Consider the following 144,179-nt stretch of genomic DNA (forward strand, 5'->3'; position numbering starts at 1 on the left):
CGTAACCCTTGTTTCACTATCATAATTTGATCTATTTAGTCCGATAACATTTGGAAAGTGTTGAAGAGCCGCACAATTAAATCATTTAAATCCCATTCAAGTTAGCCAGAGTGCTAAACCGAAAGTAGCTGGCTCGGCTGGCAGAGGCATCTAGTGCGCCTGCTCTTTGGGCCCCATAGTGAGGCCCAACGCAGTTGAACTTTCTTGGCTTCATGCGCTACTGAGCAACTCTTATAGGAATGAAGGGACGGCACAGAGAGGCGACTGTTCGTTCAAAACAACAAACGCTATATAAGGTTAGCATAGATGCTGCAATAGCATCAGTTATATCAGAACTGGAAAGTATTTCTTTATTGAAAGAAGAGCAGACAGGAAGAACGACTGGTTTCGGCAAGATTTTGATAGACAGATTGTTCATCCAGTCACCTGCCAGGTATTTTTTTGAAAGTGCCTTTTCCAAACAGTTTCCAATGACGGCTTCTCAGATGGTTCTGTGTTAACAAACCATCTAACATGTCAATCACACAGCACATAAAATGGTAGAAAACAGATTTGAATCATAAAAGTGCGCTTTGGGTTGGCGTTACACACGTTAAGCACAAGTGCAACACGAGCTATTATGCGGCCTGTGAAGACAGCTGTGCTGATAAAATAGAAGCACATCTGTTTTGTAGTACATGTACATGTGTGAGACAGACAACTTAAAAACAGGGCTGAAACACCACCTGAGTAGACAAGCCATTAGACCTCAAGGATACACAATGGGTTTTGGTGTGTAACACTGATAACTGTTGTTGTTGGTTAGTTATACACTTCACTTTAAAGCCAGGTTTTCAGGGGCTTTAGTAAATCATGAAAGTCTAGTTAAAAAAACACTTTCTTTTAATATGAGCACTTTAAAATCATGTGAACTGTACATCAGACTTCTTGTCATTTAAATGTCCCTGATCTGTGTTAGAAATGGTTGCCATATGTCTGTATATATGTCCATTTTCCCATTTATTTTGTAATTTTGTCGCTCGTAAGTAGGATTGAATAAGTTTAGACCCTGCGTCTCTTTCCCACATAGCTTTCTTTCAGCCCCATGGTGGTGCCATTAAATCCGTCAATGAGATACTTGTAAATTTGACCTGCCAGGTGTGGAAGTTCCAAAAGAAAACTTTCTTGAGATAATAGGAAATGATCCAGATTTGTTTTTTTACCCTTCTATAACTGTATATGTATGAATTGGGAAAAGGACGGCACCGAGGTGACTGCACATATCTGCCTTTCTGGTCTCTCCGGTGAGCAACTGTGGCGTCTCTGTCGGAGTGAGGAGCTTGTACTTCTCACTTCTTCCTCATTTATCACTCCTTACGGCAATGGAATCTTCCCCTCCGTGTTCAGACACATCCACCAGCTCCATAACTCACTCTTCTGACGCTTTGACAGCCCCATGAGTGTGTGTGTGTGCGAATGTGTCTCGCTGTGTTTCTGCGTGAATTTGTGTGGGCCATCTCTCAGCTATGTGTAAGTCTTGGCATGTGGGCATTTCTGAATTGGTGTGAATGTCTGTGCATTAAGCTCCCCTCTCACCACAAACACACACACACAAAGGCCTTTTTGTTCCCAAAATGTATCGCAGTCTCCCTTCCGAGGACGTGACGGGACAGGTGTGAAAGGCTGGTGGCAGTGTCTGGCATAGGGGGATAATGTAAACAGCCAGGAATGTGATCCACATCACAGCAACTGATTTAGGAGAGGGGTGAGAGGTCACACCCTGCACTGCAACAAAAGAAATGAAACATTATCCCCGTGACAATCAAACCCTACTTAAGATGCCTTTTCAACCAATTGCCATTGTCTGTCAACTTCCCAGCCTGGATGATGTAATGGGTGCTTTTAGCTTCACCGGTGATTTATGTAGCCTGAGTATATTACTTAGAGCTTACAAGCACAGAACATAAAGAGTCGTGTCAAAGAAATTGACAGTATAATAAAATATTAGCTTTCCCAAATTAAGATGAACACATATCATGACTTATCTATTCGTGCAGATGATTTTAGTTCAATTTGTCTATTGATGAGCTATCCATGTCTGACATTTCAGCCTCTACTCCAATACAATGCTCACAACTTTGAAAAAATAGATTCAGAATACTTCAACGGCAACTTGTCTTTCCAGAACCATTGCCCTGGCTGCTCTGGATAATCTCCAGACCTCATTATAAACATTTTTGATTGGTATTACAATATTTTCTGTGACATTATTTTAACTATTTCTTCGGTAGAAAGTATTTCCACACTGACAAGTCTGTGGATTATCCAGAGTAACCAATCGGCAACTTCTGTACCTGAAAAGTGAGGCCAATGCAGAAGTGCAAACCTGCTTCTATCTCATTTCCAGCAGGCAAGGCAGCTTTATTTGTATAGCACATTTCAGCAATAGGGCAATTCAAAGTGCTTTACATAAAACATTAAAGAGCAGTTAAAAATGATTAAAAAATAAATAAAAATAAATAAATAAAATAAAAAAACAGGTAGGACCATATTTCTCTATCATCTCATCCACCACGGGCCCCACAGGAACATGTGACTTTGTACTCTTGTTACCCATAACAAGAGCAGGGCCCAACACCACTGGCTCCCAAAAGAAGTCTTGTTCTATGGAAGTCTATGGGGAAATGACTCTGATTTATTATATGATTATATGTCTCTAGTTTCAAGTCGTCTTGCATAGAAGTCTATAAAAAAATGCTCTAGTTTCAAGTCTTTTTCAATACAGCAAGATGTTCATTTAGTAAATTATGGTCCCATTTATTTTAAAATTGATTATAAAGCAGGGCATTCTTTATTATCTATCATGAAAGAGGCTTAGCAATGCTAACCATGGCCCTGTGTACATTAACATAGCCGTGAACTTGTTTTTGGGTGTTGTCCATGTTGTCATCTAAAAAAGTTGCCCCTCTCACTGTGTGTTTTGACTTCATCAAAGTTAATTGGAACATTTTGATTTCAACCAGATCTGTGTACCGCCGTACAATTATTACCACTGGCTTAGACACGTCATCATCCACAGCTCCGCCATTTTGTCCAAATGTAGTCACTTCTGTCTCCAAGAACATGATGGTGACGACCAAAATGCAAAGTCCCGTCTTCAAAACGGCAGTCCACAAACCAGTGGGTAACGTCACGGATGCTACATTCATTTTTACAGTCTATGGCTTTCTGTTTCGTGCTTGCTGGACAGCATGATCTATTGTTAATATAAAAATAGTGATACACACACACACACACACACACACACACATACATCTTTGGTCGAGGAGTTCAGTTGAACCAGTACAATAGCAATGACCAGAGATCCTGCCTTGATGAATCTCCCTGACCTGCTAGCTCATCTGTTTAGACTGACAGCCCAAAAGGGCAGGAGGATTAGTCGCTTAATAAGCAGGGGAGCTTGCTCTTTAATCACTGGTGTTTTTTAGGAGACAGGAAAGTGTTTCCATGCGCTACCTGATTGCGCTAACTGCAATAAAAACAGATCTCCTAGAAATAGTATTAAATAGGGCTGTCAAAATAACGCGTTCATTTCGATTTATTAATCTGAGAAAAAATAACGCGTTAAAAAAAATAAAGCAGATTAATTTATTCCAGCCGTTCTAGCCACCATTGGACTATAAAATGAAGGAGGGAGACGAGAATGTGCTGCCTGGATCATTAATCGGAACATTTACTTGTAAAAATCTTCTTCCTGCCAACCGTGGCTACTGAAATCTGGTGCCACTGATATGTCTGCTCTTCTCTCTGATGCTCTGAAACAGACGATAGGCAACACAAACACCGCTGAACATGATGCTAGTTAACACTATACTCAACAGCAGCTAACGTTAGCCTACCGCAAGCTAGTTAACACTATACTCGACAGCAGCTAACGTTAGCCTACCGCTAGCTAGTTAACACTATACTCGACAGCAGCTAACGTTAGCCTACCTGTTGTCGTTCAACAGCAATTTACTAGTGAAATAAGTTATTGTTATTGTTATACATTATTATTAAATCATTTAATTTTGACCATATGGCCTTAGCAATAAACAAGCCGTTCTTTAATGTCACCAACTGTTGTTTAGTACCCTTTTTTTTTCTTTTCTTTTTTTACTTTCTTAAAAAGTATCGGTTCAGGCACCGTTAATTATGTATGCGATTAATTTCGATTAATTAATTACAGAGTATGTAATTAATTAGATAAATTTTTTTAATCGATTGGCAGCCCTAGTATTAAACTAAACAAACGTCAGTAAGAGTGACAGAAGAAGTTAGCACATTTTGATGTTTTGAGATGCTTATGTGTTGGTCTCAGTTCTCACCTACCTCCTTTAGATGGTGCTTCCTTATTATCTGCACCGTATTTTCTTTATAATTTTATTTATTGGAGTTGGTGTGAAAATATAAGTCTTAGAAAGGCCAGGAATAATAATAATAATAATAATAATAATAATAATAATAATAATAATAATAATAATAATAGAGCAGAAAACAATACGACAATCCTATAGCTTGTGACTTTATACATCCTATATTTTTGCCTCTTAGCGTAGTAGATAAAACAGCTAGACAATGTGTTACATTCATAATCTCTCTTGTTAAAAAGCAGGAAATAAGGGTATTCAATATAGGCTCTAAATAGCTACACAAATATATCTTGAACTGTGCTTATCTTGGACATGTAAAAACCCATTATTGTAATCTGATTTACCATATGTTTTATAAATATAAAAGAAATAGTAGATCTTACTTTGAGAAGATGATTTAAGGCATACATATGAAACTGTAATAAAAAAACGTTAACATCAAAGCCAGACTTTTTGTTTTTATTACTTTTATTTAATATTTTTTTGTGCCTTTTTGTGTTGGTCATGGATGTATTACATTAACTGGATACCGGATCCCAAAATGGCTCCCATTTAGTTCAATGGAGTTGCTCGCCTGGCACAAAAAGAGATTCTAAGCTTCCGGGTTTACTTCACTGATATGCAGCCCACTGAATATACGCAGTTTCTTCCACTGTCCCCGCCCGCGAGATCCCACTCGGCCCATAGCATTTACATTGTGGTGACGTCACAGGTTTTTAAACGTACAGCTTTTCTCGGCTAGGAGACAGTTTCTCCTGTTCCTGGGGGCCTGGCGTTGGTATGAGGATGTATGGATGAGTGTATGTATGTGTGATATATAGGCTATATATTTTATGTATGAGTGGATATATATATATATGCATACTATGATTGTCACATCTATGCTGGTACCTACTTTATTGTTTATGTGTGCACTGTGTTTTCTGTCTTGGTAAAAAGAAAACCAAATGTTAAGGGTTAAAAACTGTGTCAAGATGTTTAAAATATAAACTGGGCTAACAATATGTGTTGACACTATAAAGTATATTAAAAAACTTTAATCACTGGTGTTGTTTACAGGAAAGTGTTGCCACGCGCTACTGCCACCACTTCTTGGTGCTTCTGATTGCGTTAACTGCGATAAAAACAGCTCCTTGAAATAGCACTAAACTAAATAAACGTCAGAAAGAATGACAGAAGTAGTTAGCACATTTTGATCTTTAGCTGCTTTATGTCTCGGTCTCAGTTCTCACCTACCTCCTTTTAGATGGTGGTTTCTATTTATCTGCAGCTCATTTTAATTATAATTTCATATCTTGGAGTTGGTTTGAAAATATGTCTTAGGAAAGGCCAGGAATAACCGAGCAATCCTACAGCTTGTTAATAATAAGCCTCATGTTTCTGCCTCTTAGCATAGTAGATAACACAGCTAGACAATGTGTTGTTGGGGTCGGACCTCGTGTTGCGACAAAGCGAATCAGTTTCTTCCACCCTGGTTGCATCTGGAAAAGGATTTGAGTACACTAAATAGCTAATTACCACTAAGAAGGTAATAAAGTCTGTGGCAGTTGAGGGCATTAGCAAAACACTGCATTAGACTATATGTGGTGGAGTACACGCAATAGTTTCTTAATTAGGTGTCAAGAGGATTGCTTGGTTGGTAGTGACTGAAGTTGGAGTTACCCTATGGCCCCTCATCTTCACAGGGTTGTGTCTGTTTAAGTAAATATAAGGGGCGATCATGCAAGTGACACGCTATCTCTAGAAATAGTACAATTAGAATAAATTACCATAAACACAACAACATTCAACTATTTTGCTACACTCTATTGCCACTATGCCAATTTACAACTGAAACGTCGTCAAAAGCAGGAAGAAGGACAACGCTGTGGGTTGTTGTTTTGAATATTAATGGTAAAAGAGCATGTTAACAGTGTGCTGGTGCTTCACTAAAAGCATGACTAGGGTTAGGTATCGTTTTTTTTTTCTTTTTCTCGATATCGGTGCTTAAATGATATTTTTAAATTGGCGGCAGTGCCTAAACACTGCCGGTATCAATAATTTTAAAAAAGCGCGGCCGAAGACATTAAAGAAAGGCTTTTTTATTGAGGCAAATTTAAAGTAGAAATACAATATACAGTATTAACGGTTAACATTTTAAAGCCTACTAAAATATATAAATAAATAATATATGAATGAATACAAAACACTTAACAAATGTCCACCATTACCCAATTACAATCATTTACACTTAATAACAGTTACAGTAATCACAGCTAAATAACTTTTAGCGTTGGGTTGAACTTGGGAGTTGAGTTCTTAGTAATCTACAGCAACAACTCCAGCTTCAAACTGTAGTAATTCTTTTGCAGAAATATCAGCATGTTTGCTTTTTCCGGCAAAATATGACCCCCCTCCGCTGACTTATTGCATGTCCTGCCAGGAGAAAACCCTTGCAGATGGTATCCATGACAACTTGGGGCATTAACCTCTCTGAGCTTGACCACAATGGCTCATGGTCTATTTATGCTTGCAGTCATTACTAATTTGACTTTTCCAATGATGATACGTATATTTTTCTACAACATTTAACATCCTCCATGTGAGTAATTAGTGACAGCCATCTGGTTGCAACTTCATTTCTACTAATCACACTGGAGTGTGTAGCAGGATGTTCAGTCCAAAGTGAAGAAGAGATAAAGCATCTGCAGTAGTTTGCTGAAGATAGGGAAAGTTGCAGTTACAGTACGGTATAATTAGCCTGACGTCGTCATACTCAGATTCTAGTCAGAATCTGAGTCTGATACTGCTCCATTGGGCTGTGATTATGGGGCATGTTTCAACCGAACCAGGAAAGAAAATGCCTCTGCACTCAATTGGATAGACCTACAACCAATCAGAGCAACGGAGACGGACGTCACAGAAGCTTCAAGTCAAAGGCAGGCTTCGACAGAGCAAAGGCAGAGGCGGCAGTTTCCGTGTCGTGCGGACGGGTGTGGCAATATGTATACAGACGTGATCTCGGTTCTCTGTTCCTCTTTTAAAATGAATGCGCTGTCGATATCTTCTATAACAGACGCGATGGCAGTCATCTTTGTTGTAAACAAACGCTCTTTCGTCACGTGGTTGATTACGTTACTGTTGATCATCTGTCCATCATCGTATAAAGCCCACCCTGACAATTTGATTGGTCCGAACAGCTCTGGTTCGAGCATAGTTGCTCCACAACGGATCAAGTCCAGACCGAACTTCCCGACCTCAAATGTTGTGGCCGGGGCTAAGGTCGGCTGGCATCTAGGCTACGTTATAATAGTACATTGAATTTACCTTTCTTTGCCAAGATTCTTTTAGTCAGTTGCTTTGAAGACATTATTGTTATACAACCTGAGATTTTTAGAGTTCAGACACAAACATCATTGGCCTGATGGTTTTCTGGAAGGGGAGCGACTTCGCCTCTATATAAGGAGTGATTTCGGAAACAGCCCTGGTGAGGTAATGTGACTTTACTTCCTGTTTTACTTTTGTGATAAATTATTGAGTTGTTGTTACATGCTAAAATGTAGCAGGAGCACAAGGAGAGAAGGGTCATGAAGTCAGTAAACTAACTCGCTAATGTCACAACAACATCCATCTAAAGTTAGCTAACATTAGCCACCGTACGCTAGTGGTCATACCAGACCAAGTAAGGCTCTAGCAGCAACATCCCTGAATGTATTGAACTAAGAAAGGGAGCATTTTATTGCGTTTGAATTTCAATTTTTATGTCTAGATAGAAAAGTGTGCCATTTCGTGAGTTTCATAGGGAAGTTAATGAACCAAACTGTTACATGGAGAACGTACTCTCGACGCAAACTAAAAAACCTATGAGTCATAAATATCACACATTTCTCTTCTGCCAAATGTTTCACAACAGGACAAGCTTTGTCCAAGTTCTTCAAAAGGAAGTCAAAAGTATGCAAGCCTAAAATTAGCTTGACAACTTGACGACTCTCTAATTGCTAAGGGCCTGAGAATTGTGAGAGCTAAAGAAACAAGGTCATGGGCCTGCAACAGTTGAGAAATCTTGCACCGCAGTGAAGGGAAGTTAAAGTATAGGTCAGGGAGTTCAAGTGAATTGTGACTGGCAGGGGAATGTCAAGTTCCAACACGTCTCTGGCACTGTGTACAGTGAAACGGTATCGTCTCTTGTCACAGACGAGAAGAGATTGTCTTCAGTTTGGATTTGTACATTACTGTAACTCTATCCTGTTGGCACTTTCAAACTTCTAAACATTGAGTTTTTCTGTGAAAATAAAACCTCAGCGCGAGTCTCTGCTTGTTGCTCGATGACTAGCTCAGTCTGCCGTCTTCTTTGACATTTCATACGAATCCACTGACAAGCTCCTCCTCAGGTGTGCTGGTAAAAAGGTCATGAAATAAAAAATGAAAACAAAAGGTGTAGAATTTACCAGGGCTCAACGATTAACCGTTTTCAAATCGAAATCGAGATTTGAAAGAATGCGATTAGCTAATTGTGAAGAGCACGATTAATCAAATGTGCAATATTTAGATGGATGTTTGATGTAACATTTAGTTTAACATTTTTTATTCTTGTTTTTATTGTTATATTTACTGTTTTTCCATAAGCTAAATGCTGGAATAATGTTACATAGCACAGATTGTTTGCTTAAATGTCCTATTGTCAAAGGATTTTTATTTAGTTTTACTTTATTTAACATGATCGTAGAAGGTGCAATATGTAGATGCTGCTATTGAACTGAGGCATATATCCGACATTTCAGTTTACAGTTAAGTACGGATATAATTGTTTTTTATTATTATAACTTTAGTTTTTGTGATAGATGTGATAATGTTTGTTCAATGTTCCATGCTTATTAAAAGAAAAACACTTATTGCTGGCAGTTCATATCTATTTTCTCATCCTTGCATAAGTATATACAGTAGAGCACTTTTGATGGTGTCCCATGTTATAATGTTCCATAACATGTTGTATCTGTTACACAGAGAATATTGAACTTTAGTTAAGCTTTTTTTTTTTATTTATTTTTTTTTTTTTATTGCAAATCGAATCATAATTGCATTATCTGGCAGAAAACTCGCAATTACATTTTTTCCCCCCCGAATCGTTCAGACCTAGAATTTACTGAAAGCATACACGTCTTGGGATATTTTTTACAGGTGGCTCCCAAACGCATCTGGGAACATGACCTCCTGTGTTCTTTGCTGACAGCGCAGTGACAGCTCCTACATACCGACAGAGGCGCAGACATCAAAGCGCAGGTGGAGAGTTAGTTACATAGGGGCCGAGCAGGATGAAGGGATCACATCACCTGAGATAAAAGGCCAGGCGTGACACACACACACACACACACCATAAACAAGACCACCGCATCACAGAGGCCCCAATATCTCTCACAAGATTGTTACAAAAAACCTTCAAAAGGTCTTATTTTATCTTTTGTCTACAACGTGTCTGGTAGTTCGAGTGTGGAGGGATGTGTGCTTGCTGCGAGCTGCGTGTGTGTGTGTGTGTGTGTGTGTGTGTGTGTGTGTGTGTGTGTGTGTGTGCTCGGGCCTGTGTGTTGTAGTAGGGGTGGAATGTTACTAAGTACTATTTACTCAAGTACTGTACTTAAGTACAAATTTGAGGTACTTATGTTGAGTCTTTTCTTTTCATGTCACTTTCTACTTCTACTCCACTACATTTCAGAGGGCCATATTGTACTTTTTCCTCCACTACATTCATCTGACAGCTTTAGTTACTAGATACTTTACAAATTAAGATTTGTGAACACAAAACTAGAGATGTTCTCCGATACTGCCTAAACCGCTGGTATCGATATCGGGAAGTACTGGAGTTAATGCACCGATCCGATACCACGTAATAAAGCCCTAAAGAAAATCTACATTAAAGTAGTTTATTTATGTTCTTTTTCTGTTATAACTGACTGTCAAACTGGATAATAAAAGAAAGTTCTGTGGCATTCATGTGTTTGTTCATGTTTCACAAAGAGTTTAACCTGAGCCAGACTGACAACAAAGATATAGAAATAATATCACATCCATACAGGGATAGTAGTATACAGTTGTTAAAACATAATAAAATATATGACACACTGGTATCAGCCGATACGCAAGTTCAGGTATCAGAATCGGTATCGGGAAGCAAAAAATGGTATCGGGCCATCTCTACACAAAACACATAGTTTATAAAATATAAATACAAGTCCAGCTGAAATGATTAGCCGATTAAACACTTAGTCGATTGACAGAAATGTTTGGATCGTTTCCAGTTTTTAAAATGTGAGGATTTTTCTGCATTGAGTACTTCTACTTTTAATATTTTGAGTACATTTTCCTGATGATACTTACTTTTACTTAAGTAACATTTTCAATTCAGGACTTTTACTTGTAACAGAGTATTTCTACGGTGTGGTATTAGTACTTTTACTCAAGTAAAGAATCTGAATACTTCTCCCACCGGTGGTGCGTTGCATGTGAGTTTGTGCAGATGAAATGAGAGAGCCGAAAAGCAAAAGAAGCTGAGCTTACGGCGTGTGTTCCTTCTGAATAATCCGCAAAGGCTCTGGCTCGCTGTTTGTGCATATGCTGATACCTCTCGCTCTCTTTTGCCTCATCTCTGAGGCTTTTCCGTCTCTCTCCCTCTGTTTAAGGTGACTCTACAGCTCAGAAGTCTTTGACGCCAGACAAAAGCAACCATCACACAGATAAGATAAGCTCAGAGCTGTGTGTAACCAGATTTGATCCTGTGGCATTGTCGGAGATGCTCTACTTTACACACATTCTCACTCCCAGCGTGTCAAAAAGCTTGGTCAGGTGCCTTTGGCATTTGTTACTGACACAAAAAGTCTCCTTTGACATCAGGGCTCTCGGCGTAACTTTTTAATGGTCTGGGTCGGGCCGATTTGGCGTCATTTGAAAATGTACGTTTAACTGACTTGCGGCACCAGAATGGGACAGTTAGGTTTAGGATAGTCTATATCCAGGACGTTCCACTTCCGGGATCGCTCCGGTGCCGCCGGAAATTCTGCTGGATATCACTCTTTTCGGCCAGATGTCCATCACCTTCAGCTTTCTTTGTGTTGGCATTTTAAACTCCGGTGGATTTGTGAGGACTATGGTTAACTGCTCCTCAGATCTCTGCAGGGTAAATCCAGACAGCTAGCTAGACTATCTGTCCAATCTGAGTTTTCTGTTGCACGACTAAAACAACCTTTGAACATACACATGTTCCTTCCCGAGGCACTGTGGTTCCGTTCGGCACTTAGCACCACCCATGACGATTGTGATTGATTTAAAGAAATGCCAATGAACCAGAGCACGTTTTCTCCCATCCCGGATTGCTGTGTGGACTAGCTAGACCCTCCTTAGCGGTGCCATGGAGGAAGGTCTGGCAATGCGAGACTAGGTTTAGGAACATATCGTTGGTGGGGTTATAAAATGTATGTTACAGTGACAGTTGGGTTTAGGAACAAATTACAAAATGTACGTTTCAGTGACATTTTTAGGAAAAGATCGTGGGTGGGGTTACAACATGTACGGTTAAGTGACATGCGGGACACGAACGGGGACACAAACCTGGTTTCTTGGGTAAAGGTCCTGTGTTGTTTGACCCATCCCCCACCCCAACCAACCTCCTTACGCGGATTTTCGGTCTTTCAAACTACTCGCTACCGTTGTCGCTCTTAATACTACGTCATCTAACAGCGCCGCGGATCGAGCTGCTGCTGTGCCCGGTGCTGCTATGCCGGGTGCGTCCATAGACAGTGAAAGAAATAGACACATCGATGCCGTAGACTTCGACGGAGACTAGTGAAGTCAATTAGAACCACTTTTCCGGTGATGGCTGTGCGTACTGCGCAGCCTCAAACTGAGCTTGACAACATTGATGTGACGTGAGCAACCTGTCTGAAATTGGTAAGTCTTCTGGTAACTGTGCCAAGAGAAATCTCAATCATTCCCAATCTTGCAGAGACGGAGAGCGTGAGTAGGTTGTAGGAGCTGTCCATGAGCGTAGGAGCAGGAGCAAAATGTTGCTGAAATATTTTGTTCCGATGCTTTCATGGACTCTCCATGGGCTTCTCCCTTGACTGTATGCCTCCACGTCCCTCCCCCCCACCCTCCCCCAATTGCCTGCGAGCTTCTCCTGACTATAGGGTAACTTCTCTACCGTGCGACAGAAAGTCACGTGGTCATGACGCAATCGTTAGCCTATTTTTACAGCTGCTACGGGGGCCATAACGTGAGATACAAGGTAATGGAGCCTTTTATACATTGTCGTGTTTCTTTAGAAATAAACAAATAGTCTTTAAACACTTCAGAAAGTAAAGTTATTCACTGTCAGAGTGACGCCAAAATGAATGGGAGTCAACGGAATGCTAGCAGAAGGTGATGGCTTGTTAGCCTCAGAATTTCCCCATAGGAGGTACGCTTTCCGGATGCTCGCTTACCCCCTTGGGTGTGTCCCATACAGATGCTAAAGGCTGATTTTTGCATCGCTATCTGACACTGAGAGACACTGCCCAAGCGTCCCTATTTGTCGAGTTCAGAATGAGAAAGGGTTGCTACTCTACACAGCGGCCTGAGCGATGCTGCTGCCTTTCCTGATACTGTCTTACGAATCTAGCACTTTGATGTTGAGCCAAACACAGCAACAAAGTGTTTGCATCATTTGGAATTCTGTACCAAGCTTTGCATCAGTTCATATTTTTGATTTTTTTTCTCTCCGGACGGGACGGTGTCGTGGTCCAAGCTGATGCTCTCACCTCTCCTCAATCATTAATCACTCAGAATCTTGCTGGCAAAGATAGCTCAATCTTTAAATGTATTAAAGTTAAAACCCCCAGTCTGGCAGGTTGATGAATTAATAATAACGTTCACATGAAGGTCTATTCAAAGTAGGGGGGGAAAGTGCAGAGAATCAAGGTCTCCTCGTTGCTTTCGCTTTGGACTTGTGGGATGTGTGTGAAGTTGTGTGATTAAGATATTACCTTGGGAATATTTAGCGTGGATGATTTTGCTAATGTAAAAACTGGCTGAAGTCGCATCAAACACATCTCACTCGGAATGTATTTTTAGAGTGTTTCAAGTGCACTTTGTGTTTGGAAGAATTGGGCTTTGATGCTGCTCAGCTCTGTTGTGTTTCCGTACACGCTGTCCTCTCGCCCTAGAAAAGTTCACTCGAAAGGTCACTGCTAAAGATTTTTTTTTAACTGTTTTTTATGTTGTAGTATTTGAGCCATCTGGTGCTTTTTTTCATGGGCTCCTTATTACAATATGTTCTCCCTAATGATACAGCATGTCTGTCTTTAATCAGAAAGAATGAAAAGTATGTCACATTAAGTGAAGAAATGTACTATAAGTGTAGGTCAACAAATTAATCTTATCATTATTTGTATGTGCAGAATAGCATAAAAGGTTACAACGACACAACAATGACAGATTACCACACTAATACCCCTTTACCACCAACATTAGCAATATAATGTATGTATGTAGGTTTTTTAAAGGTCCAGTGTGTAACGTGTTTAGTTGTTCATTTTCAAAATCTGTGTTGCACGTTCACAAACTTTTTTCATGAATATTTACCTTGGCTTGAAATTTTACATTTGCGTTCGCATGAACTGGGGTAGACGCTCCATATTCAATGGCCATCTTGAAATACGTTAGCCAGCAAGGGACATACAGGACATACTGCTCCGCCTTTCGTGTTTTCGCTGTCACATGATAAACTCACAGGTGCTGCTAATGCTGCTAATGGGTATCGTAGCTTCCCGGCCCCGGCAAGTTTGAAGAAGGAAACATGGAGGACCACACATATTCAAAATCCAAATTTCAGGATCAGGAGTCTTCTTCTTCACCCAGAAAAAGAAAAAGGATATTGAAAAGAGCAAGAGACCGGCTTTTTGAAGCGTGAAGGCTACCGTAGCTGTAATACGTACTTTTAACTGCGTGGCGCGAGAGAGTTGATTGCGATATATGATCTCAATGCTAGATGGGAGAAATTCCTACACATTGGACCTTTAAACACGGGAAAACCCGGTTTCTTTTTCCTTTTCTTTTGGTGTCACGTTCAACGTCACTTAACGCTCCAGAAAACAGGGTTAGTAAACAGTAGCACTAGAAAGCAGCACAGAGGCGCCCGGATAGCTCAGTTGGTAGAGTGGGCGCCCATATATAGAGGTTTACTCCTGGACGCAGCGGGCCCGGGTCCGACTCCACCCTGCGGCCCTTTGCTGCATGTCATTCCCCCCTCTCTCTACCCTTTCATGTCTTCAGCTGTCAAGTTGAATAAAGGCCTAAAAATGCCCAAAAAATAATCTTAAAAAAAAAAGAAAGTAGCACAGAAATGTTAAGTGTCCCCCACTGAATATGAGGTTGAAAAATGTAACGACAAGTCTCGCTCTTGAGAAACTCGCGTTATGAAAAAAGCTTCTGAATTTAACAACATCTGGGAGATGTTCTCGACATTTGTTAAAAATGGTGACCACGAGGCGGCAATGGAAGGGCGATAAGTGAAAATCAATAAATATATATTACTTGGTGTGAAAGTGTGCTGTAGACCAGGGGTTCTCCCGGTGACCCACATTTTCCCATGGTCTTTAAGTCGCGACCCACTTTTATAGAATTCAAACCAAGCAAATTTATTTTTCAAAAATAGTCTTCGAAAACACACGTACGTCATCTTTTTTTTAGGGCTGTCAATCGATTAAAAAAATTAATCGAATTAATTACAGACTCTGTGATTAATTAATCAAAATGAATCGCATACATAATTAACGGTGCCTGAACCGATACTTTTTAAGAAAGTAAAAAAATAAAAGAAAACAACAGTCGGTGACATTAAAGAACGGCTTGTTTATTGCTATGGCCATATGGTCAAAATTAAATAATTTAATAATAATGTATAACAATAACAATAACTTATTTCACTAGTAAATTGCTGTTGAACGACAAAAACAACCACCAAGGACATTTACAATAACTTCAAATGCACCACGAAGCTGTAGTTTACTAGTTTCATTGAACGCACCGTCTGTGTTGTTTTTCCGACGGCAGCTCGGCAGCTGCAGATTGTTACATCCCGCTGTTGAGTCACAGTCCTCTACAGTAAAACACAGTCAAACTTTACACCGTTCAGCGTTAGCTGTCAGCACTGTAACCGTGTTTAATCCAGATATTAGCTAGCGATAGGCTAACGTTAGCTGCTGTCGAGTATAGTGTTAACTAGCTAGCGGTAGGCTAACGTTAGCTGCTGTCGAGTATAGTGTTAACTAGCTAGCGGTAGGCTAACGTTAGCTGCTGTCGAGTATAGTGTTAACTAGCTAGCGGTAGGCTAACGTTAGCTGCTGTCGAGTATAGTGTTAACTAGCGTCACATGCAGCTGTGTTTGTGTTTGCCTGTATCGTCTTCAGAGAACCAGAGAGAAGAGCAGACATATCAGTGGCACCAGATTTCGGTTGCCAGGGTTGGCAGGAAGAAGATTTTTACAAGTAAATGTTCCAGTTAATGATCCAGGCAGCACCCTATATACTGTCTATGGGCAGCGCATTCTCGTCTCCCTCCTTCATTTTACGGTCGAATGGTGGCTAGAACGACTCCCGGTCAAACGTCAATATGGAATGGATTAATCTGCGTTATTTTTTTTAACGCGTTATTTTTTTCAGATTAATTAATCGAAATTAACGCGTTATTTTGACAGCCCTACTTTTTTTTTAAAAACATAAATACACACATTTACATTTTTTGGATGGTTTCATGCTCTCATGTGCAAGCACTTCATTACATATCACACTGGGGTTTCTGTCCCTTTTATCCTCAATGTACGAAAATGGTTACCATGGCTACGGCACTAGACTGCTGCATGTCTCTGAGACATGTCCGTCAAACGGGTCCCCGTCGCAGACCCACTTTTGGGTCGCGACCCAGGGGTTGAGAATCACTGCTGTAAACAATGATACTATGCCTATGACAGTTGCTATATTTCAGTTGTTGAATCGGTTTGTTTCCTTTTTCCAATTTGTGAACTCTGTTATATTATTTTCCAACTATTATTCATCAAATATTTGTCTGCTTTTAATCTATTCCTGTTTTATGTTTTTATTTTATTTAGATTTTTTTATTTGTTTTGATCTATATGGTGCCATAAAAGGTGTGTGTGTGTGTGTGTGTGTGGGGCGTTATTGCGATTGTAATTGTTCTATGTCGCAAAAAAAGTTTAAAAAAAGAAGAAAGCAGCACAGAGGCCGTTAAAAATGTTACGGGGGTATCCTCTCATTCAAACTTGGTGCCGACTAGTAACTAGCAAAGCGAGACTAGGTGCCGTCTAATTTGGAACGATGTTCGAGAGCAGCGGAATTTGTAGCTGAGATGACGAAGATTCACAGTGTCGCGCCGGAAAAAAAGGTGTGAAAATGATCGTGTCCAACCAGGGTCAGCCTATGGTCCCACAGCCCTGTGTTCCCACATTTCTAAGAATTTTTTTTTTCACTGAAAATTAGGCCCTATGTTCCCATTACCCTATGTTCCCACATTTCTAAGATTTTTCTTAAAATTAGGCCCTATGTTCTGGGTTAGGGTTAAGGGGGATAAAATCTGATACAAATTTATGAAAAAGGAAATGTGGGAACATAGGGCCTAATTCTGGAAATAAATCTTAGAAATGTGGGAACTGTGGGAACATAGGGCCTAATTTTGAAATAATCTTAGAAATGTGGTAACATAGGGATGTGGGAACATAGGGCTGTGGGAACATAGGGCCTAATTTTCAGTGAGAAAAACATTTTTCTTAGAAATGTGGGAACCTAGGGCTGTGGGAACATAGGCACGCTCCCGTCCAACCGGTTGTCATGCTTCCATCGCTGCCGATGGGAGCCAGAGCAAATAAATACCATTCACACCAAGTAATTTGCCTCGGTAATGACTGCAGATTGTAACCTTTCCCAGTGCAGACAAAAGGCAGATGTTCGCGTCTTTTTGTCCAGTGGTAAAGTAGCGTAACAGTCTCTAGCCATGCTAGCGGCTCTGTGAGGCTGTCACTATGCACAGTTATGCTTTGAGCTAAATGCTAACACCAGCCAGCTAACACATTCACAATGACAGTTTTGACCTTCTGATGTTTGCAGGTGTAACGTTTACCATGTCCACCGTCTTTAATTTGATGTGATTGGCACTAAACTTAAAGTAGTTGTGGGGTTTATTTGTGAGTAAAGCATATGAGCAGCCACGAAAAAGTTCCTATACACCAAGGAAACCCAACACACTAGAACTTTTTTCCTTCTATTTTCTTTTTCTTTTTAAACTGTACTGGCTGGGGAAAAGACAGAATGCTAAAGAATCGTGAATTGCCCGAAGGCTATCACACTACACGACTTTGCTTAACTGAAGTGCGTCAACAAGGACGCTCTGCACAGTAGAGCTGTTGCCCTTCAACTTTGTGCCGTTTCGAAAACAGATCCAAATCACCACATTTGCATAATTGTGTTTACGATTTAAAATTTGTACAATAATTGCTGCTTTTGCAGGAGCACGTACACCCGGACCATGTAATTTGCTCCTGTGTGTCTGTGTGTGTGTGGCTGGCAGATCAGAGGTTTGTAAATTGTTTATCCGAGTACAAAAGTGTAAAACGCACGACACAAGTTGGGACGACGCTATGAAGCGTGATAATAATGCAAGGAAATCAGCAAGAAAAAGATAAAACAAGGGGACTTGAAAAGCAAAGCAAAAGGCCTAGAGAAACCAAAATAGGCAGCTTGCGGAGAGCCTAATGCAGCCCTGCAGTAAACAAAATTACAGATCAGCTTGGCTTCATTTCACATTCCTGGAACCGCAAAAAGCCGATTTCCTGTTTGTCTAGATGCGAAGATAGGGGAGAGTTAAGGCGTAATTTAAATCCATATTTCAACCGACTTTAACAAGAGGTTTTTCCTGACTTGACATCTGTGTGGTTTACACACACACACGGCCATATGACTCATTAGTGTGTCATGGTGGGTTAGGGGTTATATGCTGTGTGCGTACTGAGCGTGCGAGTCAGAGTCTGTCAGTGTGTTGCTTGGGTGGATGTTTGGCTTCAACTTTTAACACTGACATTCAAGGTTTATTGCAAGAATGTGTGGACAGGAAAACCTGCAGGGCACTTTCTCATCGTTCCCCTGATGAGCTTTCGGTGTGAGTAAGATGGAGGAGAGTGATGGGAACAAAGGGGGATAAGTTGTCAGGAGTCAAACTGAAAGGAAATATACTGTATAGAAGATAGGAGCTCAGATAAAAAGCAAGCAGAAAGAAATTCTTATCCGAGTGGACGTGAACCTGTTGAATAAGTTCAAGGCAACGGTAAAAAAAAACACTTTATTTCAGCACAGATCATTGTCAACAATGAGCGGGTTCTGTGACCAATGGATCGGCGCAGAGAATTCAGAGACAATTCATTTATTCACACAAGTGTGTTATTTCCCGCCCACGCTGATACTTGTCCTTGCTGCCAAATCAATAGTTTATAATAAATATCTTTAAAGTAGAAAATTGCAATTTGCTGCCTTTAAGCTGTTCTTGCTCTTACAAGAAAGTTGTTGAAATGATCGCAATAACTTACACCCATTTTCCTTGTTGGACATTTTCCAACCTCACAGGATGGCGTGTTGTGCATACATGTTCTGAAGGCATAAATCTTACACATGAGCCTCATTAATTAGCACTGTGCGCCGTAGAGGTTAATATTCTGTAAATTGCAACCTTGGAGTTCATGTAAAAAAATAATGTGCCAAGGCAAAGTCAGAGTTAATTACAGTGCCGAGAACCTCACAGAGCTGCTTTTGTTGTGTGACAGAGGTTTACGTAATGAGTCAGAAATGCTAAAAGGTGAGCTTCCCTCAGGCTGAGTCTTTGACAGCTTCAATTCTCACTGCTATCAAAATACATCGGCTTTTCCTGAGTGTGGGCCGACGGCTAAACACAAGGCAAAGTCGCCCAGACTCCTGCGTGAAACATTATACAATAGCCAATAAATTTTGAACCTAAGCCTTGGCCTTAAACCCTTAACGTATAAATGTAAAACGACCTCACTTGTCAGGAAACACCCTTTTAGCACTGGCGGGATGGAGTGGGTGGGTGGGAAGGGGTTGTTGGAGTCAATCAAACGGACTTGCCAAGGATTAGGCCTTTTCGAAGGAGAACTACTTAGTGTTCCTTAATAAGAGGGTCAGTCAGTCTAAAGCTGAATGTGCTATATTGATGAGTTGATTCAGTGGTTCCCAACCATCTTTGTCTGATGTACCGCATCCTCCCTGTTGTTCATTTTCATGTTTTTTGTTAAGTAACACTACATAACATATATTGTTAAAATCCTTTTTTTTCATATAATGGAGTTGTCAATGTTTAGGTGGGTTTGGTTTATCCAGGACTTGTGCGCATAGACAGTGGCTGCAAAAAGAAGTCGTCTTGTATAGAAGTCTATAAAAAATGCTCTAGTTTCAAGTCTTTTTCAATACAGCATGATGGTCATTTTGTAAATGTTGGTCCCATTTATTTTTAAATTGACAATAAAGCAGAGGATGCCAACCAAAGCTAGCTAGCTAGCGTTTGCTGGTAACTTGCAGGAAAGTTTGCCAATTTTCTGTAATGTCATACACGCAGATAAATGGCGGAAGTTCGCAGAGATCTGCGTTTACTCGCCGGTAAAACTCCGCCGGATGACTTCCTTTAGAAGGGTTTAAAATAACAACTTTTCTCTTTAGCGTTTAGCTTAGCGCAGTGCCATTGCAACCATAAACAACACTGGCTTAGTTGTGTCATCCTCCCCAGCTCCGCCCTCTCGTCTAAAAACCGTCACATCCGGTTTCAAAAAACCAAGATGGTGACAACTAAATTCAAGGCTTCAAAACGCTAGTCAACAAACCAATGGGAGACGTCACTGCTGCTACATCTGCTATTTTTACAGTCCTGATTATTTTAACCATGTGTCCATTACTTTTAGCCATAACTTCGCGCTTGTTAGTTTTCATAGAATCTCTGTAGCACAACTGACTCAGGTCAGTAGCAGGTGTATCCTGTGCGGTCAGCCTATTGTAGCTGGTTTTACTGGTTATTATGACAAAAAACATACCAAAGATCACATGACACCAATTTGTAATCATATACAGATGTTTGTTTTTCTCCTAAATACAATTTTCTAATCAAATCACAATTTCAATTTTTTTCAATTCCAGTACCCCCTGGCAGCTGCAGAACCTATACCCTCGGGTTGGGTCACTAAGCTATCCACCAACTGAGTAAACTGAATCTGACTCCTCACCCTCTGGGAAGATCGGCGAACATCAAATCGCTCCATGCCACATGTTCCATGAACTTGACACCATTGATTGGTTTATTAGTGACAGCCGTCTCTAAAGCCCTAACATGGGCGTGGTGGAGTGGTACTCTGCCACAGGGCAGCGTTTACTGTGTGAACAGTAACAGTAAATCAGCTGCCCTCTCTTTATCTCTGCACTGCCACTGCAGTTAACAACATTGGAGAGTGACAAATTCCATGCGGAATAATTACATTAATCTGATTACAAATGATGCTAATCCTATTACAAAATGGAGATGCTTTACGAGCTAAAAGCGTATTGATATTGAGTATTCAGAGAATAGTCTGAAAATGTGAAATTTGTGTTGATAAATCCATCTGCCTTTTTGGACATTTTTCAATTAGGGCACGCTCATACCAGAAAATCCGATCCGGTGAACGCCGCAGTGTGGTGCAGGTGGGAGTGTCACTGAAATTGTGTGATGTCCTGTTATCTATTCCCCCAATGTAGCACAAGTAGACTTTGTATTTTACTATTTGCAATACAATTATGTTTTCCATCAGATCATTTACAGTTCTCAACATTTCAGACTGCACTTGAAGGCAGCTTTATTTCTTTGGAGAAAGGGAGTTTTTGCAGTCAGCTGTTACACAAACTCCTTGGCAGTTCAGTGCTTGTGTTTCGTGATTTAAAGCTTTTTTGTGGCAGCGATAGAGGTGTTGATGTTCCCTGTTTACTCTACGTTACTCTTAGTCTGGCTATCACCAGACCAAGCTCAATCTTTTAAGATTGAACATTAGTCTGGGGAGTCTGCTCTGTGTTTTCTACTGCACAAGAGGCGTGATCAACATAGTTCAAATGACTCTGTACGCAATTGGATAGTCCTTCAACCAATCAGACCAACGATCCGGGTGACGTAGCAGCGACAGCGGCATCAACCAACGGGTTGCTGCCATGGAGTGCTGCGCTTCGGTGGCGGTGACCGCTATGTTGAATGTAAACAAAAAGCTGCTTGGTCGCTTCTCTATCGTCATCGTGTTAAACCCGCCAATAGCGCGCCAGGTGGATAAGCCAGTTTGTGATTGGTTCCCGCAAATTTGTAACGGAAGCAGGATAGAAAAACGTACAGGTTTCCAGCCTGAGCTGCAGAGCGAAATGAAATCTACGGGACTCTCACACCGCCTCAAAACGGACTGACGATTTTGATCGCCGGTTACATGAATGGCCACCGCGGTGTGACGTTGGGTTGCGTTTCTCCAAAAGTTGAATCGCTCTCAACTTTTCGCCGGAGGCCGTTACATTTTTTTCTAGCTCCACCCTGCGGCCCCCTCCGCCACAGCCTAAACTAGGGCTGCACAATATGAGTAAAATATGCAATATGCGATAACGTTGTTGAATATTGTGATAATGATATTACTTGCGATAAATACACAGATATTCAAGTGTAGGGCTCCTGAATTCTGCCTTTCTGCTGCTTTCAGTATTCTACTAAAATACAACAAATAGGATGTTGAATAAAAAAATGAAAGGAAATAATTTCCAACATTCTTTTATTGAACAAATTAAACATTAAACTGAACACAAAAGGCACCATTGAAAAAAGAATGATAGTTACATTTTCTAGTTTTTTTACTGATACTTTCTGTCAACTACTGTACCTTAAAAAAGAATTTCGCATTACGTCGTAGTGTTTCACCATGTGTTTATTGCGCCAGTAGATATCGCGATGACGATTAAAAAAAACAATTGATTGTGCAGCCCTAGCCTAGACGACCTACCCCCATTCAGAATGAACGGGCAGACTTACGTTTCCGCCCGCACCGTCTGAGGACCGACACAGTCAAGTGTGAATGCACGCACACAAATACTTGCCTAAATAACATCAATGTAACACTCATGAGCTGGAATGATCTAATAACGGCGGTAGTGTTTTCAGCAGGTAGTAGCGGTAAATTTCATTCAGAGAGTGACCTTGCTCCGTTTCAGCCCAGCAGCTGCTCAGTCTGTCAGGCTTTTTCTCCGTGTGCCACAGCAGCAGCTGAGAAGCCATTTTGGGGCCTGATGCATTCAACAGCTGGTGGTGCCAAGCCTAGGGTGGGTGTAGGTGGAGGGAAAAAGCGGGGGGGGGGGGGGGGGGGGGGGTTGTCTGTCTATCGAGCCGTGAAAACATGGAACACAGAGCATATCGGACCGCAGGCACGCAGCCAAATGGCAAAACAATGTTTGAAGGAGGAACGGGGAAAAGCTCTACACCGGCATTGCTCTTCACAGTGCTGACCTAAGAATCCCATTTAAGCGGCTATAAGCGTCCCATCACTCAAGCTACTGTGTAATGCATGCCATGAGAACACTGCATTTAACTCGCCCATATGCTGCATGTTTTAGGAACGAGATGCCGGGGTTTGGCTTCAGTTCACAGCACCGTTTCCACTCTGGGCCAGGTATGCATGTGATGTGTGCGTGCGGACACGGTGAGACAATGTGGAATTTTTCGGAGACATGAGCTTCACTTTACAACAGCGTGAAGGAAAAAAAAATAAAAAGTGGATGGTATCCCATTTTTCTTACGATCCCAGGATGTGTTTACAGAAAATCAACCTCAGCGGTGTCAGGTAATGGAACAGTCTCTGTCGGTTTTGAATGTTTACAGACACTAGAGGATACGAGAGAGGGAATCATTTAGCCGATGACCTTTGTCTTGAAATATCTCAAACCTCTAGCTGCACTTCAGTGCAACTCGCTCACTCTGTAATACTGATACTCATCCACAGCCAGATGTTCAAAGTTCTTTTCCCCCCCTCTTCTTTTCTGGTTCTGTTTGGAGTGTTGCGGTGTGCATCACTTTGGTTAAAATGAAGTAGAGAGTATGCCACATGAAGGTGGAGTTTCCTGTAAAGTTGTTTTTCTCACATGTAAATCATCCTGCATTTCTGAACCGACACTCTGAAGGGAAGAATTTCACTCTGCCTTTGTGATTTTCGCTCAATCACACAACCTGCTGAGTGCGTTGTTGAGATTTCCCTTTCGCCTTACACACTATTCGCTCTGTCTACTTCTTTGTGCTGTCTCTGTGTGTTTTAAGGAGAGTCTGCATAGACGACAAGACAGCTGAACAAATGAAGGAAGAGATAAACATTTGGGCAGGACACACCAGGTGGTTGGCGAGTAGTTTCCAGACGGCACAGTGACGAATCAGACTGTGAGACAATGCAATCAGGAATTTAGAGGAAAATTCAAATGTAGGAAAGCCTATCAAAACTGTTTTGAAATGTTTTAGTTTGATAGGCCCGTGTGTATTTCTCAACAATAAAATGTAAATGCATGTTGTGAACCGTGTGATTATCTGGGGCCACGCCTCCCTTATCAATAATCAAGCCCATAATGTCACTGCACAAACAAATAATACAACAGATAATGGTGCACAAAGGTAACACACTTGTACAGTAATGCACATAACACAAAACACAGACATGCATGTACGCATCCATTCTATCTGTTCTGTTCATAAAATATATTGTTAAAATATTTTTTTCATATAATGGAGTTGTCAATGTTTAGGTAGGTTTTGTTTATCCAGGACTTTTACGCAGAGACACTGGCTCCAAAAAGAAGTCGGCTTGTATAGAAAAATGAAGAAAAAAAAATGCTCTAGTTTCAAGTCTTTTTCAATACAGCATGATGGTCATTTTGTAAATTATGGTCCCATTTATTTTTAAATTGACAATAAAGCAGAGGATGTTTTAGGGTGTGGCTACACCCCAACCTGTCAATTATGATAGAGGCTTAGCGATGCTAACCAAGGCCCTGTGTACATTAAAATAATTGTTTTGGGGTGTTGACAATGTTTCCGTGACCCTCTCACTATGTCTTTTCACTTCATCAAATTTATTTATTAACATTATGGTCGCCTAGAAATGTCTTGTTTAGTGTTCTGTAGCGCTGTAGTGTCTCCAAACTTACCTCAATTATAACTTGTCTCCTGCTAGTTGTACTACAGCACTTTTAAAAAATAAGCATATTCCTATTTTTGAAAATATGTTTGTATCTAATCATTAAATTAATAAATATTTTTGTTGTATCTCTTTTCGGTGTTGTAGTTTGTAGACAGTCCCTAAGCACTCGTCCTACTGTCTCAACACCGGAAATAAACAGAGGTATGAATTAGCACAACTTTTATGCATTTCTTTCACATCTACTGCAGCCATATTCACATGCATGCAATCCTTAGCTCGTTAGCTAGTTTGAATAAAAAAGAAAAGAAGATTCATTCTGGGGATAAGGGAAAATAATGAGTGCAGTAGAACCCAGTTGGAGCTAAGGGCTGCTCCCCTTCTCTCTAACAAGTAACAGAGGCCTCATAATGAATCCACTACCTATGTGTGTGTATTTGTATGAACCATCAAATTAACCCTCAGAGCAATTATTGAATCACAAGTGCTGTAAAAAGTATTTTTCTAAATATGCAGCTTGAACAAATCAGTCTCTGTTTTCTTCATTTTGCCTGATAACATGTTGGAGGCTCAGGTTTACAATGATTCACTGCAATAGCCTTGCATTTCCACGAACACTGCTGCCATATCCTTATTTGAGACACTATACACCTCCTCTGGTGCACTCAAGGTGTGCCAATGAATATTTCAGCAAGTCAAAATGGATATTACTCCTGAGTCAGACGTGCTGGCACACGATGCAGAGCTACAGGTGGGGCATTAGTGCCAGGCATGCTCTGAGCGCAGGGGTAATGTATCGAAACATTACGGGCTCGGGTCACCTCCGTTTCTTTTTCTCTTCTGATAAGAGAAGGTCGCATATGGAAGATTAAGCTGCAGTTAGAGGACTTCAGAGGGATTATGGCTGGCGTTTTTTCAGCTACCACGAGTAACAGCATCCTTTTGTTTCCATCATTTGATGTAAAGTTTCCTGTGAGTTCAGATCTGGACTCTCTGCTAACTTTAGCATAACGTTATGCTTTGCGTTTACAGTTTCCCTCTTAAAGGGTAATTTCGGTATTTTCAACATGGACCCCATTTCCCCATGCATTGATGTCTAAGTGACTACTGTGAACAAAAATCATGTTCAGTATTGAACATGAACACTGTAATCGGCTGCAATGTAACCCTATAGGGCAAATGTGCATCGTCAATTACGTCCACTAAAAGTTTTTATTCTAAGTGTCTGACAACATTATGGAAAGGATCCCCACAGAGATAGACCTTTTTATCAAAGAATAAGAAAAATTTAGTTTAACCAGAAACAGCCCTGAAATTGCCATCGCCAAAAAAACAATACTTGAAGCATGTATAGAGCCAGCATATTTCCACATGTAAATGGGTGAATTAAGGGTTTATTTCAACCAAACCAGAGTGGGGATTGTTGGATTGTTGGAACAGTGGAAAGACGAACCAAGACAGCTTTTGATAGTTTTATTTTGTTTTTGTTAACTTTGAATGGTGTTTTTTTTTTTTACAATGATAGAATTACTGTTTATTTAAATGGAGCCTGGTGGGTTTGGCGATAGCGTTTCCGAGGATGTTTTTATGTTAAATGAAAAGGAGCTTACTCTTTAACAAAAAGGTTGACCTCTGTAGGGATCCTTTCCGTAATGTTGCCAGACACTTATAATAATAATCTGAGCCTGTCAGTGGCAAAACAAGCACTGTTTGTGGTTGTAAATTGAAGTTGCGCAATTGCCCATTAACATTACATTGCATCTTGTGTGCTACTGCTACAACAGTCTTGCTTAAAGGCGAATTCCGGTCGATTTCAACACGTACCTCTGTTGTTTGTTGTCACGTAGTGCTGTCAGTAGCGAGAGTGAACACAGTGAATCTGACTGCAGTAGATGTGAAAGAAATGCATAAAAGTTGTGCTAATTCCGGTGTTTTGTAGTTTTGTTTCGGTGTTGAGACGGCAGTAAGACGAGTGCTTAGGGACCATCTACAAACTACAACACCGAAAAGAGATACAACAAAAATATTTATTAATTTAATGATTAAATAAGGTAGTGTCTTCAAGCTTACCTCAATTATAACTTGTCTCCTGCTAGTTGTACTACAGCACTTTTAAAAAATAAGCATATGCCTATTTTTTTAAATATTTTTGTATCGCTTTTCGGTGTTGCAGTTTGTAGACGGTCCCTAGGCACTCGTCTTCCCATCTTACCACCGGAACACCGGAACTAAACAGAGGTATGAATTAGCTTTTATGCATTTCTTTCACATCTACTGCAGCCATATTCACTGTGTTCACTCTGAAGGAATCAGTTCACATGGCAGGACACTTGTGATGACATCTTGAATATGTTAAGAGGCTAAAAGCACGTTTAAAACCTGCCCTGTTTCAGCCGCATGGGTGCGAAAGCTAGCAGTAGCATAACTCGGTGTAGGCAACACCGATTATTTTCGTTTTTCTCGCTATTGACAGCACTACGTGACAACAAACAACATAGCTACATGTTGAAATCGACCGGAATTCTCCTTTAATACCGGACCAATTTCAAAAATTGTTGTTCCCATTAGTCACGTAAGCACAAAAACATAGGAAAATAAGGTCCAGGTTGCAAAAAAAACAACCCTTACCCTTTAAGCATTGTGCAGACCTCAATTGCTTCATGTTAATATGGGTTATCCTGGTTTCACTAAGCACTCAAAATCCCATTCATTCACCCAACTGCTAATGTATGATTAAAATATGGTATAGTGAGCATGCTAACACTGACTTGAAGCTAGAGGGTACTCAGATTCTAGCTCCAGCTGCTTATTTGTCATCCAGAAGGTTTTAGGCAATAGAGTCCTCACAGGGCTCATCAAAAGATAAGCTCCTCTTTCAGTTCTTGTATTCCAGCTGAGACCTCTCTTCCCACAATTATAAAGCCGAGCCCAGGAATTGCCCATAACCAGTCACTGTACAAATACTTACGTAAACCACGCATGAAAGAGCTCCCTTCTTCCCCCAGCGGTATTTAATGAAAAAGGAAACGTGACGCCCCTGAAATCAATGCAGGCTTAACAAGTGATAACATTGGAATTGGTAAACTGTGTAGCCAGGATCTTATAAGGATGTGCAAAGCACAGCAGCCATTATTTGGACATGAGAGGCACATTATCCTCGGCTGCCAGCTCTGCATATGCAAGAGGCATTGACTTTGACTGCAGCTACAAAGGGGCTACGAGCCCTATTCAGGGGTTTACTCATCCCATCATTCTCATTCATGACAATAGATCTTATCATCGGGTATCCATCCCCTTTCATGTCTCTCCTCAGGGACCAAACCAGAATCATGAGTAATATGGCATGCATCTAGTGTGGTTAAGCCAATTCATTTTCCATTAGACTATGTCAGTCAGGCTCAGAAGTAATAAGTGAGCGCCACTGGTAAAGACATTTGCAAAGTAAATAAGGACTCCTAACTGACACCGCAAATGTGTGCCTATGACTACTGTCGCCATGGTATTGCCTGTCGGCATCATTGTCACCGGTGTCGTCATGGCAGTGTGGGCTGATGTTAATCTTTTCTGCGGGTGTGACAGTTTGTGGTCGTGGGCAGAGTGGGAACTCCAGCAGGGGTGTGGTAAACATGTCAGTCAGCTACTGTTTAGGCAAAGGACCAGAACAAAGTCAGGGGACAGAGAATGGAGATTTGAAAAAGAAATAAAACATTTGGTAACACTTTACTTGAAGGTATCTACATAAGAGTGACATGACACTAGTGTTAATTTCATCAGATGAGACTAAATATGTTCGTCAACGACCTTTTTTTCCATGACTAAGACGAGACGATGACGAGACTGCGCCAATGTCCAAAAAAGCTGACTAACTCCGGATTTCCACTGGATGCGGAACGTCTGTGGACCGGCTCCGCTGCGGAACGGCTGTGTGCTACGCCGTCCGTCAATACCCACTAGGTCCGGATTTGTTGTGGCATGGCTGCAGCCATGACTGACAGCTGTAGTCACGAGGACCCACAATATCTTGCGAATTCACATAGAATAGAACCACAAAACCAACAACAGTTTGTTTCCATCCAGAGGAGTAGAGGGGAAACAACTTTGTGCTGTGTTTTCAAGGTGTAGTGCAGGGAAATATGATCCGTCGTGAGCACGGTGTATTTTATTTTGAAAATTAACCGGATTTTTATTTTGTTTCTGTGCTCGACTTCCTGTCCCGCACTATCTGCCGTGTGCTGAATTGCTGCGGAGCTCTCTGGCGTCCGGCAAAAATAGAAGCTCTGCATATCTGCTCCGGAGGGCTGCGGACCACCGGAGCTGGGACGCAGTCGGAACGCAGACGTTCCGCAGTCAGTGGAAATACACACATTGACTTTAATGGAAACCTAATGACTCCGCCGACGTTCCGGAGCGGATCCGCAGCCGTTACGCATCCAGTGGAAATTGCCGGTCAGACTAAATTAACATGCATTATTGTTGACGAAAAAAGGCGAGACTAAAATGTTTTGCATAAAATAAAAACTGAGATAAAATCTCTCTTCATTTTCATCTACAATCGTCTCTACTTTTTCATCATGAGATAGAATATTCAGCTGTTACTAGGGTTGGGTACCGAGACCAGTGCTAATACGGCACCGACTGGTGCCTTAACGATCGTTATCTAACGCTAGTTAATACTACACTTGGCAGCAGGTAACGTTAGCCTACCGTTAGCTAGCAGCTGGAGTAAACACAGTTAAAATGCTGACAGCTAAACGGTGTAAAAGTTTGTCTGTATTTCACTGTGTAGGATTCCAACACTGAGACGTACGACACTCTGTAGATGCCGTTGTCTGAAAAACAACACAGATGTTGCGTTCACTTGAAACTCGCCTCGCCAGCCTCGCGCTGCATTCAAAGTTATTGTAAAATACCCTTTTCCCATTCAGTGGTTGTTTTTGTCGTTTAACAGGAATTTGTTGTTGAACTGGTGAAATAAGGAAGAGGCTCGAAATTTATATAACTTTATATAATTTATTTTTATATAACTATTTGACTGAAATGGTTATCAGAAATAATCTCAGAAATAATTTATTTAAAAAAGACTCAAATGTTTTGACTAAAACTTGATATATTGAGTTCTCTTTTGACTAAAACTAAACTAAAATGACGAGACTTTTAGTCGACTAAAACTCGACTAACAAAAAAAGATATGTTAATGACTAAATATGACTAAAACTAACAAGGACATTTGGCAAAAGACTAAGACTAAATTAAAAATAGGTGACAAAATTAACACTACATGACACCTGACTAACCCTAACCCTAACTTGTCATGACAAAAACCGAATGACACCTACTTAAAGAAGCGTTATGTCATAAACGTTTATGACTTGTTTATAATGTTTATAACATGTTCATGACAGTGTCATGTCACTTTTATGTAGATACCTTCAAGTAAAGTTTAACCAAACATTTTTACTTTGATTGACAAACTTGTAGTTCATGTAGTACATTATTAGCCTTGCTAACACCATGGCTCTTGGGATGGCGATGTGGGTCGGTTGCTCTGTCCACCACTTGTGTCCAGATGGAAATATCAACTTATGGATGGAGTTTCACGACATCTTGTGCAGACATTCATGGTCCATAGAAGATGAATTCATAATGACTTTGGTGATCATATGACTTTTCTTCTAGCACCACCAGCAGGTTGACATTTTTAGTTATCCGAAAAAAAATATCTATGCAAGATGGATTGACAAAAAGTCTTTGTACACACATTTATGGTTCCCAGCAGAACCATGAGGTTGACATTTGTGGGGTTTTTTTGTATGAAACTACATCAACTATTGGATGGATTGTCATGAAATGTGCTACAGACATTCATGTTTCCTTCAGAATGAATTGTATCCCTTTCATGATCTTTTAACTTTTCATCTATCATCATCAATTTGTTATTATTTCATTTTGTGATTATTTATTTATCTATTTTATTTTGGTGTATGACCAAATACACTGTAAAAAGTGCTCAGTCGTATCAACTTAAAATAACAAGTGAACTAGTTGCATGAATTACTTTGAGTTTTCTCTTTCTGGATTGTGCTGCTAAATTTGATATTAGTTTGTATAAAAACTTGGGATTTGGTTATCGTTACGATAACCAAATCCCGAGTTTTTATACAAACTAATATCAAATTTTCCTAACAACTGTGCCAAGTCTTTACAACTCATTACTAGGGGTGTGTATTGGCAAAATCTGGCGATACGATACGTATCACGATACATGGGTCACGATTCAATATATTGCAGTATATTTTGTGCGTAAGGCGATATATTGGGATTTTTTTTAAAGTATAATTTTAGAAAAACTAAAATCTAAAAAAAGACATGATGTGCATAAAAGTCAAAGAAGTTTACTTTAAGTAAACAATTCAGTACACAGAAAATCAAACTGCCAGTTTGGGATTGTGGTTCACAGGTTCTTAGTGAGCACATTTGTATATGCTGAAGTGGGCCAAAGCTATCTATATAGCTATGGCTTCAATACCAACTGGCAACTTGCAATTATAAGTCAGAACAGTGCAATGTTTCAAGTTCTTTGGGCATTCTTTTTTTTGTTGACACAACATGAAATAACATGTATTGCTGACAAAAAAATGAAAAACCTTTGTTACAGTGTACATGCTGCTAACACGCTAAACGAAGACAGCGAACATGGTAATAATTATACCATTGTGCTCACCACAAGCATTTAGCACAGCCTCTCAGAGCTGTTAGCATGGCTGTAGACTCTTGTCCCGTGGAAGCGTTGAACTAGAGTTAATCACCCAGAGAGACTGTAACATGGTATTACAGTATAAGACAAGCGTTCATTGTAAACCATTGATAGTGTTCAGTTGGTGTTCTGTAGGAAACCGTGTAAGAAAATGAAAGACGTCGTTCTTTTCTCCACCTTTTTGTTTGTTCAGTTTGGTCTGTTTTTGGGGGAAACAGGTCTGAGCGTAGGACACATCTGGGACTGGACAGGTCTGGACTACTAAATGTGTGTGTGTGTGTGTGTGTGTGTGTGTGTGTGTGTGTGTGTGTGTGTGTGTGTGTGTGTGTGTGTGTGTGTGTGTGTGTGTTGGATGAGGGGCACCCACTGTAGTGTAGACTGGGTGCTGGAGAGAATCATTACTGTTTTCTTTTTCAGCAGCGTGCCCTGAGCAGGTTTACATTGCAGCCGTGCCATATGCTCTACCTAGGAAATGGGCTTTATTAATATGTTTAAGAGCACGTCAGGCTCCGGTGACTTATGGGCTATGTAAGCCAATGTGAAGGCGCATTGTCGGCAACTTTTCACAAATAAAGACGGGGTGAAAGGGGGGAAAAAATGGAACGATGGAAAGAAAAACATTCTCTAGGGGCCTCTGTGGGGCAGCGGGGGCCGACTGGTTTCAGGCCTGCCACGGGGGAGAGGGCTGTTTTAGCTGAGCCTCTGTGTTCCAGGTGTTGCTTTTTAATTGGCAATTCCGTGAGCAATAAAGCATTTCACTTACTTTCGCTTGTAAAGTTCTTTCATTCCATCTCCAAATGATGTAATTACCCCGCCGTCCCAGGCGAGAGGGCGGCAGGAGAGGAGGAGAGGAGGAGAGGATTAGAGGAGGAGAGGAGGAGGAGAGGAGGAGAGGAGGAGAGGAGGAGAGGCCTTTGCTCTCCATGCGGCTTGCTCTCTCAGCAAGAAGCCCGGTGTAGGTTTTCCTGCTGCATGTTTTCATTTAGGAATCCAAACACCATAAAGTGAGGTAGTCGTTTGCCCAATAAACGTACAACTTAATTTCAGTTCAAGCTTCCCCTGCTCTGTGTGTGTCTAATATTTATGAAAACATAGAAATATATAAAAAAAAAATTATCTAGGTTCTCTTTGATGTATGAGAAGCAGCGGGGAAAGTTTGACCTTGGTTCCTGGACACAGATGGCGATTGATTTTGTTTGTTCAACATTAATCTTTTCTATGTTTGTTTTTTTTTTATAAAGCTGCAGGAGCATATTTTGGTTTTCCTCACAGTCTCAGATCGACTCCTTTTAAAAGAATGAGTCAATGCTTTTATGCATTTTTCTTTCCTTTGTGCTTGCCGCACATCACTCGTTCACAACTCCACAAGCCGATCCAGTGCCAATGCAAATAAGTTTAAATACTTCACCGCTCCTCACCCTTGTCAAAGTGTTTTTTTTTTTTTTTTGTTTGTTTTTTGTCGAGAACGAGAGGTTTACAATTACAAGTATGCTAATGAAGTCAGCTAACCCATGGAGTGATGTTATCATTTGAAATTTTTATGGGAAGGGGAGATTTTAGAAAACTTATTTTCCTGTTTATGTAGTGTGGAATTCCCTCGGAGACACAAAAAGGTCAAAACCGTCTGTCGACCAAGCGTGTGGAGACGTGTAACACTAACCTGAAGTCATTTGACTCAAACAGATCTCTTGATCCGCCTGAGAATTGTGAACCCTCAAGAACAAGTTCAGCCTGTCAGCTTGTGGCATGTAGCGAGCTCTGAAACATAAGCTCCCATTTGATCAACATCGCCCACAGATAGGTGAATTCCACTGAAGCTGTACGGGCAAATAACTCAGCGTGGGTGAAACAACACAAAGGAGAAAGTCAAAGAAACATTCTTTTGCACATAAAGTCTACCTGGCAACGTTCTCGCATATCAGACCTCCCCAGCGCCTGTCAGTGTTCCAGCAGTGGCAACATTGCCAAAAAACACACAAAAACAAGCTGTTCACTATCACTGCCGTTCCCATGGGAACAGGCCCGTGGAGGGTGTGCCCGCTCCGACACTCATCTGCACAAACAGTATGCTTAAACCTACTTCCCCAGCATGCTACACGAAACCAGGGTGGATAGGGAGGGAGGCTGGGGGGGGGGGCATGCGCTCCACAGCCTCCACCACCCCCGAGCCTCTTTCTACAAGAACCGGGCCCTCATACAGAACCCTGCTATCAGTGTAAGCGATTAGCTGGCCCCGCTTGTGAAAAGTGCCACAAGGGGAAAAAGGATCAAGATTCCTGAGATGTTGGGCCTGCAGTGCTCATTCGCATACTTCCTCTCTTTAATAAAGAACACACGTTCCCAGCGGCTGGAGCAGTGCTGGGCCGACAGAGCTGCAGTTCAAAGCTAGGTGGAGCTGCACAAGAGAGGGAGAGAAGGAAACAGCAGGAAGGCAACTGGCTAAACAAATAAACAAATAAGTGTCAGGCTGATCCTATCAGCCACAGTTATTATAGTTACGCTGCGGTTTGAGAGAGGGAAAGTCAGTTTAAAGGCATCACTTTGTTCTCTGTATTTTTTTTTTTTTTTTGGTGGGGGGGATCGTACTTGTGTTGAGTTAGCCATCAGTGGGAATTAACAGCCCTCCTCACACCTCTGCCGCACCGCCACAGGTGGCACAAACACCATATAATTAGCTGAGAGTGTACCTGCAATAGTTTTGCATCACTTTATGGAGGACAAAAAACAGGTGCAAGTGAGAGGTGAGAGGTAAGAGTTAGGCTTGCCGTGGTGGTCGGTGTTACACAGTGGTCAGACACACACAGATTACATTCTTCTTTCTTTTTTTTTATAGAAATAAACCCATTTAGTTCATGTTCACGTATCAGCGCCCACTTTCATCAACTTAAAAAAGTCCAATTTCTAAAATACTCTGGGTGTTATCAACACTCAATCGGACCACGGATGCTACAATTATAAACTGAAAGTCCGTACAGCAGCAGCAGACTTGCAGCACAGTGTAGCAGAAGTCAGATTTCGCTTAGCCTATGTGTGAGACATAGCCTGGTTGACACCAGACCCTTCTCAGTTGTAACTGAGAGTGGGTCTGAGCAAGCTTTATTCGCAGCACTTTCCAAAGGGGCGTCACCAACGGACGCCGTTCAAATGCCTCTGGGCGCAACTGGATAGTCCTTCAACCAATCAGACCAACGATCCGGGTGACGTAGCAGCGACAGCGGCATCAACGGGTTCGGTGGCCGTCATGTTGAATGTAAACAAAAAGCTACTAGCTGTCGCTGTGCTATCGTCATCGTGTAAAGCCTCAACGGTTGTGATTGGTGCCTCGATTTTGAAAAATTGGAAATGGGCTTGAATGGGCTCTTGGCCAGATTGACTTGCAGAGCAAATCTCAAATTTGCCGGAAGTTCGTCAGGGTTTTCTCAGGCTATGTGAGACATGGAGAATTTGGTGTTTTGGTGTCAAAGCAAAAAGTAAAAGTGCCTATTTGGCAATATTTTGGATTTTAACCCAGGAAAGCTATGATAACCTTAATCAGGCAATCTGAAAACTTTGAAGGTGGCATCAAATGGTCTAGAGCTGCGTTCAGCTCCGCGTCACATCCATAACGCGGCCTTGCGGCGAAAGCTTGACCGTGGCGGCCAGAGATCAAAGAAGGCGCTCTACATATTGAGTGTCATCGACGAATATCTTTTCTTGTAAATATCCAGTTTAATCAGTTACACCAGTTGTGAGTTTATTAACCAGTGAAAAAGTTTCATCCTTGTGGCATCCTTAGTAACAGTTGTGTCCATATCAAGCTACAGCTCTTGCTTGCACATTATTCAGTGTCATACTGAAGAGCCAGTGTTAACAGAAGCAGCTAGCTGGGTAATTCAGAGGCAGTGTCATGATTTTACAAACGCAACACGGACAACTTTGCCATCTGTTAGTGGGGATTTTTTTGATCCAGTTCTTCAGCCCCGAATGCACCAGAATCTTTAGATAAAGTGTTGTTGAAATATGGAAAAGGTCATGAGGCTTCTGGGTATTATTCTATGCTTATGCAGAACCTAGGGGATGGAGCCTGGACAGCCCTCAAAAAGACATGGGAAAGGGATCTGAGTATTACACCGGATGATGAGGAGTGGGACAGAATCTGCAGGAATATTAAAACTATGGCACGTGATGTGAGGGTGCGCCTCATTTATGCAACGCTTCTATTGGGCTCCCTCCAGATGGTTTAGAATTGGTCTGAAAGACACCCCAAATTGTTGGAAATGTAAGACAGAGGACGGCCAATTGTTCACTGGTTCTGTGATGAGGGCCAGGAATTTTAGACCGGGATACATGATAACCTACAGTATGTCAGATTGCAGGGACCCAGGTTCCATCCAGCTCAAGTTGTTCTGGGAGTTGGGTCAATCCTAGGCGAGATAGATACAGTAAGCACATAAGAAGCTGTGTCCAGACTAATTTAATGATAGCCAGACAGATTATTGTAAGAGGATGGAAGAATGAAGGGGTGCCATCCAGGAGTGGGCCACATTTCTAAGAATTTTTTTTGTTCACTGAAAATTAGGCCCTATATTCCCACAGCCCTATGTTCCCACATTTCTAAGATTTGTCTTAAAATTAGGCCTCATGTTTCCACATTTCTAGGACATTTAAAAATTAGGTTTTGTGTTCCTACATTTCCCTTCAATTTAAGTCCTATCCTCCCACAACATTTTTTAGGGTTAGGGGGATAAAATCTGATACAAATTTTTTGAAAAAGGAAATGTGGGATCATAGGCCCTAATTTTGGAAATGTGGGAAATGTGGGAACATAGGGCTGTGGGACTAGGGCCTAATTTTCAGTGAAAAAAAAATTTCTTAGAAATGTGGGAACATAGGCACGCTCCCGGTGGCAGCATTTAAAATGATGTCATAAACGGTTTTCCAGATTAGATGTCTATACTTGAAAATGGGGAAAGTACCTGAGCTTTCTGGAGGGCTCCTAAGAAGCTTTGTGCTGGGATGAGACATCTCACAGACGGCTCATGGTGTTTATTGTCTATTTTGTTGAATCATCTTAAATATTATAGTTACTGTCATCTTTTCTTGATTTTTGTCTGAGTGGGTGGTGATAATGGAGGGGATTGTTAATCACAAATGTGACACAGAGAAAGATACACAACTGTATGTGAGAAGCCAAAACAAACAGCGTCACACAGTGCGGTTGCTTTAGCCGACAGGAGCTAGCTGACGTTAGCTAGCTGGCAGTAACTGTGCACTGAAAGGGGAAAGGGGCAGGGATTAGTGACAACTGCACTGTCATGAAAAGTAACGATGAAAAAAAACACAGACTTTTGAATACAATTTTGAGGCTCCCGACCGAGCGTTGTTAGCTACTTCCTTCAAACTGAAACCCCTTCCCCTTTTAGGTCTGCCTTTTCAGAATCACCGACAAAATCTCTGTTCCTTGTAGGTACCTTTACTGTTGTTGATGTCCGTGACTAATTCTGGCTTTTATGTAAAAACCTTTTTGTTTCTTTTTTCATAATTTGCATTTTATCTAATGAATTCCGTTTTACTGCAATTTTATTACGACTGTAAAGTACCTTGTAACACTCTGTACCAAATGTGTGCTATGCAAATATTATTATGCCTGTGTTTGTGGTCACCCTCTTTAGCTGTGCATGTATTTTAATTGTATAATTCATATCTTTGACCCAGGTCTACTAAACATGAAAAACAGAAAAGAAAAGAAAAGCTTTCTCCCTGAGGACAACGCCCCGCTCTCTAAGTGAGCAATAAATCTGGCACTTAGGAGAGAGGTTGTGTGTGTGTGTGTGTGTGTGTGTGTGTGTGTGTGTGTGTGTGTGTGTGTGTGTGTGTGTGTGTGTGTGTGTGTGTGTGTGTGTGTGTGTGTGTGTGTGTGTGTCTTTGAGTCTTTGAGCGTGTAAATGTACTCCATGCCCTGAAGTCCTCGGCCTCCAGATCTGTCAAATGTTGCCTGGCCCTGCAACATCCGTAACCCGTGACCCCTGTAACTCCTGTTTTGTTCTCGCCACTCCAGGCCCCTCAAATATCCCCTCCACTGGAACTCCCCCAGATGACAGACACTCCTCTCCTCTCTGTTCCTCCACACTACACCAGTAGCCTTTGACCTGCCCAGCACCTCTGCCTCTCTGCGCCGCTGCCCTCGCATTCCAGCAAAGGCGCTGAAACCGGAGCCCCGCGCTGAGCTCATCGCCAGGCCGCGGAATCAAGAGTTAAATGATACCAAAAAACAGAGAGGGGAGAGAAGAGAGAGAGAGAGAGAGAGAGAGAGAGAGAGAGAGAGAGAGAGAGAGAGGCAGCCGTGCAGTACAGGTCTGGAACTGGTTCTACTGTGTCTGCTTGCCGGTGCTCCTCGGGGGTTAAGTTTCACTGGAGAAAGCGAGGAGGAAGAGGAATAAGAAACTGCTGCCGTCTTTGAATTCTCTCTGCTTTTGTCTGTCTCGTTTTTCCTCCTCGTGCCGCCTCTCAGCGGCCTGACTGACTGGTGCCTGCAGTTCCCTCTTGACACACTCTAGCAAGCCTTGCCGCCCGCCCGCCCCTCCATCCGCGCTTTCAAGTTAACAAGCCCCGTCGGACTCGTCCTCGTGTCTGGGAGCCGGCTGGCTGGGATGTGAGTGTTAATGCCGTGAGGTCGCGCTCTCCACTCTGTCTGTGTCTCTGTTCCTCTCTGACCCTGACATGACCACCAAGCGTCCAAAGACAGTAAGTGTCCCTCTTTAAATTGTCTACCAGTGTGTGTGTGTGTGCGCATGTGTGTGCATAGTTTGGGGATTGTGTGGCTATGACTGTGTGTTAAAAAAAAAAGTGTAAGCGAAGAAAAGAACTGTTCCAAAGAAAAGAAATCTTTTCCAAAGCTGTAGCCCCAAATGTCACGTCTCGACATCGTTATGATTCACATCTCACATTGTGGTGAGTACAATTAAGATGCTTAATCACAGCAAACATAATTAAACCAATCAGTGTCTCTCTCAAGCTGAGTTTGGAGGACGACTGCAGTCAGTTATGGGGGTGGAAAAAGGGGATTTTTAAAACAAGAGCATCTCCAGCTGAAAAGAAAGATCAGTTTTTAAAAGTTTTAAGAGCGTCATTAGATAGACCTCTTCATCCATGCATTATTCATGGACGCCATGTTTCTTTCTAGTTCACTGCGTGTTGTTTGCCGTGTCTCTCTCTCTCTCTGACCCCTGTGCACTTGTCTTGTCAACCTCAGGGGTGACAAATCCCTCTGAAGTAAAGTTTTCAACAGGGTGAGGATCGTAATGGGTGGCCTGCAGGAGACACTCAATAAAAGGTTGAGTACACATTATTATACAAAAGGAATAATAAGAGTGCATTTACATCCCCTCTCAGGGGCTGTTTTAAAAATTCAGAACAGCATAAGGGCCAGTTTACATTCCGAAATCTGCCACCTGCTCTGTCTTTTCGAGCGGAAAAGCAATTTAAAATAATTGTGAACATTTCCAGCGATAACTTTAAAAATGTCCGGGGTGAAACCGTAACACTTATCTCTAACATCTTTTGCGGTGGACTCATTATTTAAATGGGTATGAAGTGCTCTATTGCACAGGTAAACACACCATGCTTCTTGGAAAATAATGACATCTCAATGATAAAAAAAAAAACGCCAGGGAACACTGCCCTGAATGCACTCAATTTACAAAGCTGTTTTTATTCACTGGTTTTACTTAACACGCTGCCAAGCACGCCTGATCCCAGACCACGACTGCCAAATGGACATGATTAATGAGTAAACATTTACAACTTCCAGAGAATACCAGCGCATATCTCGGCAGCATCAACACATAACCTCTGACATTTCATTTTCTTAATAATTTCATAATTATTCAGTATTTTCTGGGGCTTTAAGCTGATGTTTTAACACAACTTTAATTGCAAAAAAACGCAGTTCTACATTTGATTTCTATTCCAAAATGTTCAGTAAAAAGTGACTTGTGCAACCGTCCAATAGCAAAGGAAGTTGAGGGTTACAACTATAGTGCGATGAAAGGATATACCGGTGGTTCCCAACCTTTTTTTTGCCTGGCATAACCGTCATTAACTCCAACCATCATGATCCAAATGCATTCATTTCAATTGATTTCAACGTTTGATTGATTGATTGATTTTATTTGACCACTTAATTATAAAAATATGAAACAGTACATGTGTCATACATTAAAAATACATAACTTGTCAGGGATGACACAATAAAGCCCAAAGACTTATTTCCATTGTGGTCCCTATAGAGGAGTTTGTCCACTAGTTTTGGCCAATTATTCCAACCATTTATCTATCAATTTCAAGTAATTATTTCAACAGTTTATCCATGACTTTTGGCGAATTCTTTAAAATGTTTATCCTAATTTAGCCAGCTATTTAAACCATATATGATATCCATTAGAGCCCGACTGATATATCGGTGGGCCGATATTATCGGTCGATATTAGGCATTTTCCAAACTATAGGTATTGGCATTTATAATGGCCGATAAATTAATATTTAAAAAATAAAATAAAAACGGACGAAACACCCTTCAACCATGTTATGCGTGTTGGCGTGGCATAGTTTGTCCACCAGAGGGTGCTCTACAACGTCCCTGTTGGCAACACTCTTTGATTTTTTTGTGTTGTTATTGTGTTTTTGTTCAATGGACTTTAAGTTTCATATCTTAAGTTTGTATTTTTATACATTTTATTTATCAGAACTTTAATATATTTAGATGTTCCTCTGTTCTGTTATGACAATGAAACAAACAAGTTTATTTTTAAACAGCATTATCCTATTATTTTAGTGAGGACTCATAAATAACTACAGATAACTAATGTCAGGGAAATATGTTTATGTTTTGTTACGCGTTTCTGGATTATTTTTTTTTAAATACATATCGGCCGATATATCGGAATATCTCATTTTTAAATCACCAAATATTTGTATCGATATCGGCCTTAAAAAACCTTTATCGGTCGATCTCTAATATCAATTACTTTCAACTGTATTTACTGTATTACATGTATTAACTAGCTAACTCTTTTTCATGCAAGCTCTATGGCAACGTATGACTTTAATGTATCACATCTGATTGGTTGGTGTGGTGTGTCCAGTACAGTCAGCTTATTGTAGCAGGTAGTTTACTGGTTACTGTGACAGTAGATTTACTGACGATCAGCATCAGTCCAAATCAGATCACATCCTTTGCTTATTTAACCCTTGTGTTGTCTTCCCTTCGAAAGTGCACTTGTTGTCCTCCTGGGAAATGAACACCTTTTTGGTGCCTTTTGTTACTATGTTTTTGACACTTTTTCTGACATTTATATACCTTTCTTCGACACTTTTTGACACTTTTTTTCCTAGGTCTTCGATGCTTTTGTTTCCCAACCACCATACACCACTAACACCAACTTATTACTACTAGGTTAACACTTATTTTTGGAATTTATGGAATAATCTTCATTTGTAGGAAATTATACCTACTTTTTTATTTAAAAAAAAAAAGCAGAAATTATGAAATAATTAGACTGACATTAGAGGAGATGTGTGTTGATGGATAATCAGAGACTTCAAAGAGTCAAAGTTTAGTCAGAATACAGTTTTGAAACCATTTCAATTTTTTTGAAAGGCTAAAACTTACAAAATTCAATAAAAGTAGTGATCATGAATTCTACTGTACATGTGAAGAGCATTGTATGGAATCCATCTAATTTCTGGGTCATTTGTATTTAAAAAAACAAAACGAAAAAACAACAACATATTTCTGACTTTGAAATTTTGAAAAACAGGTCAAATTGGACCCGAGGATCACATGAGGGTTAAAGCAGCAATACAACAATGTAAAAATACTCAACTATAAGTAAAATGTCTGTATTCAAAGTGTTACTTAAGAGAAGGGCATAGGCATATATTAAAAGATCGATTTCAGGATTGTATCAATCGATATCAGATCACTTAATCAAAGATCGGTTTTAATTGGAGAATCGATTGTTTTGTTTGATGTCATTGTAAACTGAATATCTTTGAGTTATGGATCTTTGGTCAGATGGAACGAAAGTTACGAATGTAACTACGGTTCTATGAATCCTGGATGACCGCCAGAGGCAGTGTTAAGCACTTGTCTCTGGCAGTCAGTAAGGATGAAATAGAACATGACATTTGAAGACATCACCATTGGCTCAGGGAAAATGTTCCTGTCATTTTTCACTTTTCACTGATGTTAACAGACCAAACGAGTAATCGATTAATCAAGAAAATGATTGTCGGATGAATCGACAGGGAAAGAATTGTTGGTTGCATAACTTATAGCATCATCTCCCATTTTGCATACAATTTTAACCTGTTAAGAAACTAGGAGGTATAGCTTTCAAATATATGCATTTCTTTCTTTCTAAACTGAGGTGACATTTCCAAATCGTTCAAAACAACTGGAAATTTCATGCATCATCATTCATGTCATCAATTCTCAAAATATGCCACTAATGTGTCAGTGAACGTGACAGCGCAACACGCAGCTTTTTGGAGCGTAGGGATTCAAGTGCGGAGCTCTTTTCACCTATAATTGCTTTAGGGGACAGGTTGGTAGTCAGAAACTGTTTTATGTAGAAGTACATGAACGAACACATTTGACAGCTGGAATGTGTTTTTGTACGGTGCGGGGGGAAGAAAGAGGCACAGATTTAACAGCCTTTGTTTCAAACTGTCCATTTTAAGACGTTTAATAGTAGTAGTAAAATCCTTATTTTGACATCGATAACGACTCACTATGTCTGAATGTATTCTAAATAAGTTATAAAGTAGAATATTATAGGTAGAAAAAAAACTACATTTCTGTGGAATAATTGTCTTTTAATTATTAAACTGTTCTTATTTATGCACACTTACAGTCAACTGGAATTGATCAGCGTCCTGGCAGAATATTGAATCAATCCTCCAACAAGCCCGATCCTATAGTACTAGAGCAGTGTTGTCCAAACTTTTTCATGCCAAGGATCCCATTAACTGACACAAATTAGACCACAGACCCTCATTTCATAAGATTTTGTCTGATAGGATTTTTGCTTTTAGATGTTTTATTACAGAAACCCATACAGTCTGTCATTGTCAGTGTTTTCCCTAGGTTTATGGAAGACTTAGGTGCAGAAGGTTAGGGGTCCTAGCTCAAGAAAATGTTACGTTTTTTAATAATAAAAAAATATGCAATTTCACATCATTTCGGACAAATATAACAATATCTGTGTCTGAAACATTGAAAAAGCTAGAGCAGATAATAAAGGAATAACACTCAAAAAGCTTAAAGACAAAACTTGCTAAAGAAGTTCGCTGGGGACCAATCACGACCATTAGATCTGAGAAAAGTCTTTAAGTTAGTTTTCCCATAATGGCAAAAATGGAAAATCCCTGATTGTGTTAGTTACGGATGGAAATATAGTGAAAATAAATGCACCTCAAGGGGAGCATGTTCCCTCAGCCACGTGTTCCCTCAGCCCTGTGTTCCCTTAGCCCTAACCCCAACCCTAACCCAAGATGATCAGTATTACTGCAGCAATTTATACAAGGTCACATATCCAAAACATAAAATACGACCGGGGGTGGGGGGATATGTGAGCTGAGGGAACATAGGGCTAATTTTAATGAGGGAAAATTTTATAGAAAATTAAACTGTGTTGTGTTAGGAAATGTAATAGAAATGAGGGACCATAGGGCTGAGGGAACACAGGGCCTAATTTTGGGGGGTTTCTTTGAGGGAACATAGGGCCTAATTTGGTGGGAATCCTTGACGGAACATAGGGCCTAATTTTGATGCAGGGGAAATTTAATAGAAATAAGGGAACATAGGGCTGAGGGAACATAGGGATGAGCCCCCCCCCTCAAGGACCCCACTTTGGGAACCACTGCTATAGAGTCAGCTGACCACAGCAGCCAACTGAGGGCATGAATCAGACGTTGTGTGACGCTGGACATGGCCCGAGGGCAGAGCTCAGATATGCAGCCAGGGAGCAGAAGGAGAGGGCTGAAAAGAGAGCGTGAGGAGCTTATTGAGAAAGATCTGAGGGGTGAGGAGGGGGAGACAGAGAGAGAGAAAGAGTAGAGCATAGACTGGTTCTCTGGCCAACTGGCAAATCCAGCACAAGGAGAAGCTTGTTCCTGCACTGCCTCACCGTTCTCTGGGCATGTAGCAGGAGGACACGGCCTCTCTCGGATGAAAGAAAAACAAGAGTCAAATACCAGAAGATAATGTGATTACAGGCAAATAGGAGAATGAAGGTTAATTGGAGTTAAGTGTGTATAAAAAAACGAATATATATATATATATATATATATATATATATATATATATATATATATATATTGTCGTTTTTTTATACACAGACGTGTATATATATATATATATATATATATATATATATATATATATATATACACGTATATACGTCTGCACGTCAACCTCCATTCTGCCAATGGGGCTTGGATTCTAACTGCCTGCTTTAAAATAAACATTTGATAGTTCAGAAGGAATGTTGCAAGTGTATATTTTTCTGAGGCTAATACCTGGACATTTGGAGTCCAATCATTATCAGATTATAGTCAGTGGCTTAGACATGTGATTAGAATAACATGAAGAGCAATGTGAAAAACATGGAGCTGCCATAGTGACCTCGCTTTAAGTATCCGACACGTGTCTGGAAGTGGAATGGAGCGGTTTAACGCCGCCCATGATAAATCTCAGCAAAGGCTGTTTTCATCAAACACTCATAATCTCCCACTCTCCACATCAGGCTCTGTTTATATGGGAGCTGTCATTCAGAAAGACAGACTACCCTCAAGAAGGTAAACCTCAGAGTGCGTCCTTAACCTCTAGAGGAGGACCATTGCTAAAGATGTCTTACTTTTGCCGTATACTTCAGCTTTTTTTTTTTTCAAGTACATTCACATTCACCAGTGGTGGAAGAAGTATTCAGATCCTTTACTTAAGTAAAAGTACAAATAACACACTATAAAAAAAATACTCTGTTACAAGTAAAAGTTCTGCATTTAAGTAAAAGTATATAAATATCATCAGGAAAATGTGCTTAAAGTAATAAAAGTTAAAGTACTCCATGCAGAAAAATCACATTGTAGAAACTGGAAACGACGAAATTTGTAATAAAACGTGTTTTATAAACTACATGTGTTTTGTGTGCAAAAAATCTTAATTTGTAAAGTAACTAGTAACTAAAGCTGTCAGATGAATGTAGTGGAGTAAAACGTACACTATTTCTCTCTGAAATGTAGCGGAGTAGAAGTAAAAAAGTGGCATGAAAAGAAAAGGCTCAGGTAAAGTACAAGTACCTCAAATTTGTACTTAAGCACAATACTTGAGTAAATGTACTTAGTTACATTCCACCACTAACATTCAAAGACAGATGTGTTTTTTTTTTTTTTTTTTTAAATGAATCACTGGGCATTGACCAATGGCACCTGGATTGTTTTTTTTACAGAGCAGTATAAAAGGGAAATCACAGCCTTGATTGCTGCAGAAACCATGTTATACAAAAGTGACAAAGAAGCCCCATGAACATTCAAAATAGCCATTTAAATCTGGCTCTCCTGCCAAGAAATCAGACTGCTTAGGACTGACAATGTGGGACCAGTCATTTCATTGGTACAATATCTATATGGGTGGGCACTAATTACTTTTTCATATTATGGAATGGACACAGGCAGTCAACCAGTTAGGGGCTGATGTTGTTAGCCATCGATTAGTTCCATTTGTGATTTGAGCGCTCTCTACAACACTCTATGATCAATGTTGCCACTTTCTCACTAGATTCTGCAACTTTTAAGACCCTTTCATTGACTCATTATTTATCTTTTAGGCGATTAGCGACACATTGAGTGACTTTTTGAGCAACACTTTACTCATCTCCATTGAAAAGAGTCAGCAATACATTTCAGTGAGTGTACTCTGATGTAGCTGTGTCTCTCTGGACTGAGTGGAGGAGAGCACCAGCACATTCAGTCGACCAATCAGCAGCCAGACAGAAAATGAGCTGTGAGTGTGCGTCACAACCGATCACTGATCACCATTGTTTGTCCGGTGAACTCATTTGTTTTTATTCTAAATGATTTAGAAATACTCACAGAAAATACACACAATTTAGAAATGTATAAAGCCAGATAGAGTCAGTTAAGTTTAGCTTCATTTTTTTTTTATTTAAATGAATAATAATTAGGTGATGATGCCACGCCTCTTTCTGAGCGGAAGCTAGTTAGCCTCCCTTCCTAGCTTCCACTTTCCGAGTGACTTAACAGCACAACCCTGTCTCGTAAAAATGATTTTCCCACTCAGTGAAACTGTATTCTCAATTACGTTTCAAGGGAAATACATTTTCAATGACTCCGACTGGCGCACGTTGTGAAAAGGTCACTGTTTTAAACACGTGGTTAACGTTGTGAATTGAAACAAAACTATTTGGTTAGGTTTAGAAAACAATCAAGGTTTGGGTGAAAATAAGTATGTTTGTTAAATGAATTAAGTTAAGTACGTTACATACGTGACTTAGGTTAAGTATGTTACGTAAACAAGTCAACAATGTGTTTTGGTTTCACACGGGACATGAACAGCGGTTTTCTGGATGAAAGTCCTGTGTTTGATTGCCTCATCCAGTCATCATCCGCCCCTGTGTCTGTGTTTTATTTTAACGATAACCGACAAAGTTCATTAATTAAAAAGTCTGCTACTTTGGCTCCGCTACAGTTCTGTAAGCAGTCTGCAACACCTGCAAACAAACTGTTAGCATGTTAAAACTTCAAGAAGCTATTTTTGTGTCCTTTTTTGACTGTGTATTACGTTTAAAGTTTCAGTTATATTAAATATTTGCTTAAAGCGTTTAAATAAACATTTGTGTTGGAGTTTGGAACATTCCAAAATGTTCATTTTGACTAAAAGATTTTCATTTTGACTGTAAATGCATATTGGTTCCTAATATCGATTATCAGTTTATTTAACTACTAATAATTGGTATTGTTATCGTCCCTGAAAAAACAGTATCGGTCGACCCCTAGTTTTGTCGTATGGGAACTTAATTTTTCGAGGACAAGGCCGAACAGAACAATGTTATATAGGGGCCGATGTCTTAAATCGATAATGGTAACCAACACTGTGGGCTCAAAAAAGGGGAAACATGTCTTGTATCAATCGGCATAGGCTATACAGTGCCACATCCACAACTATTTAAAAGAAAATGGTTATATATTTTGTTTTCGTTATGGAAAAGTATACACCACATAGTAGCCACATATCAGTATAGTTCAAATGTTGAATGTAAAAATGTATCATCATGATTTGAAATCACTTTATGTTTTTGCTTTTGCTTGATAAGAAAAGGTAAACCCTTCCTGCCATTTTGTGAAGCACAGCACTGTGTATGATGGAGTGGGCTGACACACAAGTTTTTACGGCCTGCAAGTAGGATCCTTCTTGTTTGCTTTGGAACCTTCTGAAAGCAGCCAAAAAAGCAATGGTGAATGCCAGCCAGAGTGGCTGCCAGCAGGCGTACAGCACACAACACAGAGTCCCGCTCTTTGATGTTCTGCTCCAACCATACTCAACTTTAAGGAGGCTTCATGCTGTTGACGCATATTTGGACCCAACCAACCCACACCTCTACCCTCATCTTTCCCCCTTATCTTATATTTTATAGTTCACACCTCATAAAAACGCAATTTGTCTCTTAGGTCTGATCTTAAGGATGGTCGTTTACAAGTGAGGTTGCAGTTTGTGTTCAGGCATCGTAAACCCATCAAGATTAGTTTTTTTTTGTGGTAACGACACTGCTGCGCGTACTGTAACTCATGGAGAATTTTTCTAGAATGACACCAAAACAGCAAGCTGCAGATTAGATGAAGAAAAACGTAATAGTGACGTGCAGGCAGCATCAGAGACGAGGAAAGTTAAAGGTGCCGTAGGTAGGATTGACTTTTATGAGGTGTGAACTATAAAATATAAGATAAGTAACCACTTTACTCTTCACCAAGTACTGTACTGTAGGTACTTTGCTTTGACTTGAGTATTTTCTGCTATACATTTATATCATATCATAGCATAACCCTTTAAAACACAGCAGTCGGAGAAATAAGACAAACTAACTAGCCGATCGAGGCAGTGGTAGACCAGCAACTTCCCAGTTATGTGAGGTAAAATTACTGTTTTTGTCAAAGGAGTCTGGTGGCTCTGAAGAGAGCAGAGATAACGGCTTGAGTTCCCCGTCGGAAAATGTTAAAGTTATGAAAATATTCTAAATATAGCGTAAAGTTAAACTGATTTTGTAACCGATTTTGTATTTTGAGGTGAGCCTTTTTAAGGTGGCTAAAATAAGTTTTGCTGCTGCACAGCTGTACATTGCTTAGCTTCCATGTTGGTACTCCTGCCTTCTTCTCCAAACTGGGGACGTGCCGACCGCCATCTACTATAGGTAATACACCAACTATGGATAAGTACTTCATACAACCCCACTTCAAAAACTATCCCTTCAAGTAGATTTGGCTGATAAACCTTTGTACTTTTAATACTGTAAGTACGATTTTAAACGTGCAATGGAGCAGTTTTACATTGCTGTACTGGCACTTTTACTTCTAAGATCTACAGTGAGTCTACTTATTCCACCGCTGTGCGGCAGCCACAGGCAGGTGTGATGTCACCATCATATGTTCCGCGTTATGCTTTGCGAGTGACGTAAAGGACGGTCTGAAATCTGATTTGAGTGGCTCGGCTAAGTCGTTTCAAATTTGATTTGAGTCAGATTTCCACCTACGGTATGACTTTATAAAAGCAATCTGATTCCAATCTGGATATGCCAGAAATCAGATTTAGGCTGCCAGTCTGAACATAACCATATTCTCTATTCCTCTCCTTCTCTTTTCTATCTCCCGTATGTACAGTATCTGTCTTCAACGCTTTTCTTCACTGTCCTCTCTTTGTGTCTCTCACCAGACTTCATCATTTAGTTTTGTTGTTGCAATACCTAAACTTGTGACTGTGCTATGTGGGTTGGATCAAAAGTCTAGTCAACACAAAACACCAGCTCCCCTTCCAAACTAAACAGCACATAGACATTATGCAACTCCCTGGACTTCCTGTTATTGCTTACCTTAAAGTTCCCCTTTATTAAACTTTCTCACAGCCTGATATCATGAAATGAAAGAATGCTTTCATATGGGAACAAATGTAATAATTCTGTTCATATGTACGGCTTTAATACCAGCTGATACATGATTCATTCTCAATAAAAACATGCTTATGCAGGGACAGGCTCTGTTGATGGCCAGGCTTGAGTCTCAGTGCGTGTACCCGCAGTTTAAAAACCCAATTATTTTTTATTGTCAAATGCAATGTAAACCCTGGTTAACAGACCTAGATAACTCCTTTAGTAACCGGCAGTGTTAGGAAAGGTTACTTTAGAAATGTAATAGGGTAACTTGTAATCGGTAACCTATTTAAAATGTAAAAGTAGTGTAACTATTTCAATTACGTTATCAAATGAATGTAACGCATTACATTTAATTACTTTTTGATTACTTTTCTAAATTTCTAAAGCTATCTATAGCTTGAGAGGCACTTTAACGGTCGGATGGGAAGCGTTGCATATTCAAACAGGAGAACCGATCGAAAGCATCAGAATAATATCAAATTTTACGAAACGGCTGTGGCTGGAAATGGCAAAAGAAGACATTGTGTACGTGAAAAACATGCAAAGCAACAAAATTAATATTATTCAACACATAGCATGGCTTTTTACTGAAAATATTCAGATGTAACCCCCAATGTAATCATGAACATTTTCAAAGGTAACTGTAATTTAATTACACAATTTCCCCCCAGTAACTGTAACAGATAACAGTTACCTTTTATTTTGTAATTAAATTACGTAACGCCGTTACGTGTAACTAGTTACTCTGCAACACTGGTAACCAGGGTTTTTGTGTATGTATACGCTCGGTAGGGCTGGGCAACATATCGATATTATATCGGCATCAATGTATGAGACTAGATATCGTCTTAGATTTTGGATATCGTAATATCGTGATATGACACAAGTGTTGTCTTTTCCTGGTTTTAAAGGCTGCATTACAGTAAAGTGATGTACTTTGATGAATTTACCAGACTGTTCCAGCTCTTCTATTGTTTGCCTTTACCCACTTAGTCATTATGTCCACATTATTGATGATTGTTTATCTAAAATCTCATTGTATCAATTCTTTTGAAAAAGCGCCAAAAGTCTACCCTACATATCGACATCGCTGTATTTGGTCAAAAATATCATGATATTTGAGTTTCTCCATATCGCACAGCTCTAACGCTCGGGGTAATGCTCCGTAGGTTATAACTTCCCCACTCGACTCCGCTGCAGTGGTTTTTGACCTGGGAATAGAATAGAGCAGTTGGAAGCAACGGTGCCAAAAATAACAGCAACAACACAAGCTTTAAACCTTTAAACCCACCGAGGACTTCACCATGGCAATGTATGAAATGTACGAAATGTACAGTGCTAAAAAGTCTTCCATGTTCTCCCCACTTTCCAGGTTGTTGGGATTTTGACAAGGGTCAACTGGAAGAAAGCCTTATTCCAACCAGGTGGCCTTATTGGTGCGAAGTGAACTCCGCTCTCCAGCTTGAAAGCGCTGTATTTTCCATTGAGTATTGAAGAGCATATTTAAAGGTGCTCTAAGCGATGTTGGGTGACATCACTTCTTGTTGACGTTTGAAGTACTGTCAAACAAAACGGAGGCTAGCACGCCCCTCCCTCCTCCTCATCCCGAACACTGTTTGTTTGTTATGTTATGTTTGGTGGTGCAGGTTGGCGCAGTTTGTTTTTGTTGCCGTTTGTGGAGCCTGGGCTGTCTACGGAGATCGCATTTTTTTTACAGTGTGTTCAGGGGACAGGCAGCTAACGGATAGTGAGGAGATGTTTGCTGTATGTGACAAAAAATGTTGTAGCCTAAAAATCGCTTAGAGCACCTTTTGGGGTTTGACATGCCTGGACGAGTGGCACTATATCAATGGTATTGGAAGGGGGATTTAATTCTTGCATTTTTTTTTTTTTTGTGTATGATCAAAAAACATCCCCACCTCTGCTTTTTTTCACAAATCGCACCCTGCCTAAGGAGTAAATCTCATCAGCGTCAGTGAGCCAATAAGCATGCAGCATGCTTCTACCAAGATCTAATAATGCTTGTGATTGGCTGTCTAACGTTACACGTCGTAGAGGCACGCAGGAAAAACTCTACATTACGCTCATGTGCTACGTGAACGTAATGTAGAGTTTGTAGAGATAGAAAAATAAATACAAATATTTATGCCGTAATGTTGTATTGTTGTAATTTCTTTATGTTTTATAAAAATTGGTATCGAAAAAAAGTATTGTTAAGGTACCGGTATCAAAGTCATTTTTTGAACGATACCCAGCCCTAGTTGACGGCCAGGCTTTGACAGTGACATCACTCACACAGGAGAGTATGTGTGTGTGCAGGTTCACTTCTCTTTTCTCTTTGGATGTGTCTTTTTGTTTGTGAATTTTCCCTTCGCCTGTCTACATAAATATTTTTTTTCCCCATCTATGTGTTGCTGTCTCCTTCTTTATTGCACGTCTCTGTGTCGTATGGATGATCTTCTCCTCTGGCACTTTACACCATTATTTTCCTATTTAGCATGTCGCTTGCTGAGTTAGCTCACGCTGTCAGCTGCCTGCTGAGTGATCCATTCCCCTCTATCTAAAAAGCTTCTCAGTAATTGCTGGGTAATTGTTTGTCCGGTACGGCAGCGTGCAAAAGCCTGGTCTCTCATTATGTCTGTTGAATTTGTCGAAACAATACACCATCAAAATAAGAGATATCTGCCTCTTGGCAAGCTTTTCTCACGTTTCCAAACCCAATTATTCACAAAAGAACCTGTATTGAAAAAGGGAGGATAATCTCCCCTAGGTGGCATACAGTTCTGTTTTAAGAAAATAAGCTTTCTTGACGTATTGCAGCCTCTGGCAAACGTCCTGCACAGCCACATTCCACTTTCACATGACCTTCTCACACGCAGTGGCCTGGAGCGAGAGCCGCACCGTCCGTCCCTAAACACACCTCCATTTGACTGGCCTAGATAATTCAAGGCATGCTTATCTTTTCTTCTTCTTCTTCCTCTGCTTCTCCCTCCTTCTCCTCCTCCTCCTCCTCCTCCTCTGTGTTTACAAGTTTGACTCAACTCCAGAGATGAAATTGGCTTGTAAATTTAATTTATGTGTATTTACAGTTTTCTTTTACAAGGACAGATATATCCCCACTCAAACGCTGGAAGCCTTTCAATTTCATCATAGTGTATGTCAGGGTTTTGTCAGGTGTTTTGTCTGTCTGTCTGCAGCAAATACATATGGATGTTATGCTTAGACAGTTTTCATGTTAACAATCAGTCAACTAGCGCTGAAAAAAACTAGTGACTTTTTTAATTGATTAGTTGCTTAAAGGATTAGCTGGAAATATATGCTTATTTGCTTTCCTGCTGAGAGTTAGGTGAGGAGATTGATACCACTGTTATGTACCAATAACCAAAATGTCTAGAACTGCCTAAAATGCTGGATCGGGTATAGGCGAGTACGCAAATCTATGCCCAGATTTGATTTAATATGTAATTTAGCCACGCAAAAATCGACTCAAAGGTAATTTCACCCGGATAAAAACGCCCTTTTCCCAGAAACCAATTCTTCTCCGCCACTTTAAAACATTTGTCAACACAGCAAGTTGCGCTGTGCTGCCACTGGCAACAGCGACAAAGAAGAATTAATTTCCGGTTTGGTCTGCAAAAAGTGAGTGTAATGTTCATGGTTACATTAGTTAATGCTGCGTTCCAGGCAACCTGTAACCCGCGTTTTCACAACCTTCTACCTGTGAAAGTGCCCTGGAACCTCAGTCAAACCCGTAACTTACTACCCGTGAACTCGAACCAGATCCCAGTTACAGTTTTTGACGTCACACCCACATAAACAACAATGGCGACCCCTGTTGATGCTGTACAGACGCTGGTGATTAACGGTGGGAAATAGAAATAGACATAAATTGCACATTGTAATCAAAACAATACACATACGATTGTGTACTACTACAGGTTATGTTTATTAAATGAAGCCCAAAATATGTCGCTAGTATCAGCTAGCGCTAGCTAACGTCAACGTTAGGTAGCCGCTAGTTAACTTTGTCGTGACTTTGCCTGGAACACAACCAAGTCGTGAGTCGTGACTTGAAGTCGTAACTTACGGGCTAAAAATTTTGTCTGGAACGCAGCATAACGTTAGCAAAATGTCAGCAATTTGGCTTTATTTATCACTGAAAATTGCCACAAGTAAAACGGCAATGTGAACATTATGCAAGGCTTCAATTTCGGAGGGGGTTGCACTGGTGTTGCCAATTTCAGTTGCGCTACTGTTTTATACTGTTACTGTACTATTTCAAATTTTAAATGTCTTTTATTTCACTAAATTGTGGCTGCACGTTAACAGTTTTTGAAGAAATTATTTATTTCTAGATGTATGTATTTAGGCTATGTCCTTTTTCAGTTACGACTGACTGTCAACTGAAAGTTCTATGGCTTTCATTCTCTGTATGTACTGTACTTGTTCATGTTTTGCAACGGGTTTAACCTGGGCCAGGTCACACACAAATGATAGCAATCATATCGCATCTATTCAGGGTTAGTAGTACAGCTGTGCAAAAATAACAATAAATATATTGTTGTTGTTTTTTACGCAAGTTCAGGTATTGGTTTCGGTAAGGAAAAACTGGTATTGGAACATCTCTACTCTCATGTCTGTCTCTTAAATATAAATCTACTACCACCAGCTGGTTAGCTTAGCTTAGCACAAAGACTGGAAATCGGGGGAAACAGCTAGCCTGGCTCCATCCAGAGGTAACTAAATTTGCCTACCACCAACTCAAAAACTTGCTAATGAACTTGTATGTTAAAATTTGCACTTGACACACCTGTATTCTGAATGTGAAGTCACAGAAATAATAAGCGTGTAGATTAATATTTACATGAACACAATGACAGCTGCAAAGCTTTCATGTTTTTTTTTTCTTTGTGTGATTTCAAATTCAGATCACATGTGTGTGAATATTTTCACATTAAGTGCAAATTTTAACATACAATTTCAGATTTTTTGTTCTGCAAGTTCTCACATCGTATTCTAGAAGCTCTCACATTTTGCACAATATTTACCTTCATTTCGTTTCCACAGGATCTTAAATAAAAAGTCTAAAATTTCCAAATCAAAATTTTAGGCCTTAAGAAGTCTTAAATTCGCTGAAGTATTGTGTTCTAGGTTTTAAATAAATTTAAAACAGGTCTTAATTTCCCTACGTCCATGCAACGCTAACTCATTATGCTCATTTATTTAAATTCTGTGGCGTTGTAGTCTTTCTTTCGCTAGTCCAAGTATAATTTCACTGTATTCCGACTACAAATGACACCAGCATGCAACTATTGCAGCCAATCAGCTTTCGTGTTATTGCCGCGAGTCTCTTTCGGATTGTACCACAGACATGAAATGGATTTTATTCTTCAGCTATGGGAAAGTGCAAGTTCAGTGATACTTGGCTTGAAAAAACTGAATTTAGGTGTTTTTGATGTTGTGTTAAAGGTCTTGAACTTCATTCATGATGGTCTGAAATAGGTCTTAAAAAGTCTTAAATGTGACTTGGTGAAACCTGCAGAAACCCTAAACTAACTCTCTGCAAGAAAGCATCAAACTATTCTTAGCTCCTCAAATATGCGGATTTGCAGCTTTTCTCTCTTTTATAGGATGATAAATGAAATATCTGAAGTTGTCACCTTTTTCACCGAGAACTTTCCATTTCATAGATGAAATCATTTAACGGAGACATAATGAAAAAGATCGTTATTTGCAACCCTACAATCGACTGCACCGGCCACCATCCGTCTGTTCTCAGGTTCCTGGACTCAGAGTTTTTATTAACTTTCGGAATAACAGAGGAAAGCTGTGAAGCTCACTTCTAAAACAGGAAATGGAATTGCCTTTTGCAAATGTTGGTGTGTGTGTGTGTGTGTGTGTGTGTGTGTGTGTTTGCATTAAGGAGTCAGTCAGAGAGACAGAGCCACGCAGCACTTTAATATCCCCAATAACGTTGGAGAGACGGGGCATGTGTTTGAGAATCCCACATCAAACAAGACGGCGTGTCAGTTGAGGGTTATGCATATATTTCCCCCGTTGTTCCCATCCAACAAGCAGATGAGAGGAAGCATAGCAGAAAACAAACAAAGCGAATACCTGAGTAAATACATAGATAGTATAGAGTACTTGAAAGCAATACGTGAGTGAAAGTATCCAGTGGTTTTTAGATCCTTTACCTAAGTAAAACTACTACTACCACACTGTAAAAATGCTCTGTTACAAGTAAAAGTACTGCATTGAAAATGTTACTGAAGTAAAAGTATGTAAGTACCATCAGGAAAATGTACTTAAAGTATTAAAAGTAAAAGTACTCAATGCAGTAAAAAAAAAGAATCCTCACATTTTAGAAACTGGAAACAATCCAAACAGTTCTGTCAATCAACTAAGTGTTTAATCAGCTAATCATTACAGCTGGACTTGTAGGCCGTTATATTGTTGGTTTAAAGGTGCTCTAAGCGATGTCACGCGTTTTTTAGGCTACAACATTTTCTGTCACATACAGCAAATATCTCCTCACTATCCGCTAGCTGCCTGTCCCCTGAACACACTGTAAAAAAAAAACCTGGTCTCTGTAGACAGCCCATGCTCCACAAACGGCAACAAAAACAAACCATAACAAACAGTGTTCCAGCCTAACGACAAGAAGGAGTTGGTTGAGCCATCACCGCAGCAGCGTTAGCACGTAGGCTACTTCCACAATGCACGTTCATGACTCAACCAACTCCTTCTTGTCGGTTATAGGCTGGAACACTGTTAATTATGGTTCGTGGTGCAGGTTGGCGCAGTTTGTTTTTGTTGCTGTTTGTGGAGCCTGGGCTGTCTACAGAGACCGTGTTTTTTTTACAGTGTGTTCAGGGGACAGGCAGCTAGCGGATAGTGAGGAGATGTTTGCTGTATGTGACAGAAAATGTTGTAGCCTAAAAAATCGCTAAATCGCTAAAAAACATCGCTTAGAGCACCTTTAATTTATAATAAAACATCATATTTTATAAACTACCGTATGTGTGTTTTGTGTGCAAAAATCTTAATTTGTAAAGTAACTAGTAATTAAAGCTGTCAGATGAATGTAGTGGAGTAAAAACTACAATATTTCTCTCTGAAATGTAGTGCAGTAGAAGAAGAAAGTGGCATGAAAGAAAAAAGACTTAAGTAAAGTACAAGTATCTCAAATTTGTACTTAAGTACAGTACTTGAGTGAATGTACTTAGTTACATTCCATCACTGCAAGTATCTTACCAGAAAATAAAGTCCCCTTTTAGAATATCACTTGAGTAAAAGTCTTAACGTAGCTGATATTTACTGTGCCTAAGTATCAAAAGTCATTTTCTGATATTAAATGTACTTCATTATTAGAAGTCAAAGTAAACAAATACAAATTTAGATTTTGAACTTTATTGTGGCTTCCTTATAATAAAGCATAATGTAATGGCGTAAAAAGTAAAGATTTCCAGAAATATAAATAACGAAGTCAAGTACAGATACGTGAAAATCCGACTTAAGTGCTGTAACAAAGTATTTGTACATGTGTTGCATTCAGTGTTGGGGAGTAACTAGTTACACGTAACGGCGTTACGTCATTTAATTACAAAATAAAGGTAACTGTAATCTGAAAATGTCTAATTAAATTAGTTACCTATACAAAATGCTTGTGATTGCATTGAGGCTTACGTCTGAATATTTTCTGTAACAAGCTAGACTATATGTTTAAAATATTCATGTTGTTGCTTTGCATGTTTTCATGTACACAATGTCTTCTTTTGCCATTATACAGCCACAGCCGTTTCGTAAAAATTTGACTCTATTCGGTAACACTTTACTTGAAGGTATCTACATAAGAGTGACATGACACTGTCATGAACACATGACACAGTCATGACACAAGAACCCCAACCCTAACCCTAACCATAACTTGTCATGACAAAAACCGAATGACACTTACTAAAAGAAGTGTTATGTCATAAACGTTTATGACTTCTTTATAATGTTTGACACGTTCATGACAGTGTCATGTCACTCTTGTGTAGATACCTTCAAGTAAAGTGTAACCAAATTTAATTGTATTAAGTTACATAACTCTGATAAAGTTATTGTTAATCCCATTTTTAAATAGGGTAACTTGTAATCGGTAACCCATTACATTTCCAAAGTAACCTTCCCAACATTGGTTACATTACAACACTGGATACAGTCAAAACAACTGTAAGAGAAACTTGCGGATCAGTGATGTGATCGAGGTTTGGAGTTCTGTTCTTCTTCTGTGCTACATGTTGTTTCCCTGCGAGGGCATCTGGAGAAGATTAGAGTCCAACCTGACACGGCGGCCCCAGTGAAACATGACTCAGGGATGAATGGAGGCTTTTAGACCAGTGTCTGTCTTCCCACACATTGTTCTACTATTCTTTATTTGTCTGTCACCCAATAAAACACGCACGGCGTTATCTGATACCCACACGCTCGCCGAGCAAACAAGCTTCTGCCAATCCAACTCTACCCTCTGCTTTTTTACAAAGGCCTTATTTGCCGCTTTTCACTTAAGATGTTTCCTTTTGTTTTGTTTTTAAACCGTGTAGGAAAGCAAAGCCTCGGAAAAACAAGATGTCACAGGCGATCTTATTAATTTCTAATCAGCTGTCCGCACAGACTATACATCATTGTGAGAGAATGCAATTTGTAAGGTCAGCAGAATGTCTGTTTTGTCTCTTTTAGCAGAGCAACTTGGAGCGCCGAAGTGGGGAGCGTGAGGGAATGTAACAGAATAACACGAGTTTAGGCACAGCCGAGACCAAATTATCTGCAAAAAAGAAGTCCGTATTCAGAGCCCTGTGTTTTGATACAGTCTTCGTTGCTGCGGGTTGGACTCTTATTAGATTCAGCCTGCGTTTCCACTTGTGGCACAGACGAGGCCCTCCGACAGCCTTTATTCGGTTACGTCTGGGCCCTCTGAGCTCTGGGGAGCAGGGGCGGGGCTAGAAGGGGGGCTCGGGTGGCACTGCCCCCACTGTAATATGCTTGGCCCCCCCTGCCCACACATGCACAAACACACACACACACACACACACACACACACACACACACCCCAAATCCATTGGGCTAGAGTTCTGTCAATCTGACAATTGTGATTTCCATTGGATCAGAGCACTGTCACTGGGCTGCCTGTTCTGCCAATTTCCCCAGCCCTTGTCACATGACCAATTAATGTTTCCATGACGACTAAACAAAATTCTGATACCATGGAACCAGCACTGGAATTGTTTTTTTGTTTTTTTAAGTGGCAGACTGAGCCTATAGAAATTGTGTATTGCATTTGGCTATACAATTTGTTTAAAATGAAAAGAAGTGAAATTAATAATGAATGTGATGCTATCAGAATTACATTGTGTTGTTCTATCCTCTCCAATATTTCCATGCTGTATCCCCATTCTTGATTATTGCCGCCACCCCACAAAATTCTGCAATCGCCCCTGCTCTCTGACAGCCTTCATCCAGTTACATTTTCTCTGGGGGAGCTCGCGTTTTTTTGCTCCTCCGTTAGGGACTAATGCATGTCATCGATGCCACCGGCAGTTAGAACAAACAGAGCCCACTTCTTTTTTTTATTGTGAGAAAATATGCGAGCCACAGTATAGTGACTTGACACAGTAACGTCGAGGCGTATCTGTTGTTGGTTTGCGTGCTCAGCCTTACAACACTTTTTCTGTGGGCCTGAGGATGTGTATATACGTGTGTGTGTGTGTGTGTGTGTGCGTGCGTGCGTGCGTGCGTGTGTGTGAGAGAGAGAGCGAGATTCAGGAATTCAACATTGTTTCCATTTCTTCAACTAGTCAAAGGCAAGACTATATGGCGCTGTTCTCTTTGAGAGCGTGCCGCTGTCCCTGCACGGGTTTCAATTTCAACCCCCTCAGCACATCGGCGACGCATTTGCTTCCTACTGCGATTTATTACAGGCAAATTGAAAGATTCCAAGGTGTGAGTCAGTTTGTGTTGGCTGTGAATGTGCAGGCTGGTTCCATATACTGCTTCTTTCTCTTTACATGGCCAGAGCTCCAGCTTGCCCCCAATCCGCAGTGATGGAATGTAACTGAGTACATTTATTCAAGTACTGTACTTAAGTACAAATTTGATTTCTTTCTTTTAATGCCACTTTCTACTTCTACTCCACTACATTTCAGAGAGATTATTGAGAATATTGTACTTTTTACTCCACTACATTAATCTGACACCTTTAGTTACTAGGTACTTTACAAATGAATATTTTTGCACACAAAACACATGTAGTCTATAAAATTAGATGCTTTATTATAAATTAAACTCCCCAACAATATACAGGCCTACATGTCAAGCTGAAATGATTAGCCGATTAAATACAGAACAGTTTGGATCATTTCCAGTTTCTAAAATGTGAGGACTTTTCTTTATTTACTTTAAATACTTTAAGTACATTGTCCTGATGATACTTACATACTTTTTCTTCAGTAACATTTTCAACACAGGACTTTTACTTGTAACAGAGTATTTTTTACAGTGTGGTACTAGTACTTCTACTTAAGTAAAGGATTTGAATACTTCTTCCATCGCTGCCCATCTGGGTTTGTGAGAGCTGTAGTTATTGTAACCAAGGCCTCAGCATAGAGAGAGAGAGAGAGAAAAGAATTGCGGCTTTTCCAAAGCAAAGTGGGAGGATGGCAGTGGTCCCATTAGTTGACCCCCAGGCGAGCTCTCCGGAGGCATATAGGCTTACCGGCGTCCGAGCCATAAGAACATGCACCGGGCAGCATCAAAGCGCAGCACCAGGGTAGCCGATAGCTTGTGGTGACATTGTGCTGTGTGAGAGAGCACTCTCAGCCACCATTAACCGTGGATCCCTCACATCGTCTATTTATAATCAATTTTCCATTCTCCCCACACGGTGTGGAGGGAAAGAAAGAGATGAGGGGACAAAGAGGAGGAGAGGGGTGATGGTGGAGTACGGCTAACGCTGGGGAGGAATGATTCCAACAGGGACTGCTCACATAAATGGAGCCAGACGTGTGAAAGCAACTGCGCTTTAGAGAGGCCATTTCTTTAAAAATCTGAGGAATAAACATGCAATGGGTCATTGGGCTGGGGGGGGGGGGGCATCAATACAGCATAGTATCACGATCTTTTCTGTGGCAATGCTGTGTCGATACACAGACGCCGAAGTATCGATCTTTTATTATATAAATTGCACATACAAATTGAACGTTTTGGTCAGTTTGTCTGCTTAACAATACCATTTTACAGTTTTCCTTTGGGGACATAATTTGAAGTTGGAAAATATACATTGCAATATATCGCAATATGTTTAAAATCGCAATAATATCGTATCGTGACGTAGTGTATCGTGATAATATCGTATCGCGGGGCTTCAGGTGATTCCCACCCCTACTGGGTCTCACATCAGAATGGTCCCCCTTTTCAAATTAGCCAATAAACTATTTACAGCCGCATCATTTGCAACAAAATGGCCTCATTTACAGGCACATATATCAGCAGCAGCCAGGCAGTGAGTGAGTATTGTTTTTCTCCACTTATTAATGATCAGGGGAAATGTTATACTCAGGGTGTAGTTTTACACATTTTTGTGTGTGTTGAAAATGCACTCCTGAGTGGAATTTGTTTTAGTTTGTTTTAAATGTCAAAGGAGTCACACTGTCAGGAAGAATGCTGCTCAGACATGACGTGTGAAAAACTGAGCTGTTGCTGTGAGGGAGTTAGGGATGTAGCAATACACTCAACTCATGGTTTGATACAGTTCCAGTTTTGTGGGTCACGATACGATTTTCCCTGTTTTTTTAACAGAATGAGCTGCAGACAAATGACTAAACAATGTTTTTCTTTATATCTGTAAACTACAAAACAACAGATGTTATCAGAAGTGCAACTGAAATTGTATTTTCTCTTAAATAACAAAAATGTAATAAAAAAAAATTAATAATTAGATTTTTAAAACATATCCCAAATCAAAATAACTAAAAAAATTGAAATAAATGTCTAAGAAGACATAGTGACGTCTGAAGTCAAACAAGTGAAATCTAAAGTAGATTACGCCATAGGCCGTTTAAGAACTGCATCATGGTTCATTTTCCAACCGGTGGTAGTCTACATCCCAAGTCAGTGTGTGTGTGTGTGTGTGTGTGTGTGCGCCAAAAACACTGGAAAGCGTCAAAAATTTTCAAAAAAGAGCCCCGACAAAAATGACAACAAAAAAAATACACAAAAGTGACAAACGTTGGAAAAGCGACAAAAACGTTTTAAAAAAGTGACAAAAAACGTTGAAAAAAAAAACATTAAAAGTGACAACAACATTGAAAAAATGCAACAAAAAGCCAAAAAGGGTGACAAAAACTTAAGAAAAAAAATGTTGAAAATAGCGAGAAAAATGTTAAAAAATAGCGACAAAAATGTTGAAAATAGCGGCAAAAAGAGCTTGAAATCTTACCTAGGGCCGGCTCTGTGTGTGTGAAAGCATTGTCGATGGAGGCGATGAACCCTTCACTGCAGTGACATTCTGTCTGCGTGTGTGTTCCTGCGGGCCTGGTGTTATGTTTAGTCTCGGACACACTGATATGCTAAAGGAAGTGGAGTTCAGCCCGGGCCCACGGCTGAGACAGGGAAATATGACCAAACACAGAGACAATAGGGGTCAAGTGCTCTCCTTTTTTCCCCCGCCCTGCATCCTAAAAACCCAGCATACTCAACGCTCATTCGGGGACAGATAGATCAGGACTGTGGCCTCGCGCTGCGACTTTACACCCACTTCCCCTGCAGCGACAGTAATAAGTCTGGAAATGTAACCAGTCTCAGAAGTGATGCAGGTTAAAGGAAACAAATGGCGCGACTGACCTTTTTGTTAATCTCTCTCGTTTTTCTGCTGCGTCAGGTCCGCCGACACCATCAGATATACAGTCCGAAGCGGCATTGCTGCGCCCGCCGGGGTCACGCTGGGTTTCGTTAATGATGAAGTAATAATCTGTGACATTTGCCGGTGATTTGCTGCTCTGTTTGGAACAGCATGAGAGCTTTTGCTGCATTGATGTAAACACGGTATGACAAGAAGACCTAGTTGTGGTGCAGGAGAAGTGATGCATGTTAATTCTGCTACCTAGAGTATTACATCGGTAACATAAAATAAATACAAATGGAGCAAAAGACAATTGGTCGTGTATTCGGTCGGTCTATTTTTGATGTATTGATTCATTGTTTGTCATATTTTAAGCCAAAATGCAAACATTTGCTAATTCCTGCTTCTCGAAATGGGCAATGTTTTGCTATTTTCTGACATTTTATAGACAAATTAATTTATTGATCAGGAAAAAATGTTAAAGCGCTTCAAAAAGTAATGAAAAAATAACTATTGAAGTAATCACTAGAAAAGTTTAAATTTTTACAAGAACGTGCGTGTGCTTGCTGGCAGAAATGTGCAGAGGGGACATTTGAAATAGATACTAAATACAATACTAAATACTAAAACAAAGTTGAAGTCCAAAACCCCATTTAGTTAGTAATTAATTAGTAGAAGTTGAAATGGCAGCTAAAATGGAAGTGTTGAGAGAGGCTGAAGTGTCAGTTTAAGTGCAAACACTGAATAAAGTTGTATATGAATAAAGTGTCAATTCAAATGAAAGTTGAAGTAAAAGTGCTGAAAGAATTCAAAGATTCAGCTGAAATTCAAGCGTGGGAAAGAGGTCAAATCATCAAAGTGTACGTAATAAATTGTGCTGGAAGTGTCAGTTGAAGTAGAAGTAAAACGGACAATAAAATAATTCATCTGTTCATCAGTTTAATTTCTTGACACTGAAAGGGTTTGAAGTGTCTGTTACAGTATAATAACAAACTGCAAGTAATGTGGTTGAATTTTCGACTACTTCTTAAAAACTAATTTACCACAGTGTATTGGATAGTTTAATTTCACAAATAAATGTGTAAGATAAACCCAAGCTGTAATGAATACATTAATACGTCTACACTTTCCAGCAGGAGGAAACATAGTGTGACACAAACAGGAGAACTGGGTAGATACCAGGAGTAATGATAACATCTGTGAATGAAAAGACAAAATAATAGAGCAACTCGTATACAAAAACTTTTAAAAGTCAGGGACAGATATTCCAAGGAACAAAGATGTCAGAGTATTGGACACATTTGAATGATTGACAAGCGATCTCAGGGGTATTGCAGTGTAAAAACAGTAGCTCATCTTCAAAGCTGTGACTAAAATAAAAACAAATGAATAAAAACACTTTTTTTTTTAATTAAATCAAAATTCGTCTGTGCTGACATGAAGTGTTGTCAATGCAAAACCACAGTCCATCATTTCAAACTGAGCATAACTTTGATAGCTTTTACTTCTGGACAGTTGAGAGACAAAAGCCAAACACAAATCAAATCAAAGTTAAAAAAAAAACGATGTGCAAAATGAATGGCTGAAAACCTTGTTAACCTCACTGGCAATTTAAGAAAGAGAGAAAAACAAAAGCTTTCTAAAAGTGGGGAAACTATTCAATTTATAAACCAAAAAGTAGCTAACATTATCAAACCAGCTGATAATGGCCAGTCGCTAACATTAGCAAACCAGCTGATAATGGCCAGTAGCTAACATTAGCAAACCAGCTGAAAGTAGCCAGTAGCTAACATTTGCAAACCAGCTAAAAGTGGCCAGTAGTTAACATTAGCAAACCAGCTGAGAGTGGCCAGTAGCTAACATTAGCAAACCAGCTGAAAGTAGCCAGTAGCTAACATTTGCAAACCAGCTAAAAGTGGCCCATAGTTAACATTAGCAAACCAGCTGAATGTGGCCAGTAGCTAACACTGGCAAACCAGGTAATAATGGCCAGTAGCTAACATTAGCAAACCAGCTAAAAGTGGCCAGTAGTTAACATTAGCAAACCAGCTTAAATTGGCCAGTAGCTAACATTAGCAAACCAGCTGATAATGGCCAGTAGCAAACATTAGCAAACCAGCTGAAAGTAGCCAGTAACAAACATTAGCAAACCAGCCGAAAAGGCTTCCCATTTACAGTAAATGTTTCAATGGTTAGGCAGTATTAATAAATGTGTCAATCTGCTGAATGCTGGTTAGGAAAATGTTATCTGCTTTAAAAAGTTCATGACTGAACCTGCGACAGAATTAAGACGTCCACCTTGCTTTAAGGTAACTTTCTTTCTTTCTTCATTTAAAACAACAATACTAAAATAAGATATAAAACACAATAGGTGTGTTGCAACACACCAAAATGGAAAAAAACACACACTATCTATAAGTGTTACAAAACAATGTATATATATATATATATATATATATATATACATAAATATACACGTATACATCACCACATATGCATAGCAAGATAACAAATATACGGTACATTAATTTGAAACACCTACTTTTTTATTTTGCACCAAACAAACCATCACCCTATAATCACCTATCACTTTACAGTCAGTATAATAACCCACCCTCACAATCATCTCTCTTTCTCCCCATCTTTTGCATTTTAGTTCAAAATGTTTGAATAATAATGATAATCAGTATGATAAAACTTCTCATAACATTACAGGTTCATTCAAAAAAATGTTCAGTTGATACTTTTTTTAGAGAGATGAGTGTAAAAGGAGAAAAAAAAGCATGGACTCCATCTGCTAACACTCGTCGTGGCCTGCCTTCCTGGACTCAGAGCCCCCCCCCCTCCCCCCGCTCTGCCTAGACTCTAGAATTATGTGACTGGTTGATGAGTAGTTGTGTCGAGTTGGAAGGTCCTTGGCAAGAGGCCTTGGGCACCACTGGAAGACTATCAGAGTGCAGAGTCATTAGAAATCCCTCATTCTCACTCCGCTGTGTAAACGTCCCAGCGGCCTCCAGCTGAACGGGCCCCGAGGAAGGATCACCACCGTCGGGCTGAAATTGAATCGCGCACAGAGGAGGGGAGCTGTGGGAGCTGAGCGGGTGGGGAAAAAAGTTTTGTGTTCCTATTTATTGACTCGGCTGCAAAGATCACTAAACTGTTTCAAGGGAGAGTTAAGTTTGGGGAGTTTTTTCCCATTAGCACTGCGGACATTAGGGGAGTGACGAGTTGCCTTCATAAAAGCCTTAAATGACTATGGACCACCAACCATACTGTTGGAATAATGTTTTCCTAAGGGTATTTTAAAAAATAAAGAAATTACCCTAAAGAAATAAAGTGTCAAGGTTGTACACACAATTTTCTAAAGACATGGGCAACAACAAATATTCTCCAACAGTGGGATAAGGTGGCTTGTTGCCATGGTAAAAACTTGACCTGAATGACCTGTCCATATAAATATTAACTGTGCATCTGATTTCCACTTATTGTTATGCTCTTCCATGATTGAAAAAACAGTAGCCTTGCTAGTGCCAGAAGTGGAACTCTGTGTATTTGTGTGATCAATTTATTTTATTTCTCCGTATCCCCATTTATTCATATTTTGTCTAAAGTGTCAAGCCACCAACAGAAGCACACCACCGTGCACACCACTGTAGCCTATGTACCACGGTAAAAACCATGATGTCGGTTAGAACTACTGCCTCCCAGAAACCAGACTCCTGCCCCCAAAACTGATATTTTTGCTATGAATGTCTAATTTAATCCATCGTTTACAGTAACACACGTTCTTACGTGACTTCATAATACCACAATTACTGCGCTTACAATCATCAAACCCACATCCATGCTACAACAATAGAACTAGGACTGGAATATGCAGACATTGCGTGTAATTGCTTCCTACTTCATGTTTGGTTTTACCTCTTCGCTAGAAGCACTGAAACTATGTGTATCGTAAAAGTGCTCAGTATTGGCAGAAGTGAAAATAGTCCTCATTAAACACAATAATGAGCTGCGTGATTAAGTCACATGAGAGGGGAAAAAAAATACAATACACGTGTTGTTTAAAAGTGATGGAGTGTGTTAGTCAAGGCAGCCGTATGCTTTATGTTCTGCAAGCTGTTTTTAATGGATTTCTGAAAACAACGGGATCTTGTTGACTTCCGGGATTGAAGGCAAAAAGCAGCAGCATGGCACAGCTTTTAGGCTATTTTTTTCCAGCAATAATAGCATTAATAGAATAGAATAAGAAGAGCACCTTGCCTCCACACAGACCTGTACTCTTTGTTTAGTTATGTGACACAGAGGGTGAGCAGTGCAGCACTTGGCTTTAGTTCTACTTGAAAGTGGGAGCTGTATTTCACACATTCTGTATATATGTGTGTGTGTGTGTGTGTGTGTGTGTGTGTGTGTGTGTGTGTGTGTGTGTGTGTGTGTGTGTGTGTGCAGCGCTCCAACCTAAAACAAACCAAGGCTTTTTGGTTGGCATGAGTGAAGGAGGCTAATTGCAGTGGAAGAGGAAGTGTGTGTGGTCTGCAGTGGAGAAAGCAAGAGGAAAGACAGAAAGAGAGAGAGAGAGAGAGAAGCACCTAATGCTGTTTGTAATTAAATTCCGTCAAAAAGCCTTTTCATTCAGGAAGGCCATGTTGAGAGATTAGCAGGGCAGGGGAAGGCTCTGCTTCACCCCCATTGTTGGCAGGAGCAGCAGCCAAGAAGGTGACACAGCTCTCCTCTCCCGCTTTTACTCCTATCAACATTTACGATCAGTGATCTCAGACGTGTATATATATATATATATATATATATATATATATAGAGATTTTTTTCAGCCTCTTTTCTTTTCTCCTGTACTTGCCTCTCTCATCACCTTATACACACAGGTATGTGCTGAACACCTCTGGGATTTACAGTATATCTATCTAAAAATAGCCAGATATATGTGTATCACTTGGGCGCTTGGATAGCTCACCTGGTAGAGCGTGTGCCCCATGTACAAAGGCTCAGTCTGTGTCACAGAGGCCGCAGGTTCAACTCCGACCTGCAGCCCTTTGCTGCATGTCATTCCCCCTATATACAAAGCATATACTTTGTCTTGCTGTGCAAGACGGACACTGATACATAGTATATGTTTACATTTTACACTACTAGAGACACTGCTGCCCCCTGTTTTGGTTTGAAAACTCCAGGGTTGCTTTGAATTCTAGAAGGGCACAAACGGAGACCTTTGGAAACGATGCGAATGAATGCATGTCAGTCAGGCTAATCAGTTAGGTACGCTTAAATACCTTTCAGTAACAGTTCCACCTCATTGTCAGTCCAAGCTAACAAATCCCTGGTCTTACTTTTCGCCATTGTTTGTCTGTCTCCAAAGTATATTCTGTATTTTCAACTTATGCATCCATGATTTTCAACCGCAGAGTAGCATCCGACAATCTGCTTCCTGTTTACACCGGCACGCACGTGCCCAGTGTATGTGAATGGTCATGTGATATGCATTGTCGGATGTGTTAGAATAAACAGAGATTAGTTCTGCTTCTGGAGCTAAAACTATTGTGTGGACGGAGATGTTTTTTTTTTTTTTTTCTCAAAACGCCGCTTAAAAATGAAAACGTAGTAGTGTAGATGTAGCGTAAGGTAGTACCTCCTCACAGGCAATGTACGTACCATCCTAAAATGGCACCAAGCCTGGTGAGAAGCGCTGTCTTAAAGCTACCATAATCAATATTTTTCTATTAACAATAGACTAGTCTATAGCCACGACGTTCCACTTCCGGGATTGCTCCATTGCCACCGGATAATCTGCCGGATCTGACTCTTTTCGGCCAGATGTCCGTTACCTTACGGTTTCTTTTTGTTGGAATTTTAAACTCCGGTGGATTTCTGAGGACTATGGTTAACTGCTCCTCAGATCTCTGCAGGGTAAATCCAGACAGCTAGCTAGACTATCTGTCCAATCTGAGTTTTCTGTTGCACGACTAAAACAACCTTTGAACGCATGTTCCACCAAAACAAGTTCCTTCCCGAGGCTATTTCTGCAGCACTGTGGCTCCACTCAGCACTTAGCACCGCCCAAGACGATTGTGATTGGTTTAAAGAAATGGCAATAAACCAGAGCACGTTTTTCTCCCATCCTGGAATACTGTGGGGACTGCGCACAACTACAAATATGAAGTAAACACACCAAAGCACTTATCTTAAAGAAGGACAGTCACAAGCTCGAGGGAGCAGCATCTCCACAAGGAGACGATTAGATTAGACGACACAACGTTTAACTATCAATCATTGTCACTCAGACCACTGTTTATCTCAACAGGCGATAGCTCTCCTAACCGGCAAGTCTGTGATTTAGTCTGTGAAACCTAGGGGTGGGCAGATCAATACCAAAGTATCAATAGTACCAAAGTCTTATTTTAGATAGATAACAGCACTTGGATCAAAAGCAGAAAAAAAGGATCTGTCTAATGTTAGATTGTGCACAGGGACACTTAGTTCTTAGTGCATACACTATTTTCTCCTTTGTGCTGTTGTGTGCACATGGGCAGCGACCACCTTGTTAGTTCAGAGAAGATACACCGCAAGCATTCTAACCCTATCTGCTATCACACAGTATACCCACCTAACAAGACACAATTATACCAATGGGACACTCCCATACCTAAACAGGCACACACACACACACACACACACACACACACACACACACTGCCCGCTTGTTATTATTTCTGGTAAGACGAAACTGAATCTTTCAACCAGGTGGAATTATGCAAAAAAAGACAGGACAGGACAGGAGAGAGAGAGTGAGTTTGTGTGTGTGTGTGTGTGTGTGTGTGTGTGTGTGTGTGTGTGTGTGTGTGTTAGAGAGAGGTGCTGCGATGAGAATCTGTAGGGGCATTCCTGATGTCAGCACTGCTTTGTACCCATAGGCTGTGTGTATATGTGTGTGTGTGTGTGTGTGTGTGTGTGTGTGTGTGTGTCTTTCTGTCCATCTGTGTGTGTGTTTATTGGTCTCTGAGATCGGTTTATGTGCTTGTGTATCTGTTTGTCTGTGAGCACATTGGTCACTGTGTGTGTGTTTGTCTGTCAATTGTGTGTAGACACGTCTGTCTGTGAGTTTATTAAAATCTTTGATGTTTGCACTTCTGTGCCTGTTCCAGGTCTGTTGATGTTTCAGTGTGTGTGTGTGTGTGTGTGTGTGTGTGTGTGTGTGTGTGTGTGTGTGTGTGTGTGTGTGTGTGTGTGTGTGTGTGTGTGTGTGTTTGTGTGTGTGTACTGCAGGAATAAAGCACCCCATTGATAAGAACAAGTTCTTCTTGTTAATGTATCAGTAGAGCTGGACCTGAGCCAGCGCTAAAGTCCCAGGGGCGTATTTCTACACAACCCCCGCTATGACACGGCAGTTACTATTCTGCAATCCCCAGACAGACACACACACACACACACACACACACACACACACACACATGGCTAGATAGCCAGGGAACATAACATGTGTTAACACTCTCTTTCCAAGAGATACATTGAAGAGGACATTGAGCAATGTTTCGTCTTACATCTCTCCAGCGGCCGCCTGCTCTGCAGTCGTCTAAACTGCTTCCATGTGCAGTCTCTGCATTCCAACTACCTTTCTGAGGCATTTCAAGACTCTCCCCAAAGATACACGATACCCAGGGGAAAGCAGATAGTCATGAGAAATACCTGCTAGCTGTTCACAGTTTTAAATACCAGGAGGGGGAATTTTTATTTATTTATTTTTTTGTGCCATCCTCTTCTTGGTCTTCTTGTTTTTGCACATGTGCCATCTATTGTTTTCCTCCTCTCATACACCAGGGAGATGGAGCCAAGGCTGTTTTATGACAGTCATAATCACTACCCCCCCGGCGGCTGCATAGGGACATCAGCTCCAATCGGCTGTTGTGGGGCACACCTCGTTGTCAAATAAAAGTGTCTGGATGAAGGTCGGTGGGAGAACAAAGAGGTTCAGTGTGCGGAATATGCACCTACAAACCCCAGCCAGCGTTCCAGTGTGTGCATGCTCTGCCTCTCGCTTGTTTGTTTAACCATTGCAGAGCACGGTTGGTGTTGTAGAGCCAGTGCGCACGCTCACTCAGGACTAGGACTGCAACTGGCCGTTATTTTCATTGTCGATGAATCTGTGGATTATTTTCTCGATTAGTCGTTTGCTCTATAAAATGTTGATCAAAGCCCAAGACAAAGTCTTGTTTTGTCCACAGCTCAAAGATATTTCATTTTTTGTCAAAAAGAAGTAAAAAAAACTAGAAGATATTCAGAATTCTGACTTTTGCTTTCATAAAAAGCTATTTAAAAGGATTGATTGATTATTGAAATAGTTGGCGATTCATTTAATTCATTTCAATTCAATTTTATTTATAGTGTCAAATCATAACGAGTTATCTCAAGACACTTTACAGATAGAGTAGGTCTAGACCACACTCTATAATTTACAAAGACCCAAGAATTCCAGTAATTTAATAGTCGACAACTAATCAGTTAATCGTTGATGCTCTTGCATTTACTGTGGCTTTCACAGTAAATCTGCAGAAGCACACAAACAATCACAGCGGTGGGTCGAACAAGTGGTTTCGGCATGACAAGTGCATGTGAGCAGTGAATGCTGGAAGATCAAACACACTATTTATTGTGAGAATTACATACATCAAGATTGTATTTATAAAAAAAAAAACAGGTCACCGCATTCAAGGCTCGTGTTGTTAACATCTCTTCTTGTAGATAGATCTGACAAATGTGAGGGCGTTTGGGGATGATACACAACCACAATGATAGTTTGCTGCGTCTAAATTTAACGCCACCATCCCCAAACGGTTTAAAGTGCAATCGCACAGAACATTTGCACGAAGTGATTCACTAACTTGCCCCCTCAACACAGGATGCAGTGTGGGAATTCAAGAAACGGGATTAAAAGAGCATAAATGAGTTTTTTTTTTTAAGACAAGCTGGGATTTTTATTTTCCAGATGGCTTTGATATAGATCAGAGCGGTGTCACCACCGAAGCATGCTTTCCATTATTACGATTGTTTAAAGCTTTACCTCATAAAGTAAATGCAAAGTGACAAATCCAGAAGGGTTCAGACAAAGAAGTGGGTAGGTCTTAGAAATGGAATTGTCCCCATGGGCAAACCACATAATAGTCATATCAAACCTGATACATCTACCGCTTGAGTTTCTAACCATGCAATCAGGGGCTCTGCCAAGTGAGTGAATACACCCTGATCAGGCGGATGATAAGAAGGGACCAGCGGGGCACTGTGGCTTTGTGAAGGGCCGTGTTCTTGTTAGCTGTCAGACATCTTGAGTCAGTTCAGCTATTAGCTCATAGTCTACAAGCGCCTCTTGTGTTGCAGAGCTCCGAAATCTCATTTGACAGGAACAAAATAATCAGACGAGTGGTCCACTCTTCTCTTGATATAATAGTCTTCTCAACTCAGTTGTGAAATGTTGATGTTGTTGAAAAATGACCTTTTCAGGTGGCTTACTTTGAGGATTTTAGTGGCAGAGAACTTGGTCTTAGCTTAGTATATTTCCAGGGGAGTTTTACTTTTATGGATAATCATTTATTTTAATTTTTTAAATGCTAGTAACATGGCTCTATAGACTAGCCGGGTTGACACCAGACCCTTCTCAGTTGTAACTGAGAGTGGGTCTGGGGAAGTTTAATTCACAGCCCATTTCCAAAGGGGCGTCACCAACGGACGCCCCTCAAATGCCTCTGGGTGCAATTGGATAGTCCTTCAACCAATCAGACCAACGATCCGGGTGACGTAGCAGTGACAGCGGCATCAACGGGTTGCTGCGCTTCGGTGGCCGCCATGTTGAATGTAAACAAAAAACGGCTTGCCATCGCTGCGCTATCGTCATCGTGTAAAGCCTCAACGGTAGTGATTGGTGCCTCGATTTTGAAAAATTGGAAATAGGCTTGAATGGGCTCTTGGCCAGACTGACTTGCAGAGCAAAATCTCAAATTTGCCGGAAGTTTGTCAGGGTTTTCCCAGGCTATCTATAGACGGCAAAGTCGGTCTGGCGGTTGGTCCACCACTTTGGTCCAGCGTGAACTATGTCAACAACTACAATTTGTACAAACATTCATGGTCCCCAGAGGATGAATTCCGCTGACTTCGGTGATCCCCTGACTTTACCTCTCGAGCCACCATGCGGTTCACACTTGTGGCTTTGTGTGAAATGCCTCGACAACTATTGGATGAACTGACATGGAAGTTGATGAACACATTCACGTTCCCCTCACGATGGATTGTGATAGCTTTGGTGACCCTTTAACGTTTCCTCTAGCACTGTCATCGGGTCAAAATGTCAATTTGTCTTATACTTTTGTTTATATAAATACCTACAAAACCAACAACATTCTCATCGTCTTGATCAGTACTTTGTGTTTAGTGCAAATAAGCAAATGCTAGCATGCTAACACGCTAAACTATGATCGTATGTAGGTGTTGGTCACTGTGAGCATTTTAGCATGCTGATGTTAGCATTTAGCTCAATGCATTACTGCTTTAAGGTTTAAAGACTTTTTGACTGAACAGAATTGTCTAAAATGTCATTTTTGTTTTTTAACCAAAATGAAATGTTGATATGGAATACAATTATTTATCAGCATGGTTTTTTAATATAAAATACAGTGACTAATCAGATAAACCCAGCATGATTCTACTAAGCAAAACAAAGCACAAAGCAAAATGTAGACACAGGAACAGATGTTGCCCGCTAAAAATAGCCAATAGACTCCTTTCCCATTGCCAGTAGACGAGTATGCCTTTTATTTTTTTTTCTGTTGACGTTCAACATCACAAACATGTCCAAAAACAGTTGTTAACTTTTCCTGCTACAGCTTTCCAATACAGTGCACAAAACTGCTGTACATTCACTTGATATCATTGATAATAAACTTCAACTCGCCTACGCTCAGACCAGAGATCACTATCAGTCTGCATTCACCATCACTCTCTCGCTCGCTCGACCACACGCTTCCCAGACATTGCCACACACACACACACACACACACACACACACACACACACACACACACACACTACGCACTGGCGAGTAGAGTTACGCTACTCTGACAACATAGGGTTAGTAAACAGTAGAAAGCAGCACGGAAGCCAGTGATAATGTTATGTGGTTACTTCTTTTTTTATCATATATATGTTACTTATTCAGTCTCTCTTTCAAACTCAGCGCAGACTAATTTGATGTTCAGGACGGACGCAATGTAGCACCGACGGAGGTGAAGCGCATCCGTGCCTACTAAAGAGCCATTTGTCCCGAAAGTAAATACCGATTGTGACCTCCTACTGCGGACAAAAGCAAGATGTTAGTGGGTGTAAGTGGGGGGTTTTCGCCAGTGGGAATGGGGTAGAAGTTGATGTTCTGCATCAGCTAATGGGGATCCTAATAAAAAAACTTTTTTTTTTTTTTAAATCGAAGTGAACAGGAAATACTCTAGTTTTCTTGTGTTTTAATACAAGTCAGCAATGGTGTGTCATCTACAGAGAGTACACTGCATATTAGATGGCTTATATATATATTAGTAATTTTATGTAAAAAAAAAAACTCATGTTGTATGCAAAATGTTTTATTGGCTTGCACATTCCGCTTGTCCAAAAACAAATTAGAGCCTATATATATATATATATATATATATATATATAAATATATATATATATATATATATATATATATATATATATATATATATATATATATATATACATATATAGGCTCTAATTTTTATACATATATATCTGGCTCTACAAAACTATATAGGCTCTGAAAAAAACTTTTTTTTTTCTTAATTCTGAAAAATACATGCAGGTTGTTCAAAGTTGTTGCATTGTTAAAAGGCTTATAATTACATTACCACTGTGTGGTCAGTTGAAAGAACAATAATTAAGTTTCCGGTGTTGGTGCCTAGAGGAAATACAAAAACAATATTTCCATTTTCTCTGTGTGAGACCATTACAGGATTACAACAATTGATGTCAAGATTCATTAAGAGAAACAACTCCTCCTCCTGCGTGTTGCTCTCACTGCTTCGACTATGCCTGACATTAACACGACAACCATGCTGTGTTGACATGACAACCTGATCTAGCCGCCTGGCAGGACACTTTTTTTTTATGTCACTTTGATCAACATTGATCACTCTTTTCATATTTCTTCCTTGTGAGCGTTGCCAAAAACACCGTCAGCGACTGTTCCCTCTGTCCCCGTCTTTTAGTGCTGTTATTCTGGGCAGTGGGTCTTATAAATAACTAATAAAGACCAAAGCTGTGACGCATCCATCTTACTGCTAGGTGGCATCAGGGACAGGTGCGCTGGCTTATTCCTACCTTTTGTACGACAGCGCAATCAATCTGCTTTGTGCCAAGTTAAGAGCAAAGAGTGGACCGTGGGACAAGACAAATGAAAAACCAAAAGGGAAAGTCATGAATTTTACAGTGAACTCAAAGCGATGAACACCGGACCTTGGCTACCTTTACACTTTCTTCTTTGTCTCTCTTTGTCTTTTTTTGTGTTGAGCAGTACTTCCTTAAAAATAAGCGGAAAGAGTGAAGTCGTCTGTTCCCGAAATAGAATCCAAGCGAGTATAGGTGAGGCTAGCATGTGCTAAGAGAGAGAGAGAGAGAGACGGGGAGTGGGGGATATTAGCCATATGTGATTCATTTACAACAGCATGCTTCAATTAATCTGGGCAGGGTGGCAGGCGCCAGGGTTGGGCCCCGTGCCACCTGAGCGAGAGAGGAAGAGTGATCTGGTGCTCGGTGAGGGATGAGCAATGAAAACAGATCCCTCCGAATCGATACGCCTTACATTATCGCTCACACCAAACTCATCCCCTCCACTAACCCTGCTCTCTTCCTCTCTGGCTGGCTGGCTGGCTGGCTCTCTTCCTTTCGAGCCTCTCTTGTTCTCCTCCTTTATTTGGGACTTAAAGACGAGGCCAAGAAAGGCAGAACAAGGCGCTCCGATTCATCAGGGCGTCCCAAAAGCACCCTGAGAGGAGCGGTAATTCTCATGTAGGCGTCCACCTAGAGACACCCTCGGGATGTTTTGTGAGGCTATTGTCAAACCGGGGCGGCATGCTGCGGCAGTAAGTGAAAGCAAAGGGAGGGGGGGGGTGGGCGGGCAAACTGGCGAGGGGCAAAAACCACAGTGACCAGATGGAACCGCAGATTGTTTAAAAGGGGCTACTGCCTCAGCAAAACCATATGGGGCAAAAATGCTATTTAGTGAAATCTCATTGGTGTTTTTTACAACATGGTGAGCAGCACTGGAGGATCTTTAACAAAAGATAAAGTACTAACGCTGTCAACATGTGATGCAAGAGAAGAGGAAAAAAAGACAAATCCAGCAGCCTCATCTGCATCTGTGTTTCCCGGGGGCATGTTAGTGTGAGGAGTTTAATTTCAACTTGTGAGCAATACTCCAAAATAAGAGCAAATGAACACTTGCCAGACTTCAATGCCATAAAGCATTAGGTTACAGTAAAGCCTGCCAAGGCTAACACTGTGATTGTTACTAGAATAAATACATGGGAAAAAAATTGATGATGATGAATTAACCAGAGGAAAGAAAAATGTATATTGAGACACTGGATAAGAATATTAAATTACGATGCTTGAAGTTACAGCGTATGGGTACAGACAAGCAATAGCATCAGCATGGCAAAGGATGAAACACTGTTGCTGAGCACTGTCTGACAGTGTAATTATATTTTTAGCTGACTGTTTTGTGAGCTGTTTCACCTGGCTTGTGATGTAATCTGGATTTATCCACATTTCTGCCTCATTCATCAAGGGGATTTTTCACATTGAAAGACAAGGGGAGGGCTGAAATAGGAGACTGTTCTCCCCTGAAAAACGCTCCCAGAGGTTGTTTGTTCAATCAGCAATTACGACCTATATTTACGTTTATAGTTACAGCGCCCACTAGTGGCCGTAGTAGTTATGACTGGGAGCAAAGCAGGAAGTAATGTGACTAAGTATAAGAGCGCCAAATTTCCAGGTCAAGCAACTGAAAGACTTTGACCCGCCACGTGCGTAACCGGAAGTGAAGTAATCGCTGATTTTTAACCCAAACCACGATCTTTTTCTTAACTTGACTATGTAGTTTTGGTGCCTAAACATAACCAAACTGTCACCGTTTCACAACATTAACGTCGTGTTTAAAACTGCAACATTTACGCTCAAAACCGCAACCGACTTTATTCGGTTTAGATATGAGGACGGAAAACGCTCCTGTGGGTCATATTCAAGGGGGTAAGCTTCTGTCAACCACCCGTAGATCCTATGCCGCCATTTTGATGCTAACAAGCCATCACCCGCTGTTAACATCCCATTGATTGCCATTCATTTTGGCGCCACTTTGACAGTGAATAACTTTACATCTGAAGCGACTTTATTTGTTTATTGTTTATTTCTAAAGAACACAACAATGTATAAAAGGCTACATTACCTTGTATCTCACATTATGGCTCCGTAGCAGGCATTTTTGTAAAAATAAGCTAACGATTGTGTCATAACCACGCGACTTACTGTCGCATAGTAGAGGAATTACCGTATAGTACAGGAGAAGCTCACAGGCAGTTTGGACTTACATTAGCTGTTTAAGTTTAATTACTAATGTTAACTAGCATTTTAGTTAGCAATAATTAGCCTGTGCCTATGTTATCTCCTTACATATACCCACGCTCTCCGTCTCTGCAAAATTGGGAATGAGATTTCTCTTGGCACAGCTACCAGAAGACTTACAACTTTCAGACACGTTGCTCACGTCACATTTACGTCATCTCTCTCAGTTGGAGGCTGCGCAGTAACGCTCAGCGCTCACTGGAAAAGTGCTTCTAATATCCTTCACTGGTCTCCGTCCAGAGCAACGGGATCTGTTGGTCCAGTTTATATACTGTCTATGGTCGTATTAGAGGGAAGGAATTAGTGCTGTAGTACTCAAGTCCCATATCTCAGATTGGAGTCCAGAATCAAGACATTTTTCTATTGTCTCTGACTTGTCTTGGACTCGTTGAGTTTTTGCACTCAGACTTGTCTTTGTGTATGTTATGAGATGGCACTTGGCCATTGGTCTCGCCAAATATTTTAGTTGGTCTCGACCGAGTCCAGCAGTATATGCTTTTTTTCTAAAGTAATTTCCTCCTTTAAAATCAAATTGACGAAGTGTGCTTGTTCAGAGAACGGTTATTGGTTTAATTAAAAATCCATCTAGAACGGGCATTAACATTGGTCGCCTGGTATAGGCCTATGACTTTTTTTGTTCTTGACTGTCTCTCATTTGGACTCGGTCTTGACTTGGTATTGACTAGTCCTGGTCTTGGACTTGTCTTTGACTCAAACCTCTTTGGACTTGGACTTGACTTGGACTCAAACCTCTTTGGACTCAGTCTTGACTTGGTATCAACTAGTCCTGGTCTTGGACTTGTCTTTGACTCAAACCTCTTTGGTCTTGGACTTAGCTTGGACTCAATCTCTTTGGACTTGGACTTAGCTTGGACTCAAACCTCTTTGAACTTGGATTTAGCTTGGACTCAAACCTCTTTGGACTCAGTCTTGACTTGGTATCGACTAGTCCAGTCTTGGACTCTAACCTCTTTGGACTAGGCTTGGACTCGAACCTCCTTGGACTTGGACTTGACTTGGTCTCAAACCTCTCGGTCTTGACTTGGTATCGACAAGTTCTGGTCTTGGACTTGTTTTGGACTCAACAAAGGTGGTCTTGACTACAGCACTGATAGAAATAAACAACCCATATCATCATATGGTTTGGACAGTATTTATATTTTTAGCTGACTGTTTTGTGAGCTGTTTCAACTGGCTTCTGATGGAATCTGGATTTATCCAAATTTCTGCCTTTATACATCAAGGTTTTGTTTTTTTTTACATTGAAAGACAAGGGGAGGGCTGAAATAGATAATACAAGCCATTCAAACATCCATTACAAAGTAGCCTTCGGCCATACTGCGAGCTAAAGTGTCTCTTTGCTTCCCAGGCAATTAAAGGTTTCCATGAGGAATACAGATTGGCACGGTATTTAATCTGAAAGTGAAGACACAGGAGTATAGTAGTAGAGTGAAAATGAACAACCTCCCTCCTCCGAGTCTGTTTTGGATTATCTAATTTGCTCATTTAAAACATGATGATGAATAATAAAAAAATAATGTCAACAATTATCTCCTCTTCATTTTATTCAGCATTAAGTAAATAAGCAAGAATTATATCTGTCCATATAAAAATACATTATGCACACTATATTGTAATTATCTTTAATTAGAATATAGTCATTAATAAATGTCTCAGGTCACGCGAGTGTACATTGTCGTGAGACGTTCTCCACTCGGCAGCTAATTTGAAGTCGCGCTATAATAAATCAGCTGTGAGGAGAAGCTGTCAGAAAGAAAACGCTTCAGGGGACCGCGGTGTTTTGGTGTTTCAGGGCTTAGTTAATTAGTCGGAGGGGAAAGCCGAAGATAAACACAGATTGTCATCCAAGCACAGGCTGAGCCTTTAAACAGATGCCCACAGCTGGAAGGTCCTGATCAAATCAAGGTGCTGGTAACACTGAACTGTGCGGGGTGGGGACATACTTTTTCACTATGGCATAAACATTTCTATTTTTTCTGTTGTTCTTTGAAAAAGAAGTAATACATTTTTTATTACTTTCTTTTAAATGCTATATCATATTACCCATTTATCTGCTTGTTTAAGCAACATAATATGCTTTTCAATTGTTTGTTTGAAGACATCTGTTCTTTCTTATGTGTCATCATCTGTTGTGAGCACCGGCCTTTATGAACAACTATAAAAATGGAATTTGATTAATGTTGAAAATTCTTATAAAGCAACAAACAGATAAAAGAAATGAGGAACACTTAATCCACTGAAGCAATAGAATTTTTTTAATATCATTCAAATTCGCCAAAATGATCACAATAGTCACTGTACAGGCAAGGGCGTAAATCCCAGGTGGGTCGGGGGGGTCAGGACCCCCCCCCCCTTCTAAAGGTTGTCCTCCCCTAGAAATATCATTAAAACAATGCTGTGTATTGTAATGATGTATACTTAAAATATCTGTGTAAGTAGTAAAACAATACAAACCCCAAAAAATGCTTTTTAAGTTTAGAAACATTTTGAGTCCCCCCTCCCTTGCCTCTCAGTGGTTTGGTCCACTGCCTGCTGTACGTTAGGAATCAGATATTCACTAGACTCACAGTCACATCGGTAGTGACAGGTATGTAGCTAAGTAGGTGGTTCAAGGCTGTTTTATTCACATTAAACATCAGATGAAGTTGTTCTTTTCTCAAATAGAAATGATGCTGAGTAATTAATGAATTAGTCATGACAAAAAGTTCGCTATGTTAGTGTAATATAATGTAACGTTAGCTAGCTTGTTTAATAGCTTGTTGGATAGAAATGCACCCACTACAACTAACGTTACCACGGCGATAAGCCTAACGTTATGTGTGTGAACTGTCAGGGTTAATATTGAAGATCTAGAGTTGTGTTTGAAGTGGCTGATCAGTGGGTTTACTGCAGTTAAATATATATCCTCTGTCCCAGACGAAACCTAATATTTATGCGGAGGACGCAAGATCATTTTATAATTATAATATGACCGCGTGGTGAACCTATGAACCTAATTCACATTTGATGAGCTTTACTAGTGGCTCACTAATTTACATTATGATCAGCTAATTTAACAAGTGTACAAAAGTATTGTATTTCTTTTATATGGGGACACTTTTTCAAAATAAGTCATTATGTTTTAAGGTATTTTTGTGACTTGTGTACACATGTCCTCTACGAGTATAATTGTGGCTGTATTATTTGTGTCCCCTTAAAAAATTGCTCCTCAGAAATTTTATGTTTATTGTCCCCCCCTACTGTTAGATCAGATTTACGCCCATGTGTACAGGCTTAATAAACATATTTACATGACATTCTTGCATATGTCAAAACTGTTTTTTTTAATCTAAAACATGTCTTATTATATTTTGGCAGTTCTGATAAAAGGTTTGTTGGTTTTAACACAAATGTCTGTAATGCTAGATGTCTGTTATAATTTGTAGTCCGCAACTTTAAAGGGGGACATGAAATTGTTTTATACAGGCTGAGTACCCTTTATGACGAGTAAGTCCGCTAGGCATGTATCAATATAAACATGTTTCAGTTTGTTAACTTGGCATAATTATCATAAACCCATTTTACACAGTATATTCTTTTTTTTTGATTGGAAACTTTTTATTGGTTTTAAACATTAGTACAGGTTACCAGTGACGGATAAGAAGCATGAAAATATTCCTCACACATCTAAACAAACATAGGGCAACTCATGCATCAGTGCATGCATACACAATATATGCCCATATAGACACCAGACAAGACCACTGTAACAACAACAACGACAAAAATAAATAATAAAGATAGAAATAAAATATATATTTTTTTGGCCTTATTTCATAGGACAGCTGAAGACAGGAAAGGAAGGGGGGGGAGAAGGGAGATGATTTTGATGAATTGTGCATGAATATTACCCTGGAAATCCAGAGTTCTCGCGAGAGCACAATTTGAATTTGCTCTGCGAGTCACTCTGGCATTCAGTAATGATGCTCATTAAGTATGCCCTTGTAGCCGAGCAGCGCCAATCACATCGGTGTATCTGATATAGGCGGGCCAGAGGCGAGCTAAACAGATGACGACAGCGCTGCAACGTCAAAGTCATCAGTAAACATTGCAAGATGGCTACGGCAAGAGTTTAATCTACCAGTTAGCTCCGCTGGTACCTAAGCGTATGGGGATACGTCACCCTGTGTATTGTTGTGATTGGTCGTAGAGTTATCCAATTGCGTGCAGTGAGATTTTCAAATACATGCTTGGTGCCACCCCTCGAGTTGGGCCATTTTCATTACTCAATGCCAGACCCTTAATCTTTGGGATTTGGGTCTGGATTTCCAGGCTACGTGAATATATTGATATTGAGAGTAAAACTCAACAAACTGGTGGAGTTATGTTCATTGTTCTTGGTAGGTGGAATATAGTCACTCCCTTTTGACAATCAGCTGATTGAGGCAGTAATTGTATCAGCTGGTATATACAAGCTGAGATGTCATTCAGTCTTTGTTCTTTGGTTTATAGCCACGCGGTTTTTTTGACCGCTGAGTGACTGACTGTGAATTTAAGTAATTTTTTATATATCATTTATTACACTTTTCTGCTCTGCTATCAACCCTTGTACGCCATCTGGTAAGAACAGTTCATTATTTGTTTGTGGAAAAGAGGAAAAACGTAACACGATGAAGTCAGAATGAATAAGGAAAATAATAATAAACGGGACAAAAGAAAGAAATCTGTGGATTTTGAGTTACGTTTGAGCGCGTCGAACCAAGACGCATTCCAACGGACAAAGAAAGGAAACAAATACGCTCCTTTAATAGACCCCCCCCCCCCCGATAGACTGATAGAACATCTGGTCCAGTGGTGGAATGCAACTTAGTACATTAACTCAAGCACTGTACTTAAGTACAAATTTGAGGTACTTAACTCGAGTCTTTCTTTTCATGCCACTTTCTACTTCTACTCCACTACATTAATCTGACAGTTTTAGTTAGTAGTTACTTTCGTTTGATGTTTTATTATAAATTAAACGACCAACAATATGCAGGTCCAGCTGAAACGATTAGCCAATTAAACAACAACAACACATTTTCAACGCAGGACTTTTACTTGTAACAGAGTATTTTAACAGTGTGGTATTAGTACTTTTCCTTAAGTAAAGGATCTGAATACTTCTTCCACCACTGGTCTGGTCCTTCCAGTAGTCATCAGGAATCCACCATGATGAGCCCTGAATCACGGTCTGATATAGGTTTGAACAATCCCTGCTGTAGTGACTCATGGGCCGACAGTATTTGTACAGTTTAGCCTGGGAGGCAGGAGCGGCCCTGAGCCCCCTTCCACCCACCCAGAAGACTTCCTCTTTGCTCAAGTCAGAAGGGGAAATTTAGCCCAGATGTGACTTCAAACAAAAGAAAAGCTGCAGGGATTGGAGGTGGGATCAAGCCCATCTTTTGCGTGACCCCGAGACCTGCTCCTTCCTGGCATCTGTCTATTTTTCTCCTCTTCTATTCTTTTTCTGACGCTCTCTTGTAAGTTGCCGTCTCGCGGGCCCTTTTACTTTTACTCCTAAACGGCACGGCTGTTTTCAGTCAGAAAAGTCAGTTCAGTCAGTGCTGTGTCATTCTTACTCTGGCTGTGTAGTTTTCCAACATCATGTATGAAATGATAAGAAACAATGTATAGCAGCACATTTTCACCAAATAAGGTAAAATACAAGGTTTGTAAAGATCTCGGAACACACACACACACACACACACACACACACGTTTAAGCCTTTTAATGCTTAAAACAACCATACATGAAGTATTTCACATTTTTCAAGCCTGCGTTTTATCTTTTTCTCATAAATATGTGACCAAATGTAGACAACATGATGACACCCCTATTTCCAGGAAAAGCTCCAGTGAGGATTTAGCTGAGAAATGTTTAGCTATAAAACATCAGTGGTAAAGGTTTTGGAACTAACTCACACAGCACAATGAAAAAAAAAAAAAGGGCTTCTTTTTAGTCTTATTACACAGGGAGACACAGCTTTGCATTTTCGTGTTACAAAAATGAATCTTGAGGACCATTTTTCATCATGTGAACAAGCAGGCATGTCATGACATTGTTTTTTCGACACTCTTTCTCCACTTCATTAACCCATATAGGTACACAGCACAATGATCTATTCCCGAGAAACTGTCTGAAGTCAGCCCGGGGGAAATGGAGGAAATTACCTAAATGGAAGTACAAATGTTGATTGAAAGTCTAAATGACAGCACTCGAGCACAGCCCCAGTCTGTGCCTCTAATGCCTTATCCCTACATTTGAGTCAAAGCAAAAATGTATACCTGGCAATCTTTGAACAAAGAACCAAGAGTCTGCAGACCATGCTAGCAGCTCTGTGAGGCTGCACTTGGTAGATGCTTATTGTACTTAGCGAACAACACCACGGGCAAATTGCGTAACGTCAATACACCGACAGTTGAACACAGTTGACAGCTGAACCCTGCTACAACACAGCATTGTAGTGAATAAATATGAGGCCAAACGCAGCAATAATCTATACTTTATTATACATGAAGACGTGACTAATTCTAGAAGTAGTGACACGTACCCAAACCCTGTCTTTTGACCTAACCCTAACCTTAACACTTCATAGCTAGCTGTAAGTGTTGGTGCTTGTGCAGTATGCCAGTTTCATTCAGTGACTTGTTCGTTAACTACATTCTGACCTCTATCGTTGCACCTGTTCAACGCATTGTCATGAACGGGTTCGTATGACATCGTATGAATAGTTATGCACACTAAAACGTATAATATCATACGGAAACTAGGATACCGCCGGCTGGTCACGTGACATCGGCAACAGAACTCTGTGACGCAGAGCGGCAGTTGCTAGCTCTTTAAGCTGCTACAGAGCCTCGTGACGCCAGCTACAGACCTCCGTCACAGCTCGTCGTATCGGCAGCAGTTAGTAGATGTTTTTAGCCGTTACACAGCTCTACGACACCGGCTACGGTATGCCAGTTTGGTTCAGTGATTTGTTCGGTGACTCGTTTGATTACCACGTGAGCCAGGTACAGAGCACAGAGCTGCAAGTCGTTTCGGCGGAGATTACGGTTAAGTTTAGGCAAGAAAGAGTGAGCGTTATGCGTTAAATTTAGGTCACAAAACAACTAGTTAAGTTTAGGAAAAACATCGTGGTTTGGATTTGGGAAAACACTCCCAACACGCATCCAACATATGGTTCATGAGATCAGGCTGACCTGTTTAGCACGTATAATGTTTACCATATTCACCATCTTACTTTAGCATGTTAGCATGCTAACATTTGGTAATTGTCACTAATTGGCAACAAAAAAATACAGCTAATGACAATAGGAAAGTCATTAGTTTTGCATGTATTTGGTCCTGAACCAAAGTTTTGGACCAATTGGAAAAGTCAGGAGATCACCAAAGTCATTAGGGTTCATCCTCTGGACTACATAACTATAAATATCACATTTCATGGTTCATCCAATAGTTGTCAAGTCATGTCTTTAAAAACAAAATGTCAACCTGCTAGTGGTGCTAGAGTATCTGCCAGATGACGCAAAATCTGGCGTATCACGGCAGACCTCGGCTGCTCCGAGCGCCGTGCATTGGCGCCACGGAGGAAAGCCAAACAACGTACATCTGAACACACTGCCCACACAAAGATGACACAGAGCTGGATTAGAATCCGCAAAGTATCCCTTTAAGAAACTGGCTAAAATCTTTTTATCGTGCAACAGACTTCATATTTTATCATCCAGATGGTTAGAAGGGACTTTCTGATGATTCTGAAAATACAGCAGTAAGTGTTGTTAAGCAATTTGTTTTTTTTATGTTTTGGAACATCGGACGCTTAGCTCTGTAACTGGAATATAATGGTAATATACGTAAAACACAAACTGGGGCTTCACTTGACCATGATATACTGCTATGCATGCACTGAACTTTACAAACTGGAGATGAATAAGACCTTCCAAATCCACATTTATTTTAATAGTAGAGAGCAGCACATGTCAGAACAAAATGGCCTCCACTTATCTTAACAATTACACGTTGCTAAGCAGTTGTCTGAGGTATTAAATCAATGATGACAGAAACAGCAGTAATCTACAGTCCTCTCCTCCTGTCCTCTTTTGAGCGATTTTAAACCTCAGCACCCATTTTTTCCTTCTATCTCTGCCCCCCCCTGTACCTTCCCCTCTCTCCCTCTTTCCCCCCTTCGCCTCTCCTCTCCTCTCACTCTGCTTCTTTCTCCCCCATCCCTCCCTCAGCAGAACTACAGGGGCTTGCTTGTTGTCAAGTCAGTGTTTTTACAGCCTGGCATTAGCACAGGGCAGCATTCAGTCAGGACACTGCATTCACTTTGCCTCCCCTATAATTCACATGCTCATGTGAGCGCGTGCTGCCTTCGCTGCCACTCATGAAACGACCCTGATTGAGCATCGCCGGCCTTTTGACAGCCCGACAGACCGTTTCACTTCTTCTAAAAGCAATTTTAATGCTCACAAATAAATCTCGTATACATTTTTAATGCACATAGAACACCCCGTGTGACATTAGGAAGGCTCGGAGGAGGCGGTGCTGTGTTGACATTTCTCACATGAAAGGCAGTCGATTTGTTTGACTTTAATAAGGAAGGACGGTGATGTTGTTTAATCAGCGGTGGAAGAAGTATTCAGATCCTTTTACTCAAGTAAAAGTATCAAAACCACACTATAAAAAAATACTCTTACAAGTAAAAGTCCTGCAATGAAAATGTTACTTAAATAGTAGTACACAAGTATCATCAGGAAAATGTACTTTAAGTGTTAAAAGTAAAAGTACTCAATGCAGAAAAATCACATTTTAGAAACTGGAAACGATCCAAACAGTTTTGTCTATCAACTAAGTGTTTTATCTGACAGTCATTTCAGTTGGACTTATAGGCGATTATATTGTTGGGTAGTTTAAATTATAATAAAACATTGTATTGCATGTGTTTTGGGTACAAAAAATCTTAATTTGCAAAGTAACTAGTAACTAAAACTGTCAGATGAATGTAGTGGAGTAAAAAGTACAATATTTCTCTCTGAAGAAAAGAACAAATATACCTGCACATACTTTTCACCGCCGCATTTGGTTTTTCCGGTCGGTCGATGTTCCTTTGTAGACACGCGTCTTGAGAAACATAGACCGACCAAATAAACCAAATGCACAGATGAAAAGTGTGTGTGGGAATTTTCTTTCCTTTTGAAATAGGTCTTCGGGGGAATTAATTCCCTGCTTCACACAGGAGACAAAGCAATTGGTGTGTGTGTGTGTGTGTGTGTGTGTGTGTGTGTGTGTGTGTGTGTGTGTGTGTGTGTGTGTGTGTGTGTGTGTGTGTGTGTGTGTGTGTGTGTGTGTGTGTGTGTGTGTGTGTGTGTGTGTTGCTTTAGTCTAATTCTGCCGTCTAATTAGAGATGTCCTCTTACAAAATGTTGTATTTGTTGTTTGTGTACTGCATTTTCCCCGCATCTGTCAATATCTTTGCACAGAAACAGAGCAATAAAAAAAAAAATCTTAAAGTGGAAGAAAAGATTTTAGTCTAGAGAGGCTCAGGAGTTGGTGCACTCCTCTGACTCCCTCGTCTCCTCTCAGAACACTCCTCAAGTAAAATATACATACAGTATGGCGTTGGCTCACTAGTTCCCTCGGCTGTGAAAATGCGCCACTCTCTTCTGGGAGCCATGCTGGGACATTAGTTACCTGTAGATTGATAATCGACGGCGGTAAACATAATTACATCGCCTTAAAAATTAATAAGCGCATTGATCGCGTGCTCTAAACGTTATCAGCATTTTTTTTTTAAGCCACTGGAATCTCCAGGGGGAGGTCCTGCTTATATCACGGCTTCAATATATTGCAATATATAGTTCTTTCAAAGAGCCATGCCCATAGAGTTTTTTTTTTTTAAAACAAACTGATGTTGTTGGCACCTTTGAAGTGCCTTTCAGTGTCCATATGTAAATTCATGCAGGGAGAAATGTGATAAGCTAATGATGTCTCTGGGGGAATAGAATGAATATTACCAAGGGATAAACATATCTGCATATCTGTGTGGACTTTATTCCCCCCTCCCTTCCACCCTCCTTTAACACTGTTTGGGGCCCAAACAGGAGCAGATGGACAGAGCAGGCTTTGATGTGCTCGGGGGGGTCATGTGTATCTTCACTTTTATCAGGGTACACAAGCGTGCAGAGTAAATACGCCACACCAAAACTCTGGGAAGGTCTCTGGGCAAGGCAGAGAAAGGGAAATTCCACTTTGAGATTCCAGAGAGGGTGTAGACTAAAATATGTCTGCAATACAGAACTTAAAGCCACAGAAGTTCACTTTTATAAAAAAAAAAAATAAGCTTTTGCTTTTGCTGACACTGTCGTTATATCCAGACAGTAGCACATGAGACAGATCATCTGTGAAAAAGACACGTTCCTCTGCCTCCTCCAGGTGCTCCTAATGCCATTTGCAAGATCCCACCTCGCCAGAAAGTAAACAACCAATCAGAGCCGAGGGGTCTGTAACGCAGTGACAAAGACTGCTCGTGAACAGATACTTAAACTGTAAAACTAGGCCGCGCTGATCAAATACTAATCAGGATTCTGTTACTGCATTGCCTATTTCTCGCCTCAACAGTGGTGGAATGTAACAAAGTACAAATACTTTGTTACTGTACTTAAGTACATTTCTCACGTATCTGTACTTAAGTACAATCAATAGTGCATACTTTTGACTTTTACTTCGTTACATTTTGCAGCAATTATCTATACTTTCTACTCCACTACATTTCTACAACGTTCCGTTACATTTCCGTTACATTTTCTGATCAGTTTTGTCTTCCTGACGTCACACATTTGCAGCTCGCGATATTACGAATCCCACTATGGCCACGCCAAGACCCGTCCTTCAATAGCATTTATTGGCCAGGCGCATACTGCTCCCAGTACTACCGCTGCTCCTGTTACTGCTTCTAGTCCCAATACTCTGCTTGGTCATATGTGAAGCATCCGTTCACATAGGGTTAATATACAACCCGTATATTAATCTTAAAAACACTCCCGGTCCTCCTCAGCTGTGAAGCCACGTACTTGTTGTTCAAGCCCGTGTGTTCTCGCTAAATAAATGTGTGCAGCATTCACTGTCCCATGGGAAATAATGCAAAGTCGAGCTTAATGCAGATCACCCTGATAGATAACCAGAATTGTAAGTCAGAATGTAAACTGGGCCACAGATAGTAAGCACAATTACATTAACCCATACTGTTTTTTTTAATTATTAGAATATAGACATTAAGAGAATAAATCGTTATGCAAGTACTTTTACTTTTAATACTTAAAGTACATTTAAAATCAGGTACTTTTTACTTTTACTTAAGTAGGGTTTTCATTGTTGTACTTCTAATTTTACTAAAGTAAATATATTTCTGGTTATTTGTACTTTTACTTAAGTACAGTGGTGGAGGAAGTACTGAATGTACTTCCTCCACCACTGCGTCTCAAATGTTTTCAGAAACATTTCACTGTACTGTTTAGCTGAAAAATGCATGAATGTATAATAAAACCTGGATGCAGCGTTGGAGGCAGAGCCCTGTTCATTCCTGTGAGAGTTTCTCAGTGACGCATGAAGCCAAAAGCGTTAAACTTCTGAGTATAAAATGACAAGGGTTGCTCGGCGCTGCTATGGCACTGTGAGAGGCCCATAGAGCAGGCGCACTAGAGACCTACGCCCCACTACTTCCGGTTAAGCGCTCCACCAACTTGAATGGGGATTAAATTATTTTAATCTTGCAGCTCCTCTAGACCTTCCAAATGTTAGTGGACCGATTCGATCAACGTTATCAGACCAAGTTCTAAAAGTGAAACGAGTCATTTTGCAGAGGTTGTGATGCCCAAAAACATGTATCCACTGATTTACAGATGCCATGTAAGTCTATGGGTAAAAGTCTTTTTGGGCCCCATGGCTAGGGTTGGGTACCGAAACACGGTTCCACTATGGAACCGGTTCCTCCGCAACCGGTAGGAATCGGACCAGATTAGAACGCAAATTTCGGTCACTTAATGTGTCGACTGAAATATTTTCCTTCTGTCGCAAAAATATCACCCTTTTTCTGTAGTCTACCGTTTCTCTGTAGTCTACCGTTTTTCAAGAATCGGTTTAGGAATGGGAATTGTTTTAAAAGTACCGGTTCGGCATCGGAATCGTAAAAATCCAAACCATACCCAACCCTTCCCATGGCATCCCGTGACGGACACAGAGGGTGTAATTTCTCTGTTTGGCCCCTAAATCAAATTGGCTTCAAAGCCCCATCTCAGGTAAGATGGGGTGGCAGGGGAATGTATTTTTTTCACAGATTATCTGTCTCATCTACTAATGTCAGGATAGTGTGACATATTTTTTTTTTTTTTTTTTTACAGTTTCTTTATTGTTTTTTTGCACTCACAGATTGTACATTACAACTTTTGCTCAACAAGTCCCCCCCCCTCCCCCCGAACCAACCCACACCAAAGTTTCTCTCTCAATATCTGTTACACTATAAGAACTACAAAACAAAAAGCAAATTATATGACAGTATCAGCAAATACGACAATTATTTTTTTATATAATAAAAGTTACCAACTGTAGCTTTAAATATATACAGTATATCCTTACCAAACTTAAAAGCAAGGCTACCAAAACAAATAAAAAAAATCACAATATAGATGTTTCACTTTTTTAGCTTAAATTCAGTCAACCTTTATTCAAAAATGTAAAGTCATTTTTTGATATAATGTAATCAGACTATTTTACATCTAACTCCTGCTCAGTTATTTTGCATGACAACAATGAACAAAATCATATTAACATGCCGGATAATAGCTTGACCCTATTATCTTATATAGGCCCTTCTATCGCCTGTTTAAGTGTCTGTCATTTTATCCCCATTTGCATGCCAGAAAGAGACATTCCATAATGCTGCGCCGACCAGGAAAAGAGCGCACTACTGCAAAACATGTCCATCAAGGAGAAAATAAAAATAGGCTGTTTCCTCTAAATTCACTCAATCAATAATTCACGAAGACAGCACAGAAGCTTGATTTATGAAGGAATTAAATGTTGCGGACTGGGCCTCGCAGCGGCCGTCCATCTCGGGGGGACGTGGCAGCCAAAATGAAACATGAAAGGCAAACACTGGGAACAGCCCCGTCATCTCGCGGGGAGTGGACGCATCAGAAGACTTTCAATGGCACACGCTCCGGCCTGCCTGATTGGACAAAACGACATTGGTGATTTTGAGCGGGAGCCACATCATTTGTGCGGAAAGTTTTCACGAGTTATCTATGTGGAAGTGGGTCACCAGGAGTCAAAGAGCTACATTAATACCATTTGGCAACGGAAAGCGCAGATCAAAGGCAAAACGTGCACCTGCTGATCCGTGGGGATCATGTGACTGCTGTGTGCCTTTCTGACCCGGGCTTTAGCTATAAACATGGGAAACTCAGAACATGACAGCTTCAGTATTTTTTCTTTTTGTTTTGTTAAAGGCAAACTGAAATCTGAGTCCTCCTCTCTTCTGTCAGTCATTTGCATGCCCTTTCCTGTGTAAGGGAATATACATCTATATGATACTGTGGCTATTGTACATACTTTTCTATCTCAAGAGGATAAAACAGTTTAGTACATATTTGTGGAAATGTTAAAGCTTCAAGCCTCTGGGTGGCATTTCCCCATGGCAACGATGGCTGACATTTGATAGCCAGCATTGCTAGGAGACCACATAATGCCCACATCTGTCTGACCCTACATGACATTCAACATTTGGGAGGAACTATTGTGCTGTTAAATTTGTATTTCACTCGGAAAGTAGAAACTAGCTAGCTAATGGAAGCTATTGGTCTGGCTTTGTAACGTTAGCCACATGGCGTTGTCAGTTGGTAGGCCTGCCGCAAATTCACATCCTATCACTACAATAAGTAAAATAACTCAACGAAAACATTTATTCTTTATGGTTAAAAGTACAAGGGGTGTAACGTTACATCAATCTTAATCGATATATTGATTCAATGATCAACAGTCCAATATTTGAATTTTGAAATTCCAACTTTGTTTCAAATTTTTACTAAAAAGAATATGTTGCTTTTTTATTTAAATGTCTGAAGGAGCTCAGTATTAAAATGTCCAAATCTGTTTTTCTGTTGTGTTTGTGGGTTGATATAAATGTAACTGGGCGTATGATATGGTCTCATATAGATCGCAGGCCCCTGAATCCAATCTAAATCGTATCGATATCAGCAAATATCACATCATTCTCCAAAGAATCCATATAATATGGTATAGTGATAAGACTTGTGACTTACACCAAAGATATAGCCATGCCCATTTCTGAGCAAAGGTGAATTTTAAAGTAAGACTACTTTTACTGAACACCAGCAACTGTGGCCTCAGTTGCAGGATAATGGTGTTGCGCAAGTGAAAAACGAGTCTTAAAGTCCACAAATTGATTTTTGTAATATCAGTTATACAGCAATATCTATCCTAAGTTTGCTAACATAGCCACCCTAAGCTAACAGTCAAACCTCAGGCTGTAGTAAATTGGGCAAAATCATGTTGTATTGCTAAAGAGTTCAAACTTTAATTTGTAAGTTTGTAAAGTTAGGCTAGGCTCAGTGGTGTAGTCTACGTGATACGCAGGTATATGCGGTATCCACTAAGAAAGCTCCAGGATTTCCATATACCCACTTAAAAATGCCCAATGACACGCAACAACATACTTTCCATTATAGTTTTGATATATTTTAAATTGTCATCTGCGTTTTTCTTGCTCACATAGGCTAAATACAGGGATTTCCACCGTAAATTGGTGCATAAAAGTGTAAATACAATATAGGAAATAAAGTCCCCCAAATGCAGATTCTGGCCTATATATATATATATATATACAATACAATACATTAGACTACACCACTGGCTAGGCTACAGTCTAACTTTAATGTCAGTTCAACTTGAAAAGTTAAAAAATGAGTGTGTGTGTGTGTGTGTGTGTGTGTGTGTGTGTGTGTGTGTGCGTGTGCGTGTGCGTGTGTGTGTGTGTATGTGTGTGTGTGCGCGCGCGTGCGTGTTAGATTTGATGTGAAGGACTGAGCAGTCTAAAGAGATAGTGAGTAGGCCTGCAACGATATGCAAACGTGTCTGTTTGCGCGCGCGGCTGTGTGCGCGTGAGCGACCTGAAGAGTGTGGGCAGGGCAGGAGCGCACTGCTGAATCAGTATCAGCGCGAGGAAGCAGTGTTGTCAGATGGAATGACTTTGGCTGTGTCTAAATGCTTCAAATCACCGGGAGAAAGTAAGGGAAGTCAAGATGAGACTGTGCTTTTCACTCGGGGCTAATTATCCCGCTGTAATAAAAAAAAAAACTGGGGGTTAGTGGTCCTTAAAAAAACATCTTACAGCAGGCCTAAAATATTCTAACAGAAACTATAGATAATAAGGTCCTCCAGGTACACTTTGCGACCCCGGTTATATAGTCTCACTGTAAATAACTGGGAGAATTTAAGGACTCTGTCCTGTAGTGATTTTGTTTTATTGAGAGTGTGACTTCGAGCCGTATTCATGGTTTTGTGATCGTCAGCGTATGACTATCTTTGATAGCTTGGAGCTATAAGTTACATCGGTGAAAACGCAGGTTTGGATCCGTTTGTATAGGTGCTTGGTTAATATAGGCTACGGTCCATATTATAAATGTCATTCAGCGTGTGTTTCCCTCTACATGTCTCTCCAACTAGGTCCTGCATGGGTTATCGAGACACATCCACTCTACCTTTGGCGAGCCTTTATCCATCACAACAACCTTCTGATTAAAAATGCTAATGAAAGCTCAGACCTACAAAAGGTGTATGAGAGACCAACTATTTCCAGCAGTGTGAGGGCAGCAGCAGGGAGGATCTGTGGCTTAAAGCCATCACGGAGCTGCTGGAGGAGATGCATTCTTTATTCTGAGGAGGAGGGACAGGAGGGAGAGAGAGAGAGAGAGAGAGAGAGAGAGAGAGAGAGAGAGAGAGAGAGAGAGAGAGAGAGAGAGAGAGGTGAGCAGAGCACACACGTCGCACTATCAACTGAATCCATCTAAGAAAACAACTCGCAGGGAGTCCGGCTCCGAGCTGCGTACTGTAGATACTAAAAAGGCAAGTTTTGAGCTCTCTCTCCCGCACTGAAACAGCGCACCGGACGGACGCAGCTGCGGCCATGGCCCGGGGCGGACACTTCGGCGAGTGCGTCCTCACCGTTCGGCCAGACTGTGGAAGGGGAGAGGTGGGCGCTGCGATCACCCTGCCGCCGCTCTCTTCGAGTTAAAAGCGGAGGAGCTGCGTTGTGAAGCGCCCGGGAGCTGGGAAACAACCCCCCACCCCCACCCACCCCACCACACACACACACACACACACACACACACCACCCACTCCCAAAAAAAAAAAAAAAAAAGTGTGGACAGCGGTGCGGACGGACGCGCAGCCACAACCGAGCCGAGGGGGCAACCCGTGCAGGCAAATATGCTGTTCCGTAGCCTCATCGGGTTCACGCTGCTCATCGGAACCGACTCGCACCGGCGTTACCGAACGGAGCTTTACGCACGGGCATACAGCAGGACCGCCGCATGAAGGACAGAGGCTCGGAGAAAAGGGGAAAAGTTGAACGCGGTAGAAGGTTGTGTAATGGATAAAGACTCGCCAAAGGTACAGTGGATGTTTCTCAGTAAAAACCAGGACATAGTTGGAGAGAAATGTAGAGGGGAAAACACACGCTATATCAATCTTTTTTTCTGAATTGACATTTAAAATACGGACCGTATATATATATATATAAATCAAGCACCTAGATCCAAACAGATCCAAACATATGTTTTCACCGGTGTAACTTCCAGCTCCAAACGTCTTGCTATACACTGACATGAATCGACCAATTCCCGGTGACTTTCTTTTTTTTTTTTTTTATTAATTAAAATAGTTGGCCAATTTATTTGTAGGTTAATTATGTTCCATTGAGTTAAAGATTACTGCACTACAACGCGCACCGCTCCACATTTTTCACCCGGGAGAGAACCTGACTTTATTTTTTATTTCTTTTTTAAGGGCTTCTCTCACTCTCAATGCACTGCACGGTTTTTAATCCCCCTCCTTTGAAATAATTCACTCAAATGAACAGCGCTCACTGGTCAGGCTTTGAAGTACACCTGATCCGCCTCTTATCGCCTCTTAAATACCCGATCCATTTTAAACTTTTAATTGCGTTTCTGTCGCTAAATCCTAGTTCTAATCCGATTGTCCTGGCCACATATCACAGCGTTCATCCGGCGCGGGGAGAAACTGTGCTCCCTCGGCTGGAAATGAAAGAAAAGAAAAGAAAAGGGGGGGAAAAAAGTCTACCACTGTCCCCCTTTTTTTTTAATCTATCCATGTCCATGGTTGATCAGGTTTGGTGTTGTCAAGTGAAGACCGACTTGATGTTATGTGTCTTTCTGAGCTCATTGTTTGGTTTCTTGGTGACATTTTATGCATGCAGCTGTAACAATCTTGATGCTGCTGCCTTCTGCTGTTGATTCTGCTGCTGTGGCAGCACGTTTTTATTGCCTCATGTGGTTACTTATACTCCCCCCCCCCCCCCACCCCCCTGAAGCTTATTTGATTAAATTTAGCTCTTTCAATTTAGAAAAGTAGATCACAGATGTGTGTCAAAGGATTGTCTCTCTCTCCATCTCCGCCACAAGGAGCCCATTGCAGGTTCCATATCGTCAACAAACAAACAGCACAGGGAATGTAAAGAAGCAAGGTGGATTTCCTTTTACTTACTCATTTTTATTTGACATGTACAAAACATAGTTCCCTGTCATGGCTGCTAGACATAATGTGAAAATCTAAAAAAAACGTGTTTAAAAAAAAAACCCAGAGAAGAATGCTGGTTATTTTCTGAATGATGTGGCTAACTGGCTACTCCTGCTCCTTGAACGCTCATGGCTGTTCCTCTGCTTAACATTCAACCCCGTCGTTCACAATATTGTGTCATCCAACATTGACTAAGGGTGGAGCTTCAGTTGAGCTGAAAGCCACCGATGACAGGCAGTATCCTTCAATCATGTGTGTGTGTATGTGTGTGTGTGTGTGTGTGTGTGTGTGTGTGTGTGTGTGTGTGTGTGTGTCTTTGATGGATCATAAAACTTGGAATAATGGATCTGGGGGTCTACTGTTATCCAATGGCCTTGGTGCTTTACTACAAGCCTCCCCATGCTGAAAAATAGCCCGCATCGATCATTTATTGCAGGTGAAGGGACTAAATTATTTTCCAATCCCATTTGATTTGACAGCTCGTGTGTGTCACTCTAGCGAGAGGAGGAGCTGACACGCAGGGTCTCTGGATTGCTTCTCTTTTGTTTCGTAATTCCACCCCTCCACAGCCTCAACTCTTCAGTTTGGCGATGGTGTGTTCAGGCCTACGCGTAATAACGAGCTTCTCCTTAGGCCACCGGCAAGACAAACGCCTCTGTTTACTGTAAGCACTTGTGTGTTTACTCCTGGGCCCTCTGCCCGCAATGTCTGCTCAAGCAGACAGGGGAGAAAAAAGACATCACTTGTCTTGTGTTCCGTCTTTTTTTTTTTTGTTCTTCCAGGAAATGTTTTGTGTATGCATCCATGTTGGCACACAAAGAGGTGATGTCTTCATTGGCCTTATCTCTTTTTTTTTTAGCATGTTTTCCATTAAGCAGCGTTGATGTTGCTCGGAACCGTGGTGAATTTGTGCATGTGTGTGTGTGTCGCTGCAGTGCTCTATTCCCTCCTTTGATAGAACGGAAGGGATAAAAGCCTTCTTTATGTCTGTGAAACCGGATGTGCAAGAGCTGTTCTGAATATTTATCAGATGGCTTGACTTTTTTATTTTTTTTAATGGACAGTGCATACATTTGACATCGGCAGTGAACGGTACGTTTTGTGACTGTCTTTTTGTTTGGGGAGGAGGGAAAGAGAGCGGTAGAGGGATGGAAAGACAGTTGGTGTGTGTGTGTGTGTGTGTGTGTGTGTGTGTGTGTGTGTGTGTGTGTGTGCATATGTTTGTATGTCAAATACGGATTCATAGAAGGGAGGAGGAGGAAGAAGAAGAGAGGCCCCTTTTTTTTCCGAGAAACAGGCCACCCTTAAATATACTAATCCAGCATTTCTTTGTTTTCCCGCAGGTCTCTGGATCCAAATGTCACCCCCCTTGGACTCTGCCCTGGTCGGGGACCAGCAGTGTGTGACGGACAGGCGAGTGGAGCCTGCGGTGGCTCTCTACTGCGTGGCTTCAAATTGGCCCTGGCTGAGCTCTGCATGGAGCAGCGAGTGAAGAGTCCTGCCACAGTCTGATGTCTCAGCATGGATGGAGTCAGTCAGAGGACCGGCCACCACTAATGAGACCATCGCTCTTCGACTGAGGACTAGCATTTACAGGATTACTCCCACGGTTTCCTTCTCCTTTCCCAGCTAACTACATCATTACCGAACTCTCCTAGTTGGACTTTTCGTGGGTCGGCTTTTTGGTGGATATATTACGTCATTGCCTTTCTGCCCTCCAAGTTTTTATTTTTATTTTTTTTTTTATTGTTGGTTTCCCTTTTCCTGTTTTGTTTTTCCACTATGGAGTTTCTGGCTGGACCTTGGAATAAAGATTGGGCTTCATTATTGCAATTTTGGTTGACTGTTATCCTAAGCCTCCAAATGCAATTCACCCCGGGTGCCTCTTGCCCAGACGAGTGTCGTTGTGACAAACCGTTTGTGTACTGCAACGAACGCAGCCTGACATCAGTGCCTCTGGGGATACAGGAGGGCTTCAAGGTCCTCTTCCTACATAACAACCAGATAAACAATGCTGGCTTCCCTGTGGAACTTCACAATGTGGCCACAGTGGAGACTGTGTATCTCTACGGCAACCAGTTGGACGAGTTTCCCATCAATCTGCCCAAAAACACCAGGGTCCTGCATCTCCAGGAGAACAACATCCAAACCATCTCCAAGGCGGCCCTGGCCCAGCTGACTCAACTGGAGGAGCTGCACCTCGATGATAACTCCATCTCCACAGTGGGGGTGGAAGAAGGCGCCTTTAGGGAGGCGGTAAGCCTCAAACTCCTCTTCCTCACCAAGAACCACTTAAGCAGCGTTCCCATTGGCCTTCCCGAGGACTTAAAAGAGCTGCGGTTGGACGAGAACCGCATCGCTCACATCGCAGAGGAGGCCTTTCAGAATGTGACCCGCCTACAGCGCCTCCTGCTGGACGGGAACCTGCTCACGGACGAGGGCATCGCACCAGGGACCTTCCAGGAACTGGCGACCCTCCGTGAGCTGGCCCTGGCCCGCAACTCCCTCACCTTCCCCCCTCCCCTCCTGCCCAGCCAGTCACTCGTCAAACTGAGCCTGCAGGAGAACCAGATCGACCAGATTCCCGTGGCGGCCTTCGCCGACCTAAACCGTCTGGAAAAACTGGACGTCTCCAGCAACCAGCTTCAGACTCTCACACAGGGCGTGTTCGACGGCCTGTCGAGCCTCAAGCATCTCATAGTGCGGAACAACCCCTGGCGTTGTGACTGCGCTGTGAAGTGGGTGGTGGTGTGGCTCAAGTCTTTGCCCTCCTCCGTCAACGCGCGAGGGTTCGTGTGCCTGAGTCCGGACAAGGTGCGCGGCATGACGATCCGAGAGCTCACGTTGGATATCATAGAGTGCCCGGTCGACGCCGACCAGCCGCCCTGGCCCACCCTCCGCTCCACGCCCCCTCCCCCGCCCACAACCACCGCCATCACCACCATGATCTCCACCCTCATCACCACATCCATCCCGTACGTCTTTGACTCACCCTCCCCTCCCTTACCCCCAATCCATAATAACCCCCCTGGGCCCCTGCCTCCTTACGAGGACCCACTTCAGATCTCCTTCCACGTGGTCAACTCCACCAGCATCGAGGTGAGCTGGGCTTCCTATTTCACCGTCACGGCCTACAAGGTAACTTGGGTCAAAAGGGGCCAAAGCCAAATAAACGAAGGAATGCGGGAGAGGACGGTGAGCGGGGACCGGCGGCATACTAGCCTCACCAACCTGGAGCCCCGATCTGTGTATCGGATCTGCGTGCATGTGCTGGACACCCTAAACTCCTACAGGCCTGGAGAGGATACTATATGCTCCGAGGCCAGGACCAAAGCTGTTGTGTCTACTAAGGCTCCCGGTGAGCAAGCTCCACAGGAGAGCATCAACTCCACGCTGCTCATGGCTGCGATCATAGGCGGGGCGGTGCTCATCATCCTGTTAACGCTGCTTAGCCTGTTCTGCTGGCACATGCACAGGAAGAGCCGGTCGTCTTCGACCAAGTGGAAATACAACCGGGGCAGGAGAAAAGACGACTACGGCGAGGCTGGAACCAAGAAGGATAACTCCATTCTGGAGATGACCGAGACCAGTTTCCAGATAGTGGCGCTGAACAATGAGCAGCTGCTCAAGGGAGATTTCCGCATTCAGCCCATCTACACGCCCAACGGGGGCATCGGATTTAGAGACTGTCACCTCAGTAACAACAGCATAGCCTACTGCAAGAGCAGCAACGTGCCCAGTACAGAGTTCTGCCACACGTGATGCAGCGGCAAATAGTACAGCCGCATTCACACGCAAATACACACACACACACACACACACACACACACACACCAGAAACACTTAAAATGTGCATAAATACACACACACACACACACACCGTTTGTGAAGACAACAAAAAAGCATAGAAATTCTAGTGAAATATAACTGTACTATATATATTTCCAAGTTCTGTCTACGATGTAATTTATACTGTGGATAATAATGTGGGATTCTCTGCTATCTTTTGTATAAAAGAGATACAAGTGTTTTTTTTTTGTTTTTTTTTTATAACCAGCAGGGTTTTGAACGTTGTTTTAATGGTCAGTACTGTACATGAACACGGATTTGTACAATCACGGCACCCTGGGTGTAGCTTCTGACGGATGCTGTCAGCCTCGGAAATGTTGGAGGCGCTTAGAGGGCTGGGATCTTTTGCTAACCACAGAAGCAAAAATATGGCCTTTTTCTTTTTTTGCTCTTTGAAACACTGCAAACAGTCCCCGGTACAACAGAACAGAACGGTAGTAAAGACAACACAGCACAGGGGGAAATCCAAACACTGCTGATTAGAGCGCTGTGGAAATATAGCACTGGTTCATTGGTGGTATGTATGTAAAAAAAAAAAAAAAAGAACTGAAGTGCACTTTCTTATTAATGGAAGCGAGGCAGGAAATGAGCAGAGGTGGTGATCACATGGACGGAAGGGATTGTGGGTGTCGGGAGAATGTCATCGGTGCTGCTGAAAAGCCTGGGCTGAGATTTCCCAAAAGTGCCTGTACGCTAAAAGCATCTTTGTTTTACTTGTTTACAGTGGAGCAAAGGTGGGCTTAGTCAAGAGACACTTTTTTTGGAAAACTATGAAAAAAAAGGATGTGTCATTTTCAGCACATTTGTGTGTGTGTGTGTTTTGTTTTTTTAGTGAGGAGGTGTAATTATTAACATGGGTTTAAAAAGGGAACAACTGAGGTGCATGGCTGTGCTGAGACTCGCAGATCCTTTTGAAGAAATTCCCTAATTTGTTCTGCTCCCACCCACCCACCCTGTTTTGGCAAGTGAGGCCACAAGGGGGCAGTTTCCCTCAGCGTCGTGTGTGGGACAGAGACAGAGGAACAGAGGGCAAGGCAGACAGAGAGAAGGGGGGGGGGAGAAGCTGCATAGATCACTTTACCTCCACCATTCCCCTGGAGTCCATTACCCAGACGACATTACTCATGCTCAAACAGCATTGTTTGGAGTATTATTGCTCATCGAGCTACTTAATGATGTGGAATCATTTAAAACTAACAGTGTTTTCCGTGTTTGGTGGCTAAATGATATGGATTTTCACAACTGTGGTCTATCATGTAGTGTTTCCTGTGTGTGTGTGTGTGTGTGTGTGTGTGTGTGTGTGTGTGTGTGTGTGCGTGCGTGCGTGCGTGCGTGAGGATGAGAAAGCATACATACACACAAATGATAATTATACACCCACTTATTTCAACCTTGTCCCAGCGTTCATTAGGCTTTTTGATAAATTAGGAAATTACAACAATGGGAACGCGCTCCGCCCATCATCCTCACAATGCTGAGCGCCTGTGACTGAGCAGCTCATCTAGCGTCTCATCATTTAGCCCTTTTGTGTACATTAAGGAAACTGTCTACTTCATTTATGCTTGGCTCGCCCTGAACAATGCACCTGCTCACTGCACACCATTAATCCCTGCAATGATGATGATGATGATGATGATAACGACGACGATGCTCGACCCTATCTACCCTCATTTTCTGTCTTTCTCTCCCTGTCTGTCTCTGCACTTTTGATCCCTGCATGGGCTCCATTAAATTTTTCCCTTCAGCTCGCAGGCTGCGGTGGCAGCTCTTTGCGCGCGAGGTGCCAGTGAGAGGTCTTCATTATGCACTTCTTAAGAAGACTATTTGATTTGACAAGATTTTATTTTGAGGGGCCAAGCTTAAAGATTTCCCACCGTAGACCCCTACGCCCCCCTTCCCCCCTTCCCTCCTTCCCCTCCCCCCCCCCCTCTCCTCATAATCCTCGACCAAAAAAGGGAGAAAAGTATGTAGACCTTATTTTCACTTGGCTGCATAGAGCTCACGCTGGGAGAGCGAGTTTGTTAACTCTTTGTGAGGCAGAGCTGCTCGGACATACTGTGCACGGTAGAGAATCGACACAAACCGGGCCAGACATTTGAAGTGAAATGGCTTTTAAAGGGCTTGAAATCGAGTTATTCCAGTGTCATGATTATCTCTGAGAGGATTTACCTCCGCCAATGGGAATATCTAAAAAAATAAAATAAAAATAAAGTAGCTGCACTAACTGTAATTCCAGCAATAGCTCCGATCATTATCCCCTGGACTTTCACATGCCCAATGCAGTGTTGAAAATCGGTTCAACCCGGACAAGATTCTAAACATGAACAAACACAATGACTGAATGAAATCTGTCTTAACGTGTCATTTGGTGTCATATTATGTCTTAAAGTCTTGTTTTCAATAAGATAACTGACAATTTTTGACCTGTTTGTTGGATTTCCTTTATTAGAAGCAAATGTGCTAAAAATACAAAATCTCTTTGAAGCAATAGTTCACTTTTGGGAAAATACTCTCATTCGCATGCTTGCTGTAAGTTATACTGTATTAGAAGATTGATACCACTCTGATGTCTGTACACTAAATATGAAGCTACTGCTAGTAAGCTGGTTAGGTTAGCTTAGCATTAAGACAGGAAAAAAAGGGAAATAAAGGTAAGAACATCTGCTGTAAAACCACAAAATGTCACTTTGACGCTGTTTGTACGGGTTAAACGAACAAGATGTAATGTGTTAATGAGTGAGCTTTCGAGGTGCTGGTAGGTTGATTTTGGACAGGGCCAGGCTAAACTGTGCCCCCTCCTGATCCAAGTCTTTATGCTAAGCTAAGCTAACTGGCTGCTGGTTGTAGCTTTGTATTTACTGTACATACCGTACATGGACGGTATCAGTCTTCTGTGTGTCAAACTATTCCTTTAAAGGTGCTGTAGGTAGGATTGTGAAGATTCAGAATTTAGCCAAAAATGTGAACATCGACAACTTCTCAGTCCCTCCTCCCTTTCCACTGAAGCCCAAAACGGTCTCCTAAGCCCCTCCCCCCACAAGGGAGAATGAATGCGTGTGCATGAGCAGTGATTGACACGTAGTTAGACACCCCCCCCGGCCCTGATTGGTGCATCTGAACAGGGAGTGGTGGATTTTTGCAAATCGCACTACAGGCTGTAGGTGGGGCCAGAAGAGCCGGATTTTTTTTAATGACCTCCTTCATGTAGTTCTACTGGAACATAGGGTCAGTTTCAGCAAATATGACAGAAAGTTAGTTTTATAAGTCTTACCTACTGCACCTTTTAAGTGAAAAATAAGTAATGATGTTAAATGATGTTTAAAAAAAAAGTTGATTTGCGTTGCAACAAAATGAATGATTGTAATGATCTCCTTCCCCTGGCGGGGGGAAGGAAACTTGTTTTAAGCAAAATGAGATTTTAAGACTCGGTACTTCAACACATGACGTGTTTAGATGGATCATTTTTTCATGTTGGGTTCATTAACAATAAGATCTTCTGTGGTTATCAAAGCATCCCCACTTTTTAATTTGAACCTTAATTTTTAATTTTTTAATTTTTTTTGTACTAATATCCACAGCTGACCATAACCCCACGCAGCAACACTTGAACATGTTACGTCAAATATTGTTTATTATTCTTTGTTATGCCCTATTTTAAGTCACACGCTGATCAAACGAGTGGGGGGGGGTCAAACTGTTGCAACATATAGCATCTCACCTGTCTGTGAATGTGTAACGGAGACAGATATTTGCCTTACCTTTTATGCAGAACTGAATGATTACCTAGAAAGAGAGAGACAGAGAGACAGAGAGAGAGTTAAGTGGGAGGAAGAAACGATGAGACATTAAAAGACGGCAAGAAGAATGCTGAAAGAAAGCACATTTCCTCCAACATTCTGCGGCGGCGGCAATACAATAACAGTATTAACATGAAGAAACAACACTAAGCATGACGCACGGTAGCTAACCAGAGACTGTTCATCCATAGTGCCAGACCTTAAGCAGTGCATGGCTAATGATTCATCCAGACAGACGGGGGGGGGGGGGGAGAAGCTTTGGTGGGGTTTTTTTGCAGCGTACATTACTCTTCATTTTCTACTGGCTTGATGAAAGAAACGCGGCTGCAGTGCCGTGACCAATGGAATTACACCAAAACGCATTACAGACTGCTAGCGTCGGATTATTACCGTTTCTGGGTGCCGAGAAGTAATTTCCCTTAAAGCTCGTTTGAATTATGTTAAAAAATAATTGTGTTTAATCTCTCCGACGGGTCAATTCAGACAAAACACACACACACACACATACACAAGTGGTTGAAAAAAATGTTTAAAGTCATCTTTTTTTTCTTCCTGCAGGCGACAACTTGCACTGCAAATAACTATTAGCCAGTAACATTCATTCAAGGATTTTTGCATGTGCTGTATTTAGCTTCATAGCCTTTATTTTTTATCATACAAGGTTTGGGATTTTTTTTTTTTTTTTTTTTTTTTTTTTTTCATGCAATCACCCCAGTGGCGGTTGAGGTACAATACGAGCAACCATACAGGAAGGTTTAAGAGAAGAAAGGCTGGAAACTTACAGTGCATGTAAAACGGCTGTGTTTGGGATACTTTGCCATCCTGGCTTCTCATCGGAGACGCTGCAGTGTTAACATTAACGCCATCCACACAAGAGTTTTCTTAGGAACCAAAGTTAAATTTCTGTTCTCATGATGAAATATTGATGTTGTTCCATGTATGTGCCTTGAGGTTGAACTTACAATGTAAAGTCCTTGAAAACCTTTAAATGTTTTTGCACAAACTGTAAATACTTAAGTGAAGCTTTTTGAAAATAAAAGAGCCATTGGATTTGAGCGATCACTTTTTTATTTGATGATAGAAGTTTTTTTTTTTCTCTTGTGCTTTAATGAGTGATTCTTACATTCGTTGTCTTTTACATGTCGGTTCTGTGTGCTGGCGAGCTGTCAAGCTTTCTGAGGAGAGGGTTTGTACACGAACACGGGTCGAGCTAAATCTATTTTAGGTCAGACACTATAATTCGGGATCAAAGATTTGTGCTGTACCACACCATGCCAAGTAACCCTCTTATTTCTACACAGGAAGCTTGAGACATCTTAGCGTAGCCACCGCAGCTTAGCGTTCGGCTGGGGAAGATCCAGGATACTCTCTCATTCTACTTGTATGGCACAACTAAGTCCCAGAATGGGCTCTTGCTCCAAAATCCCTGTGTTCTACCAAAGTCCAACTTTTGTTTTTTTTTCCTCCCCATGACCACATCCCAATGCTGCCTTTGCAACCTCCAGCCCGCTTTAAAAAAAAAAAAAAAAAACCACATTAGCCCAATCCTAATTCACTATGACAATTAACCACATGTATTCAGCATTCTGAAACACAAGAGGGTGTGCCACTCTGGTATTCTGAGTGGGAAATTGGTGTTTTTCTCAAAATCCCCACATGTCAAAATGTGATTTGTTATTGTAAAATTGTAGGATTTTTAGGCCGGCCAAGTGGGCTGACGAGAACTGAGGCTTTGGCACTAAAACGATCAACGTTGCTGTTCTCTTCTCCTTATGTGTTGTGTTAACGAGCACCATGAAAGATTTAGAGTGCGTGATCTCACCCCTGTGCTTTCATCAGGAGTGGGCTGTAAGTCCATCACTAAGTTAGTACTTAAAGTTCTTAGTAGTCTCGCATTGCCAGACTTATCTCCGCAGCGCTGTGACAGTGATGCAGTATGGTTCTGGCTCCACCATCTTTTCTGGGATAGAGGGGAAAAAAAACACCTTAGCTTGTTTGTATTTCTTTAAAGAGCTCATATTATGCTCATTTTCAGGTTCATAATTGTATTTAGAGGTTGTACCAGGTTAGGTAGGTTTATGTGGATTAATTTTCAGAAAACACTATATTTGTTATACTGCACATTACTGCAGCTCCTCTTTTCACCCTGTGTGTCGAGCTCTCTGTTTTAGCTACAGAGTGAGACATCTCACTTCTTTTCCATCTTTGTTGGGAGTCGCACATGCGCAGTAAGTACTGCTAGCTAGTGAGAAGCAGAGTAGGGTGCCATGTTAGCAGCTAGGCGAGCATTATAACGTGTGTTACTAAGTGACGCATGTTTGTCACTGAAGTAAAGGCTGGACTACAATAGAGCTGTTTGGAGCAGTTTGTGAACAGTGTTTTCTGTTGGAGATGGTAAGTCCCTTTGGGGTGGACTTTGGGCTTTTTCACTTTGTAAACCTATAACGTGCACAAAAAAAGATAAATAACACAATAAAGGAAAGGGGAAAAGCCAAAAAGCATAATATGAGCACTTTAAAGCTTTAGTGCGTAACTTTTTGATATTAATCAACGTCTGTTACGTTCAAGCCATTGCCAAATGAGTTGCTACAAAGCTAATTAAGACTATCAGCTCCACACAACTCTCTCTGTATTTCTCAGTATGGCTATGTTCAGGAGATTGTGGCGTCTGCAGACTTAAGCAGAAACTCAAGTGAAGATAATTACCTCTGAAGAGTCAATCATGTTTTTTTAATCCTCCGTGTCCTCCTTGGCTACTAGCAACTGCGTGGAGGAGGAGGATAAAGTACCTACCCAAGTATTGTACCAAAGTACAAATCTGAGTGACTTGTACCTTACTAGAGTATTTTATTTTTATGCTATACTTTACACTTCTCCACAACAACCCAGTGTGAAATATTGTATTTACAACTCAGCTATAGACACTCGTGACCTCACAAATTAAGATTGCACATACAAATTATAGGATGAAGAGGAAGAACGTATAAAATATGATGATAGTATATCATAGTAAAACACTCACAGAGGCCATTTTTCTGTACACTAAGCTCCTAATACTCTACTACCTAACTAGGCTAAGTTTGAACTTAGAGCTACATTTGTCAATGTCAAAACGCTTAAAACCAATATGGTAGCAGTGTTTTCCAGCACAATTTTGTGTCCTAATATTTGTGAATGTTGTGATTCATTTAGTTTGTCGTCTTTCATACGGCAGAATTGAATCAAAGGTGGGTTTTTGCCTTTGAATTGTTTTTTTAAATCTCTCCGTGCCCAAAGAAAGATCGATTTTCTGCTTAGTGCATGCCTTCCAACAGCTCCACTTTGTGATCTGTGTTTAAGCATCTTCTGATCAGTCTCCATATGGAGGACAAGTTATTAAAGGATGCAATTTAAAGCAAAATGTTATTTCAGGTGTTACAAACATCGACATCTGGTAGTCTCAGCATCGAACTGCCTGCTTTCGAAGCTGAACTCTGTCTGTGTGTGTTATTCCCGTCGTTCATTGCCCTCAGTAGCCTTTAATTAAAGGCTGAATGCAGGTGATGCCTTCGCCTCTTTCACAGTCCTTCAGGCTAATGCGTGTCAGGAGGGGTTGCTGGATTTCTGCCCATTTGCTGCCAACAGCGAATGCCACGGACATTAAGCAAAAAAAACAACAACCTAAAAATAGACTAAATCAATTGATCTTGTTGTACTTTAAACGTATATGAAAATACTGACTGGAATGGAAAATGAGTTAAAACAGTCAGTCTCCTGTGATGGTGAAGGAGAAAATAGCCTTGCAAGTTCTGGTTTGTGTTTTTTTTTTCTGAGCTTGACTGTTTCCTCCGTTTGATGCTAGTCTTTTAAAGAACACCTATTGGTGCTTTTCCACTACAGGGTACCTGCTCGACTCGCCTCGACTCTACTCGCCTTTTTTGGTTTTCCATTATGAAAAAAAGTCCCTGGTAGCTGCCAACAGGTACTTTTTTTAGTATCACCTCCGTCGAGGTTCCAAGCGAGCTGAGGCGATACCAAAAGGTGACAAAAAAACCTGCAGACTACTGATTGGTCAGAGACAATCGTCACTAATCACTGCGTCATCATTGCTAGCGACAGACGGGGGGGGGGGTGTCCTGAACAAACCCGCCATTTTTAAATAGTTTAGTGTTGTTTTTTGCTGCCTCCAGCTTCTTTTGAAACAAAATGTGTCTTCACAAAAACACACCTTCAACGTTCTGTGTGTGTGTCGCGGCAGTTTCCTGCGGCGTCGCTATGACGACCAGCCACTCTCGCCTCACGCATGAGGCGGTGCTAAATCTGCAATGGAAAAAGGAGGACGGGGTGGCCGAGCTGAGCCGAACCGAGTCAAACAGGTACCATGTAGTGGAAAAACACAACTTTTCGGGTCTTAGTTTTTTGATTCAGGACTCCTATAGCATAGCCTGACATGATTCACAGCACAATAAACTAAGTAGATCGTCGGGAAAGTCTTTCCATCATCTGTGCACTTTCTGCAGCTCCTCTGCAAGCCCCAAAAAAAAATAAATAAATAAATGGAAGCTGAGGAGGTGAAACGGAGGCTGGCCTCTGAAGGACTTATTTTATGTCTTTGTTCCAACTTCCAAGTGGCCTACAGCCTACGTTAGTCATGAATAAATGATGTTAAAAACTGTATAAATTACTCATTGTTGAGGAAAGGCAAAAGAGCTGTATGTGTGCGCACATTTGAATAATGTTGGGCTGTAAACAGGTTCGGGCTTTTAAAAAGCTGTCCATCAAAATGTACTTGTCAGGCTCGGGCCGAATTCTGTCGGGCTTGGGCCTTGTCGGGCCAAACTTTTAAGGCCTGATTACAGCTCTACTGCAGGGTCAAAATGCATTTACCTCATTATTTGACATGTTGGTGTTGTTTAACATGACTATACAACATAATAACAACGTTGATAGGTCAGAAAAGACGAAAAAGATTAATAGGCGCTCTTTAAATTTGACTTTGTGACTTGAAAGAGTCACAAAACGCCGCACAGCCTCTATAGTACTCCTCTGACATAGTATTTAAACATTGAACACGGGATATTTGAAGTAATCATCAGTTAGGGGGCTGTTTCGGAGATGCAAATTAAATTTGTCCTCGAAATTTTAGATTAGCGAGCTGAAGATTACCATGCGGGGGTAAAAAATGCAAACAGAATTCCTGCCCATGTTTTTCTGTTTCAGCAGCAAAGAAAATATGCTTTGTGCCACTGAGATAGCCAAGATGTTTTCTGCACCAAAAATGAATGCTTTGAATACTGCCTGACAAGTCTTTAGTATCGACAGGGAGCTTTCAAAACCAGACAACCACAGCACTTCCTTTAGAAAAAATGTACACAAAATGCAGTCTTCTCTTTTGCGATTCATAAGAAGTGACTGGCCAGCTGTACAGAGTCCTAATTGGTGACACAATGAGTTTTTACTCTGAAAACCGAAAGTCGAACTGTCTGAAATCCTCTCAGGCCTGGAAGGCATTTATAGGTGTTGACACAATGAAAGCAACCCTTGCTATATACAGAATGATGCACAATACTAACAGGCTCCTGCAACAAATACCACCACTGTGAAGCTGTAATGGTCAGTTTGTGTTGACATTATGTCCCAGAGGCATTGATTCAGCCGTGAAAAGTAGTTTAGTGTGGTTTTGCTGTATTAGATTCCATTTTAATCTGAAGTTCACCTGAAATGTAAGGTTAGGGTTTTGTATTTCTCACATAGCTATTACCTTGGATTGCTTTAGATTGTGTATTTTGTATTGTGTCAACTTCTTGTATCGTAATTGATTGATGGGGATTTAACGATGCATCCTGAATCGGTTAGAAATCGATATAAATGTGTAACGATTTCAACCATTTTTAAACGGCCTAGGGCGTAGGGGAGGGGCGGACTTTGGATTTTTGTCCACATGAGTACCCTTACTTCTAAATATTATTAATAGGTTTATATTTTTTACCAAATTAGACTACATATCATGATTGATTGGTCAAAAAATAAACAAGCAATTCTATGTAAAATTACATTCAGGACCCCCATCTAACCCGAATGGAATGTCCCTTTGTTTCATAGCCACATTTTCAGACTCTGCGACGATTCAACTGTGAGATTGGCAGTCGATACAGGCTCCTTGGATCGAATTGTTTAGTCGACTATTCGAGGTCACCCCTACGAGATATACGTATGAATATAAATATATCCAAGACACACCCAATGATCATGTCATGGAACTGTTGAATTAGGGTTTTGGCCAGTGCTTAATTTGTAAAGTGGGAGGTCCCAGAGCGCAGGGGGGAGGGGGGGGGGGGATGGATCCGGCGACTCAAAACAGGGGTTGGAGGTAACGGAACAACGTAGCTTCTCTGAGTAAAAAAACCTAAACGACGCTGTGTGTACATCAGCTAGTCCAGTTTTGTCCATTGTAATGTGGTCTCCACATTCTTGATCGGCGGAAACGATTTTTGCTTGTTTGGGATCCAACTGGCCAGCGTATTTGAAAAAGTTAAGCAAACTTTGTTGTCTTTTTGACATTTTTCCCCTAAGTGAAACGAGGTTAACAACAATCTCAACCAGCACAAGCGCATGTGTCACTTGAAGTGCCTCCCCTCCCTCCGTCCCTCTCCCCCCTCCGTCTTACCCTGAAAATTCACCTCAAAACACATCGAAAATGCAAACACAAGATTTTTGTGGAACTTCAATGGGGTATAAAGACTAACAAGACAGATAACATTGAACACTACACAAACAGGATTTTTTTTTTTTCTTCATTTAGGCGATTCATTTTTCATAGTGACACAGGAGGTGCCGGATCCAATAAAAAAGGTTCCGGAGAGGGTGACGAGTGTAGCAATGGTGGAAGAAGTATTCAGATATTTTACTTAAGATGTACAGAAGTATTCAGCTAAATGTACTTAAACAGTACTGGTTATGCAGACCAATAGCTCCTTTGTTATCTATTGTTAGATTGTTAATACTGATGCATTAATGTGTATAGTAAGTATATTATTGTTGTAGTTGTTCAAGGTTAACCTAATTTTTACTACTTTATATACTTTGGGGTCACTCTATAACAATGCATCACATTTTAATCTGCATTTACTGAAGTAGAAACAAAAATGAAACACAAAATGGAAAGACTCAAGTAATGTACAGCACTACTAAAGTGCTTCAAAATTGCACTCAAATCTGCAATCAAGTGGCTATAAATCTCTGTAAAGCCGAGGGGAGCTGCAGATTCAGGCGATCACTCTCTGTAGGTTCATCACTCCGAGCGACTCATTCCACATTGTGACATCGTTTTCACGTTGTTATTGCATACTTCGTTATTATAAATTATAAATGATAGCAAAGTGCATGTACAGTGCTTGATTAAAAAGACGCTAGTGGCGTTCCACTAGAGTGTAGCATGTTAACTTGAACGATATACAACACAAAAACAATCCAGTTCCCAAGAAATACAGTGGTGCCCTCCAAAGCTACTGCTCTAAATGTGCATCCATACGGTCAGCTTTAAATATACATTATGTATTTCCTCATGAGGAATTAACCTGGTGCATGACATGCTCGGTGCTATGAGAGATATCCATAGAGATCACACATTTTTGGATAATTTCCCTCATTAGTTTAAAAAAAAACTGGTCTTAATTATCAGCATCATTAACTGAGTGACACTGTGACTGAGCAGACTTAGCTCATTAGTTGCATAAAATATCAAGTTGTCCAAGCACTTTAACTTGTTTTTCCGAGCTAACAATGTATATGTCTTCGCTTTCTACAACACATTTTGACTCTGGTATGAAATTCAACTTTATTTGTTTATAAATGAAGCTACACAGACTGAGACTTGTGCATATTTGTATGCTAATTGGTGATTTCTCCATCTAGTATATATTGCAGTGTTGGGCTCTTTAGAGAGGCTGTTACCATGGTAAAGGTGATTTCTCAAACCCATCAGTAGGCTATAGAGAAATAAAATGTATGGAAACAACACGTCCTCTATGTCTGGTTTCCTGGCTTGAAAGTAATTGTGCTTCCCCGACAGCTACTTGAATTTGCCAAAAATATACAATATGTTGCAGAAGGGCGTGCTGGAGATGATTTTTTTTATGCACGCACATAACACATAACGGCAGAAACATCACTTCACGTTTGTAATGCATTTATAGTTCTGGCTGCAAAATGTTTTTCTTGATGAAAAAGTAATTCACGGTTAAACTTAATATGAACCGGGCAGATTCAATAATTAAAACACCACCTGTCAAGGAAACTTAGAGCAAGTTCCCTCCCAGTATCTGGCCAGATAAAAGTTTCACTGTGTCCCCTGGTCCACATGGAGCATGGTAGGGCGTCCATATGTTGGGCCAGTGGGTCAGAGGAGTCACAACTCCAGGTGGAACAGAGCAGCTGTGACCCAGAGCCAGACTCACCGTCTGGTAAGGCCCGTAATGAATGAAGACGGTGATGAATAGTGAAGGCAAAAGGCTCAAGGCTTTTTGGAGGTGACCAGGAGGAAACTGAAAAAATTGTTAATCTTTTTTTTTTTTTTTTCATGTAACATACAAGTTCAGACTGTGCTAGGCCTTAGCCCCGAGGAGATTGATTAACGTTGCTAACGCTCTGCAGGGATTTGAAATGTAAAAGAAGGTGGATTACTCATAGGGCTAATCAGGTTCTTGCTTCTTTTTTAGAGGAAAAAATCTGAACATTTCGAGTGGTAAATAATGTGCTTGTTTTAGTGCTTTGCTTTTTAATGAGCGTATAAAAAAATGTCTGGAAATGAGAGGATGAATAATAGATGGCAACAAATGACTCAGATAGAAAAAAGACGGGAATAATTCAGCTTTTCAGAACGAAACTCTGACTCGATGGAGATGCAACGTGAACCATTTAGGATGTCACTCAAAACAAATTACTCCCCCAACAAGGCCTTATGGGATGTATTTATGACACTGTCAGTCAGACTGAACGACTTGCTCATTGAGGGTCAAGTTCTACAGACATGAGTTATGTGGAACCTTGGTAGTAGACAATGAAGTCTGCACACTTAAAATGCCAATTTAAATTCCTCGGCATAAATAACAGGTGGTTATGGCTTTAAAGATATTACATTTTAAGTAAAAATTCTAAGTTGGACAAAAATAAATAAATTTGATTAAGTCAAATTGTCTAATCTAAAATTTTATTTCAAACTTTTGCCTTGAAATTTATTTTCACAGTGCATTCAGGTGACGTCAATTCAAGTATGCTGTTTCAACATTGTTTCAGACATCTGGGTTGCGTTTATAGCCCTGGTTGAAAAATAAGGAATTCAAATAAATTAGTTCATAATAAAGACCAATTAAAACCAGTTAGTACCTAAATAAAGTTGTGTGAAAATAAGTCACTGAGGCGATTAAACTGAACGTAATTTAGTTTAATAGAGAAATAAAAACGGTTAACCGAGAGGTGAAGATCATTTAAATTTAGGCTAATTTAAATTAGAAAGGATGTAAATAGTGGAAAAACATGTTAAATTAAACAGTTATAAATAGCCTAATATTGAAGGTGAACAGTGGTGTAAATTAAATAAGAAATACACGGATTGGGCTTTTATTTTGAAATGTTTTATGTTGATTGGTTACTTTTGGTATCAGTCAGTGTCACCTGTGGTAATTGGTTGTAGGTAGGAAGAGAACGTTACGTTACCTTGCGTAAGCATGGACGCCTGGCCAATAAATGCTATTGAAGGGCGGGTCTTGGCGTGGCCATAGTAGGATTTGTAAATTCGCGAGCCGAGCGGGGATAACATGCAGTGCAGGGAGACGAGACGTAAACAAACGTGGCGGCATACACCTAAAAGTTGGTCGGTAGCCCGCCATTAAATAAAGAAGAATAATAAAGAAGAGGCGCAAACGGGGAGAAGAACACATGGAGCCGGGAGAAATCTTGAGAGCTCTAGGATAGCTAGCTTGGTTAACATGGAAGTTAACAGACGAAGCTGTAGCGGTGGACAATAATGCACAATTATTGTTTAATTGCAGTTAATTAACGTTAGGGCGAAAGTTTGTGTTGGTGTGTCTGGTTAAGCTGAAGCTAACGTCGGTTAGTTGCTGAACCAGAGGACGCCATTTCGGACAAGAGAGGATATTGTGTTTCCTGGTGATGAGGACTTCGCCGTCGCTGCCGTCTGGTTTCATCTTTCGGACTTGAGCTGGCTTTCCCGGACTGACGCCGAACTGTGAGTTAGACTTTCTGTGTTTTGCCTTACTGAGGATAATTTCTGTCGTCCGCACCGATATTTTAGTTTTTGTTTGAGAGAGAGAGAGAGAGAATTGAATAGAATATACATTTTGGTTATTTAAAGGGTCTAATTTGTGTTTTTGTTGTTGTTCATTCACACTAAAGGTAAGTTAAATATTATTTGTGCATTTAAAAAAAAAAAACACAAAATACCAAAAATAGGTAAACTTCGTGGTAGCTAGCTAGCTACCTTAAGAATCCGAACCCAAACACCTCACCATTCCACTCTCAAGTTAATTATTGCAACTTAGGCATACGTGTTGGGGTGCTACACGTTCATGATATAAGTATATGAGAAATCCTGCAACTGTTAGAAGTGTGTGAGGGCTGTGAAGTCTCCTTGAGTACATCCCATGTACCTTATTTGATAGCTCCTCGGTCCTCGGCTGAACCGGAAGTGGTTCTGTCCCTCCTCGGTGAATGCCGTCTCAAAGCTCTTATTTCTACCCCGAGGAGCGAGCATCGAGGAAGGATCATCGAGGAGCTATAGCCGAGGAAACATGAGAGCAGCCTTCCTGGAAACTGTGCAGCTGAAAGGGTTGCTAGCTCCGCCCAAACAGCTGACGAATGAATGTGACAAAAGGACATCTCATCCCTCTAAAACACATTAGGATCCCGACTTGCTCTGACGTCGTGGCGGTGGCAGTTGCTTTCCACCGATTGCAAGACCCAGGGCATGCTGGGAAACGCCTGCCTCTCAGCTGATCTAACAGCTGAGAGGTTCAGAATCGACTCAACGTGATGACGTTTTATAGAACTCTTTATTGTTTTTGAATTTGAGGGGTTTAATTTGCTATTTGTCTGATTTTAAAGGCTTATTCTGTTAACAGAACACGTGTTGTGTGGCTGATAGTGACGTTTAGAAGTCAGAGGGACTAAATCCGTTCTGATTACGGACCGATTAATCGGCACCGATAGTTGATTGGTGGAACTATCGTTATCGGCAAAAATCCATACCGATGGTTGCGTCCGTTGCTGGAGCGGCTGAGAAGCGCGCGCTGTCATTCATTACACAGTACGCGAGAGCTGAGAAGGGTCTGCTGGCATCATGCATTACAATAGCGGCCTCTAGAGGCGAAATAAAAACTATCACTGATGCCTCGTGTTGTTTATTTTCGACACGTGTTACTGCGCGCTGCACGGAGAGCACATGCTGCACGGAGAAGGCTGACATCAGATGCGCGTTTCGTCAACAGCAAAAAGGTATGTATACAGTACATTTTGTCATATCATAAAGTTATTAATTTGTTGAATAGATGCTGCATTAGTAGAGAAAGAACAGCACAACAGTATGTTTGTTTGCTTTCGAGGCTGAGATGACGCTAAACATTAGTAGTAGGCTAACTTACCTCAAGCGGTTAAAACACTGACAAAAATAAACGCAAGTCCGACCCAAACGTCAGAATCAGAACCCTAAAGGATCGTCCACGATCCCAAACGGCACCTCTGATTCATATTTAGATAATTTAATAACCGTTAAACGTAGAGACTTACTGATTTCTGCAGCTAAAAGCTAACTAGTTAGCCGTCAGGGGGGTGTCTTTGGTGTCTTTGGTGTCTTTCTAGCCTTTACAGGTGATTTTCTATCCAGTCTGGAACTTGTGCCTTTTTTCAGGGTTGTTGACCATTAAATCCAAACTGTTACATCCGAGATTTATCCACTTGATGTCCATAATTCATCACGTTTTCGGTCATTTCTGCCGCTAACTCCGTGCTACCCATAGACAGTAGGTGCTACCGACAAGGGAATCTCCCATGATGCCTTTGTTTATGTTTTCAACCAATGGGAAGGCAGGTCCGTCACACATTACGCCTTATATGGGCATCCAAGCGAGAACAAAGAGTATAGTGGGAGAGATAGATCCCTCCAGGTCAGAGATCGTCTGTTACCGTTGTCCTTTATATGAATTATAATGCTCATTATGTTTATTTTTGCACTGGATGACTCCAAATATGTAGGAGAACTGTTTTAGACAACACACATGCTTGTGTGGCATTGCTGTGTGTGTAATATCAATAAATATGACATTATTTTGATTATTGGCAAAAGCATCTGGACTTTTTTTGAAACAATGTATGTATTTTGTCAACTGTATAAGTTATAAATACTATCGGTCGATTAATCGGTTATCGGCAAATACGGCCCAACCTAGCTATCGGTATCGGTAAAATCCACTATCGGTCAGCCTCTAATCTACAGTCTGTTTATTAAAATCAGCAACAGATCGCATGTAGAGCACTTTGACGGCTACTCTGTCATAACGCCTGTAAACCGTCTGACTTGTCACCACCCCCTGCTGCCGCCGCCTGCTCTCACTTTACAGGCGAGGCGCAGCTCATCTGGAACACGCCTAACTGCTCGTTGCCTCTCTCCTCCCATGATTTCCTCACATACTTCCCGAGGAAGGGAGGCAAGTGGAGGAGTCGGGGATGCAATTTAAGTGAAATGAGATGCAGCTCATGTTTCCCTGACTTGCTTCCCTTCCTCGTGTCTTAAGGGACATGGGGCGTACCTACTGATGCAATTTAAGAACCTGGGACGTACCCCAGGAGTCCTTGTTCACAGCTGCACTCTTTGGGCTGAAGTCATAAATCCCCTCCTTTTAGTGAAAGTGAAGTTTGTTGTACTACAGGCTCAGAACGAAGCTTTTGTGAGCAAAAAATATTCTCCCATTTGTGATAGAAATACTGCGGTGAGTGTTTGTGTGTTGCCTGGTTAACATCTGCAGCTGATGTAACACTGGAAAATAGCTTTTGATGTGCACTCATTTATAGTCAGATGGAAATTAGAATTCATTTTTTTTAGTAAGAAATCAGTGTCCTTTTGATCTTTTGCTGCAAATTGTACCGAAAGAAGAAATTGAAGCCCAATTTGTTTCTCTGCATTTATAGCGCCGGAACATTCTGGGGGTCGTCAATGACGCAATCATTTAATTGGGGCAATATAGTCAAGGGCCACTACACATGGTTCATTATATATCACTTGAATTTCAAGGGCCACAAGGGTAGTTAAACCTTGTGTTGTCTTCCCGTCAACCTTGAAAAAAACACATTTTTTTCGTTTGTTTTTGCTTTTTCCAACGTTTTAAATTTTTACATTTTTCTTCTACATATTTTCAGCGCTTATTTCTACGTCCCAATTTTTCTGATATAAAACAAAAATTAAAAAACGGGTCCATGTGACCCGAAGTCAACACAAGGGTTAAACCAGCCTGGGCCGAATATTGTTAGCCGTTGCTGTAACTGTCTGTAATCTCTGATTTGAGCACTCTTGTTATTTTGTGCGTTAGCTACCCCATGTTGCGATTCCAATCACAGGGTAACGTGCAAAATGCTGCCGTTGCAGGATTCGACGTGTTTGTGTGAGTTTTTAAATTGTGGTCCTTTGCCATAATTGAATCCATGAAAGAGAGACGGCTAATGCATGTAAGAAAAGTAACCACAGAGTGTGGATCATTTTTAATAGGGCTGAGATGAAATGCACCTGGCCCGATTCGATTATTTCACGATACGTGGGTGCCGATTTTTTTTTTTTGTATTGCGATTCTAGAAGTATTGTGATTCGATTAGGGCTGTGCAATTAATCGAAATGTAATCGTGAATATGATTTCGGCTCCCAATGATCACAAAAATGGAATACTCGAGGAAAAACGATTATTCCTAGCTCAGTAAGTTCTGCAAGTGGTGGCCTAGGGGTAAAGGAAGCAAGCTTGGGACCAGGAGGTCGCTAGATCAATCCCCAGACCGGCAGGATAAAAATATCTGGGTGTCCCTCCCTCATTACCACCACTGAGGTGCCCTTGAGCAAGGCCCTTGACCCAAACGGCTCCCATGGAGCTGCTCAGTGGCCAGCAGATCAGACTGTGGTTGTACTGGGCAGCTTCCAGGTATCAATGTGGAACTGTGTGAATGTAACAGGTCGACGTTCCAAATGAGAAATTGTTCTCAATCGACTTACCTGGATAAATAACGGTAAAAAAAATTATAATAAAAGAATATGTTTAAATAGGAAAAGTATTTAGGCAAATTTCAGTTTTTTTATTTATTTTTTTACTGTTGATTTATTTAACTTTTCCCACTGTTTTTTAAGTTCGATAATTGCAACATCTTTCCAGAAGTCAACGAGTAATCGTGTTAAATTATCGTGATTTTAATATTGACCGAAATAATCATGATTATATATTTTTTTCTCCAAAATCGAGCAGCCCTAGATTCGATAGCATCGAGTATTGCTCAGTATTGCTGCTTATTTTCTTTTCCTTCTTCAACAAAAACAAAAGTTTAATAATACGCACCACATCACATGTCAGTCAGTCAGTCTGACATTTATTTCATCTGTAAAGAAGTACGTGACACGCACTTTCTGCTTTCGGTCTGTTTTGCTGGAAACTGATATGATGTAGTCGCCGTCAGGGGTACGCTATGAACAGCAAATATTTAGGTGAATCGTTGGTAAAATAAAAATATCGATGTCATGTTATTTCTGTATGCTGAAGACTAGCTCTGTTAATTTACTGTCATCTAATTGTTGTGTTCTTGGTCGTGGAGTTTGCAATAGTTTCTAATGAGCTTCACATGATTTTAAGTGTGTGTGTGTGTGTGTGTGTTACATAAGTGCAGTTCTCCCAAGAAAACTCATCATTTTAATCTTTTAGTTCTGTCCTTGGCTGCAAGAAATAAACAGGAAATCTACTGCCGCTTCCATTACTCTTCAACTACCTGCTGACAACATAGAAGTCGTTGCCGAGACTATTTTTTGACTTGTTGTAAATTCAAGTGCCTGCCTGTCTCGTTTTCTCGAACTCTGGTTTCCAGTTTCATGTCTCCTCGCTGAACCTGTACTACATCCTCTTTAGAAGGAACAAATTCTTGCAGTCCCAAACAAACACTTCAGTCTAAATTGGGCGCTCATTAGAGTCTCGCACATCCACCGAGAGCACGGAAAAGTGAGACATTATGAATTGATTTGTCTATATCTGGACCATAAAAGCAGAGTGCATTAGAGAAGACGGAACGTTGCATTTGAGATCAGCACGGGGGGTGAGCGTGGTGTTGAATTAAACAGACGTGTTTAACAAGCTGTTAACAACTCTCACTGTCTCGCTTTCCCATCTTTTTTATTTTTTTCCCCCTCCTTCTCTCGCTGTAAGCAGCAAAGACAAAAACCAGCCGTTGGCCTCCAACGGGAGCGAGATCCCACGAGAAAAGTGCAGAGAAAAGGGCCACGGCGAAGAGGTGGTGACAGTTCACACAGCGAGGCTGAAGAGGAGTCCACCCGAGACAAAAAGCAGAAGCCCTTTTTGTCTCACAGCTGGGGAAAAGTGTGTGTCAAAGCTGTTTAAATGTTATGGCGGGGGTAGGAATGGTTCTTACGGGCCCCGGGTCCGCAGTGCACATTACATGTTAATGACTTGGAACACAGACAGAGCAGAGCAGAGGCTCAAACTGCCAATTAAGCATATGCTGCAGACGCCGTGGCGTTCAGACACAACCATCTGATAGCGCTCAAGCTTGGCCTGCAAATCTGAATCCCTCCATGGGATGTGGAGGCTCTCCACTGGTGAGTCATTAGCCACAGACATCCCCGAAAAAGGAATATAAGCAGATGCTGATTGGCTATCACTCATTCAGCTCCGTCCTCCGTCTACGCTTTATTCTTTTTAGTCGGGCTCACCACTGTCTCTCTGTTTCTCACTCATCTGTTTAGTCTAACACGCAGTGATGATGTTGTTTATCTGTGAACAAGTAAACAAACTGTACTCCAGTGCTTCAGCACCTCAATTATTCTGTGAAAAGTGGCGAGCCGCCATGGAATGGCTTGTTATTAAAGTGATGTTACGTTGGAAAAAGTGTTATTAGTGGAGTGGAAGGAATTCCACAGTTATTAAAATGCCTTGCTTTTTATAAGCAGGGTGCTGCTGTAGAGCTCAACAGTGTGGTTCTGGAAGTGTCAATCCCATTCATTTTCTCCACAAGGATTTTGATTATTAGCCATATTGTCTAAACCAGTGGTTCTCAAATGGGGGTACATGTACCCCTAGGGGTACTTTGGAGGACTGCAGGGGGTACGTGAGATATTTACCACATTGTTTAATAGTTACAAAGCTGTTGTCCAGAATATTGTTTCTCTTTATGTAGACTTTTTTTTTTTCCTACCAAAAATGTGACATCTGTGTTGCCTTCTTTGGACCTATTCTTGCCTTCCTTCTACTTTTTACAAGTTTCTCACTTTTTTCGAAGTTGTCAATGTTTTTGAAGTTTTTCATACTATTTTCGACCTATTCGTGCCTTACTTCCTTCCTTCTTTCTTCCATCTTTTTTCCAAGGTTTGTCGTTTTTTTGTGTTTTTTTTTTTTTTTACAGTTTTTGTCTCCTTTTCTCATTAGCATTTAAATGTTTTCCAGGTACAAGGCTGTTGTTTAGTAAATCTATCGCTGTCAGCGCTGTATTGTTCCTATTTATATAGACTTTTTTTTTTTCCTACCAAAAATGATTCACGCTGGTCAGGGGGTACTTGGCTTAAAGAAACAATTCAAAAGGGTTACATTATTGAAAAAAATTTGAGAACCACTGGTCTAAACCATCCGAGATAGACTTATCATGATTTCGCATAAACATACACGCCCACTTTCTTAAGCCAAGTGGTGGGTTATCTGTACGCATTTTGAGTGTCGTATACAGCTGACGGGTTGGGTTTAGGAAAATAACAACGGGGTTGGATTTAGTAAAATATGGAATCAACGGTCGAGTTTAGGAATCGTGACACGTGGGTAGGCCTGTAGCGACGCGTCGATGACGTCGACGCATCGACGTCAAAATTACGTCGACGTCGTATTTTTGCGTCGACGCTTCGCCACACACACATGTGGGAGACCAAAACGTTGCAGGATGGAGGACGAAACAGCAACCTCCTCACAGAATTCCCAACAAAGCCCTGCAAAAAGCCCCATGAAAAGAAAAAGTCCTAAAAAAACAGCTCGCCCTTAATCATCGATGGTATGGGAATACTTCAAATATAGTCCCAAGTACTAACGTTGGCTAAATTCATTTCATGTTTGTGTAGTGTGTTGTGTAGCCTGCGCACTTAGGTAGTGCTAGCTAACTATCTTAGCTCTCCGTGCAGTTTGTTCGTGCTAGGTTAGTAGCTAACGTTAACGTTAGCTAGCTACTGGCGCCTAGACAGCTGTGTTTAGCTAACGTTAGTTATCATCTAATGTTGGCTTGAATGGTAGCTAGCTTACGGCTGCAGAACACAGCTATCTATAGTAGCTAACGTTAGCTAACGTGAACGTTAGCTACTAACCTAGCACGAACAAACTGCACAGAGAGCTAAGATGCGTTAGTTAGCCTAGCACCACCAAAGTGCACAGCTGCATTAGCATGTAAACCTACAGAATAGCAGTTAAGAGAGTCAGTTTGATTATGCATCAGGTTTTATGTTGGGACTGTTATGTTGTGTTAAACAATCCAAGGAATGTCTGTACTGTGCACTGCACAGTGTTTTTCTTTTTTGCACTACAACTTGATTTTTTTGAACAAGAGTTATGTTGGTACTGTAAAAGAGTAAACAGGCTGGCCTTTCATTTTGTATAACAGTAAAATAATTATTTTATTTTGTGTAAAGCAGAAGATTTTTTGCTGTGCAAAATTGTTTAATAAAATATATTAAGAATTTTTTGGTATTTATTTGAGATACATTATGGTTTTTATTAATCGAGCAACAGAAAAATAATCGATATATTAATCGTCCAATTAGTCGTTAGATTAGTCGACTAATCGATAAAATAATCGCCCGATTAATCGTTTAATAAATAATCGTTTACCCCCAGCTCTACACGTGGGACACGTTCCCCGGTCTCCTGGGTGAAAGTCCTGTGTTTGACCCATCCACCGCCCCGACCAACCTCCCTACGTGGATTTTCACCCTTTTACTCGCTACGGCGTAGATTCACACGCAATCGCAAGGTAATGTAAGTCAACGGAGGCCAAACAGCATTGATAAACACGCTAAAAAGCGAGTATGCGTCTCGATAACACGCCAATAATGGCATACATACGCCACTTCATGAGATCAGTCTGTACTGTGAGCTGCGAGGTTGTGAATCAAAGGTTTATGCCCCTGCAGAAGCCACAAGTCCGTACGTATATCAATATCAACTTTGTTTTATGAAAAACCTGCTTTATTCACAATGTCATGAAGAAGTACTACCCTTCCCACAATCCTAAGCGTAACAGCGACGTCTCCGATCGGTGGAGCATTACCACGGAAATGTTTACCGAACCCGCGAACAGCCAGTGAGCTGCTACAATTGAAGTCTGTGATCCTTTTATGTACGCAGTCTTGTGCCTCTTGCCCTTTTTTAGCTGTTTTCAAAAATGTTCTCTTGAGCTGAATCAAATGTTTTGTGGTCACGGCTGATCTCGTAGCTGGTTGGCATTTTCTTAAACGTCAATGGAGATATTGAATGGGGGAAATCACTTGGAGTAGGCACGATACATCGTTATAAAATCGCGATCTCGATTCACCACTGTACGCGATTTAATATTTAAATGACTGATTTTTTTTTTTTTATGTAAAGACATGTTCAAGGAGTTCAGATAGAGCCTGTATCAGGGCCATATTTAGTTCAATGTGTTATATGTCACTATGTTTGGTAGCCTACTGTACTTAAATGGCCAGTATTTACTTTATATTCTTTATTCATTGAAGCCTCTTATGTTTACAGGCTTGTGGTGATGCGCAATGTGCTATAGGTGCCAAAAAAACTACTGGTACTGCCAATTTGTTTTGTTTTGTCATGGTTCATGTGTGCAATAAACATTACACTTCATGAGAAAAAAATCGTGGCAGAGAATCGTGATGTCAGTTCTAAGCAAAAAAAAAAATCCCGATTCATATTTTTCCCTGACTCGTGCAGGCCTAACTTCGGGAACCAGATCCGTTCAAAAAGTGAGCGGTCACTGTTGAGCTCTGTTGAAGAGGGGGAGGGCAGTCAGCTTCCAGGGGGAGGCCCGTGCCGCCCGGCACCCCCTCCGGCCCTGCCTCGGTTTCCAGTGTTGACTCACAGTGGGTGTAATGAAGCATTTTTTAGGATGAATGGAAATGGAAAAAACTCGTAGTGAAAAGAAATCTCTAAATATCAACTGTAGTTAAGGCCAAGGATAAAACACAAAACAACTGATTGCGTGATTCACCCACTTCTGGTCAATATTTAGGCATCGAGGCACCTTTTGGCAGCAGTTGCAGACTTGAGTGCGTGTGGAGAGGTCCGTCTCAGTTCGCATGTCTGCAGGTTTCCGCCCCCCTATTTTCTTTGCCAAAGCTCTGTGAAGTTGCACAATGCACAGTAATGAACAGTGTGTCTCGTGTCCAGCCGCAAATTCTGGATTTGATTGAGGTCTGGACTTGGCTGCTTCGGGACAGCAACTTTGTTGTTTTCAAACTCTTCCCGTGTGGCTTTGGCTTTTTGTTGTTTATCCTCTCAGAAATTCTCTTGCACACTCGCTGCAAAGATTTCTCTCCATTTCACTCAATTCAACTGATCTTTTCTCTTACAAGCCGTCCAGGGCCTGCTGCCGAGACTTAACCCCACAGCATGATGCCGCTACTACCAAACTATACATAGTGTTTTTGCAGCGAAGGAAAGCTCATAAGAGCAAGTTAAAGGTGCCATTTCTATGGGATCACTCGGAAGGGAAATCCTAACATAATGAAATATTTACTTGCACCTGAGGAAAGGTGTTGCTCAAAATATTACTCATAATTGTATTGTACTTTTTAACATATTTGTGATAATTACAGAGGAAATAAAACATTAATGGCAAACCTAAGAGAGGAGATAAAGTATGAGACAAATTAACGGTGCTGTAGGTAGGATTGGGAAGATCCAGGACTTAGCCAAAAAATGTGAACATCGACAACTTCTCAGTCCCTCCCCCCTTTCCGCTAAAGCCCAAAACGGTCTCCTAAGCCCCTCCCCCCACAAGGGAGAATGAATGTGTGTGCATGAGCAGTGATTGACACGCAGTTAAGACACCCCCCCCCCCCCCCCCGGCCCTGATTGGTGCATCTGAACAGGGAGTGGTGGATTTTTGCAAATCTCACTACAGGCTGTAGGTGGTGCCAGAGGAGCCAGATTTTTTTTTTTTTTTTTTAATGACCTCCTTCATGTAGTTCTACTGGAACATAGGGTCAGTTTCAGCAAATGTGACAGAAAGTTAGTTTTATAAGTCTTACCTACTGCACCTTTTAAATAGACACAAATCTGTGGCCGGTTGGCTCAGTTGGTAGAGCAGGGCGCACATGTGCAGAGGTTTGTTCCTCGACGCAGAAGGTCCAGGGTTCGAGTCCGAACTGTGACGGTTTTCCTGCATGTCTCTCCCCTTTCATATCTCAGCTTTCCTGTCCAATAAAGGAAGAAATGCCCAAAACATGTAACACAAATCCTACAGAAAGCCCTGCAACCAGAGGGGAGAGAGACAGAGGGCAGCTGGTCCAGCAGAGCGGAGCAGGCCGAGGTGGTGTTGATATGGATGTCAGTACTGAGGCAAATGCAGCCGAGCCTTACCAGAAGAAAGAGAAGTTTAGTTTAGGTCTGTAGTGATTTGACAGATGCTTAAGTTTTAAATTCAAGTTTGATAAACACAAACCACAATTCCCTGTCCACTATTTGTTAGCGTAACAAAGAAATTGCGTTCATTAATGAAAGCCCGTTTGCTTCAAGTTTTCTAATTATCCGGTTTTAGTTCTATACAAGCCTATATTTAATGCATGTTTATTTCCACCACTACAACCTTGCAAATCCATCTGCGCTGTGTTTATGCCTCTTCACAGGCGGATCAGATTTCCCGCAAAACTGGCGGTTGCAAATGGCTGGACCTCAGTAAATTCATAATCATCCTTTGTAAACATGTCTCCGATTATTTGCGCGACCTTCTCGTCTCCTTGATGAATACAGCACGGGTTTTAGGGCAAAATGCATCACATGTGCATCTGAAAAACGGACGCAAAAGCCTTAGCAAATCTGGCCCTCAGTATACTATAATCAGATGTCTCATCGGACCATAAAACAGTTGTTATATGCGGCCTCTCAGATCTTACCAGGGAACCGTGTAGCCCCTTCAAGGATGCCTCGGAGCTTTTGGTGGCCTCCCTTCCTTGTGCCCTTCTCCAACAGACACTTCATTTGTGAGAATGTCCTCCTCAGATTTACAGCTGTGCTGGATTATTTCTAGGGCCGCAAGATTTGAAGAAAAAATCATATTGCTATTTACAACACTGCGACTACGATTGCGATATTTTGGTATCATGAGTCTACTTGCTTGATTATCAAGTAAAATGCACAAAATAAAAACATTTTTAAATGTGTGTTTCTCAACTTAAACATACAAAGTTAAACGGGCATAAAAAGAAATGCATGAACAAAATGTGCAATACTTGCAATACAATATTTGACAAAAATAAATAAAGTAATCTTTTCAAAATAGGCATTTTTGCTTTGCTCAACCGTGCAAATGAAATAAATGGGCTAAGAAAAATACAAATTCGTATCCAAATAATACATTTTTATATGCCCTTTTAACTCTTGTGTTGTCCTTCGGGTCACCGGGACCCGTCCAGTTTATTTGACGTTTTGTATTGGCCTGGCGTTGAGCTTCGGGAAAATTTAATTGTAAGTTATTATAGTGTGATTTTTGCAAGGATCTGTACCAAACAAAGATGTTTTCTATAGTCTGTAGGATAGGATCTGTAGGCTGGGACGTCTCTGCAGCACCACAATACTTCATTCCCCATGGTGTGACGTATATTTTGCCTTTAACAAATATTGCGCCTCCCTGCGATTTGGATATTGCACTAGGCCATATTGCGATTTAGATAAAATTGCGATTTAATTGTGAAGCCCTAGTGGAGACACACAGCACACCTTTTTGTTTACTTAAATCGCGCATTTTTTTTTAGATTAATCGTGCAGCCCTCCATTATTTTCATTTTTCAGACTGACCTTTCTGTTCTCCGAGTAGTCTAGTCACTCCTTTCGGCCAGATGTCCGTTACCTTCCGCTTTCTTTGTGTTGGAGTTCTGAACTCTGGTGGATTTATGAGGACTATGGTTAACTGCTTTTCCAGACTAAAACAACCTTTGAACGTACACACTTTCCACCAAAACAAGTTCCTTCCCGAGGCTATTTTGCAGCGGCTTCGGGGCTGCTGCTGGTGCTTAGCACTGCCCATGACGATTGTGATTGGTTTAAAGAAATGCCAATAAACTCCCATCCCAGAATTCTGTGTGGACTAGACAGACACTCCTCCGCAGCACTGTGGAGGAAGGTCTGGCAAAGCGAGACTATTCTCTGAGAGATTCATCATCTTGGGAATTTTGTTGTATTCATTTCCTAATTGGTACTTTTCGGAAACCTTGTTGTGGATTTGTTAGGAACACTATTCGTGTGTTGTAGCTTTAGCTAAGAAAGTTTTGCCTGTAAAACTGACTAACCAGTTGTTGGACCTCAACTTACTAATTGTACTAAAAGGAGATGAAATATATATATATATATATATATATATATATATATATATATATATATATATATATATATATATATATAAAAACCTTAAAGGGGCACATGAAGATCATTTAATGTGTTCTGGAATGAGCTTTGTCCCAAAAATGACTTAAGCGACTTCAATTAGTAACAGCAAACAGAGACTGATAACGGTGAGATAAAAAAGTAAAAGCTGGATTACATTAATTATTTCCTGTGAATCCCTTGTAGGCAGTAATGGCAGACCCTGCCACTACTTGCAATGAAAACTACTATATAGAGAGGTAATAAATACATGAAAATACACTGATTGGCTATTGCTGAAATAATGGAGTTTGTATCGTATGGATTAAAACTGTAAAATGGTCCGCCGTTGATGGCGCGCGCGCGCGCGCTACGAGCTTGCACGGAGACGTTTTATGCTCAACGCGTTGTTTGTTGCGGTACTCTCCGGAACACCAGAGGGCGTACAGACAAAATAATCTGTGAATGAGCAAGAAGTAGTAGAGAAGGAAAGCAGGCTGCCTGGCAACAGTAGTAAACACATCCATGTTAAAACACAGACGTACCGCGAAACATTACATTTATCTACTCTAATCATTAACATGACTGTTGTTTTATCTCCAAATCCAAATGCAGCGTTTCCTTTAGGATTTTCTTTAGCAGTGGGTGCAGGTCTGTCCGAACAACAATTCCCTATAGGGCACTTAACATCTACAACAGGTCTACACTTAGAACGGACCCACCGCGGTGACGTTTTTGGTGGAGCTGTTCATTTAATAGTCGACTCGGAAGAAAGCGAACGTTTTGACAATAAACTACATCAACACAACAGTATGTGGAGTTAAACTGAACGGGCCCAATAACCTCTGAATAGTTCTACTTGTTGTTAAATTGTTGATCACTTAAAAGGCAACCGCGACTAAATTTTTTGTACAGCCCTGTTTCTGATACCGTGGTGGCAGAAATTTAGCCATGGTGGGCCGCCACTACAAAATCAACATAGAGGAAACACTGCGAATGACTGTCTGCCTGTAACACTGTTAGGAACACGCTTTCCATGTAGCCGTTGTTTTTTTTAGCTTTGATAAAAGGATCTCTCATGTTTTTCCACACTCTGTACATGGAGAATAACGCAGACGTCTGTACAGACGAACCTGTTCTTCCCAGCCGACCGCGGTGAACTGAAAGCGCAGCGCGCGCAGTGGGCGCGTGGTTACAAAAATTCAGAGGTGCACGACCACGCACCGCTATTGCTTGCGGGGCCTTCGCGCTGGCAACGACAGCCGTCGGTGACATCATTTCATGGCGCGCGCCCCTCGTGCCGGGAACACCGCGGCTGCCATAAACCTAGCTTAAGTCTACTGAAGGCTATAAACGAATGTAATAGAATGAGTGTCATCTGGTGTTTTGTTGATGGCGTGTGTGTCTGGCACGTCGCTCTCACGTAGGGGTTTGATTGGGTTGAGGTCTGATGACTGTGAAGGCCACAGTATATGATGCACCTCATTATATACTCATTAAACCCTCCAGTGCCCCCCCCTCGTGCCCTGCATGGAAGCATCTGCATTCATTAAATATTGTAAATGATATGTTAGCTGAGATGGTAATCATAAGAATTTCTGCTCACCTGGAGAAACGACCACCTGAATCTCTGTGACGGACACGAGCAGGCAGCGCCCCCATTCTCTCGGGCTGCTCGGGATCTTCGTCGTACATGGCACAGACCCTGGCACCTCATATTATTGTTGCTATTGTTGAAAGTTAATTTTCTTCCTGATATACAAGCAGCCAAATCAACAGTGACAATTCAATTTTCCACATTCCACGACTGTTCAGCCGCTCCTGAGCCTAAAACCCCACACATCTGCTGATAAGCGTCTCCGCACACCGGGGAAAGTTGGTGCCAGAAGCAGTTTGCACAGCATCTCTTTGACCTTGGCATGATTGCCTGTGAGGCACTTTAATTTAATCAGCTTCCCCAAGCTTGAAGCTGTGCTCATTGTTAAGGGGAGCAGGACCGGGTGAGCGCTATCCACACACATCCACGCACGCACACACGCGACACACAGACACATAAAGGCATACTCCTTCACGTGCGGAGACAAGGTTAGCGTCAGACCTAAGCTCCCGGGACCTGGGCCTCACATCCACACAAAGGCCAACAGACAGAGGAGTTTGCCAGGCATCTCCATCAAACGGGCCCGTCTCTAATTATGTCATCAATCAGGGACGAGCTGACGGGCAGGTACTCAATTAATGGCCATTGGAATGCAGCGCAGGGTCTTCGGGCACTGTGCCATCTCTGTCATGTCAGACAGGCAACAGGACGTACACATCAATGAACTTGGAAAATGCGTAAGGCTGGGACTAGGACAAACACATGCAGCCATTGTACGAGACCCAAAGAATGTTAGGGCGGCATTCTTGCTGCACCGATGCTGAGTTGATCTTCTACTTCGGAGAGAACTTGTAAACGCACGTTGTAAAGGTTAATTTTGCATATTGGCAATTTAGTACTGTAATGCCCTTCTTTTGTTGTCCTGGCTGCAATGATTTTTTAATTTTTTTTTTTTAATGATAGTTACGTCCGTTGTCCATCTGTTCCTCAAACATGGAAATTATGCTCTGTCACTGTTTTATGGTGTTTAAATTGGCCTAATGAAGCAGCTATGCTAATTTTAAAAAAACACACATTTGATTCAGTTAAATCAAAGGAGATGTAACTGGTACATTAGCACTGTTTGCAATGACATAATGTATCAATTTGAGCATGCTAAAAACAGGGCTCGAGCCGAAGGACCTCCCGTCGTCCCGGGGCCGGAGAAAAAAGGGTCGGGGGGGACGATGGAAATTAATTTTGGGACGATAGTTGAAAGAAAAAGCGCCTGCTAACGTTACAATGAACGGTGATGAAAATGACACACACACACACACACACACACACACACACACACACACACACACACACTTTGCACAGGGCCCCCATAAGGGCCAACTTATTCTTAAGAAAGAACACCCCTGATGTTGCTAACTTAGTTTTTAATTTAAAAAAAAAAAAAAGGTTAATGATTGATCATATAGTCATTTTTTCCCCCCCTTTGTATTATTTTAACTAATGATAATGTAGAAAAACAGATTGTAAATTCGGGACGGTCCACGTTCATTTTCAGGACGGCTTAGATTGTATTTCGGGATGGTTCCGGGAGGATGGTGGAAAAAAGTTAAATAAGAGCCCTGGCTAAAAAATTGCAATGCTAAGAAAAAAACATCCAGCATTTTACGTCCATCCCTTTTTTCTTTTTTTAAATAATTGTGTCTGTGGAAAGGTGTTTTAGGGTCAGTGTGCGTCATGTTACCCGCGATTCAAACCGTGACAAGCATGTGGGGGACGCAATACACATTCCTGCCAACTGCAGAGGGTGGGGATGCAAAACTGTGTAATGCATGCAAGGCTCAATATTTAATTTATTGACAGTTGGTGACAAAAATGCACCAAGAAAGATAGATAGAAATACCCCACAAGGTAGGGGTGGACGCTATAAACGGTATAGGAAGTACACCGATATGAATTTTTTCAATAGGGTATGAATTTTGACTATACCATGCTGACCGGTAGGTCCTGTGTGTGCATCAGAAGACGGGAAGCCATTACATTCAGTTACAGTTATTAAGCCAATCGCAGAAGGAGAGTAATCATTTCATTCACAAATGGACGATGATATTGAACCTTGCATATAATCATTGCATTTCATCAAGGATGCAGACACATATGGAATCCACATAATTTGTTTACTGAGATGCAGAGGCCCGTCATCAGGGCATCAATTTTTCCCCCCATCAGACCTATTAGAGCCAGCTCAAATAGACTTTGATCAGTAATTTGGTTACAAAATGAATCGCACTGGAATTAATGATGTTCGATTACTGCGCTAGCCCACTTGTGAGATGCTAACTGCACTCATTAGCCCCTGAGCTGGGCAGGCGTGAAATGGGCACCCACGGCGTGTCAGTGCTATGCTCTGCCTCGATGTGCACCGCACAGCATTATCAGCTGCTGTTTGGACAGAGCCAGCTGATGTATAGGAGGGCAGAAATGCACTTAAATAGATTCATTTGATTAGCATTGGATGTGTTTTTTTTTTTTCTTGGTGGAGACAACCTGTTCATCTCTGCGAGGGGGGAGGTTGAGTCTGTGTGTCTGTGTGTCTGTGTGTGTGTGTGTGTGTGTGTGTGTGTGTGTGTGTGTGTGTGTGCGTGTGTGTGTGTGTTGGCTGACAGATGTTCTTTCAGTCAAACCATGGATCCCTCCCCCCAACAAGTGAATTAAGGTGAAGCCAATACCTATGCAGACAGATTCTTTATACCAGCTGGATCGGTAGTTTTCTGCAGTGGAGAGATATCCTGGGAACACCAGTGCAGGACATAATAATAACTATAATCTAGCATTTGCATTGAGATGAATGCAGTATGGATGCTACAGAGTTGCTGCAGAGTTGCTACAGAGTTGCCTGGAAGCCAGACAAATCTGCCAGCCCGTTTCATTCGCTCTGGCAGATACGTCTTGCCACCCTCCCATTTACTGCAAATTCATTGTCTAACACAACCACTGGTTGGAAGTAATGCTAGGTTAGGTTACTACTGTAGCTAAGTACATATCGTATAGCACATTTTATGCAGGACTGCATCTCAAGCTTGGAAGAAAAGAGCAGCTGAGAAAAACAACACATTTGTTGACAGAAATCAGTATGAAACCCTTTTATCGTCAGCCCTCTTGAAATCCTGTTGAAAAATAATAACCTACTTCAGTTTCAAGGGTTTACCAAGTGGAAGCCTCATTCTTTCTGCTACTCCTTTCCTTTTCTAATATTTGTGGAAAATCAAGTCCTGCAGAGGGATTATTTTTCATATCGGAGGCTGATCAACGAATGCTCATCTCCTGCTTTGCTCTCAGGGCTTTTCGTTCACCCTCTCATATATCTGTTGCCGCAAAGCGTCCTGACAATGTGGTCATCTTCTTTTTTCATTTTCGTCCTGTGTCACTCAACATATGACTGCCGAGGATGGCATGTAGACAGTTGACTTACAGTAACCTTTAATTCCAGCCGTATAGTACAACGTGTTGAAAGGCAGACTGTAATAACTTCTGCATTAAAGGATAACGGGAGATTTATGGCACACACGAACAGTGGCATCATCAGAGATTCACAGGGACATGACTTGATTGTCTCTGTATACTGGCTGGCCTGCAGCACCGATGACTTGGTAATTCAAAATGTTGTTATGAATGTGTGCTCCACAGCTGAGGTCTGCCTGATAACATCACAGTGTTGCGGGAGCTCAGTGTCATTGCCTGACTTGGCTAGTACCGGTTGAATTTAAGGTTCAGAGGTCCTCTACTATCAGTATGACTGATCACCTGCCTCAGTGCTGAACTAGCACAAACTATTGATGCGTTGCATTGGCTGGCATTGATCTTAGCATCTCACTTCAGCCATGCGTCTTCTGGAATAATTGCAATGTTCAATAAGATTGTCTGTCTAGTTTTATTTACAGTTTTTGATCACAGGTATTGGAGATTATGATAAAGCTAATAGATGGCTGAAAAAACATAAATTGCCTTTGTTGCATAACTTTAAATTCCAATCCATGATTGGAAGTCCTTTTGAAAAGAAAGTAGGCGGAGGTGGTTTGGAAGAAAATGTCATTTGTGAAGTGTCTGTGGCTTTTTATATTTAGTTGGAAGGGTTCTAGATCGTAATCTCCAGTGAAGCAACAGACAACAGTTAAATATGTCTTACAATTGACCATTTGCATCATATTGTACTACCTTTTCTCTGTAGTAATTGCCCTTTTATGATTGTTAATTTTTTCCAAAACCTACAGTTTTGCATATGAGGATCCATTCAATGGCAAAGCCTCAGATCATAATTCCAGAGCACTTAATTAGTGTTTTATTAAAGGAAGGTATAATGAACAGGTTGAGCAGATAAGTCTATGTTTATGTTAAAACATGCAGATCGTGCTAGGGCACCCTATTGCCAAAGAAAAAGTGGTAATATTAGACAGTCATGCAAACCCCCTCCAAAGTATGTTCAGTGACAATGATGTGGCAAATAAACCATAGTTAAGGTTAGACAACTAAAGCAAGGTTATGGAACGATCGCGGTCACGGTTTGTATGTCGGTGCTGGGATGCAATCTGTATGGAAGTCACACAAAGCTACTGTATCCACCCATCCACCACCCCAACCTCCACACCCTTATTTTCTGCCTCGCTGTATAAAGGACCCGCCAATTCCTATAGTTGTACTTAACGTTGGCATTTAGCTGTGAATCTTCGATTGACGTTGGATTGTCCAATATGAACGTAATTCCTGGGGATACTGGGCTGACTAGTGTCAAAGATACTAGTCTAGTACATGAACCTAGGGTGATCAAGATCTTGGCCAATTTACTTCTTATTTTGTTAGCATATTAGATGTAACAAACATGCATAATATACCTATCATTACAAGCGTATACAAACCTATACCTACAGTACGTGCAATCATATACACCCCGTTCCCCACAGTCTAGTTTCTGACAATTCAGCAGCAGTATGAAGACATTCTGAAACGATGGCCTCAGGGCGCGAGCACCACTCCAACACATGGTAATTCATCAGTTACTCTAAACAGCTGTCACTGTTAGTTATACTTTGAATCGGGGTACCATACATTATATAAATGAGATACTGAACCTTTAACATGACATATGTTTATTTCTGGGCTGTGGTAACTCTTGACACCACTGTTAAAATGTAGGTGGTATGTTGAAGTTACATAAAGTTTAATAAATTACATTTTCTTAGCTGTCATGATTCCAAAAGATCTCATTGTGGTATAAAAGGCATATATTTATTCCAGTACCTGCTAGATATACAGTAAGTAAGGGACTGCAGATGTAAATTAGCCTAAGGCTAACTCTGGTATAATGCATCTAATGGCAACATTTATGTTAAAAATTATACATGGTCCCTAAGAAATAGAATGAATACAAAAAATAAAAGTGAAAAATACTGGCCAGATAAATGAATTGGGTGCTTTCAATAACCAATCCTAACTCACTTATGTTACAGATTAGTCATTATTTTGGTGTCCCCTCGAGTTAAATAGAGCATTGCACTAACAGTAGCTGTAGCTGAGTGGTATCCATTACCTTGTAGTAGAAATCCATTATTAGCAGTTCACTACTCTCTACTCATTTTTGTAAACCACTCTGGGTTTATTTTAGTGGGACTCCATTGATCAGTCCATCAAGAATTGTGGCTCTCCAGCAAAAGGAATGTTACGGTGGAGGCTAATGAAGGCTGACTGGGTGAAAAAGCAGAATGGCGCCAGGGAGCTCGCCTGGCCTCAGCCCCTCCAGGGAATCACAAAAGACCTGCAAGTAGAGGAGATCATGGCCCTGCCAATCCCTGAAACCCTTTGAAAAGGACAGACATTGTCTGGCCTGCGCTCTGATGCCTGAAAGTAAGCATTCCTCTAGGCAAGTTGCGCTGTTGTAGGTGCCGGGGAGAAGAAGAAAAAAAAAAAAGGATGTGGTGATGCAAGGTAACTTTGGCAGAGTGCGAAGACGCTTTCACAGCTGGTTTTGTTTATGTATGTGAATTCAAGCATTGAATTCACACACACAAACTATTAACCATTTCAAATATGGATGTGTATTCACAAAGATGCCAAGTTATGTGATTTCTTTTTTTTTTTTAAATCAATTAATCATTATATACATATTACTCATTGAAAAATTATTACATTACTTTTTATACCTACTATTACATTACTTTACTAATAACTCAATAGATTGAGTAATAGTTGCATTAGGCTAACTGTAATTAACTTTACTTGTGTTACTCAGTACAGCTCCATCAAAGGTGCCTTTTAACAACTCCAAAGCATATTTAACACGAGTAGAAACAAAAGAAGACACCGGCTCTACCTCCTGAGCCACAGCCGCCCTACATCCACATAACGTGTATTGGACCAATCAACCGAAACCAAACTGATATCAATCCTCCATCAAACTCCCAGTAGGACAGCAAACAAGCCTACTCCCAAATTGTTGAAGCACCTTCACGAGGACCACTAACTGTAACGTAATCACTTAGTTTCAAATTGTAATCACTTACACGACAGTCAACAAAATCCTAAGCCACTACCAAAAATGAGTATTGAGTGGTAGAATACACTGCTGACTTACTTAACCCTTGTGTGGTGTTCATATTTTTGTTCCACAGCCAATGTTCCCGGGTCTGGTGGACCACACCACATTATTAGGCTTTTAAATCAAGACAGCCATAACAATTTATGTAAAAATACTTAACAGATGTTCACTTTAGCTCAATTATCAATGATACATCATTTATGGTTCATATTTGCCATTTAGCCCTGTGAGATCACATTTATGATCATATGATCGTTTTTGTTTTTTTGTGACAAAACAAGGAAATTCACTTATAAAAAAGGTAAAAAAAAAAGAAAAATATATAAACAAGATTTTTGATCATTATTGGTGCTCATTTCTTAGAACTTAATCAGAACAGGTGAAAGTGCTTGAAATGTAACAATTTTGTAACTTTGCGTGGGAATAGCAGGTGCAGAAAGACAACATAGTTTCATAGCACCTACATTTAAATACACTCGGGTCCAGTAGACCCGAACACCTCATATGTAATAGGTGTGTGTGTGTGTGTGTGTGTGTGTGTGGGGGGGGGGGGTTACCGTGTGAAGTCATTGAAAACAAGTTATTTTTTTATGTTCTACACAGAAAATGAGCCAAGGAGTTAGAAAAAATAATAATTAGCATAACATTTCTTTTAGCAAACATTGAAAACGGGTCCCACAGACCCGAACAACACACAAGCGTTAATAAATCATAAAGAACTCAGTAGCTACTTGTGGCTATGGTATCGAGAAACGAAAAAATAGTAACTAATATGTATATAATATAGAAGTAATGATTAGTTATTCATTATCTGCCATTTAGCACCGGATAGTTATTCTATCAAACAGGGTGTTCATTTTTTTCTGCTCTTATCATTGGGCTTCAAATGTTGTCTGATATTATTTAAAATATACTGTACTTTGAAAGAAAACATTGAAAAAGGAAAAACTACTTAGCTATTGAATATATTGTTATAGTGTTAAATGTCAGATCTGACAGTTTTCAGAGATAACATAATGGAACTGGTCGTTTGGAGGCAGAGCTTTTTTAGTACCGGCACCTTGTTGCAATTTCACAGCCACGTGGAACGTGACCAAACGGGCCAGCTGGAGGAAGTATAGCTACGTAGCAGGAGTGGTTCAATGATTGCCATAATCACAGAGAACGGGTTTCAATCAGTGAGAGTAGCTTACTCAGAAGCTTGACCAAAACGGTTAGCAGGTTAGAACAGCTGGCATGTCTCTGAATGCAGCAGCTGAAAGTATTTGCATAGAGCAGATAAAACAACTGCACAACGCCATCCGTATATCAATCGTGCCTCTGAGTGCTTTCACATGCAATCATGAGCTGTGGATGAGCCGAGATGTCAGAGGAAATTGTCCAGGCCAAAGGAAAATGGAAGCGCTCATCACAGACATCGGAAAATTGTGTAATGATTTTATCGAGCGTGACGGGGAATATATTTAACGCAATGTCTGCTGTTTGGGTGTTATCTCTTTTGCCTATTTTGTAAAGGGACACTGAACGCCATCAATCAGAATAAAGATATAGGTTTATGAGTTTACCGCTCCTTTCTCCCTTTTTCCTCTCCCTGCCATATTGGGCCATAGATCTACAAGGCCTGACACTTCGATGAGCCCATTCCAAGGGAGTGATATTGCGCCATAGATTTTAACAATGTGACAGAAACACCAATACAGTGCTGAACAAAGAGGCATTAAGGCAAAGATAAACCTCTGTGAAAAGCACATAAATCTGCAGTGGCCTGGCTTACGATGGAGCCCACCCTTAATCAATAAGAGCCTCATCAAGAAAGGTTTCCGTCACGCCGATGAGACTTCCAAGACTGGAAGAGGGATCTGCTTTAAGAGTACACTTAGCGGTGCTGGCTCAAATTAGTTACCATTCGTGCTGTTAGAATGTTGCAGTATTCTTTCATATCCAACCATATCATGGTTTCACGATTATTATGCATTCATTAATTTCACTGTTAATGTATGAAATCACATGAACACTCTAGATTTGAATGTGTTATTTGATGCTGCCTTTTGAAACCGAAATAACACAGTAACAGTTTTGAATGTTTTGAAAATGATTATATGATCAATCATCAACCTTTTTAATTTAAATTAATCTGAAAAGATTAGAGACTAGAGGTGAATTAGTCACACCACAAACAAAGACAGTGCTGTCCTTCTTAAGAAGAAGTTTGGGTCCTGCTAGCTGGTGTGTCTAAAAGTTGGAGGAGCTGCACCTGTCACAAGGAGAGGCGCAGCATGTTGCCAAGGAATAAATGCGATGGAGAGATCTCTTTGCAGCATTATGTCCCACATGAAGTCAGTAACGTTAAGTGACATGTTTGAGCTGCTGTCGAGTTTTGACTCGTACGAACGTAACGCTATCGTCAGCTCGCACACTGTAAATGCACTCAGAACGTTGGCTTCTGACTCGTTAACGTTAGCTGTTAACTCTAACGTTACCGTTAACATTAAACCAGCTAACGTTAGCTAACTGGTAATGTTAACAAGCTAACAAACACCGTTAACAAACAATAAAGTCGCTAGCAAGCTTACCAACTTGGCTTGAATTCCCCGTTGCAGCTGCAGCTGTTGTGAGCTCACGGGCTGGCTCTGCTCTGTGATTTCCTGGTGTTTGCTAACTTTATGTAACGTTAAAAAAATTGCAGCAGTAAGTTATCCCACCACGGAGAGCCACTGTCACTCTGACAGTCAATTCTCGCGGGGACCGGACCGGCGTCTGATGTGACGTGTGAGCACAAACGCGAACGTTTATGTCGTCAAGGAGGTTTAGGAAGAACTGCACACACCGCTACATGTAACTTGCAGTCAGTTAACACTCGGTGTAGCAGAGCCTTTACGATGAATTAACCGTGACGTTTTAAAGCGCGGTTAATAGAGAAATCGGTTAACCGCTGCATCCTTACTTTGGAGTAGGTTTTAATTTTTTTTAATGAATGGTTAACGTTTAACAACTTATGAAAAATATATAAAAATCAACACCCAAAACACAAACGAAACCAACGCGCGCACACACACACACACACACACACACACACACACACACACACACACACACACACACACACACAACCAAAACCCATAAATGTACAGTAGTAAGCTATGCATACAAAAACCAAAGTCTGGCAAAGACAAAATCAGTGCACAGATGCATGCGTAAATACAAGTAGATCAAATTGTGTCCCGATAATGCAAAAGGGGGCCCCAAGATTCTGCTTATTTATGCCGAGGTTTTGAAGACCTGGTCTCCAGTTTCTCCAGGTGGATCACTGAAACAAGTAGCCAGTTTCTGAAAGGTGGAGTAGGTCATTTTATACATTTTTGATGGTTTGTGTTTTTCTAACTGCGGCAAGATTTCACTCAATAGGCAGGTGATAAGTGTTCAGCTAACCACTTGAACACTGGAAAGGTCATCTCAAGTGCTAATCCCAAGACTCCATCATTCTGAGTTACTGAGTTTACTATGAAGAGACCAGAGATCAGCTCCTGCTCTCTTTTTTATTTAATGTAAAGTCTACAATGTGATTGGCATTGGTTGAACCAATTTTTCCCCCTTTATGTATTGGGGGTTGCGTTTGGTATTTTTTGTAATCTTCCAACAAAGTCTTGGTCATTTTAAGATAAAAAAAAAAAAAATAAAAAAAATAAGAGAGAAGCAAATAATCTTTCACGCTGACAGTTACTCACTCAATTTATTTAGTCGCAACGTTTCGTTCGTGGACTTTGATCAACCCAAATTAGTATGGTTGTCACAACATGGTTTGGCGTGATCTGATTGTTTAACTCTGCACTGCTGGCGATCAATCATGTTTAGGACTTCTTGACTCCTTACAGTCTACACAGTCACCTTTCATGTACAGTAGTTTGCAAGAACTTTTTCGTCTACTAGCAACACTGCTCTAGAGATCGCAATTTGGTTCGGTTGCTTCGCCCCTTTGGTCCTGACTAAGACCCTGTCACGCCTACCTCGTTTGGTGCAAAGTGGTTAATCCAAACTAAAGCTATGTTACAACCACCGATTTGTGTCATACAGAAGCTAAAGGGTGCTTTGAGCTTCATTATTAGTGAATAAGTCGGCCCTCTGAAAAGCTGCCATAGATACACGTCTAGGTTAAGACGGCATTGGTGTAATAGCCTGTATATCCTATAGGCTAATATGCAATTTTTTATGTATTCTTGTATCTCCTTCTTTATTTTATACTATTTATACTGTATGACGTGTTATATGGACCTGTGTCTGCAATAAAGTTTATTATTATCGGCCGCCAAAGGGCGTTACAAAACGGACATATTTGGAATGAGAAAATCCTGCATATTATACCTTCTAGAGAACAGAATGTTGTCTTAGACTTCTAAAACATGGAACAAGCAATGCTGCTATGTTTTTATTATCTGGCATTGTATTGAGGTTTGTTCTAAATAGCTCTGTTTCTGTTCCAGAATAAATAGGTAAGGAAAAGGTTAAATTTCTTCATTTAAAACGGGCTAAATAAGAAGAAAACAGGACTGAGTAAGTATTACCTCTGATCTCTGTAGGAAAGTCTGCCTTTGCTCGCTCCCATTCAAAGGCAGTACAGAACTACACAGACTCTCTCTTGGAGTGTTTTAGGCATTTGTGCCTTGTGGACAATTATGTTATATTAAACATGTGAAAAAGTTATTTGAAGGAGACCTTTTGAAGACTCTTTCAAATATGCCTTTGAAGGTAAAGGCGAGTAAAGGCAAAGAGATCACAAAAACCAAAAGTAACATTGCCTACAGCTTGCAAGGGTCTACAGTATGTATTCTTTTTTTTTAAATATGTGTTATTTAAATGAGTCCTTGTACCAAAAATAGGCTAATTAAGCTAGAGAACGAACGGTGACATTTAGTATTCTTTGTGTTTGAATCCTTCTATTAGCATAAATGCTGATTACGGTGCTGTAAAATGCATCAGCGTTGGTTCTTGTTAACACACTGTCATTGGATTTTTATTTTATTTAGTTGTTGAAGTTGGAGCAGAGCATGTGAGCAGAGTGGAGCGGTGAAAATTTCCACTCCTTGCTCACGGAGCTGTTCCTTCACTTTGCTCTGCCACTCAAAGCCGTTCCAGGACGCTCTGCTCAATATTGTGTTGCGCTCCCCTCTGATTTCACCCCGCTCCACTGAAATCGCTCAAAGCTTGCTCCATAAAGAGATAAAAAACCTGTGCTGTAGTAACACAGAGACGGGCTCAGGCATGCTCCGAACTCATGATGCGAGCGGTACCGGAGTGAAATTGGAACGGGAGATAAGGCAACGCTTAAACTTTTAAAAAATGATGTTCTCCATACAAAATCCTCCCGCTCACATGCTACGGTTCAGAATACTTATGAGAAACGTCTAAAAAAAATATACAAAAACCTGAGCTAAATGTCAGTCGATGCAACAACAGTTAACCTAAAATTGAACTAAGCCTTCACATCTAGCGTACAGTATTTGGTGTGGTTCAAATAAACTCTCTTTGCGTTTGGTTTGTGGATGTAGGATAGCGTGAAAGCTGCCAATTGAACTCTGTGTGAAAAATGGTCTAGAACTTAAAGGAAACAATGTCTTTTTTTTTTTTTTCTTTGTCTGAACCAAATGAACTGAACTACAGGTGTGAAGGCACCCTGAGGCATTCATTCTTTTTACCTAAACCAATGTTCCAAAAGCTGTTCATCACAAAGCTTTCTCTAGTCTATTATTATATACTTCAATTAAGATCAAATACATCTCTAGACTACAGTGAAGAAACCCGTTACATGGACTACTAAACAAAAGCGGGATGTATGCTTCTGCGGGGGCTCTAAGCAGAGCTTACGCTGTAACCTACATAAGTGGCCTGAGGTTTATCGCAGCGTATCTATTCTAGCATATCTCTTCAAGAGAATAGCAGGGCCGGCACGTGTGAATGCTGGGGAGTGTGTGGTAGAGCGAGTAGGAGAGTGACAGGGGTTAGCTTCGGAGCGAGTACCGACTCTGGAGGCGCAGTGGGGGAAACAAAGTGTTCATGGTCGGAAAGCTGTAGCAGAAAAAAGTTAACCCTCTCCTTGATTTCATGTTGTTTATGGAGAAGGAGAACCTGGAAATGAATAGGAGAAATACCAACGCTACCAAGCCACGGCCAAGCGGATCAATCACAGTTGTTGCGATCTGTGTCGCCGCGACGTGTAGTTAAATTTTTTCGGAGTAGGGTCCGCATCTACGTGTACCTACGTACCTACGCTGTAGATTTAACGGAAGCATAAATCCTGCTTAAGGTAGAAAGAGCTTAGGCACATTGCTGACCAAATGACATTCAATATCTAATTTATTACTGTTTTGAGTCTTAATTAACTTCCACAATGGAGTTACTGAGAAATGTTGCATTCTGTCATTCAGAGGGTCTGAAAAACATCTTGGAATTAGGGTTCACATTGTAGCAAAAGAAATTCTACTGAGAGTGCAGTTTTGTTTTTCCAATATTGTGTTGACAAGAAGTATGACATACTGTACATGCAAAAGGGTCAAAGAAATTTCGGACACACAGGGTTTTCTGAGTTTTACATTATGCAAGTTTTGACAGCTGTGGGACCCCGTATGTCCTCAGTATTTCAGGCTTGTGCCTCCCTGAGCCCGCTACACACAGACTGCAAACACCTCGCTGCTGAGGTGACCTTATCCCCTGGCTTTAAACAGTGTGTGTGTGTGTGTGTGTGTGTGTGTGTGTGGGGGGGGGGGGGTTCATGAAAGGCCAATCTGGATGCCCGTCGACAAGCCTTGTGGTGCTTTGACAAGAATGATAAGGATAACATTTTTGTGTAATCTCTCCAATCGGATTAAGTTTCACCTTTCCCGCAGTGGAGTGATGGCAGTATTGTGTATGACGACTGAAGGCTTTCATTATGAATGTGTCGGCATCTCCATGATAAAAAAACAAAAAAAAACAACAGTGTCATCTCCGATTTTTGTCTTGGTTTCTCATCTTCAGTCCAATCCTGCCTTGTCAGCATGCTTATTGTCTCAGAAAGCTGCCTGGCACAAATCTAATATCAAGCTAGAGACAGTGGAGAGAGAGAGAGAGAGAGAGATCTGTGACACCTGATGAAATATCTGACAGCAGCAGGTGGCTCTGCTGCAATGTCCCACAATTCAACTGATGGTTCTATAGAGTCCAATATCGCCCTAAAGTTACTGACAGAATTTCACTGGGAAAAAAAAACATGACATTAGCATTCCCTTTCATGTTTATTGTTGCGCCATTTTGAATAAAACCCCATTTTTAATTTATAAAGCTTTGTGTAAAAAGATAATGGGAACACTCTTTGATGAACAGTGGTATTGTGATACAAATGAGAAAACAAGTGGTTGGTATTTACCGTAGCAGTGGAACAAGAGGGAGATAGACTCATTCAGAACAAATTTGATGGTCTGTAATTATCAGCATGCAAATATCACCCATCTGTGCTTTAATGTGGCCTTCAGTTTTTTCTCCTCCAAAGGGTAACATTTCTAAAAAGACAGTAATTATTTAGTATTCAGCTGAGAATGTGGCTGCCATTATTTATTTATTTTTGCTGTGGCACAAATACTGCCAGTACATCCTATACCCTTTTAATGCTGCAGCTGAGATTTATTAAAGTTCAGCTGGTGCTGTTCCACGATGATTACTGCATTAGGCTGCACACTGTCAGTTGTTTCAAGAAATAACCATCAGATATATTGGTATAGAGTTTCAAAACATATGGTTAGTCAGTTTCAGCACATATGGCATCTATAGCGTACTTGAGAATTATCGAGTGTAAAGGTACATTTAGGAAATGTGATGTTTTGTTGTGAGTCATTATAAGAACCAGGGTGTTGTGCAATTTGCCTTACATCCTTCTCTTAATCGAGTAGATGTTTTTCACAGCACACATTGTGGCTTGTCATAGGAAAAGCACACATCTAATTTAAGACGTTAGAAATAGAGATGGCTCGATACCATTTTTTTGCTCCCCGATACCGATTCTGATACCTGAACTTGCCTATCGGCCGATACCGAGTACCGATCCGATACCAGTGTGTCATATATTTTATTATGTTTTAATAACTGTATACTACTATCCCTGTATGGATGTGATATTATTTCTATCTTTGTTGTCAGTCTGGCTCAGGTTAAACTCTTTATGAAACATGAACAAACACAAACAATGAACGCCACAGATCTTTCTTTTATTATGCAGTTTGACAGTCAGTTATAACGGGGAAAAAAAACATAAATAAACTACTTTAACGTAGATTTTCTTTAGGGCTTTATTATGTGGTATCAGATCGGTGCATAAACTCCAGTACTTCCCGATACCAGCGTTTTAGGCAGTATGGGATCCTACATCAGAACATCTCTAGTTAGAAACGGCCAGTTGAGCTAGTTTCAGGGTCCTGGTACTGTGCTCACTGACATGCCTTACTGGGACACATAATTGAACTCAGCCATCGTTAACAGAATTAATTTCCCGTGTTGTTCCTACTATGACTAGTCAAAATGTCTGCTGTAAAAAAGAACTATTGACCGTTTGCTAAGCCCGCCTTAGTTACTGTTGCTACACCTGAGCTTTCCGTTACGGACATATTTTTGTAATTTTAGAAACTGGGTCCTTTGATTTCAGACAGAGGTAGACAAATACATGTTTCTCATTTGTAGCCAGTGGCTGGCAAATTTTCTAACTAAAATGATAACTGTCGCCAGCAGATTTGATCAGCTACAGCAGATCAAATGACATGAGATGGAGGAATATGCTGTCTCCAGGAGAACTTGTTTCCAGCTGACTCATTTTAAATTGAGAACCATGTAAAAAAAAATCCAAACAAATAGAAGGTATGGTTGAGAAAAAACTAAGAACAAACTGATATTTTGTTTTAACGTGACCCTGTTTTGGCTGCTTTGCAGACGTCTTGCTCGTATTATGAAACCGTATATTTAGCTCCTTTACTTTTACCGTTAGAAGAGAAAAGACTTTTGAGGTGAGGAGTAACTGATGTGTTTGGCAAATGTAACACTATCTTGGGTAAAGTTCTCTGGGGTTGCTGGAGTATAAACAGCCCCATAGCCAATAAAAGGCAGAGCAGAGACACTTAACGTTAGCTTAAACTCTGATAGCATCTAGCACCAGCTTATGGGGAAATACCTCACAGTGAAGGCTTCTTTTAAGGTAAACCTGTAAGGTGACAAACAAATATAACCTAGCTAGTGATTGATATGTTCCTTGGCTTTGGAAGTAACACTCAGTTACTCCTGTAGTAGCAAGCTAGTTAGCCGGATTTATAACATAAAGATATTCAAACCCCCACCACTTTCCAAACTCTTTAAATGCCGAGTATTGCTCTTACTACAGCCCTGTTATTGAACACTCAGTTCTGACACAATACACAAGCCAGCAGCTACTGATTGTATGAGTTTGTGTGCTGGTCATGTGTTTTGTGTGCTTTGGCGTGTTGGGTACATATTCCTGTATGCACGTAAGCCGGTTACATGCTGTTACCCATCAGTATTGCACTAGTATACGTGCTGTATGTGTCAAATGGATAAGACCTATTTAAGAACCTACAACCCAATCGCCTACTCATTTCCAACTGTGTGTCAAGCAAGATCTAGCTTTGGTGCAATAAATCACTCACTGACACACAATGTAATTTGCCATGTGATGCAATGAAGCGTGCTTGAGTATCTGATGGCCAGAGGGCCAGTTCTTAAGACAGCTCTCACTTTGCTTCCCAGCACATCATAATTACTCTTGTTTCCCTGCTGGCTTGCAATCCGTCTCCATAGTGATCCATCTCTCACACACACACACACACACACACACACACACACACACACACACACACACACACACACACAGACACAGATACACTTCTCCCTTCGCATTTCTCTGAGCCCCCAATTAATCTCTGTAGCAGACCTTTCACGTTTATTTTTCACACGTTCACATTCATATGTTTATTACATCAGTACATGAGTATCAACATCAGGCTGTATAAATGAAACACGGGGGGGGGGGACTGGAAGTGGCAATAATTGAAGGTAATTCATTATGAAAGGGTTTTAGACTATTAGGCTGGATCTGAACTTTAATAGCAACTCATGAATCCTCCTGGCAACCTTGGGACGAGTGCATGCTGCAGTGTTTTAATCCGTAATGCATCACAGTGTATGTCCTGGTCCCAGTGATCACATTAGATCCAATCATTTCCATTTGACACATTTTGAATATTCAAAGGACAGAAACGGTGCAATCATAACCTCATGAATAAAATAGTGCGCCATTACAACCTTTATGAAGACTGTAATTTACATTTCATGGTGTGGTAACTTAAATGATAGCCCAAGGACAAGCTTAGCACTCATAGCCATCACTTATAAGACTATATAGACTTTTAAGGGGAACTTTTTTTGGCCTAATTTTGTTTCTCACATCTCTTTAAAAATGATTCCTTAAGGCTTTTCCCATTACATGATTTCATTGTCACGGTTTTTCTTAGGCTCTTTTTAATGATAGGTCATTTACTGGGGATATCCTGAGGTTGTGGATGCCAGGAGGACTAGCACTCATTTCAATGACAGTCGTAGTGAGCGCAGAACAATTATTGCCGGTTAAATAGTAAAAGACATGGGAAGGTTAGTGAAGGTGGTAAAAAAGAAAAAAAATCTAATTTGACTGTTGAAAGCCATTTTAAGCTTTTTATGTAAGTGTAACCAGTGTATCCAATGAATGTATGTAACTTTGAGTGTGTCTTTGATGTAATAAAGAAAAGAGATACATATACACAAGGAAAATATCCAAATTGAAAAGCTGAAAAGTTGGCACGGAAGCATGGCTGTCTGTGCCAGTTTGTAATACCAAAAAGATTAAAAGAAAGAAGGAAAAAGAAGAGATTAAAAAGAAAAGTAGAACTATTTGCAGCACAAATTGAAGTCCTTAACTTAAATTTGCGGTTTTGGATTAGGGCTTCTGGTTTAGAGAGGCATATCATTTAATTCACAGGCTATTTGATGGAGTCCCTGACTGAGAGACTGGATGAAAAGGCTCGAATGATGCAAAATGGGTGCAAAGTGTCAGATGTTGCTCTATCCCTGTTCGGCAACATATCCAGTAATAGCACTGCTGTGCCTTTCCTTTTAGTTTTTTTCACAGCTGCCGCGACTTAAGTCCTGAGATAGAGGTCATGAAAAAAATCCCTGAAAGAGAAATTGAAATAGAAACTGAAGAAGAGGAGGATGTGTGGGTTCTTTTTGGCAAACATCAACAATTTCATTCGCCATGTGAGGCCTCAGATGTGACAGTTTGACAAGTGGAAACCTCTGGGGAGATGCTTCCTATAACCCTGCATGAAATGAAATATGGATTATCACAGCTATCCATGAAGGACACCATTGGCCAGACATGAACTACACAGTCACTGTGTGTGTG

The 144,179-nt window shown here is 41.0% G+C and overlaps 1 protein-coding gene and 1 long non-coding RNA gene across 3 annotated transcripts; one reads left to right on the plus strand and one right to left on the minus strand.

Annotated features, from left to right (window-relative positions):
• The first annotated feature begins 37,495 nt into the window (after positions 1 to 37,495).
• Positions 37,496 to 99,788, plus strand: flrt2 (fibronectin leucine rich transmembrane protein 2). 2 transcript variants are annotated; one of them, XM_031288056.2, is made up of 2 exons: positions 37,496 to 38,110; positions 95,377 to 99,788. In XM_031288056.2, the coding sequence occupies exon 2, from the start codon at positions 95,816 to 95,818 to the stop codon at positions 97,793 to 97,795; it is 1,980 nt and encodes a 659-aa protein (XP_031143916.1). In that variant the 5' UTR covers positions 37,496 to 38,110; positions 95,377 to 95,815; the 3' UTR covers positions 97,796 to 99,788. The 2 variants fall into 2 exon arrangements, with proteins under 2 accessions (XP_031143916.1, XP_031143915.1); XM_031288055.2 differs by lacking the exon at positions 37,496 to 38,110 and adding an exon at positions 92,223 to 92,887.
• Positions 53,652 to 66,074, minus strand: LOC116041962. The gene is made up of 3 exons (XR_004103068.2): positions 66,061 to 66,074; positions 57,101 to 57,103; positions 53,652 to 53,789 (listed from the first exon to the last, which is right to left on the minus strand). It is a non-coding gene; the product is annotated as an uncharacterized LOC116041962 (long non-coding RNA).
• Positions 99,789 to 144,179: the final 44,391 nt, after the last annotated feature.

Source organism: Sander lucioperca, chromosome 19 (assembly GCF_008315115.2).
Source record: "Sander lucioperca isolate FBNREF2018 chromosome 19, SLUC_FBN_1.2, whole genome shotgun sequence".
In the NCBI taxonomy this organism is placed as follows: domain Eukaryota; kingdom Metazoa; phylum Chordata; class Actinopteri; order Perciformes; family Percidae; genus Sander; species Sander lucioperca.

What these genes read in the sequence shown, in the direction of transcription:
- flrt2 (XM_031288056.2), top strand. Translation starts at nt 95,816, where the DNA reads ATGGAGTTTCTGGCTGGACCTTGGAATAAAGATTGGGCTTCATTATTG.